This window comes from Uloborus diversus, chromosome 5 (genome assembly GCF_026930045.1).
Source record: "Uloborus diversus isolate 005 chromosome 5, Udiv.v.3.1, whole genome shotgun sequence".
Taxonomy (NCBI): Eukaryota; Metazoa; Arthropoda; class Arachnida; order Araneae; family Uloboridae; genus Uloborus; species Uloborus diversus.
In genome coordinates, this window is record NC_072735.1 from 117,305,355 (window position 1) to 117,449,533 (window position 144,179).

At 32.5% G+C, this 144,179-nt stretch overlaps 5 protein-coding genes and 1 long non-coding RNA gene across 6 annotated transcripts in view; 3 read left to right on the plus strand and 3 right to left on the minus strand.

Moving 5' to 3' along the window:
• Nucleotides 1–486: 486 nt before the first annotated feature.
• Nucleotides 487–28,025, plus strand: LOC129222233 (39S ribosomal protein L41, mitochondrial-like). The gene is made up of 3 exons (XM_054856713.1): nt 487–758; nt 11,505–11,605; nt 27,663–28,025. Exons 1-3 carry the CDS (start codon nt 533–535, stop codon nt 27,882–27,884), a joined length of 549 nt encoding a protein of 182 aa, XP_054712688.1. The 5' UTR covers nt 487–532; the 3' UTR covers nt 27,885–28,025.
• A 17,385-nt stretch (nt 28,026–45,410) lies between these two features.
• On the minus strand, nt 45,411–54,396 carry LOC129222370 (mitochondrial import inner membrane translocase subunit Tim13-like). Its single transcript, XM_054856865.1, has 3 exons — nt 54,195–54,396; nt 48,015–48,083; nt 45,411–45,605 (listed from the first exon to the last, which is right to left on the minus strand). Exons 1-3 carry the CDS (start codon nt 54,297–54,299, stop codon nt 45,507–45,509), a joined length of 273 nt encoding a protein of 90 aa, XP_054712840.1. The 5' UTR covers nt 54,300–54,396; the 3' UTR covers nt 45,411–45,506.
• Nucleotides 54,397–56,091: 1,695 nt separating this feature from the next.
• Nucleotides 56,092–89,952, plus strand: LOC129222831 (peptidyl-prolyl cis-trans isomerase-like 3). Its single transcript, XM_054857383.1, has 6 exons — nt 56,092–56,476; nt 69,521–69,595; nt 71,021–71,114; nt 72,606–72,673; nt 75,245–75,363; nt 89,596–89,952. Exons 1-6 carry the CDS (start codon nt 56,474–56,476, stop codon nt 89,720–89,722), a joined length of 486 nt encoding a protein of 161 aa, XP_054713358.1. The 5' UTR covers nt 56,092–56,473; the 3' UTR covers nt 89,723–89,952.
• LOC129222833 (uncharacterized) lies at nt 70,303–109,482 on the minus strand. The gene is made up of 3 exons (XR_008580617.1): nt 109,458–109,482; nt 100,088–100,148; nt 70,303–70,484 (listed from the first exon to the last, which is right to left on the minus strand). It is a non-coding gene; the product is annotated as an uncharacterized LOC129222833 (long non-coding RNA).
• Nucleotides 109,483–110,057: 575 nt separating this feature from the next.
• On the plus strand, nt 110,058–110,716 carry LOC129222832 (histone H2A-like). The gene has a single exon (XM_054857384.1). It carries the CDS (start codon nt 110,150–110,152, stop codon nt 110,576–110,578), a length of 429 nt encoding a protein of 142 aa, XP_054713359.1. The 5' UTR covers nt 110,058–110,149; the 3' UTR covers nt 110,579–110,716.
• A 14,342-nt stretch (nt 110,717–125,058) lies between these two features.
• The window catches only part of LOC129222120 (transmembrane protein 50A-like), a 27,751-nt gene continuing 8,630 nt past the window's right edge, over nt 125,059–144,179 (minus strand). The window contains exons 3-5 of the mRNA XM_054856569.1: nt 136,320–136,412; nt 128,688–128,748; nt 125,059–125,243 (exon numbers count right to left, since the gene is read on the minus strand). Coding sequence (XP_054712544.1) covers nt 125,198–125,243; nt 128,688–128,748; nt 136,320–136,412 — 200 coding nt within the window. The 3' untranslated portion in view covers nt 125,059–125,197. The remainder of the gene's footprint in view (nt 125,244–128,687; nt 128,749–136,319; nt 136,413–144,179) is intronic.

Sequence of the window (144,179 nt, forward strand, 5' to 3'; positions counted from 1 at the left end):
TGCAGTATAACTAGATGCACAACTTCGTAGCGAAAGTCACTGTCTGCCAATGAACGCGCGAAACTTGAAATAGACGGGCAAAAACGTAGCCTACGAGGATATAACGCTTTTGATATCTCTAGAGTCCCTACATGTTTTCATATAGGGACTCTAGATATCTCATCAGGCAACAGCAAAAGTTTCATAATGGTACTAATTGTTAACGTCGCAACACACTAATCGTTCTGTCTGTGTTGCAACTATAACGTACTAATACTTTTTCTGATTATTAGCTCCATGAGAAGTTATAATCCTATTCGTCCTATTCGATGAGCCATCTAGCTCATATTTTTAAAGAGGACTGCGTGCTTAAGCGCCTAGCCTCAGGGGTTGTAATGAGTACCATAATATGGGGAAAAGCTCTATTCTCAGCTTATAGGCAGGAGCAATAGTCAAATACTGAGGTAAAGCCGATTTATTAAGTAATTTTAATTGTAACTGTAACGTGTCGCATGCTCCTACAGTTGTTTATGTTTTGTCTTAGACTTGCACTATGTCGAAAAATATAATTTTTCAATCAATTTTTTCAAGAAACTCTAAATTTAATCTTCAGCAGGCATATAATGCATCAAAATCATTAACAGCTGGTGAAGGAAGTCGTTCCGTTTGCACCAGTTCTGTGGTGTATGGGAAGAGAAATTTCAGAAAATTTTTGTATCACAGACGAGGAACACCTTTAGATCATCAGTGGTTTAAGGAACATCCGGAAGAAATTGATCGTAATGTATCCAGTTTTTATTTATAATTAATAATATCAATATATAGTTATAATTATGAATATCAAATGTAGCAGGTGTGCGCCCAATCCAAAGTTGCGGGTGTGACATTTACACTAACTAAATTAGTCATCAGCAAAAATATTTTAGAGTATAGGTTTCAATTTCTATATTTTTCAATAAAGATCACTTGCAGGTACATTGATGCCAATTTGCAAGTTGATTGATATTTTATTTATTTTTTTAAAAATTAATTTCTACCCGTTGCGGGTGTGACATAAAAAGGACATGCATTTTCACCTTGCGATCAAAACATTCAAAACTCTGTGAATTATATCAACTGATCGAACTGTTTTTTTTAATGTTAGACAGTAATACTTAACTAATTATTCTATACAAAAATTTAGATAGGGTCAGGTGGGGTGAAATGGGGCGGATTTTGTCTATTTTTTAAAACGATGCCATTTGCAAACCTATAAACTTTTTTTTTTACTTTTTTCAAAATTTCTTCTTTACATCTGATTTTTCCCCTTTAATTTAAGCTGCTTCTCATTGAAATTTGTTGTCATTGACAATCTGAAAATTGCAATTAAAGTATCTGACCCATTCCACCCCACGGTGGGGTGAAATGGGTTTTAATAGGTTGAAATGGGTCATTGCAATAGAAACATACAATAACTAAGAAAGTATTACCAAAACACGTACAATAGCTGAGAGAAATTGTTTCCAAAGAACCATTTATTTATTTTAACATATTCAACACCAAAATATTTTGAACTAAAACTCAGAAGTATAATGTCCGCAAAAATCGAATTCTGCTCATTCAATGTCTTCAGAATTTGGCATCTAGAAACAATGTATCTTCCTACCCAGGAAAGATGTAGTATTTGCCTGAGTTGGCTTTTTTGTAGAAAATTTATGCTCTTGTAATCTTGGTCATTAACTTTATGTCAAGTGATCAAAAAATTCTTTTGATGATTTCTTGCCCGTGTATTAGACAAGAACCCATTTTCCAGGTGTTAGTTCTTGCATAAGTAACTCAGACATTTCTTCATCCAAGAGTTGGGTTTCATTCGGTTGCTGCTTTTTAGAAGATGTCCAGGCTCTTGCTTTCGTGAGCAATTCTTGCTTTCTCTTACATAAGTGGCATGCCGATCTTTTTTCAAAATTCCTGGCTCACTCTATGCCAAGAGTGCCACAATTGCATTTTTCAGAAATAGTCTTTATAAATACCTTAGCAACAATGATTGTATCTTTCTATCAAATGGGGAATCGCATTTTGTAGAGTTGAAGCAATACATTTTTCTTCTTCACTTAGCATTGTACCTCTAACCAACCTTTTCGACTTTGTGCGCTGGAGACCCATCTCCTCGATGTTTCTCTTGGGATATTATATTTCCTTGCAGCTGCAGGAATTGCTAAATCACCTTCAACTTAAAATTAGTGCAGCCTCTAAATCATAGTCTGAATTTTTCTTTTCCCTTTTTCTTACATACACCTCACATAGGCGTCGGAGCCGGGGGAGCTGGGGGAGCTTGAGCTCCCCCTGGAATATTTCAGACCGGCTCAGCTCCCCCGGAAAAATTCTCGCATAGGAGCTTTCTGTAGTACATTGTTTACCTCCAACCTGATTTCAAAAATGTGATCTGCCTTTTCTAAGAATTTCCACCTAATAAGCAACAAAAGCAGGGGACAGAGGGAGTGGTCAGTGCACTTGAGTCCACCTTCACCCTTTTTCTCACTGTTTACACACTTCTTGATCCCCGGAAGAAAAATAAAAGAATTTTAGACAAGCTATCCTACCGGCAGCGGAAAAGTGGGCTTTGCCCCGCGGCCTGCAAAAATCAGTACCAGTACCGATAGGAGTTTGCTCCCCACCTTGAGCTCGTGTTTCGGGAGCGGCATCGCAGTTTAGTTCACATTTTTATTAGTTTTGCCTCGCATACCGTTTTTTTGTCACGTTATCACAAAAAAGATAGTGAGTCAGTTTGACATTTAAATATGAATAATATGGAAGGTGCTACAGACATAACTATAAAAAAAGGTTACTAAGGTAAGCAAATTGTTCAAATCAAATGATTTCAACTTTCCAGAAACTTATCTTATTTTAAGATATCTGACTTCTTAAGGCACAATATACAGAATTTCCAGCGGAGTCCTGTGAAACTGGTTGATTAAAATAAATTTGCAAAATATAACGTGAAAGTTAAACTAAAAGACCAAGTGATCGTGTTCTTTATTCATTGCAATTATCTACAAAAAAAAAAAAAAAAAACTCCGGGGAGGGGGGTGGAACCCCATTTACAAACAAATTAATTAATTAATTTTTTTTTACTCCGTCGTTTATTTCTCTCTTTTATCATTTTTCACTCCTTCATAAAAAGTTAAGCCCCGAACAAAGAAAAATCTTTAAAGACTTCCCAAAAGTCTATGTAGTTACAAAACAAGAAACAGTCCTAAATTAATTCTCGAGGGATCATGAACGTACATATATTTCGGGTTTAAATTCTATGTTTCGATCAAAAGGTACCATCAGATCGCAAAAATGTCATTGCTCGATGATCTATCGAAACCGAAAGTAATCTGTTGCCAGTAGAGACCCTGTAGCGCCCGAAATATTATTCAAACAAATTTTTTATTTATTTTTGATGGGAAATATTATCAAAAGAAACAACATAAGTCGGTGGCGTAATCAGAAATTACTTTCTAGGCGCAAATCATTGCTGTGATAAAAAACGCAATTTTTAGAACTCACTGCAAAAAATTAAAAAAAAAAATGTGCTCGTTACTTTGTTTTTCATTTTGAACAGTCAGGGATATATTTTTTTCATGAAGTTATAAAATTGCAAAGATAAATATCATTCAAAGAATACTAAAAGGTACAGGAACATTACAGGAACAAAAATTCACATAAATCAAAATCGGTGAAATCTTTACTATTATAATGTTCCTAAAATCTTTCAATGATTATAACAAGTTACTACGTAAAAATCAGTTTCAAAAAAAGCGAGTTCATTGAAATGAAAAATTTTGAACATAATACTTTACGAAGTTAGAGATATTCAAATTTTTTGCTTTCCTAATTTTTTTTTGTCACATACAGATATATTTTCATGCCAAAATTGTAACTTTTTATTTATTATTTTTCATTTATTGAAAAAACTCCTACAATATTTTATAGTTTCTCTCAAAGACTTTTACTAAAATTTATCTGAACAATAAAATATATAACGAACACTTCATTTTAACACATTTCCAACGTTCTGTTTCTCCACCCTCCTGTTTCATCTTTTTCCCTTTTTCTAGTTCTCAGAAAATACGAGAGTCTTCTAAATGCTACGCTGCCAAAGTCCTCCCTTTCCTTCAAAATTATTACAGAGCGCCTAAAATTTTGTTTTCATGACTCGGTTTCCTGAAAATTTTCGAAAGAGAGTTACCTTGTTCTCCAACGACATGGGAAATTAAATAATATTCCCCTTTCTGGGAATTCAATTTCAAAAAATTGCTCGGTGCATAACCAAGGCCTGATTACCTCACAGGCCAATTAGACCTCGGCCTAATTGGCCTGGCCTAAGGGGCCCTATCTTTCTAAGGGGCCCCAAATTACTGAAAGAATTATGCATAACATTACAACTATACGAAAAAACTCCATGTATTTTTAAAAGTAATAATAAAAAAAAAGCATTTTATTTAGAAAAGAACTTCCTTAAAGGAGAATTTTTGTTAATTCTGCCACTAGCGAATTTACCATGCCACAATTTCGAGTGCCCCGAAGGGGATTCGTGAATGCACATAATAAATAATTTACATAGTTCTGGGCCCCGAAAATGCATTCCGACAGGGCTAATAGAGTCTTCAGGGAGCCTTGAAATTATTGTAGGCCTAGGGTCTCACATTTTGTTATTCGGGACCTGCCCCTAACGCTGATAAATATCATCCGCAGTCGCATTTTTTAGAGATTATAATTTCGAAAAAAATAAGGAGAAGGAACCTCTGAACCTTTTTTGATAACATCATTGAAGAACGCAACAACCTAGGACAACTTTGAAAAATTACCAGAGTAGAGCCCTAGTACAGCCTTTTCCCCTGACATCATTGAAGATTGTCTACAATAGCGATTTTGGATCTTCAAATTCGAAATACTGAGAGGGAAATGTAAATCGATTTGAAAATTCAATCGAGGACAATCCCTCGAGTCATATTACTAGTTTCACTAAAGTCAACAAATATGGTATATAATCCGTTTTTAAGACATTAATTTCGAAAATTTTTCAACATTCCAAAAATCGCTTAAAACCTCGTTTTTAGCACAACAATTTTGAAATTTTCCCTTATACGCGCTGAAGTGCTGACCGATCCCCTTTCAAACCAGAGTTTTATCACCTCATTATCTCCATATACAATGTATTTATTAAATATGATTGAAAATTTTGCTGGGAAAGAGAGAGATGGAGAGAGAAAAGCTTTGAGAAGCTAATTTCTTATGGGGAAAAAATTTAAGTGCCCCCCCCTAATTATTTTCTGGTTATGGCATAATGTGTCTCAGCTCCCCCTACTTCCACCAAGTTCCTACGCCTCTGACACCTCAGGCATTTTCATTGAATGAATAAAAAATTTGGATTAGGAAAGAGTAGGTAGGTAATAGGTTGTAAATATGGATGGCAAGTTTAGCTTTTGAATTCTACACATTAATAATACATACTTTATTTTTGTTATATATAAAAATCTTCTAAATTTCTGTTTAAGACCTATTTATGGATTTGAAAGTCAATTTACTCTCATTATGAATTAAAATTCACTAAGCCTAACTATGCCCCATTTCACCCCACCACATGAAAATAGCAACAAAAAAAGAAATAATTGATACTTTTTCTACCTGTTTTTTGCAAATTGTAGATGAAAGTCTGTTCTAAATGATAACACTTGAGAATTTCAATTGAAAAAAAATGTATAGCAAGATTTTAAGAAGTTTGTCAGGCTTCCTAAAAACTAACATGTGACTTGAGAAACAAAATGTCAGTGTAGTGCTCCCAGCAATTTACACAGAAACTTTTAAAAAATCAGAATTGTAGCCAAAAAGCCCCTCATAACTTGTGTAAAGTTTGAGAAAAATTCAGCCAGACCAAAAATTTGTATTAATAAAAATACACAGCATGACCCATTTCACCCCATGACCCATTTCACCCCACCTGACCCTACTCACTCAATTATTTTCACTGTAAAAAATATTCAAAGTTGCCGTTGCGGGTGTGACACCCCGTTGCGGGTGTGACTTGTGTGGTCAATAAAATAACAACATACACAAATATTATCAATCAGACATTTTATGATTAGCACAGTAATAAATAAGAGAAATTGCAAATAACTAAGGAATTTTTTTTTACATAAATCTCATTTCCAATCTAGAATTGATGATTTCAGGGGGTGTTAGTTTTCTTATTACAACGTTCTGTTTCTCTCATGACTCTCTCAACGTTCTCTGACTGATTGGGCCAGATGTATACATGTTCTGAAGGTTTTTTTTTTTCTTCCAAGTATTCTACTTGTATGTCTTCTCCATCTATTTGCTTGATTTGACCTTTTTTTTTTTTTTTTTTTTTTTTTTTTTTTTTTTTTTTTTTTTTTGAGGTAGAAAACAAAACTAATTCTACAAAATCTCCAATAGCATTTATATTACCAAGGGAGATCGTTTCCGACTGAGGCAGCAATGAAACTATCTTCAGTGCACTTTCTGCAGTTAGTGCCTGCCACTTGAATTGTACCCATATCGATCGGTACAGCTTTGTACATGGCGGCAGCGTGCGTGAAGCATTTTTGCAAAATCTTTTGTGATGTCGCTCTCTGCAGAATAAAGTACTCTGATTTTTTTAAGAGCCTTTTCTGCTCAAATGGCAAAATCCGATGCAGAATTGACTGTTGCTCTACGCTGTAGAACGGCAAGTGACACCATTTTTTTTGTTACCGCACCAACACCATCCACAGCTCCTTATTTATGAGACCTTGCAAAGTATGACCATGAAATTTTAATGTTGTAGTCTTTATGGTTGTATGACATTAACAGAAGATTGTACCTGTCTATGGATTGCATTACCAAAAGTTTGAGCTCTTCAAAAAATTCCCATCAACTCTGCTTCTACAGCTGGAGATGGTGTGGCCCCATTTGTCGAAGATTTCTTTCTCTCTCTACACTTTCTCTGCCTCTCATTCTGGTTTTGCCTCTACATTTTCTTTTCTTTCATGGCTACAGATGTAATTTTTTAAAGTAGTTTCTTCGTAATTTCTATTCTTGCTTTGTTTCTTTCACTTTCTTTTAGAAAATATTCTGAGTATTTAGCCGAGTTTTCTTTCATCTTTTTACGATGATTTTGGAATCTTTCAGTGCTGTTCATTCTTCTGCAAAAAAAAAAAAAATTGTAAAGTGAATAAATATAGCACTACAAGTCCCAAAATATATTGTTGAACATGTTTTTTTTTTCTTTGAAATTCTTTGAATTTTTTAACCCCAAATGAAATTAAAGACATTAAGTTTTGATTCATGTAAAACTTTAACTGACAGAATTTTATACAAAGTTTTTTTAATAAATATTTTAATAAAAATTTCATCACTATTTTTATTATTTCTTTATATTTATTTTGAATTTGAAGTAAAAAATAATCTGTCCCTAATATTACATTATTTGTTTAAAAAAGTAAAGGGGGAAAAAGTCAAATGCTGAAAGCAAAATTATACATTTTTATACATATTAAAAAAAAAAATATTGTTTTGGTTTTTAAAGTTTTATTTTTTTAAAAAAAAAGCAAATCTTACCTTATTGAATAGTTGCCTTAATTATAAATCAAGAAATACAAAAATGTTTCTTAGGAGAACCAATAATATAGAACACCAAACTAAATAAATCAACTGCACATGCTCTAAAAATACTAATTTTGAATTAACTGGGGTCTAGGCAAATAAGTCAAAGGCCGAAGGTTAGGTCAAAGGTTAAAACATTAGTGCTGTCATCTACATGCATTACAGAATTACATTTGTGTTTAATTTAAAAAGATGTTGCGGGTGTGACTTTAACTAAATGTCACATCCGCAACAGGAACACGTCACACCCGCAACGCTTAATAACTCCAATTAAAACATTAATTAATTTTTTTTCTGTTTGTTATTCAAAGTACTTTAGTAAACTATTTTAGAATACAAAGTTTCAAAACTTTTAGGCAAATAAATTTTTCTGTGGAAATATAAATGCATTTTTTTGTTGCGGGTGTGACACAATAATTAAGAGTAATTAAATATGCTTACCTTTTGTAGTGAAGATTAGTAGACATTTCTCTTCAGGAAAAACTGTTGCTAATGAATGTCAGATTATGTGTGAAACTTTATAGATTTCTAGAATTATTTGTTCAGCTGTAATAGACCATGCAACATAAGCAGTTTTAGTGCAGTCTAGTTCGCACTGATATAGTTCCACTTTAGTAATTAAAATAAGAATGTTAATGACATAAATGAAATTTTTTTCAATAAAATATGAAATAGCATACTTTTAACAGTGTGTATGCAAAATTTCAACCATATTGAATAAAATTTGAATTTTCATCCTCATGTCCACTTTTTTTTGGATTGGGCGTGTGGCCAACAGGTTGATCTCAATCAATGATTTCTAGTTGATCTGCTCACGCTTCTTAAAAAATATCTTGATGTAGTGGGTTTTTTTCCCCCTTATCTGAAAATTAAAATTGTTCTTTACTGGAATTTCTAAATTATTATCATTATTGATTTGTACTCCAAATATCGCTTTCCAATGGAATCAACTCGAAGTTCCTATTGCTTGATCCCTTTGTTTGCACATGGTTCATGATTTCTCTGTTAGTTTTCTTTCATGCCTTAAATAATATAGTGTTTAAACTTTTTTTTTTCAAATCTCATCTCTTCTAGTCAAAAAAAAAAAAAAAAATTGAAGGAAGATCTTGACACATTGTTAACACGAACCTACCCAAATAGAAAGTATGTTTGTCAAAAATTGAAAAAAATGAGGGGGAAGTCATTTCCAAAAAGTGGGACATGATGGGGGAAATTCAGAAGGCCATTATACCTACATAAGAATCAGCAGGAATAATGTCAGAAGCATAGAAGGGTTTTTCTTTCTTTTTTTTTTTTTTGACGCACAGTGTAATTATATGGTTGAAGTTAGTTTCAGTAACAATTTGACTTAATATGTATTGAATCAAAATAAACTTTTTTCAGTTCAGTTCTGGTTTTTATACTGATCAAAATTCAGTTTTCTTTCAAGTTTTCAGTTCAGTTCCAGTCTGAAGCCCTGCTTTTGCCATCCCCGAGTGGCAGTTAGTTAAAAAGCAGACTGCAACTGCTGCTCGTCCTCTATAAGCGGCCATAACAGCAAAAAGGGTAAACTATTCCTTTTGTTAAAAGAGAGGAGGATGGCTGGTTTACTTTGATTGGCCATTACGTCAATATAAGAATTCTTCCTCTATTTAAATTAACTTGCCCAAAGTATCGTTATCAAAGCTGTCTTCTAGTTTAATTTAGTGTAAATGTTTGTGTACAGTGCTCTTTTATTATGCATATTTCTAAAGTTTTGATGCAATTTATGCCTGCTTGCTGTTTACAATGAATTGTTTTGAAGAACCAGTGGAGGAAGAACTATTGAATTGTCTGATATTTAGACAATGCAATCCAGAACCTACACTGATCTCTGCTCGACTGGACCTGTGGAGCGTGTGTGCACTATGTCACTAAAAGTATTAAAACACTTTCAAAAATTTGTTTTTTAAGGATTTCTCAAGAAATTAAAGACCAATTATTTCAGTTTTTATTGGTTCTAAAATTTTGTAGACTTCTTGACTGAAATGTCTATGAATATTTTTACATGTGTTTTGTCGAAAATGTTTATTGAAATTACTGATTGTAAATACGTTTATTTGGTAAAGTAATATATTTCAATCAAATTAGTTCACTCTGGCTGATTCTTGATCTTGCTGGAAAAGATTTTGTCAATTACTTGCGTCTTTTAAACATTTAAAGATCATTAACTTAGTTTTGAGGCTGCAATTGACAGATAATTTTGATTTTTTTAATTTTTTTTTTTTTTTCATTTAGTCGCTCTGTGGGGTGGTAGCAACCGTTGATTTTGCCCTTTAGCGTGCATAACCAGTCGACATTATGTTAAAGCCTGGCGTAAATTTTCTGAACTTACTGAAAGAAATGCTATCACTGGTCTCAGATCTTTGTTAAATCAGTTATGGTTCAGAAAAAAATAATAAACGTTCATTTTCATTGCTTTTACCAGATGTCTTTTCATCCAAAAGCTTTCTATTTGCATTGAAAAAGAGGTTTTCTAAAACCTCGAAACACGTACAGTGAAGCCTGTGTAAGCTGACCACTCGCGGTGTAGTACTTTGGTGGTCAACTTAGACAGGTGGTCAACTTATAAAGGGCGGTAATGATTTTTTTTTTTTTTTGTCATTTCTTGCACCATGTATTCATTTTTTGAGTAATTCACCCTTATTCTTCCTGTTCAGCTCACTTTCATTGTTTAACATTATTGAAAGTGAAACAATAATTAAAAATACTATTAAAATAATTTTGTTATTTTTCCTTTTTTTTTTTTTTTTTGAACTATATTAGACACTGTAGTTTTAGAAATTCCATACGTGCCGGCTAATTTTCTCTGACTTTCTCCATTTTCAATTAATTTTAATATAATATTTGATACTTTTTATTAATCTCAAGTTCAACTAACTTTCTTTTTCAAGCTTTTTTTGTACAACTTATAGCACAAAGAGCAATAAGCGCGACTCTCCCAGTTCATAAAGGCAAAATAAAAATGTCCTATCTCTTCATCCTTTGCACCAGAAACATGTAACTTCACTCATTAGCAGGTCCAGATCTGCAAGGGGCCCGCATCCTTAAAGGGGCTAACGTCCCTAGAAATTGAAGAAAAAATAGAAAAAAAAACTAGCACTGAACCTTATTCACTTTACAAATAGACACTACTAGCCACTAGGGAGCCTGCTCTTTTTAGCACAATTCCTGTGTTGCCACAACATATTGCAACTGAAAGAAAAGACTTTGAACTTGTCTACTGCCACCTATTTTCATTGAACAGATTACAAAAAGCTATCTCAAATAGAACAACAAATGAAAAACAAGTTTGGAGAATAAAGAGCTGCATAAGCTTTATGCTGCTGTTTAGTTAATAAAGTGCTAGTTTGTCAACAAAGCATTAAAAACATTTTTGGAAAGCTATCAAAAGAAAAAGAAATAATAATAATTATAATAAATAATCAAATAAAATAATTTGCTGAAGAAAGTTTAAAAAAATAAACCAAGTGGTCAACTTACAAAGGTTTTTTTTACAATACTCCAGACCAAATTTGGGGTAGATTAGTGGTCAAGATAAACAGGTGGTCAAGATAGAGAGGTGGTCAAGTTACAGAGGTTTTTCTTCATTACATGAGATAGGACTAATTCCGTTCCTGACAAAAGCGGTCAACATAGACAGGTGGTCAACTTACAAGGGTGGTCAACTTTACAGGTTTTACTGTATATGCAATAATATCTGCTAATTTTGTGTGTCAAAACGTTGTTGATTACGATTTACAGTTATAGTTCATTCTTGGCGTATTTTAATACGATTCAGGCTTTATCAAAATGTGACATGGTTTTAATCAGAGTGTAATGTCATAATTTTAGCTGAAGAATTCACTTTTGAATTAACATATGATTGTTATTTACAGGAAGGGGAATGAGACCAACTGGACATATGGTTGATGGCAAGTTCCAAGAAATATCAGAAATGGTTCCAGAGCTAATAGTGCCTGATTTAACTAATTTTGAAGTAAGTTAATTTATATCTTGCAGGATTTTAATTTGTAAACTCTTCATGAATTATTAAATTTTATTTCCTTACTTTGAGTTTAAGGTGTTAAGGTGGGAAAATACAAAAACTGCATGTTATTAATTTATAGCATTAGTCACTTTTAATGCTATACTTGCATGATTTGAACACTTTTCAAACCAAAAGATTTTTTTTTAGCTATTCACCTGCAGAGTAAGAGTACTTTCATGCATTTAAAGAAATAAAAATGCTATTAAGAACTTATTCTCATATTCTAATTTTAAATGAAAGCTCTTGGCTGTTAAAAACTGCTAGTCTGAGTAATATTTCAAACAGAAGTTGAAATATTTTTTAAAAATACAATGGAGTCCTTTCCAAAATTTTAAAAGTATTTTTTTCTGAAAGAGCATGCTTAAAAACAGAATCTGACCATTTTTTAAATAATTTCTTTAAGTTTAATATTTTTTAAAAAATATTTAAATTAGAGACGTACCGAGTAGCACTTTGGCCGAGTAGCCGAGTACTCGGCCTTTCACTACTCGGCCGAGTACCGAGTTACCGAGTACTCGGCCTTTCACTACTCGGCCGAGTTGCCAAGTACCAAGTGCCACAATACTGTAGTTTTTAAAACAAAATTCCTGCTGAAATTTAATTACGCATTATATATAAAATATTGTTTGTGTCAAAAATTTTACAAAAAAATAATTTTTAAAATTAAAAATAAATAAATAAAAGGTATGATTAATCAAGTTGGAATTAAAACAAATTACAGTAAAATCCCTCTAATGCGGAAACTAACAGGACAAATTTTTTTGTCTGCAATATAGAGGTGTCCGCAGGACAGGGGTTTAATAATGTTATTTGCATTGGAACTGGGGAATTAAAAATTGTCCGCATAAGAGGGGTGTCCGTTAGGAGGAGTTTCACTTTCACTGTATACCAATCAATTATAGTTCTAGTTCGCCAAACATAAATAATTTTTAAAAGCAGATAAAACAAATGTGCAGGAACACTCCAGACACGTGTTTCTGCCCCCCCCCCCCCCCGTTACAAGGGTTACAAGGAACGTCTTTTTCAGTGCATAACATGTGAGCTAAAGAATGTATAGACATTCAACAAAAAAATCCCACTTTTGTCGGATGCCTTTAAATCTACGAGCCCCCATTTTGTGCATTGAAAAAGGAATTCCTTGTAATGCCAAAACACATGTCTGCAGAGTTCCTGCACTGTGCTTTTAAGGTTGTTTTATTTCCTTTTATTTTTTAAGCAAAGGTATTTTTACATTTTTTATAACTAATTTTTGTTTGTAGCAAAAATCCATTTTTAATATAAAAATTCCATATTTTCTATACTTACCTTTTTTGCGTAATTTTTAATAAATAAGTTTATTAACTTTGGGGACATTAAAATAAAGATTTATTCCATTGAAGCATGACAAACTTCATTATTCTCAAAATTTAAATTTGACTTATAAATTTTAATTGTAAATGATTGCAGAATATAATGTTTGCTCTTTTTTAAATAAATTTTAGTATCTGTCTTGGACAATATTCAATTTTTTGCAACTACTCGGTATTGGCCGAGTATCTGATCAGAATTTGGCCGAGTACCGAGTACTCGGCAAATTGGCCGAGTAGGCCGAGTACCGAGTAGTTACCGAGTACTCGGTACGTCTCTAATTTAAATCGGTGCTCTTTCATCGTTTAACGCTTCTGCGGATGACATCACAAATGATGAAATGCCTTTCAGTGTTGCCATTCGCGGTACGAAATATTTAATTAGCATCTTTACTCAACGTGTATTGGCAACGATATGGTTGATAACAAGCATAGAGCGCAATTTTAATTCGCTTCTTGATTATCATAACATGGAAATGCGGTAGAAAGATGAGCCACATAATGCATCATTTGTGATGTCATAAAGACCACGCCTTGTTTGAAGAATTAGACATTTAAAAAAATTAATTAAAAGATAACTGTTGGGAAAATAAAAGTATTTTCGGGGTCCATGTTTTTTTTTTTTTTTTTTTTTTTGCTTATTCTATCAGTTTCAGTGACAAAAAGTACTACTTTTGACTGAAGGAAACAACCCCATTGTACAGATTAAATTGCTTTTCTTTTTGCTGTGAATGTGTAATCAGTTTGCAGATATGAGCAATTCTTTTTTAGCTTTTACATACGTTTTTTATTTACAGTAAACTGTAGCTAAAAACAGTTGTTGTTTTTAGCCACAGTTTAATGTACAGTGGCTCCCAAAAGTCTTCGTACACCTACGACTTTCAATGAAATAGGCCCCAATCCATTGGTTAGAATTAATATTTCGGAATAGGTATTTAATTATAAGATCTATGATCAATTTTAAACAAAACTGCACGAAAAGATTTCAAAAAATATTAAAACTTAATTTTTTAAAAATCAAAAACCGAAAAGAGCCGGAAATTTTATCTCACAAAAGTCTTCGTACACCTTAAGAGGCTTTCCATCTCCAGCTCAGTCACTTTCCTATGCCGGGCTGATGAGTGCTAATAAGCACGAAAGTGCAGTCCTCGGCTGGAAATGACTGAGCTGGCGGTGTATTTCAAGTATTTCTGCTTTAGCCCTGGCTAATGGGCGGTAATTTACTAAATATACCTTGCCTCGCGTTCAATCTTCGAGTTGAACCGAACCATTGCTTCGGTCACTCGTCTGGTCTGTTAATTCTATATTAGCTACCAGTTTGTTTCGCACTCTTGGCTACCTTAAGAGGCTTTCCATCTCCAGCTCAGTCACTTTCCTATGCCGGGCTGATGAGTGCTAATAAGCACGAAACTGCAGTCCTCGGCTGGAAATGACTGAGCTGGCGGTGTATTTCAAGTATTTCTGCTTTAGCCCTGGCTAATGGGCGGTAATTTACTAAATATACCTTGCCTCGCGTTCAATCTTCGAGTTGAACCGAACCATTGCTTCGGTCACTCGTCTGGTCTGTTAATTCTATATTAGCTACCAGTTTGTTTCGCACTCTTGGCTACCTTAAGAGGCTTTCCATCTCCAGCTCAGTCACTTTCCTATGCCGGGCTGATGAGTGCTAATAAGCACGAAACTGCAGTCCTCGGCTGGAAATGACTGAGCTGGCGGTGTATTTCAAGTACTTTATAAAATGTCTATGTATTATTAAATAATCTAACTTTTGATTAAGTTATTAATTAGTAGAATATCATACAGTATTCATAACACCTTTTAAACGTCTAGGAATAGATTTCATTCTTTTTCTTCCCTTTTTAGCGTAATTTCTGAGTAAGTGTTCTACCACACTTCGAGTCTTACTGTTTCTAGCTCTATTTTCGTTTTAAAGCCCTATTTTCGTAATCTAGCCTCCAGATATCTCCAAATACGTTGCATTAAGTTAAAATCTGGAGATTGAGGGGGTATTTTCTAAACTTTAGGACAATTTTTGAGGCACTAGACGCAAACGTTGAAAACCTTGTGCTTCTTATCGTTATCTTGATAAAAAACAAAGTTGTTTCCAGTAACCAAATTTTTGGCTAAGAGTTCAAAATGGTTTTTTAAATATTTAACGGAACAGCATGATTTATTATTTCATCAAAAAATTACAAACTACCAAGTCCTGATGCTGATATGCACAATCACACTAAAACACCTCCACCGTCCTGATTAACTGATCCAACTAAGTTCTTAAGATTAAGTTCCTAATTTTTTTCTTCTACTTACAGTTATACAACAATTTAACCAAAAATGTTGAGTTAATTTTTATCTGTAAGTAAGACGTGATTCCAAAACGTTTTTAGCTTATTTATCATTGATTTTGCGAAGAAAAGCGTAAGTTTTCTGTTTTTCGCACGACCAAGAAAATTTCTGCGGGAAGAGGTCCCAATTAATTCAGCTAATCAGAGAAATTGGCGAACAGTTTTAGGTGAAAATTAAATGTAAAATGTTTCATTTAACTCTGCAGAAACTTTTACAGTACTCAAATGTGTAATTTTCATAATTTTTTTAACTTGAAATCTCCGATCACATTTTGTCAACTTTGCCGGTTGACCTTTTCTTACCTTGTTTTCGGTATGATTCCTTTCTTTAAAGCATTTTATAAAGCACTTTACTATACAAACAAATAAATTAACTAATTTAGAGACATTTCAAACCAATTTACCACTACTGTGGGAAAAAAATTCAAATTTTGAATGGTGTTTGCGGTTTTTTACGAAAACCAGCCATTTTACAGTAATAAGCACAATATTAAAGAATAAATAAACGAAAAATTAAAGCCAAATGACGTATAAGGGTCAACACAATGCAAAAATATTAATAAAACGGCATATGATAATTTTAATCACGAATTTATTCGAAAATATTTGAGTGTACGATGACTTTTGTGGTGTGTTATTTCTCTGTTTCTTCGTTTTTTGACCCATTTCAAAAAGAAGATCCGTCAATATTTTGAAAAAAGCAATGGGTTGTATTTAGAGTGACATAGGAATGATGTGAAAAAATATTGGACTTTATATTCGAATTCAGTTTTGAGTTATTTTGGTTTTACTAAAAAATTTCAAAGTGTACGGACACTTTTGGGAGCCACTGTATATCCCAACTAAACATAATGCGAAAAAGAAGCCAAGTTCGGTCAAAATGAGGTTCAGGATACACTGTGTCACCGACAACAGAGTACAGATCTAAACCGATACCAAGTTCCATAGCAGTTCCTCATAGATGTTAGATTTCCCCCCGTTCTTCAATTCAATTAGAAAAGAATTTTTTACTTTCTTTGATAATGGATTTAAAACTTGCTGCAAGTTTTAGCCATCAGTAAACTGTTTTAAAAACATTTGACTATTTTAATTATAAAGTAACTTGCCAAGTTTTTAATCCAATATCAAAGAAAGTTTTTTTTTTTTTTTATGAATGGTAGAACATGGGAAAATCCAACATCTATGAGGAACTGCTATGGAACTTGGTACCTGTTTAGATCTGAACTCTTTTGTCGTGATACGGTCTACCCCGAACCTCATTTTGACCGAACTTGACTCCTTTTTCACATTTATGTTTTGTTGGGATATCACTAATTTTTGAAAAGCTAAATCAAAGGTTACGTTCTATAATTCAGACAATTTAATGTAAAAGTATGTACAAATATGATTTCCTTTTTTTCCCCTGCTGTTACGGTGCACTGGTTTTTTTTTACTAGCAGCTTTGAAGATATATTGATAACTGGGGACTTGGCACGATGACCAATTTTGGGCAATAATCCTCTTTTTTTGCCACTATCAGTATGGTCTAAGGGTCAAAGTACCTTAGCTCTTGGTCTTTGGTGCCCACAAATTTGACAATTGAAAATATTGCTAAGACTCATAGTTCTCACAATCTGTCTGCAATTTCTATATTTTCCGGGGGAATTATCATAATGTAGATCATAAAATGTGCATTTGTTTTTTCTTTTGTTATTCCTTTGAAATTACATTTACATTACAAATTTCTGAAGCGTACGTTTTACCCCAAAGAAGGTGTTGAATGCTTTAACTCTTTGGCTAAATTGTTAAATGACAGCAAATTTATATATTTCATGGCTCATTTTTCATTTTAGTGAAACTTTAAGTATTGTTTAAAGCCCCATTCTGTATAAAAGTTAAACATTAAAGTTTAAACTTTCAATCTTGTATTGGCAACATTTGAAAACTAGTGCTTTGTTGTTTTAATTTATTTGGCGAAACATTTTGAAAATGCGCCCTAAGTTATTGCTCAATGATGCTAATAAAAAATAGCGTAGTTTTTTGCTATATTAATGTAGTTTTTTTATTTTTTAGATTTTTTTCTTTTCATATACATGAAAGTCTTTCCTCGTTCCAAATTTCAAATATGTGAGGCACTTGGAAGATTGTAAGCATTTTGATGAGTGAGCGAGTCAGTCAGTGTAAAAAAATGACTTTTTAGACATTAATAATTTTATAACTATAAGAGGTATAGTCATGAAATTTTTTTTGGATTATAAGTCTTCTAGGCAGCCCTTATTAGACATACAGAATTTTAGGTCTAATAGTGAAATGAGAAATGAAGGGGTCAAAAGTAGCTTGAAATGATTCGTGTAACATACACACTGGCAGATGCTCGCCCAATTTCCGAATTTGACTGATAGTCCAGTCAATAGATACATTTTACCTTGCAAAAAATGGGGTCAAAGATTTTATTTTTTTAATTTGTACATATTGGTGCCGACATGGAAAAACCAAGTTATCCAACACGAAAGACCCCGGGAGAACTTTTGGGGGCCGAAAAACCACAAAAATTTATGACTTTTTTTGTTTTTTCCAAAATATCTCTGAAATGGTTCAACTTAGAAAAAAGTTTTAAATGTAAGGTTTAAAGAACATAAAATTTCCTACAACTTTTGTATTTACAACTTTTTTGTAGCACAAATAACAAGCTTGCTATAGCTCTTTGAAAATAGGCAGTTTTCCTCCACTCCGAAAAAAAAGCTTTCACACCGAAAGCAAGACGTCATAATTATTAGAACTTGAATAGAAACTTTAGTTTCAGAGAGTTTATCAACAGTTAGAGTAGTTTGAGTTTCTTGCTCCACCCCCCCCCCCCCCCCACCGCTAGACACAGAGTAGCATTTCTGGCTGACAGATTAGTTCCCACTAGACTCCAAAAACAAACGATGTATTATGAAACTGAAATACATATATACACATTCATTTAAAGCACATACGACAATGCAATAATTAAAAAAAAAACCTTCCCCACTGCTCACGAACTAACTTTTCTGATCTGACAGAGGTAGTCTTCATCAGACTCCAATAATAGATGATAAATTGCTCTTTATAACTGGATTACACAATATATACATTCATTTGAGGGATGTAATTCGTACATTCTAGTCTAATTATTGCAAACAAAGATGCGATTTTTAAGTATTAATGTGAAGGAAAGAATATTAGGCAGCTAATAAACAAACAATCAACACAGACATGCATCCTATGCTCTGATACAATAATAATAATAAACCCTCCCCCACCGCTCACGAACTAATATTTCTAGTCTGACAGAGGTAGTCTTCAGTCAGATTCCAATAACATATGATTTATATTGCAGTTTGTAATTGAATTACATAATCTTCTCATTCATTTAAAGCACATAATTCGTACCATCTATTCTATTACAAGTGAAAATGCAATATTCGAAAATATAAATGTGAATGAATAAATATTAGAGTGATAATAAGCAAACAATAGATATAATAATGCATAAATAAAGGTACAATAGCAATACGTAATGAACACTTTGAAAAAATTCTGCAGAAACTGACTTTTTGAGGCCTGAAAAACTCAAAAGAATTACCTTTCAAAATGAAAATCCAACTGTAGAAGCTTAATACAGATTAATTACAGACAGAATAATACAGATCTAAATTACAGAGAGATTCATTCGACCTTAAAGCAAATAGAGAAAGGACAACAAAATACGCTGTTTATCTTCTTCGAAGCCGTTTTGAAGGTCCAGGTTCTCCCGGTTCAGAATCTGTAGGGGGTAGAAAGAAGCTGTGGTCCTTTAATTATTCATCTCCTTGTTGCGGTAATTCCAAAAGCTCCTGGAACAAATCATTTTCTTCAGCAGTCTCATCCGAAGATGAAATTTCTGCAACATTTTTACAATTTGTGCCACTGCAGTGTTTGTACGTGCTGGAGCATTTTAAACCTGCCTTATGACAAGAACAGGCTCTAGTGCAATTTTTCTTGCAGGTACAATGTACAATTTTCAAAAGATTCTGAGTAACTGAATCTCTTTTCGTGTCAACATGCATTAGATCTTGCTTTCTGCGTTCCCAACCCCACTTCTCTGGATCAATTATGTTGCTCAACTAACTTTGAATTTGGTGGTAGAACCGATATGAGTGATAACGTCCCCCCCCCCCCTCTCCGCACGTTGGAGGTAGTCCTTCAAGATTTATCTTAGCCCTGTACTAGTTTTATAAAAAGATTAAATTGCAAAGTATCCAAAGATAGGTTCAAACACTTTACGTCACCTGTGTATAATATTTGCAAAATGTTTTCTCCGGCTGCAGCTAAGGCATCACGATGACAGATTGGGTCCCTAAATTCTTCAATAGCTTCCTTAATTTCAGGAGTTTTTTTTCTTTTTTGACTATTTTGTACAATTTAATTTTGCCTTGGCCAAAGATTGCCGAAGTCGTATCATACCCACTAAACGCATGGATGAAAAGAATATTGCTGGGGTCAAACTTAAAAGATTTAGTGGGGGAAATAAACAAATCACAAGTACTCCCTCTTCCAGGTTTTAAAAGGAACAAGTTGCTGAAAGGCTGTCCTAAAGCTGTCATCAGCACCAACAAATCTATATCCTCTAGCCCACTATAACAAACTTTTCAATTTATTTTGCCTTTGAAAGAGCAGTAAGTAAGTCGGCATCATCTTGAGTCTGCCTAACTTCAATCTCACACTCTTCGAAATATGTCTCAAGAAGTTGAATAAGACGATTCTTGTTGTTATAATTTGTCAGAAATCTTTCTTGAGGAATTTAGTTGACATGTTAGGTTCAACCATTACTTCAAGGGAAGAGATTGATTGCTCATTGATATAGCATTTTTGACAGGCAGTGTGAATTTTCACTTCTTTTAAGAACTTCAAAAAAACGCTGATGTTCTTCATTTTGCCATTTTGCGCTGCATCTTTGAAGATTTTATATTCCCTTTTCCTTCACAATCTTTATTTCGCATTCACGCAAACTGATTTTGCAAATAATAATAATAATAATAATAATAAAACACCTTGGTCAGGCGTATTCAGTTCTAGTAAAAAAAATTGTAATACAGAACACACAAATTGATAAAACATATCTGGCTCAAACGCTGAAGTGACCAACATAAGTAGCTATTGAGTCGCTTCATCTCATTTGGAGAAAAAAAAGGGGGGATGGACAGTGGCGGATCATGGGATTGTGAGGCCCTAGGCGCATCCTGATCCCGAGGCCCTCACAACAAAAAAATTGAGTCTTATTAATATCAACAATACAGGAAATCATAACTTTTTTTATTTTTTGGATAAACGAACAAGCTTTTTTGGGGGGGGGACAGTTACATTCTTATTTAAAATTAAAAAAACAACCTTTCTATCAACAACAACAAAAAAACACATTACAGTAAAAAAATTTGCCTCCTATATTTGTTCGTAATGTAGTCAGTACAGGGGTAGAGATCCCCCGAGCCCCGCTTTCTGTTATTTACAGGGGCCGGAGTGGTGGTTTCAAAAATTTTAGGATACAATTTTGATAAAATTTTAGCAATTTTTAGGACAATAAATATCAACTTTTTTTTTTTTTAACCTTAAACGTAGTTTATAAGCTTGATTTTCGCATTGGATGATAAAACGTTTCAAATTCAATCTTGAAAATTACAATACAATGCATTCAATATTTTATTCTTTAACACAGTGACCAGTGTGAAGTAAAAATAAATGTACATATGTCCAATTGCTTCTTTACTTGCTATGTTGTTGTTGTTGAAAAAATGTCCTTAATAAGGAGGGATTATAAGTAGAGTGCAAGGTGCAAGTCCAAAATTTATTGCATACTTTTCTTTTTAGCAGATAATCTAATACTTTTTAGTATCTCAGAATCATCAAAAATATCCCTGTAAATTCCAGAAAAATCATTTAAAGATGCAAATGAAAAATTGTTTTTTATGACAACTAAAACTATAAGAAACCTCCGCTTACGAAATCTTATCTTAAAGTGAATTCGAAATAAAAATTTTGGATCGCTTCATCATAACCAATTTGTTTTCAGTAGAAGACAAAGAACATGGAATTTAAAATACAGTTTGATTTTTCAAGCTACTTGTCAACCTCCTATGTCTCGCCGCGTCAGCATGAGACAATACCTGTGAAAATAAAATGCTTTAAATTCATCCCTTTCTGCATGGCACCATGTGCTAATTTTGCATCTATTTCTGCATGCTTTTTCAACCACAAGGAAGAGAATTTAGTTTCCCATGGCATTTTAATAAAACAAATTACTATTCACATTTTGAAAACAAAAAGTCAGTGACTAAATTTAAAAATTATATGTGCAAGAAATTATCCAACTTCACTGAACAGAAACACAAAGCAAACTGACTCTTTGTATTGGAAGATCAAGTAATGCTCATACTACAACGCAAGATAAGCTCTATAAAAATAAATATTACTTCCCAGTACACTTGGGGACAAACCATTTAACTATTGTTTTAAATATACTTTTTGAACCAAGTGCTTACATTTGAGTTCTTATTTTATTTTATAGCTTTTTTGTAGAAGAGGAATGACTCCAAGATTTAGAAAGCATAGATAAAACAGTTTTATATTGAACATTTGTTTTTGTTAACTGCATCCCCCCCCCCCCCCTCCGCCTTTCTTTAGGAAAAAAAAAGTAGCAGCAGCAAATGTTTTTCTCGCTTTCTTTAAAAAAAAATTTCTTAAGGTCTACGAAGTTTCATTTTTCTGCACAAGTTGGGAATATAGTGTGAACATTATAGACATTTTAGGACAAAACTCGAAATTTTAGGAATTTTAAAACAATTCTGGACATTTAGCAAAATCGCAGCTTTCCCCAGTTTTCCAAAATGCAAGTATAATTCAGTGGTGCCATCAGAAAAAAGTCCAAGGAGAGTGAGGCACATAGCAAAAGAAAAAAAAGAGAGAGAGAGAAAACTTCAGATCTGACAAGGAAAGGGGGGTCCGGGGGTTCTCCCCCGGAAAGAATTTGAAACTTGAAGGTTTAAAAACGCCATTTTTGACTTTGCTGATGTTTGGAGACAAAAAGATGCAGTTGTCTCAACGGAAAGTAGTAGAAATTAAAGCCTTAAAAACGCGATTATAGGCCATTTAACGTTAGGGGCAAGGGATGGAGCCCAGGGAGTGTCCCCAATCATTTTTTTTTTAAATAGATCGAAATCAATTCTCTGCCCCTCCTTCCTTCCCAATTTCGAAATTGAAGTTTCAAAAACGCAATTGCAGACAAAATTTACATGATAAAAAATTTTACGGGAAAGAGGTGCTGGGCTCTTCCGTGAATTTTTTTTTCAAAATTATGGTCCTAAAAACTTTAGTATAATATAAAATATATTATAATATTTTATATTCAGGGGCTATACCAATTAAATATTTTCTAAGTGTAGTTTAAAAACTTAATTTTTTTATGATATTAAAGAAAAAGTTTGTTCGGGGACCCTTGCTTCAGGCACGTAGCTAGAACTTTGTTAAGGGGGGGGGGTCCAAGGTTGCACGAAGTTCAAAAGAGGAGGCATGCTAAAGCAAAATTAGTAGCTAATATTTGCTTTAAAAAATAAATCCAATTAAAACTAATTATTAAAATATGATAATTAACTAAAATTAATTAAATAATTGAAATTGATAGAGCATTTATTCAAAAAATTAGTTAACAAAAATTTTACATTAAGTGGCAAAGAAATTATTGTCAGTTTATAAAATTAACATTAAACTAAAAGTTATCCCATACTAAGTTTTCATACATGGATAGAAAAATTCCATCACATAAGCTTCCTCTGTTCTGATGCTTTGAAAATGAGTGATATAATTCCTATTAATAAAAAGTTCACAATAAAAGAAAATCGGAAAACGAAAACTGTTTTATGGATTACTTGGAAAATGCAGGCTAATGGGAATATTTAAGGGGAAAATACCGGGTTTCATAAAATTTCGCTCTTTGGAAAATTTTTGTTGACGTGAGGTGCAACAACCGAGAAAAAGCAGACAGTGGTCTTTCGGGAAGGGGGGGTCCAGACCCCATGGACCCCCCCCCCCCCTTGGCTACGTCCTTGCTTGCTCGAGCATTTTCTGAAATTCAAAGAGATCATCGGCCTTCGGAGCCCCCCGGATGGTAATCCTAAGGCGTACGCTAAGAAATGGGTGATGAGGAGAAAACTATAATGAGTTCGCAACTATGATGAATCCAAGTGAAATTGTTACTCTCATATTTTTACTTTTCCCGAAATATTTATATACTTCTGAAATTCAAAATTCGAAATTTATTTTCCTTTAATGTTTGAAAATCCTGATTCTTCAGAAGTGTTCAAGCAAATCTTAAAGCCTATGTTTTTTTTTTCTTTTATCATTAGTATCATTTTTTTTTCTTTTTGAAGCAGTGAAACATGCTCTTTAGTACATGGCAAGTGTTAATGTACACTCCTGAAAATAAAACTGAAACACTTCAATAGTTGGGGAGAACCTAACCTGGCAGCATTAAGAAAGCTACGCAGATCTTAATTATTGCATTACGACGCTATCAGGTTTAGTTTGCCCCAATAACAATTTTAATATAAAACGTTTGTCTTTAATAAGTAAATCAGTCTTAATGAAGTTGAAATTGTAAAATATATTACAAACAAACGGCACCAGTTAAAGAAGGAGAACACTCAAAATCAACTACTTTCGCTGCAGAGGCATTTAAAATTTTTATAGTAATTTTATAAAGCATATTTGTAATGAATTGACAAATAGTTCTTTTCTCCGTAATGGAAATATAATTTAAAGAAGAATTAACAGTATTATTTTTTTCAAAAGCAATACCTTTGTACCACTTTAATTGTAGCATATTATATTTCAAAATTTATCATTCAACACCAAGATTGCAGCATAATTCAAAAAATTAAATAGTTATTAAAACACATTAAACTTATCTCAAAAGGATTGGTCTTGTCGTTGATTGAAGACACAGAGCAAAAGCACGTTCACGAGCACGAGTGAATCAAAACAACGAATAACATAGGTTCTTCGTTCTTCCTCAAAAAAAAAGAAAGAAAGAAAGAAAAGAAAAAATAAAAAATTCCCGCCCTTTTCAAAAGTCTTATTTAGTTAAATACGTCATAAAACTATCTTGTTACGGGTTGGTCACTGGTGAGAAAGTGGGAAACTTAGCAAAAAGTAAAGAAAGAAATCACAGCTGTGCCCGGAGTGTGAAAACGACTTCGATCTGGACCCCCCACAGATCTGTCTCTTCTCCCTTCAGCATTCTAAATAAGGAAAGGCAATATAATTGTTCGTCAAGAAAAGTGACCATTCCAAGAGGTCGAGTTTTATTACACTCCATGTTGTAAATCCTGCTGCCGGCTCCCCTTATTTAGATAAGCACCGACTCGGGCATAATCGCACAAATGACGACTGGTATATTTTGAGGACTGATATAATACTGAAACAAAAATGACGACTGGTTATCATTTTTTTTGGGAAGGGGGGGGGGAGACTCACAGCTCTCTACCAACTCTCGACCCTTCGTAGCTATATGACTATTCCAATTAAAGCAAATATCTTCATGTGAATATCAATAGTGCTTTTTTAAAACAAGATGCATACTCCTTACTCAGACGAAGCCGACTCGTAAGTGGTCAAAGAACTACTTGGAACGGGAAAAGTTCTTCTAGGAAGCAGGCCAGGATCTATAAAATTTGGGGCCCCCTGCAAAAACTCTGTAGGGACACTCCCCAGAGGCCAGCAGTGTACATTCGTACAATTAATAAGAACTTAGTGCTAGTTTTTTGTTTGTTTTTTTTTCTCAATTTCTTGGGACATTGGGCCCTTTCAGGTCGTGTCCCCCCCCCCCTGCACTGCGGGGTTTGTGAGTACGCAGATCTGGGCCTGCTAGCAAAACAAACTGCATTTTATCAGAATATTTTTGTCGAGCATTTACAAACACAATATTATGCTGAAATTATGGGAAGAAAAAGGAAAATCCAAACAAAGGCACCTGAAGCCAGGGGCCCCCTAAGCCTCAAATCAGCCCGCACCTAAAATTCATAATTAAATATCAATTTTCATGAGTTTTGAGCATTTTCCACTCAAAATTGTGGCTTTCAGCGGCAAATCCTCAAAATAAAAAATTTTGGTTTTGAGGATAGACCACTTTGCAGCTCCGAGGCCCCCTGCTTTTCTGGAGGCCCCAGCTATCGCCTCATGCGCCTATGCGGTGATCCGCCACTGGGGATGGAATGGGGGTGTTTTGTTTAAGTTAAAGGGAACGGAGGCATTTACCCTCAGTTGTGAAAGACAAATGATTTCCAAGGTCAGACTGCCGGCATTTCTCCTTTTTCCCTCCGTTATCCGATGCGCTTTCACGCACTTCGCTGAGGGGGTTCAGAAAAAGTGTGACTTTCTAGGAGCTATAACTCGCTTGCTTTTCATGCTACAAAAATGTTGTAATGACAAAAGTTGAAGGAAATTTAATCCTCTTTAACATTTGCATTGGAAGTTTTTTTGTAATTTTAACCATTTTTGAGATATTTTGAAAATATTACAAAAAGTCACAATTTTTGGGGGGTTTTCGGCCCCCAAAACTTCTCCCGAGGTCTTTCGTGTTGGATAACTTGTTTTTTTCATATTGGCACTAGTATACACAAATTTAAAAAATAAAATCTTTGACCCCATTTTTTGTAAGGCAAGCCCGTTTTTTTCTACCTATTGACTGGACTATGACACACTGCCGTGTGTCTAAATATATGAGTGTTATGGAGGCGGGGGTTAGGTAACTATGTACACTGATATAGTTTATTTTGTGGGTTTGCTTAACTGTCGTTTGTTATCATGTCACCCTTTTCCATGGATAATAGAGAGTTCACTAACTTTTAAAAATGGAATTTAGTTGAACTTTTGCTGCTTAAATTGGCTTATTTAATTGTTGACTTCAATATTTATTTTATACTTTTAACTTTATTTTTAATTAGTATCAAATTATTTGTGAAGTTATTCTTGGTGAATGGATCTTATCTACTATACAGATTCCTATTTTCTAAAACAACCACTGCTAGTATAGTGTATATCTTTGTATTTTCAGCACTGCAAGATTTCTTCTAATGTGACCTGGTGGATTTAATGATAATCTTGATTTTTTTAGAAAAGTACCTTCTGCTTCAGAAATTAACAAATACTAAAAAAGATTTTTTATTTTTAATTGAACCAATGGGGTTTTTTAACCCCTTCTTTTTTTAGAAGTTTGGTATGTTTAAATTGTGTTAAATCTGCATTAAAGCTATCATTGAATAACTTAACAACAGCAATAGCAATTCAAGCTAATTATACTTTAACCATGCCTACTAACGTTCAAAGAAAAAAAATCCAGTAGATAATTGCAATCGCATTTTTCATCATTAGCAAAAAGTAGGGATGATTTTTACCAATCCTCAAAGTACAATCAAATGCAAGTTCCTAGCAGCGGTTGACCTGAGGTGTGCTTTGTTACAGACAAAACGTAATATTCAAAAACTAGTGAAACGAAGGACCAACAGTGGCAGCCCTCCCACTAATGTTGTGAAAGTGACCTGTATTATCTGTCAACCTCACCTAGGCACCTCAAATTAACGTGTTTAATATTTTGATTTCATGTGTTCATAAATATAATCATATATATATCATATATTTTGATAATAATAGTTCAAAATAAAGTTAAGTGTAATGATATTAAATTTCATGTATATTAATTCAGTAATCAGTTTCAACTATCCTAACCAGCTTTATTTTAGTTTAGTAATTCTGATTTAATTATTTATTTTGAGCATGTATTATGAGGGGGGCATGACCTTACATCAATGTTAAAAGGGGGGAGCGGCGCAAAGCTTAGAAAGTTGAGAACCCCTGATATACATAATCGAGAAATTACTCTCCCAGAAAAACCAGTAAAGATGGTGGGTATCTTATGATGACACGCTATTTTGGTGTCCTTTGTAGAAGGCTGCACAATTTTAAATAACATTTTTAATTTATAATTTGTAATGCAATTTTCTATCTACCTTGGTTTTCTTCCCCCCCCCCCTCAAAAAAAAAAGGTTTTTAAAAATGCTTAGTTTTGATTTCAAAAAATGAGCATTTACCCAAAATAACTGAAACTTAAACTAACTGGGCAACACTTATTAATTTGGATAAAATGGTTTCCCTTGCATTTAACATTTTAATATTAACCTACTTGAGTTTTAAATCAAAATGGTTAAATTTCAAATCTTTGTATTCATTTGTTCTTCCATTTTGATTGCTGTCAGTCTGCCTAAATAGTCAACATTTTATTTTCAGTTAAAACCATATGTTTCGTATAGAACTGCTGATGTAGTGCAAGAAGAATTTACTCCAGAGCACTTGTTTTATGCAGTATATGCTAAAAAACTTAAAGAAGACTTTGAAAGTGGAAAATTAGATGAAAATGGAAATCCCCTAGAGCCCTCAGAAGAAGAAAAAATGTCAGCAGAGGAAGCATGGAGGAAAGCCCGCTCAACAGGAAGTGATTACTTTGGTTAAAGAGTTTCATCGTTTTGTATAATGTATTTAAAATATTCTCACACGGAGATGTAATATTGTTGAAAAATAATACATGTAGAACCCATTTTATGAAAGTTGCACATGATTTTGAATAGTTCAATAAATGCTTTATTTAAATTAGTCACGTCATAATCACAGAATAGCTTTCTCTTTTATGTGCATAACACAATTATTTCATGATTGGAACCCTTTGTGATTTGAGTGTTTGTGCCCATTAATGGGATAATCACTATCACCTTCTACCCTGCAAATTTTAGTTGGGAAAACTATGATCTATTGTTTGACTATTTATGAGATGAAAAGGTGAACATCTTGTTTATATGTGAAAACAGGCGCATAATCACTAAATAGCTTTCTGTGCCTGACAAATATTTCATGTTTGGAATCCCTTCTGGTTTGAGTGCTTGTGCTCATTAATGAAATAGTCACCATCACCTTCTAACATGCAAATTTTAGTTGGGAAAACTAAACTACTGTTTGACCACCAATAAGATAGAAAGGTGGACATCTTGTTTATAGGTGGAAATAGACGCATGTATTAGTTAGCTATTACAGATGTGTGTTAGCCTCAAAATTAAGCAAAGTCAAATTGAAATGAATGACGCATCAAAAATCTTTCTTTTCCCCCTCATTTAGATGAATCATCTTAACTGGCTGTTTGCCAATTCCATGGCAAACATGGTCAGAATGTAAGTGCTTAGGTGGGATTATTGTCTGTTTTCCTTGAGGCACACAGCACAGCAGATATTCAGACTGTGCTAATCTGGAATATGGGTGCAGAACATATCCAGATTACATTTGGGAAAATGTTTGCACTAAAGGATTTAAAACTGAGACTGATACATAATGGATTAAATGCATTTACATTAAAGTTTGAAAGCAATGTTAAATGATGATGTAGCTATAAACTTCAGAAGAAAGGAAAACCAAATTCATATCTAACACTTAAATATAGTAGGGGGGCATACTACATTCCGTGGGAAATTTCGTGAGGAAATTGTGAGACCAATTTTAATATACTCCTTATGGTCTATATAACTATGCCTCACCGGGTGTTTTGCTTGAATTCGTGTCAGACGGCTTGTATGACGTCATCAATCCAAAATGGCGGCTTTGATGAGTTTTTGAAATTATGAGCTTATTTTTGGGTATTTTGTGATAATTTTCTGGTGAATTTACTCAGGGCTCGCGTTCCCCCTAAAATTCCTAAATTTCCTAAATATTTTCACAGCTCCTAAAATTCCTAAGATTATACTAAAATTTTGTTGGTGTTCCTAAAAAAACGTAAAAGCTGCCATTTGCTGACCGAAATAAGTCTCCCGCACTTCTTCTGACGCCTATTCCTGCTCCAACAGTGTTCATGCAATTACACGAATTGCTCGTTATTTAAACTTTTCGAATGACTTTATTGATAATGTTCGAGAAGAGTGGAAACTTTTCATATTTGATGTTACTGCCAGGGTTCGTACGGGTCATGGAAATCCTGGAAAGTCATGGAAAAAATTTAAGCAAATTTCAGACCTGGAAAAGTCATGGAAAATTGAAATTTTCATTCAAAGTCATGGAAATTTATTTAAGATCATGGAAAAATGTTCTGGATAAAGAGAAAACAACAGTAGCCAAAAGAGCATTAGTAGCAGCCGCGTCTTTTTTTTTTTTTTTTTCCATAGAATTTTACTGCTTAGACATCATTCATTTTTAATTTACCATTATTTTCAACTCTGCTTATATTCTTGATTTCGCCTTCTCAAAAAACACAATTCAATTGTATTCAAGTTCGCTTCTATCACTCCTAAAAACTTTATTATTAAAGTTATCAGAGTTTATCTTAATTTGTTGAAGGTTTTAGAAAATTGAGATTTTCAGTCAGGCGGTAGAATACAGAAATAGGAATATTCTAATACTCTAAAACAGTAGTGCCTAACATATGGCCCGCAAAACTAATCCATGCAACCCACTACTACGTTCAATGTCAGGAATCAAACCCTATGTTCTGGAATTTCTGAACCTATTAATTTATATTCATTTGAAAATGTGCAAATAAGTAATCAAGTAAATATGAATCAGAAGATTTATTTACTACTAAATATATTTTTTAAATAAGTATCTGGTTTAGAAACAGTAATTTACTTAAGAATGTGGCTTTGCTGTAAAGTACCAAAATACTGTCAAGTTATGTAGATAATTAAATCAACAGTTAACACTAAAAGGCAACTTTTCAAGCAAATTTATGGAAGCTTAGTGATGACTCATTCAAACTTTGTCCCATTCATTATCATTCTACTTGTTTATAAAAATAAAAAAATAGATAAATAAACATTTAAGCGGTACACTGATATTTTTTCAATCACAAGTAAGTGCTTCAATAAGGTAGTGGCATTCATGCAGAAGTTTTGCTAATGCTCATTTCCGAAAATTGACAAGTTTGATATTAAGTACTACTATTTATTCTCTTCATGTAACAAGGTCATGAAAAAGTCTTGGAAAAGTCATGGAATTTTTTCATCCAAATAGAGTATGAACCCTGTACTGCTCTTGAAAATCTATCTGAAGCAACACGAGTAGATGGATATTGGAGACAATTATTTCTTCTGAAAGATACTAGCAATCGGCTAAAATATGAAAAGTTAACTGAAGTAATCAAAACGGTTATGATTTTGCCACATAGGAATGCGGACCCTGAGAGGAGTTTTTCATTCAATAAAGCTATGATAAATGTGAATCACAGTGAACGTACTATTTTATCACTCGGATTAGTGAAAGATACTATTCGAAGTTATGGAGGGGTACTGAATGTACCTATCACTTTAACATTACTAAAAGTAGTGAAAGATTCGCATAAATCATACCAGGAGTATTGCCTTTAAAGAGACGCGTTGCGACTCATTTTACTCTTTTTGGATTACTAAATATAGCGTCATCCATTTCTTCTTGAATGAGATTTTTAATTTCTTTTCGCATTTTATTTTTCCCTTCATTTTTATTTGCAATTGATTGATAATTCATTTCAAGGTCTGCTATTGTCGTAACATTTCCCTGAACAAGAAAATCATTTAATGCACACAGAAATTCTAAGTCTGTTGCTTCATTAGAAATGTTTTGCGACTTTGTTACTGCATCAGGATCGCGATGTTTTCGTAAAACATTATGTACATGTTTTGCCCAGCAAGATTTATGGTATAAAATGTCCTTTGCATGAGGGTCTCCTGGATCCGTACAGTCACTGAGTTTAATTTTGAAAGTTTCATTTTTGGAAATTTCAATTGCTTTTTGTAATTGCTGACCTGCAGAATCTGTTTTTATCACCACCAATGGTTTTTTTACACTCCCATTTTGGAAGCAGAAAACACTTATTTTTGTCACCAACGACAATTTCGGATCTCGTTGTGTAGCCTACAACATTGTCTTCATGAATGGAAGTAGAACAAGGTGGTTCATTCTTATCCATTTAGTGTAATCTCTTACTTCTGTCCATACTTGCTTTATAAGTGCACTTCTTGTAGCATTCTGCATGCCATGATGCGTTTTCATTTTTCAATTCTTCTACATTCACATTCGTTAAACTTATCCTTAAGTAATGTATACTCTTCATCATTCCATTCTGCTCTCTTTTTGATACATTCTAGCACTGTATCATAACCAATGAGTTTAACTAATCGGTCCTTCTTAATCTGACAAAAAATACAGTTTGTAATTAATTTGTAGCCTTGCTTTTTTTGAAGATGGAGGCAAAGAAACTTGTAAATGAGTTTCTGCAGAAATAGGTTAAGGAAAAAATAACCGTACTTGTAGATCAGATTATTCACCAACAAACCGGTAAACAATACTTGCTCTACTCAGAAGCTTTTTCTTCTACTCTCTCTACAAATTCCTTAAGAGCACCCCCGATCTAATACGATATTCACATCCGGTCAAAGACGTCAAGGGTAAGGGTCAGAAAATCGTCCTGCAGGGGACTGTTTTACGTTACTGGGGCGCGTTCTAAAGGATGTAAGAAATACTCCTCGTAAGGCGCAATTATACAGGTTATTAGGTATTCTGTTAAACAATTACAGTCAAACATTGTTAAAACGTACTCAAAGGGACATTCAAAGTAAATTTGTCTCAACAGTAGCTCGTTTTATTTGGTTTATTTGGAAAACAATAGTGTTGAGTGTGTTAAGTGATTTTCAACAGAAGGACTGTGCCCGCAAATGTAGTTCGCTTTAGCAGTAGTTCGTTATAATCGTGTTCGAATTAACGAGGTTCAACTGTACTAATGTTTACGGGTCTTAGCCTGAAAAATTAAAATATTTTTAACTGCAAAAGCTCGCCCGAGATACTTTTAAGTTGCTAATTAGAGTGTGCCAAGGTAAAAAAATAGGATTTATCAGAATTTTCTTTAAAAATGAGTCAATAAACAAATAAATCAAATATTTTGTTTTTAATTTATAATAAGGTGAATAGAATATTAATCAAGTAAATCAGGGCTCAGAGTAGACTTTTCCAAAATTTTAGGGGAATTTTAGGAACTTTTTGACAAAATTTTAGGAAAATTTTAGGGGCATTTTAAGTTACAATCTCCTTTAAACAAGTAGCCTGACCATAATTTATTAAACAACAACCAAACTTAAATGTTATCTCATAGCATGCATAAACAACTTACTTCAATTACTTCTGTAAAAAAAAAAATTACATCACATATTAAGGTAAACAATATTTAAACTAAATCAATTATATTAAGTATAAGTACATTTTAATACAACAACTTTTCTACATACCTTCTTAAAACTAGTGTTGAACTCGAATATAATTCTATAATAAATTTTAAAGAAAAAGCCATAAAAAAAACTTTTACATTTTATAATGGTGAATTCAAAATTTTTGTTACTGACTTGTGCCTTCAAGAATTAGGTTCTGTGCAACTGTCATTTGTACAATATTTTGAGTTACTGTAGCATTCTTCAGTCTCTCTGTTCCCTCTTTTATCAAGCCTAAAGCTAATTCTTTATTCTTCTTCAACTCATTGATCTTTATGTTATTTTCACTTATCTGTAAATCAAGATCATTTTTCCTCTTTTTAGTTTCTTCTTTTTCAAGTTTTTTCTTTGTTATTTGTTCCTTTTCTTTTTTAAGCTTCTCTTCTTCTTCTTTCAATCTGTTAATACAACCATAAATGACTGACATTGCAAAATTTAACTTCTCAATATGCATACACGTTTTTGAACTTTGTTTAAAAACTTTTTCCTAACTAAAGTTAAACGAAATGTTAATACAAAACTTAACAAGCCTATTTTCCCGTACACCATTTATGTCTCTCTTACGTTAAGAGTAAGCCTGTTTAAAGTTTCAATCTCACCAAGCGGTTAATCACTCAGCCAGAATATATCACAATTGATGTGTTACATTAAAATGTAAATCAATACGTTCAGTTAATTAAACAAAATTATTTATTTTGAATCCCCCCAAACAACCATATTCCAGTATCACAGCCGATTTTTTAAGGAAATTATAAATACCTCTAGTCAATATGCGAATGATTTGCATGATTGCATATAAAGAATAGTGGACTTGAGAAGCCACAACTTAAAGTTAACTTTGAGCATTTCCCCGAATGCTGCCTATTCAGCTACTTTCTTTTGATTTTTTGTAGTTTAGTCATTGGTATTTGTCACTTCTCAAATGAATATTTATCAAATGTTCATGCAATATAACAATGGTGAACGCCACTGCTAAAAATATTCACACCTGACGATGAATTTATGTTGGCTGTTGAATAACGAGAAACCCTGAAAAAAAAAAAAAATCAGCATTTTTTAGCTCTTGATTACGCCACGTTTACTCCGTACGAAAACAAAAAGACCCGAACGTGGGTAAGATTTTCCATTCTATTTCTGGTTTCAGTCGATTTTTTTGCGTCGAGACTTGGCCTTACTAAAAATAAAAAGATGTTATTATAAAAAAATAATGTTACTGAAATTTCGTTTTCAAGAAAGAAGCCTAAAAGCTTGTCTTTCCGACTAAAAAAATTCGGTTATGGTTGTCATTTCCTTCAAAAACAGTGTAAGGGGCCATTTAAAACCTGTTAATGTCCAGTGTCACATTGATATGAGAATATTAACTTCGCTTTCGGAAGTCAATAAATTACTTTCTGATGATGCTACTTTGAAGATCTTGTCAATAGGTGCAATTCTACTCCATAATGAGACTGAAATGTCAGTTTACAGAGCTTCTTGATGTTGCTGCCTAAATTTGAAAAAACTTCCCTAAATGTTTTGGTTTGATTTCATCTCGTTATTAATGGGTTAATAAGATGTAAATGAAGCAATTGTTTAACTCTAAATTTGATCAATCCTATTCCAGTTAAATGATAATAAGGTGGATTCAAATCTAGTAACCTATTTCACATAAAATTATGCCATGATTAATAATAATAATCATTTTGTACCTACCGTGTGAACTTCAAATCGTTTTCTTCGCCCATGAACTTAATAATTATTTATTGCTGTATTTATTTATTTTAAATATTCTCCCCAACCGATTTTCTTTCGGAAATTTTCAGAACTTTTACACAGATTAACATTTCGGATGAATTGAATGTTCTTTAAAGTACTGTCACTTCAGCTATCGATTACTCGATATTGATTGAGAAAATCAATTTGAAGTTAGTTTTTCTCTTGAAAGAAAAACAGGGGAGGAAAATAGTATATCTTGCGAGTACAATACAAATTCTCAGATCAATATCAATCAACTAAATGTTTCTTTCTGCTTGTATTTAAAAGTTTTGGGCTTTTGTGAATGCTCAAAATACATTAATGTATTCTCAATCGAGCTGTTTCCTCTCCATATGCAAAACAAAATGCAACATATACATTGTGAGGAAAATATTAGCAACTAGTTAGAATTTTGATGTGAAGAATGTCCCGTAGACTTATAGAAATTATAGACCATTTTGCATTTTAAAACTTTGCACTGGGTTCACCTTGAGGAAGTAGGTCTATGTCGCATACCCCCCGCCCTCCCCCTTTATACCACACATTTGAAGATGCTCATTTGCTATAGGACTCAAGAGCAGCAATTCAAGCGATTGGCTCTACAAAACATTAAATATACACAGATATCCCCCAGTGCTGTGAACTGGTTCACTGCCTACTGCAGAAATATAAGAACATTAGATTACATTGGACACAGCGGCATATCTGAGAACGAACAGGCAGATTTTCTGGTACAAAAAACGGCATCACTACTGTGAGCAGCAAACACGGGATAGTCACACCACTCAATAAAACTTCACATAAAGTGTATGAGGAAAAAAAACAGATGAAATTAATACATAGTCAATTGAACAAAACCAAAAAAAAAAAAGGACAATTGAAGATCTTGCCGGTTTGCTGCATTATCCATGTCGAAATGCAGGGGCATTATTTCGACTACTAGCAGGTTATGATTGTTTGTGCGAACGTCTCCAAAGAATCGGCATTTTAACTCATCCACTTTACTATGACTATCTCCTCCTTGACTATGACCCCAAAACCGCCCTGTAATTAGCGTGCCAGAGAATATCTTAGGTTACAGCAGAAGATAATTTTATAGACATTGGAAAAAACATGAGAACTATCTTTGAAGCAGCAAACATTTTACGCAAAGCAGTTTTATCTCATCAGAAATAGATATTTACGGGATCTCTTGATCAGAATCAGATAGTTGATGCCGTTCCAACCGAAGTTGACCAGTTTTTTAAATGGCACTGCAACGGAAAATTTGAAATTAATTCTACTTCTAAGGTGCAGGACAATACCGTGCTAAACAAAGCAAAAGACTGTCACACATATTCATGTAAGAAATACTGTCTCCGTACCAAGCTTCAAAAGAAACTGTTCATCGACACACCCGAGACATGCCTTTGCAAGTTGGTGTTGGCCTTACAATGCACTCTGCTACCCAAAGCAAATTTATAATTGATTTTTTACACAAAATAGAAGTTCGATTGATTATGCTAAAGTTCTACATTTGGAAACACAGATAGCGAATGAGGTAACAAGGCGCATGGATGAGAGTGGCGGGATCTATATTCCTCCTGATCTGATAAAGGCAAGATTTCTGTTTTGTGCTGCAGATAACATTGATTTCCTTGAAGACACATCTTATGGAAAAGTTACTTTGCATGGCACAGTAATGCTACTTTATCAACAGAAAAAAGACTGGGATAGACAAATTCCACTTTCTCTTACCACACCTTCAGCAGCTCGTTCCCTTTCGACATTACCTCAGTCCCTGACTGAAATAACGTCTTATAAAATTGCAAAGACAAGTAAGCCCAAATGTTCAACATTTGGAGAAGTATTAGAAGATAAGAAAACAGAAAGTGAGATATTAAATCAGTTCCACTTAGAGGATATATTTTGGATGATGGCCCGCGTTCAGCAAATAAAACATGAATCTGTTAATGATGATTTACATAAATCTGAAAGTGACGTAGATGGTAGAAGTGCATCAAGCCCTGAACCTGTTATTCAAATTCCAAACTTGTCCGCTTACAACTCTATAGTTAAAAAACAGCAGATCACTAAAACGCGTGTTTGTGTATTACATCTCATCGATAGCAGCTCAAGTTTTTTATCAACACAGCTTACTTTCATGCAGAAACTGGAAGACGTAACAAAATATATTTTAGGAGAAAATTCACCGACAGTAGTCACCACGGATATTGGGTTATACAAACCAGTTTTAAAACTTGCTATGGCAAACAAAAACTTGTCCCATAATTGGATTATTATGCCTGGTGAACTACATACGATTATGGCTATGCTGCGAGCAACTGGGTTATATTTAGATGGTAAAGGTCTCGACGCCACTTTGACTGAGTTAAACAGTGAAACTCTAGTGTAAAAAATTCTTGCAGGAAAGTGTGTTAGATGGGCTATAGAAGCACATTCTACGTTAAGGGTTGCACTATTCAAATGTCATCTCGATGCCTTTTATACACACAATGAAGAAATGAAATTTCAAAGCGATTATAAAGTGCAAAAACTAATCAATTGCTTTCAAGAGAAAAAGTATGGTGAAGCAAAAGTACTTCACTGAAATGTAATGCAGATATTAATAGATTTTAAAATACATGAAAAAATGAAAGATTTTGAGGATACAGAATCAAGTGGAAGACCAATATTTAAACTTGCTTTGTTATATATGCATATGGTTGATACTATGCTACTTTTTGTACGGTCTGTTAGGTCAGGAAATTGGGAATTACACATTTCTTCATTGGAAGCTTTCATTCCTTATTTCTTCGCTTTGGATTTAACAAACTATGCAAGTATGATATCATGGTACCTGACTGATATGAAGCGTCTTAAAGTTAAGCATCCAAATCTTTGGAATGAATTTATGGAAGGAAATTGGGTTGTTAAAAAGTCTTCTGTACCATTTTGTGCTTTAGAGCAAGAGAATAGGAGAATGAACGTAATTGGTGGAATAGTAAATATAACTCAAAAGAAAAATACTTTAGCGCGATTTTTTTTTTTTAACCTCTCCAGAGCTGGAAAGGCTTTCGGATAAAACTAAAGAAATGATTGGATTAAATGAAATGTTAAAGAGTAAACATCATGATTTGGCAGGTTCAAGAGGAAAACTTTCCAAAATATTTTTTAACTGCTATTGGTAACTAAAAAAGTTCATAAAATCTGAATCGAAAATCACAAATAACGAAAGAAAGAAAAACCTATTCTATATGGGCAATTTGTTTTTAAATTTGAAAAGTAATCGCATTAAAATATTAAATATGTAATACAAGTTGAAAAAAAAATCATAATAGGCCTCTAAAATGTGTTAAAAAACCGAGAATTTTCATCAATATCTAGTGCAGCCGCCATCTTGGATTAATGACGTCACACAGGCCGTCTGACACGAATTCAAATAAAACACCCGGTGAGGCATAGTTATATAGGCCATAAGGAATGTATTAGAATTGGTCTCATAATTTCCTCACGAAATTTTCCACGGAGTGTCTTTTACCTTAAGTAAGAAAGTGAACTAACTAATAGCGTTTTCATAGATTTTAATGTACTTTAAAACCTTCTAATTCATGAAACTACAAGATATCAGACTTACATTGAACTGTTAAATGCTTGTTGATATTTGCAAATGTGAAAGAACATCTGTTTGGAATTCTTATGTCTGGGGAAATAGTTTTTAGCTTGATAGCTAGATTTTTGAAGAAAATTGACTCATTTACTACAATTCTTCAATTTCAAAAGTCACCACTTAGAGACAATATTCTTCATAGTGTTTGAAAATCATAGCTCTCTAAAACCTTGCTTGACTTGGTTTTGTCAGATTTGGTGAGAGAGGGAGATCATTAGAACTATTTGACTTTGATTTTAAAAAAATTATAAAATAAATAAATTACCCAAAAAATCTTTAAAAATACCCCAAAATACCCAAATTAATAAAGGAAAGAGTACTCCAAAAAGTTACTAAAGGAAATATCCTGTATTTGGGCATATTGATCATCTGCTGACCAGGTAAAATGCTCCTGAAACACAAAATTATAACATGATCCTTTTTTTTTTTTTTTTTTTTTTTTTTTTTTAAATCTCAACTGGTAGCAGAATTGTGAATTTCAGAATATCTGTTTGAAGAAAAGTGAAAAGATATGCCTTTTCACTTTTAATAGTCTAAAAAAACTACTCAAGAGGAAGATTTCATAGAAGAAATAGAACATGGTTTGTATTCTTTTCTTTTACTGCCTTTTACATAGCAAAGGGAGTATTGCATTTGTTAAAAAAATTTCCTCAAATATCAGCCTGAACTTCCATTTTGCTCTCCAAATAAATGTTGAGCTATTTTTTCACCCATGCATATGTACCTTCGAATCAGGGTTGGAAAGGTTTTGAACACTATGGTAAAAACCACGGTAAAAACCCTGGTTTTTACTGTCCTGCCCAAAACTGTATTTTTAGAAAAATTATTTTGTGAGAAAACATCAAAAACAATACAATGTATCAAAGTAATGTTTTATACTGAACATTCAACTTATTTATGCAGCTGATTTTATCTAATTACATAGAAGTTGAATTATTGATTAAAATTTCAATTTGTATGCATGAGTTTATTTATTTTTATATTAGTAACCAAATTTCCTTATGTTTATGCCTGTGTGCAAATGAAAGCAGGGTTGACAAGGTTTTTACCATCCTGTTCAAAACCCTTGTGTCCAAAACTACTTTTTGAGAAACTATATTTTGTGAGAAAATATCAAAAACAGAACAAAGTGTGTCAAAATTATTTTTTTTGACTATTTAATTACATTTATTCAATGTGAACATTCAAGTATAAATATACATGTAACTTGTAACTTATTTATTGCAGCTGATTTTAATCTAGTTATGCAGAAATTAAATTTTTCCTTAAAAATTTCAATTTGTATGCAGGAGTTCTTTTCCATAAACCCAGTTTTTTGCATTTATGCAAATGTGCAAATGATTATATTCTAAATATAGTGCAATAATTGACTTAAATGCAATAAATTACAATTTTTTATAGTTACAGAAAGTGTTATATTAAAAATATAAGCTAAATAAAGAAGAGCACAAGTTTTATAACATAAGTGTTTAATCATCAATTTCTTGTTCTTGAATCTGTGATTTAAAAAATAATTTTGTTAAAACATCATGTAAAACTTATTTGCAAAAAAAAAAATTTTTTTTTGCACCTATATATGGCACATTTTATTTATTTATTTATTTTTTCCACCTAAATATGGAACATTTTATAACATTTCTTTGAGTTATAAATGGAATTGAAATTAGTTGTCTTGGTAGTGTTGTGAATTTCCTTTCATAACTCTACCAACCGTTACATGAGGAAGTTTTTATGTAATAGTTATTGGCATTTTTTTAAGTAAATATTTTTAAAATGAACATTTTGGGGAAAAATATCATCAAATACTCATTAATTAAACCTCATTAATAACAATATTTATACACTATGAATATTGCAGTAAATGTGAATTAACTATATTACATTGCTTTCGCTTTAGTATAGTTTGGACAGTTTAAGACTTTTAGGCAGTTTGGGATGGTAAAAACCACCTGTCCTGTCCTAAACCAGTTTTGGAAAGTCCAAAACCCAACCCTGCTTCGAACGTATGGATGCCCAAACTATCCATTTTGACTATCCCCGAGTTAATTGCCATGAGTCTTCTCATGACATCCGTATGTACGAAAGAACGTATCTCGCAAACTCAAAAACGGTATAGCATAGAAAGTTTAAATTATGTATGAAGACTCTTCGTGGGGTCTATTTGTGCACCTCCCCTTTTGGAATATCCAAATGCAACCAAAATTATTCTTTTACACCCTTCTGTGGAAAGTCAGTGTTATTTCAATGCAAACTCATGTGATATGATTTGGCAAACACTTGGTGATATATCAGCAAGCTTTTGGTCGCCAATTTATCACCAATTTGCCAAAAAAAAATTTCCAAATCTGGTTTCAATTTGACGATATTTAGAGTTATCTATTGAATCACGTTAAAATTGTCAATATTGGGAAAAATAATCTCTTTAAAAAGCTTTTTTGCATCAACAAACTAGGGGGTGAAAATTCCTTGCTTACTTCAAGGCACTATTAGGATAAAGTACACATATTTTGTCTTTTTCTTATTCTCTAATAGACAATAAACTCCTTGACAATAAAGACTGTCTCCTTGTTCCACCGTGTTGCTTTTCTCGGATGACTTTTCATCCAGAAGCTCACACTTCTTTGCATTGAAAAAGGTGTTCCTTTTTCAATGCAAAACACGTGTCTGCAGTAATTTGCAATTTCAAAACGTTGGTTAATTGATTCATTTAATTTTCAGCACAAAGGTATTTATTAAAGGTATTTATTTCTTATCAACTCTGCTACTAAATGCCAAATTTTTGTTCATATCAAAGGCTCAAAAATCATGTTTTCAATAAAGCGAGCAAGCATTGGAAAAATATTTCATTATATGTTACCTGATAGAGCAATTCCAACAAAATTTTAAAATAATTTTTTTTTTTCAGTTTCTGATTTAGCTAAATTTATCTTTTTTAGGTCAGTAATAGGTAGTCAATCTGATCCCACTATTGAGGATTGATTTTGAAGCTTTTATATTGTAGTGTGAAGGTTGTGTCTAATGCTGATCCTTTTTAAAGAACTGCAACCAAATCAACATTTTTATTTTATTATTGTAAGTCTTATCTAATCCTTGAAAAGCTCATTTTATCCTTGAAAAATGTCCAGTTTTATGTACAAACCATGCAGTAGAGAAATGTATAATGTGTCTATTATAATAGGTGCACTTCAAATCCCAAAACATTTGCTGAATATTCTGAATAATATTGCTCATTTTAAACAGGAGCGCAAGAAAAAGTAAATTCCTGTGTTTTTAAAAAAAGTCTTTTGTGTTTGTAAAGTGTAGTTTGCAACTTTTCATAGTTATGAAAGTTCCGTGATTCAACAATTGAAATCTTACAAAACATTTAAATTTAGACCCAAAAGCAAACATGTTAAGGTTAGACGGGTCTCCTGAATACTTATTTCACACTAGCTGTACCCGACGCGCATTGCTACGCCAACAAAAAAATAAATCATTATACTGATTTTCATGACAATCGGTTGAACAGGGCAGAAGTTGCTACTCTGCAGTGCCACCTGGTGACGAGTGGCTTCACTGAGCATATTATGCACCTTCTCCATGGAAAAATACATATATATAGCAATTTTCATAATCGGTCCAGGTATCAAGTGAAGCCGTGACTATACTCAAATTTTGTACTCACGCAGTTTGCAAGATCAATCAATCGCTAAAAATATCAAATAGAAAAAGTTTTAAATCCCCCTGTTGCATGAAAAGCCATAAAACAATAAAGAAAGAATTTATTTGTTCAAACTCAAGAAAAATGGCAACAGCTAACTTCTTATCAATGAGATCTTTCACGCGAATTAATTTCTGCAGCCGATAATTTAATTCGTATTTATCCAATGGATTGTGACTTAAATTGGAATAAAAAAGGAACTATCGATCGGATTTTTTTCGAACTGGTCTATAAACATTCCCAGTACCAAAAATAACAAACGGTGAAAGTTTCAGCCAAATCTGCCGGGTAGTTTTTGAGTTCATGGATGACACACAGACAAACATTCATTTTTATATATATAGATTGAGAATCTACAACATAATAGCACTTTTTCATTCTCAAACTTAACAGTCATGAAAACATGAGAGTAATATTAATTATTCATCATGGCTGCCAATGCTCTCAATACATCTGGGAAACTCAAGATGCTTTCTGTCAAATTCACTAATCAAGAAATCTCCCAAATTTTTCTTAAAAGAAGGGAAATTTCTTGAATCTTATTTCTTTAATATTGTTACGAACTTTCAGAAAAAATACTTAAAATAAAACTATCTATCATGAACTTTTTTTATGAGAAAATTTGTATTGATTCAAAATTAGAAATACCTCTATGCAGGTAAATGAAAATTAGTTTAATATTTGGTGACAATCAGAACTATATAATCATTTTTGATAACTCTGTATATATGTGGTACATATATATCAGGGGTGATTTAATGCTGCAATGCCATTCCGGTACCGCTTTTCTGGAAAAATAAACTCCCCTTTGGAAGAAATTTGGTAACGACTCAGATTTCAATTATTGCTTATAGTCATTCCGGTCCTGGAAAATTCACGAATTCACCCGATACATATGTATGTATTTACTTAATATATTTATTTGCTCATTCCTTACTCTTATCTTCAGTGACAAATAAAGTGCCCCCACCCCCTTCCACATCTCAGTCAGCAACTGCAGTTCATACCTCTGAATAACTAGCTCATCACGCATGGCTCCTTCTCTCTTGTTAGTAGCCTCGCATACCACTGCTGGAAACTCCCACAATTTATTTTCTAGACTCCCCAATTTATATGCCTTCTCTTGAACTCTCTAATAAAGTAAATATCTGCTGAATTTTCATCAAAACTAAACTTCTTATAAAAAAAAACTTTTTTCCATGTTAGAATTTTGGAAAAAAATTCCTACACTGCATTAAAACAATTATGAGCACAAAAACAAAACCTTTCCATACATGCATGTGAACAAAAAAAATCCGATCCTTTTTGAAACAATTTTTGTTTGCTTCATTTTTCCTTTTGTTAACATTATATTTCCCTCAAAAATGTGGTAAAACATTCCAAATCTTTTTCTGAACATCCTAAATTTTTATCTGCTACAACGAATGTTTATTATTCCTAAGAGAAAATAAACGTATGCCTCTTAAAAATAATAATCTCAGTTTCCAAACCTTTGCTCTTGATGGATTTTCAAACAATGAATTTTGACTTCTATTGAGGTTTAATTTATGAAATCCCTATGTAAATTTGGAAAAAAATTCCTACACTGCATTAAAACAATTATGAGCACAAAAACAAAACCTTTCCATACATGCATGTGAACAAAAAAAATCCGATCCTTTTTGAAACAATTTTTGTTTGCTTCATTTTTCCTTTTGTTAACATTATATTTCCCTCAAAAATGTGGTAAAACATTCCAAATCTTTCTCTGAACATCCTAAATTTTTATCTGCTACAACGAATGTTTATTATTCCTAAGAGAAAAGAAACGTATGCCTCTTAAAAATAATAATCTCAGTTTCCAAACCTTTGCTCTTGATGGATTTTCAAACAATGAATTTTGACTTCTATTGAGGTTTAATTTATGAAATCCCTATGTAAATTTTAGAAATCCAGTTTGCACTCAAACTTTTGATGCGTAATTTATTCATGCTAAGTTTCCTAACTTTCAATGTCAGCTATGGCAGGCTACTTCACTTAAAATCTCCATAAGCATGGCTAGGGCAAAAAATCCCTACACAAACCAGTTTTTGCCATAAAAAACCTACTTATATATAAGTTTCCTTAATTTTCCATTTTAAATTGTTGGCAGCTTTGAGATATGCAATATTGCATTTAATACAGAAACTATGTATATATGTATTACAGAAAAACCTGTAAAGTTGACCACCCTTGTATGTTGACCGCTTTTGTCAGGAACAGAATTAATCCTATCTCATATAATGAAGGAAAAACTCTAACTTGACCACCCCTCTATCTTGACCACTAATGTATGCTAAATTTGGTTTGGAGTATTGTAAAAAACCCTTTGTAAGTAGACCACTTAGTTTATTTTTTTAAACTTTCTTCAGCAAATTATTTTATTATTTATTTATTTATTATTATCTTTCTTTCCTTTTTTCTTTTTTTTATAGCTTTCCCAAAAATGTTTTTAATGCTTTGATGACAGACTAGCATTTTACAAACTAAACAGCATGATAAAGCTTATGCTGCTCTTTATTCTCCAAACTTGTTTTTCATTTGTTGTTCTATTTGAGATAGCTTTTTGTACTCTGTTCAGTGAAAATAGGTGTCAGTAGAAAAGTTCAAAGTCTTTTCTCTCAGTTGCAATATGTTGTGGCAACACAGGAACTGAGCTAAAAAGAACAGGCCCGGATCTATACATTTTAAGCCCCCCTGCAACAAAATATGTCGAGCCCCTCCCTAGTGGCCAGCAGTATCTATTTGTAAAGTGAATAAGTCTTAGTGCTTTTTTTTTTTTCAATTTTTTCTTCAATTTCTAGGGCCGTTAGCCCCTTTAAGGATGCGGTCCCCTAGCACTGCGGGTGCGCAGAGCTGGTCCTGCTAATGAGTACAGTTACATGTTTCTGATGCACGGAATAAAGAGATATGACATTTTAATTTTTCCTTTATTAACTAGGAGAGTCGCGCTTATTGCTCTTTGTGCTATAAGTTGTACAAAAACGGCTTGAAAAAGAAAGTTAGCTGAACTTGAGATTAATAAAAAATATGAAATATTACATTAAAATTAATTGAAAATGGAGAAAGCCAGAGAAAATTAGCCGTCACATATGGAATTTCTAAAACTAGTGTCTAATATAGTTAAAAACAAGGAAAAAATAACAAAATTATTTGAATAGTATTTTTAATTATTGTTTCACTTTCAATAATGCTAAACAATGAAAGTGAGTTGAACAGAAAGAATAAGGGTGAATTACTCAAAAAATGAATACATGGTGCAAGAAATGACAAAAAATAAAACAAATCATTACCGCCCTTTATAAGTTGACCACCTTTCTAAGTTGACCAACAAAGTACTGCACCGCGAATGGTCAACTTACACAGGTTTCACTGTATTATCGCTGTGATGTAGCAGAAGAAAACATCAAGGCATTTCAGCTTTATTTCTAAATGAAAAAAAAAATGTTTTTCCAGACCTGAAAATGTTTTGTGTTCATGCACATTAACATTTCTAATTTGTGGTTTTGAACTGAATAAGGAATAAATTTCTAGTTTTACTTGTGATTTGAAACTGTAAGAAAGTTTCTGATTAATGTATTCCTTTTATAATTATCACTTTTCTTCCTCCATTAAAAAATATTCCAGTAACATTAGTTTCTAGTTTTAAAAATTAAAAATTACAATTTTTAAGAAATGTATTTATGTTGACTCATTTACATTTGAAATAGTTCTTCTGTGAGAAATGAATGAAAATTTTGACCATTATCAATATTATAAGTCTATAAACTTCCTTTTTCTCTTTGAAGCCTGGTTGCATAAGTCCTTGATACTAAACCAAATGAATCCATATACCTGTCCATACACATAGAAAGGCATTTCTAAACAAAGGGGAGAAAAACAAACCAAATTAAGTAATTACAATCAAACATGGAACTAATTTGAGTAATAGTAGTTTTTTGAAATTTCTAAACCTTTTTAAATAAGAAATATAACACTACAGAAGTTAAGTTAGTTATTTATATTCTGCAGAGAAAATTTTAGAAAATTGACATTTTTTATTATTAAATAGTGCACTATTTTGTTTTCAGCCACATTTATGCTTAGGGTTAAATTTACGTTTCAATGCCATAATTATTATGTATTTTCTATTACTTTTCTAGAAATGAAAACTTTTTATTACTTTAAAATAAGAAACATGAAATTCTCAATCTTTTTAATACTGATACCTAAATTAACAAATAAAATAGAAACCTGAAAACTTTTAAACTTTAGGGTGTAACCAGGGGTGAATAGGTTTTTACCATCCATAAAAACTAAATAGTGATTGCAATGGTTAAACCCCATGAATGTTGATAAATACACACATAATGTAATTTAACTCATCTTTCAAAGACGATTAGGAACTAAATTATACAAAAAAGAAAATATTAAGAACATTAAAGATTAGACTTCTATCACTTACAAAAAAGAAACATTTATAGACATACCAATCTAAAATGTCAGTTTTTTTTTTTTTTTTACTTTGGATTATTTTAACATCATGAAGCATTATACTGATATTGGTACTGATTCTAAACCTAATCTCTTCCTAATTTTGCTATGTATGATTTAAAAATATGAAAAAACCATGCTGAAAAATGCAAGACATCCTTGACGATCTTTTTTTTTAGGTAAAGAATGTTCACCTCCAGGTCACTTTTACCAAAATATTTCTAAGCAAAGCTCATGGTAGGCCAAAAATTATTTGGGGGACACACCAGGGTTCGTACTTAATTTCAGAAATAAAATGAAGAAGTTTTGAAAGAGTAAAATGAGATTTTGAAGGAGTACTAATGGGCTGTCTTTAAATGATCTTGCACTTTTTTTTCAGCATGTTTGACTTCGACCCCCTTTCGCCTTCGCCTTTGTCACGAAGTGCCACACTTCATCTTTCTCTTCCTCTTGTCACATGTAATATTTTTTATAAACATTTTGTTATAGTAACTGTCTGATGTCACTTTTTGTCACCCACTCTCTTCGCCTTGTCACAATTTAGTAAACCTGTCTCCCCCTCACGACATGACATCACTTGTGGGCGACCCATTTTACAATATCATAACTGCGATTTGCTAAACAATTGGACTTTTTTAATAGAATTACTTAATATAATATAGTACATCTGCTTATGTATTTTTAAATATTTAAATAATAATTAGACAAACTGACTTTTGTTGCTGAGAGTGTGGTGGAGAGAAAAGCAATAATCATAAAACTTGAAAAAAATAACCAAGCACCACTTAAGCATGTTTTACTTCACTTATGAAATGTCTTAGCCATCTAATAATATTCTCACCTTCAATTTTTACAACTTCTATGACCAATTTGTTAATCACATCTTGATGGAAAAAAAATAAATGTACAAAATTACTACATTAAAATCGCTCTTATACCTTCGCCTTTGTGATGAAAATAAGTTGTCGATCGAAGTATTTTAAGTTACTGTCATAGAGGAAGATTATGTAGTGTTAAACAAAAAAAGAAGGAGTTTTGAAGGAGTTAAAACCAAAATGAAGGAGTTTGAAGGGTCCTTCGAAAAAATTTCCTAAATGAAGGAGTATTGGAGGAGTTTTGAAGGAATGTACGAACCCTGCACACCTCTTTCTAGGGTATCAATATCATGATTGACAAATATTCATTAATTGAAAAAAGGTCAGTTTAGATTACTTATGCCTGCTCAAACTCAACAAGCAGGCTTTATTTTTTTTATTTCAAAAGTGAATTGAAACAAATTTACATCACTTCTATAATAATAAACAAAATATTTCTGTGGACATTGTTGAAAAAAAAGCTAGGTGCCAATGACACCTAATTTCAAACCCTGAGGAAACAATCTGAATAAATAGATAATTTAAGCACTTTCACATTAGTTCGCTAAATTTCATGAAAGCCTCAACAAAACCAAGCACAGTCAAATAACCAAATGGCTTTTGTTTTGTTGACAAATGTAAATCTCTAAGGCTACTTCTTTTATTGGTATTTCTATCTCCATAACTGTTAAAAGAAAAGCTATAGATTCCTTTCATCTTCATTTGTCCTGCCCCAGATAAACTTTGAATGCAAAGCCAAGATTTCAAATGTTCACCATGGGGTAACCATTGGATCCAGGCTATCATATCTGACAGCCCCCCGATCACATATGATAGCCATGGCAGTCAAAGTGTTAAACAACTACCCCACCTTTTTTTTTCTTTTAGTTACATAGAGTTTTTGCTCTGAACCTTAAAATTAAGAGCAATGAAAATTCTTACTTGCTCGGAATTATCCAAAGATGACCCTGGCTTTGTGATACACTTCTTAAAACATTTCTCTGTGATTTTCTACATGAAACATAAATAAAAGTAAAGATCTTGCAATTTATTAAAACTTTACTGTGTTCAAATACATATTCAAACATACAAAACATTAATATTGTAACAACTACAGAGAGACAAAAAATTTACATATTTATAGTATTGAGATCTTTTCTTAAGTTCAATTTTCAAAAAAAGATCAACCTTGTGATTAATTCAAAATGAATAGTTTTGAGGAAACAAGCTATAATTTTAAACCTAAAAAGTGAAATTTAAGTTACAGTTGTCTCGAAAGTTCGAGGTTCCACTTAATCTGAGGTGCTTCATTTATATTTTATGTTGTAATATTAGTAACTCAAAATTTGATTTCCATTTCAATCTGAAAACAGAAATCTTTTGCTGCTGTGAAACTTATTGAATACGAAAAAAAATACATTGAGAGGTCAGTTATGTTTTGGTTGCCTTGCACACATAAATGTGTATGGATGTCAAGAAAAAAAAATAAGCATACTTCCAACCTCCGAAGGAATAAAAACAGGGATTCCACTAGAGGTATATAGATGATTCACCAGCGATATATCTTTACAACAGAATTATTATATTATGCTTTTAAATAATATGAATACTAAACTTAAAGTGAAATGGGGATTTTTGACACATGTAAGCAAATTGGTAGCAGCAAGAAAAATATAGTGCAAAGGCAAAGGAAAAACCAAATAATAAGGAGTGAATTTGCTTAAAGTTTCATACATTTCCCACGTCTCTAACAAAAAAGTATAGCTACAAAAATTTAATTACTAAAATACCCCCCCCCCCCAAAAAAAAATCAATATATAGTGAAAAATGAAATATAAAATACAGTCGGACCTCCATATATCGAAGTAGCAAATTGCCGGAAAAAAATTCGATATATAGAAATTTCGATACATAGAAACAATCTTATTTTATCATAAAAATATCCTAAAACATTAAAATTAAAACTAATTTTCGTGCATGAAACCCAACTGCTAATTTAAACGAGCATCGAATTAAATGAAAGTTAATAATTAAAATATTAACAGAAATTACATTTTTGCTCCTTCATACACCTTCATTCTTCGGAAATTCAACTTGAACCGCCACAATAGGGGATTTTCGTTTTAACAATGTAATCGAGAGAAAAGTAAAAAATCAATCTACTTAACTTGAATGATTTTTACTGAAGCTAAAATACTAGGAATGATAATCAACAGACAAAAGGGATAACTTGAAACTGATTTTAGTGTTACTGGTTGCAACTAAGATTTGAAATAAACTTGAGGGAATGTAAAAACTCCAGAACGGAATAACGACCCTATCTACACACCCCTGAACCCCATATTCCTTATGAGTTTCGTAGCAACCTCTAGTGATTATAGTTTTCTCCGCTAATCTTCATTTTTCATAAGACAAACAGTCTAAAGTATAAAAAAACCTACGAATGTCTCGAAAAAAATTTCGATATGTAGAGACTTTTTCGATATATAGAAACAATTTTTCTATGTAATGAACATAGAAATTTGCTGGGATTTCGATATATAGAAAATTTCGATATGTGGAAGTTCGATATATGGAGGTTCGACTGTAAGTAGGTATAGGGTAGTACATGTTAAAACAACTTCAAACTTTCAAAATAATTGAAATATTTTCAAGATGCAAAAGGACTGAAATCTGCTGTAATTTTCAGCAAAGCACGTGCTTCGTTGAACATGCAATGTGGAAAGCTTCCGAAAAATTAATATTTACTAAATCAGGTATTAATTGGTCAAATTCTTATTCTCTGACATTAGTATACTAGAACAGGTCGCCATCTAGTGAGAAGAAAGTGAAACTTTTTGATGATTGAATGCAAAAACGGGAGAAAATGGTAAAAAACGGGAAATCGGGAGATGGAAACAAAAAACGGGAGTCTCCCATTAAAAACAGTAGAGTTGGCAAGTCTGAATATGTTAACATTCGTTTGGAAGTAATTAAAAGGAAATTTACGTTGCTGTTTGAGCGATAAATCCTGAAGACAATTATTCTTTTCTTTATACAAGGAAGTAAAATAGCTCCTCTTAATGTCCTCCGAGTAATGTAAATTTTAAATCTGGAAGAATTTTCTGGCTAATACAAGTTTTCAGTAATCCGAGGTGAGTTGAGCTCTAGTGGCTGGAAGAGAACCCCGCAGCGAAAAGGGGCGTCATAAGGGAGGTCGCAGCATCGGATTCCCAATCCAGATCCTACCCAAAAAATTCTATTGGTTGTCTTTTTCCGGGCTCCGGTATTGTCTGGATTTTTTTTCTTGCTATTTTCTTTCAGGAATTTTCCCTTTTGTTCATGGCAGGTGGCCTAGGGAGGGCGATCAGTGGCGTACTGAAGGGGGGGGGGGGCGTGGGGGCGGTCCGCCCCAGGCCCCACTTTGACATAGGCGCCTAAATTTCAATTTTTGGTTTTTACCAATATTGTCGAATATCTTGGTTTGAATGCTTAAACAAGTTGGCTTAATAAATCATAATTTTTTTAAAGAACAAATATTTGTTCACAGTGTCGGGATCAATGGAGGGTTTATGATACACAGGCCCCGCTGTAACATAGGCCCCAAAATTTTGATTCGTTTTCTTTTTCGCAAGACCCGCCTTATGTCATGATTTAGATAAATAAAAAGCTATCTTTTTATGTAGAATGAATATTTTCTCAGTGCCTCTTGCCTAAACAAAGAGAGGGCAAATTATGTCCCACAGGCCCTGCTTTGACATAGGCCCCGAAATTGTATCTTATTTTTTTCCAATAGACCTGTCATATACATCATGATTAGAAATATTAATCAGTTACCTATATATGCGAGTATATATCATAAATTTTATTAAATATGACTTTTTTCTCACAGTGACAAAGTGTTCCTAGTGTGCAAAGGCACATGAGCGCTTGGGCCACGAATTTAATGGGGGCCCCAAATTTTTAAATTAACCAAACCTATAAAAATAGTTTGCTTTTATTTTGTTAAGTGCTTTCAGCAAAGTTTTGTGCATATTTTTCAAACAATTTATAAAAAAAAAATGAATGCATAACAGATGCACGTTTATAATTTTTGATCATTACAGTATACAGCTAAAATATCTGTTTTATGTTTTGTTTTGTGTATTAAGACTACAATGGTCTAGTCTTAATTCATACACTATTTTTGAAACCAAATTCAAACATACAACCAAGAAAATCCATTCCTAAATGAGCAGTTGTCTATCCTTTGTGGCGTTGGAAGAATCAGCCAGATAAATTTTTCTTTTTACCAGCTGCACTTCTGTGGTTTTAAGTTTTGTCTTCTGCCTAAAGCTATAACTTCTAAGAGCAAATCGGACGGACCCCTTCTGACTCAAGCAAAGGGGACTTCCTTTTTGCTATGCCCCTTTCAACAGCATAAAACTGTTTAATTGGTCAATCCTTCGTGACTTTTGACCTTGACTGCATAATACCTCCTCCCATCCATTCTATACTCGATTGCAAGCTTATTATTTGACTATGGAGAAATGAGCTGTGGCCAAGCGGAAGAAATAGTTCCTAGCGCTTTGCCCGATAATCGGGGGAAATTAGTCTTCGCTTTAGAAATTGGTTCTATATTTTGAATGCTCTCATTTCTACATATGCATAAAAGGTCAGTAAAATGTAGTTACTAATATTTTTAAAAAATATTTCAATTTATGAGTACTAATTGAATTTTGTAATGAAGAATTGCAACTTCTATACAACTAGATTAGAATTAGCTGCTTTAATATGTTTTATATGTTTTTAAATATATACTTGGATGTTCAGATGCAATAAATTTTTAAGATACAATATAATTTTAAGACTTTTTTCTGTTTTTGATATTTTCTGACAAAGCACAATTTTATTAAAAAATATAGTATTTATTTAATTTCACTTAAAACCATGTGTTTTACTGTGGTATTTACAATAGTATCCGAAATCAAACCAACATTACCTGAAATATGTAAAATGTACCACTTAAAGTAATTACTGTAATATATGGTACGTACACATAGTTTGAGAAACTTCAGTTTCAATACCAGATAGGCCCCATTTCGAGTAGCGCCCCAGGCCCCCATCCGTCTTGGTACGCCACTGAGGGCGATATAATACTTTTTGCACCAAGCCAAGGTTTGTTTTTTGCACCGGGAAGTTGGGCTATCGGCCCTCTTCCTCAGGGCTTGTTTACTGAATAGGCCAACTAGACTGTGACCTAGAGCCCATGCTATTTGGGGGCCCCTAATGGCAAAAATTGTTTTAGGAAATAGCAAAAATTGTAATGTTTGACTGCACGAGCACCCCGAAAAAGTGCCTAGCGCCCCTGATATCTTAATCGGAAGCCCTAGGTCAGTGGGTTATGGGGTTTTAGGGGGCCCCAGTACTAACAGAAGCTTTTTGAACTAAGTTTGATTTTCAAAAAAAATTAACAAAATTGAATAAAAACAAAATTTTCGGGCCCCTTTAGACTGCGGGCCCCACCGCGTTGCGGGGTCTTGCAGTATGTAGCTACGCCACAGTTCATAGGGAAGAGGGGTGCATTCTTGATACTGGTTTTCTGTATCCACCCCTGCATCCAACCATCATGTAAGTCCCTTCAATTTTCGAGAAAGTCACTTTTTTGATAAGGAAAGTATGTGTACGAAAGTTTAGCCACAAGAGGCTTTTATAGCTCTCACTCAACCAGTCAGTCCAAGTTTGCCGGGCTTTTTGTAAATTTTATGGTTGAGTACTTATTACAAAATTAAATTAATTTCCAAACAGGATAATTACAGTTTGTAAAAATATTTAGCAAGATTTAACTTGGGAATGCCCAATTATACTTGAATAAATAAAAAAAACCAACATAAATGAAACAAATTCTTAAGAAAATACAGCATATAACTATTTTGCAGGGACAAGGGAGCCTTTTCATCAGTGCTAAAAATTTAGCACTCACACAACCAGAAAGTAGTGAGAGAACCGAGTTTTTTTTTTTTTTTTTTTGCACTAATGAAAAGGCTCTATTGCAGCCTTGAAATAATTATATGTTGTATTTTCTTGAGATTTTGTGCTTTATATACACTGGTTTTTCAATTTAATCATATTGTGGCACAAAGCTTGTTTAATAATTTTTCATTCAACTTGACTTAGTTCATTTTTGCAAAAAGAACCCATTAAGATTATTTCTATGATGAGGCGACGATCCAAAAGCTAAATAAAACTAGACATTAAATTGCGAATATCACAAATTTGCCACAGCAACTGTGCTGGAGCATGGACTTCACCTTGCTTAAATAAATTACCAACATTTTATCTGTCAACAAATCTCTGCAAAAGACGGATACTCACACCCATATTTCATATTTTTAAAACGCACAATGTGCTATGTTTATGTTAAATGCATTAACTTAGAAAATAAGCAAACCAATAAATATTAAGTATCATTTTTCTCTTTCAAATATAAAGCTCATCAGTTTGATGTGAAAACATATTTTTATACATTTCTAAATATATATTCATATTCATACCCGTCGTCTCATACATGCAATTGCTATGAAAATATTCTAATCGCATTCATTAATTTGTTGCTCTGCTGAAATATAAACAAACAACACGGAATCTTAAACAGAAAGCCCAATCAATGAGCTAAGTCCATGCACAAGCACAATTGCAGTGGCAAATTTGTGATATCCGCGATTTTTTTGCCCCAGAATAGTGCAGATCTTGAAAAGTCTTTTTTTTTTCTTTTACAACATTGCATTATAGTTTTTGATAGGTTAAACAGCAAAACAAATATATATTGTATTCCCGACTTTTTAAAACTAAAGAACTAATTTTGCTTTAAAGTGGGGGTTGTGACGCACAAGGGAATAACATTAAGCATGTAAAAAATTATTTAAATGCATAATAATAATGGAGTTTATTTTAGCCGATTTTAAAAACATCAAAACATGGTATTGAAGCATGCTAGCATTAGTTTCATTTTTATAGAAGTTAATTTCATTTTTGGAGCAAGAAAAAGAATTTCACAGTCAAGAGAAACTGACCGTAATATTTATTTTTACTTTTCAAATTGGAAAGAAATAAAAACTTTTTTTAATCCAGCAAAAATTAAATACATAAATATCCTCAAGTTACTTGAATTAATTCTTGAGCAAGCATAACAGCAACTTGCTGTTTAACTTGGTCCATTAGTTCTTCTTTTTGAACTCCAGAAAGTTTGTTACCCGTTAAAGAATCCATTTTTACAGTATTATTAATAGTTTTAAATATTTCAACCTTTAATGAAACCGTCCTTAGAGAATAAAGATCGTTCAATGCAGAAATAATTTGGGGAAAAAGTAAGGTAACCTGTAGTTTTGGAGCTGCCTTTCTCAGCATTGGTGAGTCGCCAACCAGTGCATTTGGCATCTTTTCTTCAATCTGCAGTAGAAATGCTACCCGATAATGTTACCAATATAGCAACTGGATTCCTCTTCTGTAGACCAATCCAACTATGGGGATCTGTAGATTAGCCCTGCAGTTAATGTCCCGAGTTCTGTTATCGGCACAGTTATTGCGGCAGCGATAGAACAAAAGAAACGGAAATAGAAAACTAGAAATTTCAATGTAAATTACAAAAGTATTGCCCCGATGAAATCATTTACATTGTTCAACATCTTAAATTTTTTGCTGAAATAGACTAATGAATTTTCATCTGCATTTAGGGTGCGTTCGACGAACCTCACCGGTTAACCGGTAAGCAACCAGTTACTTACCACAGCGTTCTATGATCAACCGGTTACCTCACTGGTTACCATTCTAAGCAGTTGATTGGTTGATTGGAGCACGTGATCATTAGTTGTCACGTGATTAACTAACCGGTCGCTCTCGGTCGTGCTCATCGAACGCAACCTTAAATTTATTTCACATTTAGTTTTTCAATTTCCACCCCCAGAAGAATTTCTGCCGGGGTGCCCCAGGGCTCCATATTGGGCCCCACACTCTATTCACTTTTCACGAGCGACATACCACACACCGACAACACCCAGTTAGCCATTTATGCAGATGACACCTGCATACTCGCCGCTGGTGCGACTAAAGAAATTGCCTCTGCTTCATTACAATATCACCTCAATATACTAGATGTCTGGCTACGTACCTGGAAAGTCGAAGTTAATGCTTCTAAAAGCACTGCTGTCCCCTTTTTCACTGACAACCCTGCACTCCAATTATATCTTGACACCAAACCCATTAATTGGGCTGGTACTGCCCCCTACTTGGGCCTAATTCTCGATCGTAACCTAACTTGGAGACCACACATTGAAAATGTTAGATCAAAATTCCTTATATCCAAAGCCTCCCTATTCCCCCTTATTCATCGGCGTAGCGTATTATCTACGGATAATAAGCTACTCCTCTACAAAATGTGCCTTAGGCCCATTATTACTTACGGAGCTCCCATCTGGGCTACCTCTGCAGTTTCAAACTTTACACGGGTTGAAAATCTTCAGCGCACTATGGTTCGTGATGCTACTAATCCTGAATGGTATATTCGTACGGATAAACTTATTCAGGAAATTGGCATTCCTACTCTCCATGATTTTTCCAAATCACTGGCCAGGAGATTCTTTGCAAGAATTCCCCTTGTCCAAAATACCCTGCTCGACAGCCTTCCGGTCTATGATCCGGCTGATCCAGCAAATCGACGCAGGCCCCGGGCCTTGCTCTGCAACTAACTGCACGGAACTCCTTGCGGTTTACCGTTAAGGTTTTCCGGTTGGCATTAGGGACTTTTTCCTGGCTAAGACCCCCCTTTCATTCTTTTATCATATTTAATCAAGTTATCTTATAAAGCCCTCTGGGCTATTTAATTCTTTTTATTTTTATCATTATAAAATATGCTTGGCTTGCCATGCGGGAAAAAAAAAAAAAAAAAAAAAACTCTGTTTTTCGTAATTTATCTCTTTTTATTCTATATATGTAACCCTCTCAAGATGTTTTTAAATTTTTTCAAATTTAAAACGTACCCAGTACTCGTCTCATTTAGTTTATATTGATGGCAATGCAAATTTTGTGCTATGATTTGAAAATGTAAACAATTTGCTTTTTGCATTGAAACTCTGAAGTTTTTTTTTTTAGTATGACAGAGTCTTTGCATTTTTAAAATGTCATATAACAAGAATTTTTCATTTGTTTTTATATACGGAATCTAATAAATATTTTCTTGAAAGCAAAAAAAGGACAAGAAATACTACGCGTTTTTTATCGTTTGATATTCAAAGTCCTATATGAAATTTTAGTTAATAATTGAACTTTAACTCAAATACACTAATTTCAAACTATACATTTTTAAAAGTAGGAATGTTATACAAGTAAAGTAACGTTCATGGTATCATGTTACTTTCTGCACAATATAGTTAAGATTATACTTCAAAATGGTAAGTTGATTTTAGAATCGGATTATCTCGTAGTTCTTCTTTTTAATAGTTTGTATTTAGAGCCAGAATTCTATAATTCAGGCAAAGTGTGGCAGTGTTAGTTTTTTTTTTTTTTCTTCCTTTTTTTATGTGTGAAAGTAGGTACAGTATGTACTCACGTATAAGTAGATCTTGCGTATAAGACGACCCCCCTACTTTTAGGACAAAAATAGGGAAAAAATCGAAAACCCGCGTATAAGTCGAGTCCCAACTTTTAGAAATAAATGAGAGTGTTTTGCCGCTAATTTTTAATTTAAACCTTATAAAAAGGAGAAAAATAAAATGCAATAAACATTTTTATGTTAAAAAAGCCCGATTTTTATTCTTTTGCACCAAAAGGGTTCACTTTTAGTCAGGGTGCCATTTCGAAAAGCGTGTTCCGAGGTATGAATAAAATGTTTTGACTGTTTTTGATAGCTTATGTTATGTACATTTCAGATCCGATTGATGCCACTTTGCCAGAGTTGAGCATTTTGAGTAATTTAAGATGGCGCCCAGATCATTGAAAATTTTGTTATGAAGCAACATTAACTTTTAATATATTATTATACGGTCAAACCCGCTATAGTGGACCGCAGGGGCGGCATTTCATCATTTCGTTTGGGGGGTCGAGTTTCTTAAATATGTATTACCAGTGCGGTCCCAAACACACATTAGTTAACAGGAAGTGGTCATAAAGTCGGTTTTGGTTTAATATGAATAAAAATTAGTGTTTAGAAACAATTAAAATTTCGATTCACTTTCTAGTAAGTTATCATACAAAACATCTTGATACTAAAGTTTTTATACCTTTTGGAAAAGTTTTAATGCATGATTTGTGGAATTTGGGAGAGCAGGAATCGTGTTACTAATCTATCAGTGCCCAGTGTCGTGCTGTTTTGCCAGTACAGCTAAATAGAAAATATGGTGAAAAAGCTCATGCCCTTTAGCATGTATGACTTCGTTTGAATTTTTTGCCCATTGTGCTTCGAAAATAATTCTCTGACCTCATGAGAAATAAAAAAATCTTTATCTACTAGCTGAGCTGATTGGAATTGTTAAAAGAATAATTGAAGTAACAAAGGGATGAATGAAAACAATTTTTATATCCCTCTCTTCAAAATCACCCAGGCAACTTCAAAAACTGTTCCAGACTGATGAGTCCATAACAAGGACAAAACTGCAGTCTCTGGATGTGATAACTGGTCTTGTCGGTATATTGCTTGTAATTTTTCTTATTTCTTGTTAAAATTTTTACTCATAATTCAAACATTTTATTTTTCGTTTTCAAAATCCAATTCATCTAGAGCCAATGATGATATAGAGCCAACCATACAGAAAAATAATTATCATCAAATCTTGTTTTAATTTCACTCGAAACTAAATCTATTATTTCATGCAAAATATTAAAAAATCAATGTTTGACTTCACATCCTCATGTGAATTTTTTTCGCTCCTGTTAAAAATTGGTTTGTAGGAAAAAATTTTTTGAAAAGTTTCACACGCTTGATTGAAATATACATCTATGTAAAATCTATTTTCAAATTCAATTGTAGACTGAACTGTGGTAATATGGTGCACAGATCAATTGCAGATTGAACTGTGGCTTGAATAGACCGAAAATTTAGGGTTGCGGACTGAAGATGTTTTGATAGTAAAGCATTTTTCAAAAACTTTCCTCAATACAAATTGAGAAAAAGTCAAACGCAGTCACACATACTAAAGGGCATGAGCTTTTTCACCATTGAAAGAATCGTTTTGCAAGAATTCTTTCAGTCGTCAAATCACTGCTTTGAAGTTATCAAAAAATGTTTTTATGGTTTCAACTCTTGAAGACCATTTTGTGTCACTCCGAGATTGCATAATTATAGAGCCCCATAAAAGGTATTTGTTGATATGTTTTTTTTTAATTCAATAATTACATGCATTTTTAAGAAGTTTCTATGAAAGCATATAATGCATTGAGCAGCTGAAATGTGTTTCTAGTAGAAGAAAGCAATGAACACTCATTAAATAAGTATACACTGAAAAAATGAGCGTTAAAAGGTAAATGTAAAATATCAAGGAATTTTCTTGTGAAAACCTTGTAGCCACACCTCTTTGCACGAGCCTCTCATATTGGACATACCATCGTTACACTGGGCATACAAGTATGAAATATTTAGCCTATATGAGGAAATGTCTTCTTTAGTTAAAATTAACCATGGTTCTCTATCAGCTTTCTACGTTCTGAAAAGATCGGAAAATGCTTCATGAATTTATTTACTTCATGAAGTCATCATCCAATTAACAAAAAGCACTTTTTCTAGTCTGAGAATGTGTCGAGTTTCGTCAAGTAATTACTAAGAACCAGGGAGATTTTTTTAAATGAACATTGATTTCCGACTTACAAAAATGGAGTTCACCCATTTTCTATCATTCTATTCAAAAACTTTGGGGGTGCGAACGCCCCCTCTTGACCCTCCTATTTGCCGCCCCTGGCGGACGTCTACGTACCCAGGGTTGTCCTAAAAAATGATTTCGATTGGGTGAGTATTCTTCGACCCCCCCCCCTCCGCCAAACACTTTTTTATAGAGTAAGATGAACTTTTAAAGGCCTTCTTTTAAAACCCCGAAAATCGCATTAATAAGCTGTTTAGGGCTTGTAATCGTGTGATAGAAAAGTACCGAACGTTATCATAACTTAATTTTTAAACATAGTTGAACAAGTAATCTTAAATGTATGTGTATCTTACGAAAGCAAATCTAATGTTTGAGCATTTTAAAATTATTTTTGATGAAAAAAATAATAATGATACTAATATTTTAGAAACTAAATTACAATGCATCAAAAATTTAGTTTACGGCCTCTTCTCATATTTTAGTGCCCGGGGGCATGGCCCCGCTTGCCCATCCCTTCCGACGCACATGAGTATTTGGCCAGTAAAACCCGACAAAAACCAAAATGAAAAAGTTTGACGAAAATTGTTTTAAACCTACTTTACTTCAAGTCAGATAACTGTTCTATCAAAGGACAGCAGTAAAAATCTCACCTGTTGCATTTCCGTTGATATACGCTAGTCGGAACTTAGACATTGTTGTATCCTCTCGCTTTTGCTTTCAACGCTTTTCATGCTAAGTTTCCATTTTATTGTTACTGTATTTGAATGCGATGAAATTTAGTAAAACTTTTGAATATGGAAAAGGGAGGTATGTAGCTCCATCTAAAATCCTGCTTCGTTTAATTATTTTTCCATTTGTCATATTTTTACTCTGTGGAATTAAGTCAAAATTGGGTGTTTATTTTTCACTAAAATTTTTGGAAATTAAACTTTTTGTTTACTTTCCGGGCCGAGTCGGGCTCTACTTTTGTTATGGGCATAAAATATAGACTGTCTGCTATGATATTCTGTAAAAATATCTTCCGCCTATTTCCGCCATTTTGTTTTTAAGGAATTTAAAGTTAATGAGTAAAAATGGCTTAACTATTTCAAGTATAGAGATTTTTCTTATTTCTTTATAAATCCTTCTGAAACTGTCAAGTCTTTTACCAGAATATGATATATGATATCATGAAAGAATTCAAAGCCATGTTACTGGATAAAAAGTGTACATTGTCGGAAGGAAAACTTCGAGAATTAGGGAAATAGACAGATCATATTGAGTCGCATTTTGAAGTATTTTTAAACAGAGTTCAATTGTAAAGAGGCATCTGAATGCTATATGGATGATCGTTTCTTGAAAAATAAAGAAAAATAGCTAAGATATTTTATTACTGGTAGACAAAATCTGCGCAATTAGCAGAAACCATCAAAGTCCTTTCAAGAACTAAATTGTAAAACTAAAGAACTACAAAATCAGGTACCTGTTGAAGAGATAGATGACAAGTGTAGTTGGTATAAGCCAGTGCACTATAAAAAGAGTGATAAATTCAAAATCATAAAATAATTAAATTATTTACCAACTGGATCAACCAAACTTCGAAAGAAACTATTCCTCTTTAATAATCTAACTGTTGTTATGAAACATACACTTTAAGAGGCTCTCGCAATCTTTGCAGACAGAGACTTCCCTGGAAGGTAGTGGGAAGAAATTAAAATGATAACAAAAGAAATTACCCATACACTGTAAAAACGATTCAGAAACGTTCCTTGAAAATAATGGGCAGCTGATGTGCCCAATTTCTGCCAGTAACATAACTTGCAAAAACCAGGATCGTTTTCCGCTAAAAATCAGTAACCTTAATGAAAGTATCCTTGAATCTTTCCGAAGAATATGGAAATCGCACCAGTTAAAGTCAGCTTTCAATTGAAATACGATAAGTTTAATACAACTGGTTAGAACTTTCTAGAGTTATTAAGAAAGCTCCAGAAACAACAAATGCAACCATGGCCAAAGTTGGAATTGCAAGTCAAGCATCTCCCTTGCCCGCAATTCTTGTCTTGCAAAGCTGCAGCTATCCGGAGACTTATTTGCCATCACTGAGAGCTTAGTCACCCTGGAAAAGGCCTTAAATAAACCTAAGACAATACACTTAATAAGTACACTAAGTCAATGGGTAGCTAAAAGTATTTTTCACACCAGAAAGAAGTAATCATTTGTGCCACTTGTAGCAATTCAGGAAACTTTTTTGCGAAGATACTTGATTTTACCTGGAAATAGGTGAAAACATATGAAATTATCAGTAACGTTTCGGAATTTTTTTACAGTGTAGATGTTCAATTGTAGCAAGTGTTTTCAAGGAATTGTCCGGATGAGAACTCAGTACGAGTAACAAATACCGTCTCTAAAATTCAACTTCACGTACTGCTTGACCACGATGGGTTACGACTGTATAATTATAATAGTACAGGGGGAGAAACGTCTTCTGAGGGAAAAAAGCAAACTATGGTACTGATATAAAAATAGGGTTATGATAGGTACCAGCAGACACAGTATAAACAATTATTTTTAAACATTACCGAAAACAATGCAAATATTAAACACAGCTCATACTTCTAGTTGTAATTATTGATGGTGAGGGAAACAAAATTACAAAATATTATTCCTTCCTCTGTTAGATTTTGTCGATCTATACCAGTTAGGTTATCACCCTGTGCCTAAAAGCAAACATTAATTTTTGATGCCAGGTGCTGCAGTTTACCTGTTCACCTCTCAAGCAATCCAACCAATTGCTCCGTTTTCAGAGAAGGCAGCTGTAACCCGCAATAAGCCCACGCAGCATCACATTTTTCACTGTGATTTTCATGAGTAGATTGTAGCAGATGCAGACTAAACAGACACTTAGGAAATCATAACCCCTACTAAAGAAGTGGTAGTAGACCCAGGCAGCTCTAAAGAACAAAGTCGTTTCCATAGAAGGAGTAAATATGATGATCGCAAGACGCAGACAAGCAGTAATAAATACTAGATGAGCAACCGTTTACAACCGTTGGGTGTATGGAAGAGAAAAAAAGATAATACTTTTCTCAAAAATATCTTTTTTCCTTTAAATAAACACCTTATTTTGATCAAGTAGCAAGTTTCAATGCATTATATGACAAAAAATTGCATCAAATAATTTTGTCCGGTTTTTTGATACAAATACTCCTATGTGCGACGGCCATGTGTGCACCCAGCGTTAGTCCACTAAAACAGATGGTTTACTATAACCAAATCAGTATTTCCTTGTATAGTTTCCGATTGACTGCAGCCATCTTCAATATATTTGTTAATTCGAAACTTTTCCTCAATCGAAAATGTTTTGCGTTTTACAGAATTCAAAATTTATACATATATTGTCTGAAATCAATTCTAAGATAATGAAGAGAGTTACTGTAAAAACGGGGAAATTCATAGACTGTTCTACTTTTCGATTTTCAAGGGTTGAATTGAGGGAACAAAAGGGTTCTGACAAATGATAATGATCCAGCAGCTAGCATCTGAAACTAAAATGAAAGAAAATTAAACTGTTTATGTTGAATGTGACGACACTGATGTATTGGTGTTACTGTTATACTTCTACCAGCGACTAGGTATGAAAAATGAAGTCTGTATTGTATCGTTAAAATCAGGAAGGGCATCAGTAGACATCAAAGAAACAGTTTCAAAATACAAGGATATAATTTTAAGTTTGCCGGCTGCTCATGCCTTGTCTGGCTGTGATTCTGTAGCTCCATTCCATGGGATAGGAAAGAAAATAGTTCTAAAGTGGCTTCAGGCTGGTAAACAGTTACGAAAATTGGACCATAGAGTTGTATGACAGAGGTAATTAAAGGATGCACAGCATTTATTGCTTCTTGTTATGGTGTTGAAGGTGCTACTAATATGACACAAGTAAGAATTTCTCTTTGGGCAAAAAAAATTGGTCAAGCACAGCTACGAGCTACTTCATTTGCTTTATTACCACCCAATAGTGACTGCTTTGCCGAAAATGTAAAACAGGCTCACTTTCAAACTATTTTGTGGTAATCTGCAAACAGTCCATTATTTCTTCACCCAGATCCAACATCATTTCGTCGGCAAAAATATGAATTCAACAAAGAGTTTTTTCCCTCATTACCATTCCATAAAATACTCCAATTGCTCCAGACTACATTATAGCAATGACGAAGTGTTCATGCCGATCTGAACAATCCTGCATAACTATGAGATGTAGCTGTAGGGCAAATAATACTTCATGTAGTATAATATGTCGATGCTTACATAAAGGGAAAAGGTGCTGAAATCCAACATGAAGGGAAAAGGTGCTGAAATCCAAAAACCAATATAGCTCGCATTGTAAATGAAAGAGACTTGGAAGAAGAATTTTAGCTTGATTTGTACTTTACAACTATGTAACCTTGAGCTCAGGTAATGATATCATATATATCTGTTTTATATCAACTTCAGTACTATCTTTTAAACTTCAACTTTAGAAACCAATCCTTAATGTTAACATTTGAAACATAGTTTCTTGGTTTCTTATTCAAAGCATTACAATAAATTTTTGTCAACTTGATTCAATAAAGCTTTAAGTCAACATGCTTGCATGCATTTTTCACCAAAAATGACGTTGTATTCTGATTCCTCGACCTAAAAAACATATAAAAAGAGATATCACATGATAAAATCGCTCCAAAACTAAATTTTCACCTTTTTGAGCGCCATCTTGAATTACTTAAATTGCTCAAATCTGGCAGAGTGGCATCAACCGGATATAAAATCTACACAACATAAGCATTCAAAAACAATGAAAAATTTTTATTCATACCTCAAAACAAGGTTACCCTATTTTTGAGCATTTGGCGCCCAGACTATTTTGCGATTGTGATTTTTGAAGAGGAATTGATTTTGCTGTTACAATATTTTTTACTGCTTGCTTTTATTTTGATCTTATGTCAATAAAAATTTATGAGTGCTGTTGCCATATTGTATTTTTTTTTTTTTAAATGAGCAATAATTCGTGACTATCAGGAAAATTCTTGAATATGGCGATTTTTCGCACTTTTTGCATAGCCAGCATTTTTGCATCTGCCTAAAAGAGATGGACTAAAATCGGGAAAATTTTAATGTTTTTGAGTGTTATCTTCTGAGAAGAAAATCGGAGAAATTCTGCCCCACATATAAATCGACCCCCCTAACTTTAAACATCATTTTTTGTAATAAAATTATCGACTTATGCGTGAGTATATACAGTAATAAGAAGCAAACTTTCTGACAATTTCAGCCTTCCAAACATTTTTGTTCGCTCAGTATAAATCCCCAAAGTTTGAGATTGTACTGCTCTTTTTTGGCAAAACCAATTCAAGGCTTATTTCAGTGTACTGTAGTTGTTTAGTGATACCACTTCACAGTTTGGTTATGTTTACATTTATTGATTGTACTGTTTCTGGTAATGATAACTTAATAGTTATTTTGAATGAGGTTTGCTCATTCAATATTTTACTTTCTGTTTTCAAAACTTTTCTCATAAATTTTTCCTAGTGTGATGTTTCATGTATTATAATTGGAACTAAAATATACTCAAAAAGCAGATGGTAAGTGGACTTTCTTTTCCACATAAGTGTTTGTTTATACACTTTAATCCCAAAATTCTAATGTTTCTTGAGGGTTAATTAAAAACAATTATGTGTGACAAATTACTTAAATTGTTTTAGCATATTGTTTAGTGAGAATTAATGTAAATATGTGTTCCATTGCCAATGAGCAATAAGAAATTCAGCACTTTCAATCTTCAATAAATGAGGGAGATGATGTGTGAATGTTTATACCTTATGTGAGGAATTTTAATGGCACCATAGAAATCATTTTCTCACTCTAGTTTAGCATTCTATGAGCTCAACCGGTCTACCAGTGACTAACCGCAGCATTCTATGGTCTACTGATCCATCGAAATTTAAGCTGTTGATTGGTTGATTGAAGCAAGTGACATTTTTGACCAATAATAAGTACTTCTTTACCTCAGGGCGTATTTGGAAGTGAGGAGACCCCGGGGCAACGAAGGAGTGGAGGCCCCTAATCTGGGTTCGAAAAGATCATCATATTTTCAAAAACATCAGATACTTTGATATATATCCAAATGTTTTGATATATATATGTATATATTCGATATTTTCGATCAGCACCGCAATAGTAAATACATCCTGAAGTTATTGCTATTTATTTTTTTATGTTATTATTATAATTTATAGGGGAGAAAAAACGTAAAATTTGATCACCCGTGAAAGTTAGGATATTTTGTAAAAATTTTATTGTTGGGGCCCCTTTGTTGTGTAGACCCCAGGGCAGTAGCCCCACCTGCCCTCCCTTAAATCCGGCCCTGCTTTACCTGTGTGTTTTTCGTCTGACGTCATAGCTTTCATGTGGTCAACCGACCAGTAGCTACCAGTCGAGGTCGTCGAACGCAAGCTAAGTGTAGCAGCTACGGAACCGATGTGATATACCCCACCCTTGGCGACTTTTTCCTGTTGGCGCCAAGAAAGCGTCGCCAAGAAAACGATGTATGACGACATATGTCATACATCGTTCTTAGCGATGCTTTTTTAGCGCCAACAGGAAAAAATCAGATAAGAAAACATGATCAAAGCACTTGAGAACACAATATATATAAAAACAACATAAAAGCACAACAAAAAGCATCACGAATATATGCTTCAAAAATGTACAGGGCCGGGGTTTTTTGTAAACATATTAAAATACAATGAAATAAATTATTTTATTAATTACAAGTCGAAATTAATGCATTAATTTTTTTTTCATCATTTCTCCCGGATACGAGCCCTCGGTCTCATAGTACTTTCGTAATGAGACCTCGGCTCGCCGGCCCTGCCTCGGTCTCTTTACGAAAGTACTATGAGACCTCTGGCTCGCCAGGACCTCGCTCCGCTCGGTCCGTTATCCCTCCGACTGTTAATATACATTACAGTCGGAGGATGATCACAGTTATGTATACTACAAGAACCTCTCAAGGATTTGTAAAAACAAAGAATTTTGGAAGTGAGAGGTTTTTTTTTTTGAATTCTAAAATAAAGAACTTACCTTTTTATATGGTATAAATATTCACACTCAGTCTAAAACAATACATCATATGACAATGGCACGTTACAGATACACACCACGTTGGAGTTAACTTTTAATTAACCTTCAAGTTTGAAGAAACTGGCATTTTCTAATGTTTTTACTTCAAAACACAACTACTGAATTTAAACTAACACAAAATAAGCATTCCTGTAAGGTATATTGCGCGAAAAAAACACCACGTCGTAAAATCCCCCTAAGAGCGGAACATATGTGCACCTACCTCCACGGACACACGTGCGAAAAGAATTAGTTCACATCTGTACTTCCCAGGTATATTCTGCAGGGTTACTAGGGCTACCGGAAAAAGTTTTATCGCCAACGTTGGCGATTTTCGAAATGAGCTAAAAATTCTATCCTTGCCAAGGGGGGGGGGGGTATATCACATCTGTACCGCAGCTACTGCCTTGAGATTCAGTTCAAATTTAAATCGTACTAGGTTAAACTCAATTTAATAATTGAGTTCTTGACCATTATTTTACTGGTCCCCGTTTAAAGAGCAAGAATTTGAAAACGACTTTTCTCAGACTGAACTTATGATTGTTTTACTGTATTGAAGGGCTATATTACTACCAAGAACAGACTTTGGGTAGAAACTTATGTTTTATAGTGTGAAAGCTTTGTTCATTTTGCTCTAATTTGCAATGCAAATTTTTATTAAATTATTTCTCTACGGAGAACAAATTTTTGGTTTGTTCTAACTTTAATGAGTCCTTTTATTTAACTATTATTTCTTAGGGGTAATAGATAAGGAGCTTTCAGAGACAGCTGCATTGTTCTTATAGGGAATTTTAAAACAACACAGAATATGCTTGTATCTTAGATTAAAAGATGTATGCATTTTAGTCAAACAAAAGTTTTTTTTTCCTCCAATTTAGGGAGGAGATTTTTTTTACTCAAGGGACTTCTGTTAAATTCCTAGCTCATGCATTGTTGTGCTGGTAGAGCTAGTACTAGATAATATTTAATATTAAATTTCTTATAGAAGTTGTTTTTAAAATGCGGATCAACATACACTGGGCACAGAGCATGTTGATCCCCTACACAAGGGCAGTTCTCAAAAGGTGGGAACAAACACAGACCTCAACTTTGAAGCTCCAACACCAAATAACTTTCATTTTAATTAACTCAAAAATTTTTGAGTTAAACTATAATACTGTATAGAGACAAGAATTGACATAAATTATGGAAAAAATGCTCTTCAAATGCCCTTAAAAAAATATTTTCTTTGCTAAAAGGCACAATTTTGGACATACCAAAACGTTAACTGAGCAAATGTACCATTAAAAAAAAATTTTTTTTAATTATTTCCATACGTTTCAAAAAAAATTAAAGGTATGACTCTTACACTGAATAACTTTTTGTTAATATTTTACACAGATAACAAAAATAAAGATAGATTATTTACTTTGTAAACGATTTAAAAAAAACGTAACTTTGAAATTTGTTGTATGTCCAAAAGTTGCGATCTTTAAAATGCTATTATTTGAGAACTAAGTATATGATGTTTTTGTTTTAAAGGTATTTATTGATCCTCAGAATCAATTTTTAATTGTTTAAAAGTGTTTTCATAAGCTTTTATGCAGTATCTTAGAAGAAAAATGATTTTTCTTAAACATACATGTGAGATGTCCAAATGGCGTTACGATCTTGATGCCGATAATTCTGTCCGTTTATTCATAATTTTTGATGATCCACTGTCTTCTAACCTCAATAAAAAAGGTTATTATAATGTTATCTTTTTTAATCCATTGGTATTTTGCATAATTAATACGTTACACATTGAACAATGCATAAATTACAGTAGTAACATGGCTTTCTATGATCGAACGAAAGCCATTTTGCGCTAACATCGCCAAGCAAACTTCCGCTGGCGACATTGGCGACAACACAGTATACAATACGCTAAAGGTTACCAGAGGGGAATTCCAGTCTGACAAATGTAGTTTTTTATCGTCAGCTGTACCACTTTTGGCAACTTTATCACCTGCGCTAGCAATTTTTTTTTTTTTTTTTTTTCCGCTTTTATTATTTTAGAATTCTTTTTCTCTTCTTTCTTTTGGAAACATAATTTAACGATCTCCAAATAGAAATACGAATTTCTTTCTTCAATAATTTTTTTAGACATCATTTTAATTCTTATGACATTAGAAAAAATATTCATTATTAAAACTGATGTCACTTTTTACAATTGTATTATTTTTAATTTGAAGCTTTTTTTTAACTTTGCATCAATTTCTTCAAAATCATTCCAAAACTTTATTAAATGTAAGGAGCAGCATGTATAGCCATTCAAGTATTTCATTAATATCCTTTTTATTATTAAATTGCAAAATTTAAAAAGTAATAAATAAAATTTTCATTGGAAAAGTTAAAAATCAGATTAACAATTGTCAAAAATGATGAAACTTACGTTATGATGATGTCCAAAATCCGTTACCTACAGGAAAGCAATGTCCAAAATCTGTTACCTACAGATTGCTGATTTAATTTGCTAATTAACAATTTTTACAAATACCTGCTGTCTTTTCATGTTCATATATTGTGTTCTAGGTATGCATACTATAGAATAAAATCAAAATTGATGTCAAATTCGAAAATTTTTGAAATTGCTCAAAGTTAACTTTTTTGTTCCCACCTTTTGAGAACTGCCCACAAAACTCTGTTAAAAATGAATGGTAAAGAAAGGTTAATGAGTTGATGATTTTCAAAACATCTGAGAAAACTGATGAGAAATATTCAATGAACCTCATGGTAGAAAATCAAAAAGCTCATTTAATTTTTTGATGAGATAAGAAATGAAAAGTAGAAAAGCAGTCCAACATGCTCTGACTTCTATATTTAACGGAAAAGTACCAATTGTTTTGCTTCAGTTTAACCTTTTTAATTCAGGGATACAGCATTTGTACCGCAAAATTATTTGGACCATTCTACGGCTCCGGTACAATAGCTGTACCAGGGTAGTTCTTTCCCCCTTTCAGCAGGTTGCTCGCAAGGGGAAGTTTGGAGACATTCTTCAAAAGATTAGCAATGTTCAGAGAAGCATGCAGAGCAGGCTGATAAGAATGGCTGTCTAAATGGATCCCTTCCTGGTCAGTCCTAAACAATGCTGATGGTTGCAACCCTTTCAGTTGCAATGCCGGGAGAAAGCAACCTTTAGCCTTAGGGGGCCTTGCACCTGTTTCAAGGGAAGGGGGTCGAATTCCTGAACTTTCGCCGTTCTTAAGATGAAGTTGGGATATGTGTCTGCCGTATTCAAAAAGTTAATAAAGTATATGTTTTCTTTAATTGATTTTTCATCTAAAATATTTCTTCTCTGTGGTTTTGAAACCAACTTTTAATTGTTATTACTTATATTGATTCATAACTTTTTTTTTTTAGTAACATTGAAGAAATTTTGATAATTGAGTGTTTTTATTATAGCTAATGAGAATGGATTTATGTTCATTCTTTAAATGTACCTATGTCTTTTTACAATCAGCTGACTCATATTTTTTTTTTATTTTCAAGTCCGTTACATTGCATACAGATGTTGGTGACATGAAAGTAGAACTTTTTTCTGAACAGTGTCCTAAAGCATGTGAAGTAAGTTTTTACCATAATATAATTTAAAATTTTATGGAATACCAAAGTGTTGAAACTTTTAAATATTTTGGAAGATGGAATGATTAGAATTTCAAGAATCAGGAAAACAGCTCCCCCCCCCCCCCCTCCTAATGTTGTGTAAAATGCATCCAGGTACATAACTTTTGATATGAAAACATGACTAGTTTTCTCTTTTATGTTTTCAGTTATATGTTTTCTATTTAAAAATTCCACCTTTCTTTAGATCCATTATTCCAAATATTTCTAATGGAATATGAAAGATATTTACTCAATGTAAATCATGTAATAAAATGTAAAACATTATGCCTGCAACACACAACATAATATGTATAAAAATACATTGTGTTCTGAAAGTTAGTAGAGCTAACTACTATGCTAACAGAATGCTCCTTTTTGCTGATTTAATTTATGCACTTCTACAATATCGCACAAGTGTCAAATTCCTGATTTTTAATTTTAAAAGTGAGTCTTAACTTTGTCTTAGTTTGTTGAAATTTTGAAGAATTTAAGTCACTTTCTTTCATTTTATCCCACAAGCACTTTATTACATTATGCGCATGAGCATTTAGATTACTTAAACTTCTTTCAAGTTTAAGTAATCTACATGGAACTATAGCATCATGGTGCTTCAAAAATGACTTTCATTTAGTTGAAAAACATTTATTACTTTCACAACACGACACACAATAAGTTTAGAAGTCATAGTCATTATTAGATCACAAACAACACAATCACGTAACGTTCTTCTCCGGTCATGGGGATCCTCCCGACTGCCGGGTTGCCACCATTCACTCCGTTGATGCCAAAATGTTCAGCACTTGCCAGATTGACGACAATTCTCATCAAGGATGTTACAACACCAAGCATCCTAAATGTTTTTGATCAAATATTTTTATTTTATTAATATCAATGCAAAGCAACCCATTATGCAACAGATTTTAAATAAATTATTGATATTATAGATAAGTATCTGAAACATGGTAAATAAAACTATGATCTTTGTACTAAAAAACAAATGGTAATATTTACATGGCTAAAGTAAAAAATTGTAAATATATTGCATGACATGTTTGGGAAGTACAAGCAAGAATATCAACACTGAGCATTAGTAACTTATGAAGCTACATTTTTTCTTTGCTTTAAAGGTTCAAATTTTTTCTGCTTGAAAAGAGGTTGCTTGTAACCTAAAAATAGGTGTATTTAATAATTTAGCAACGTTATACTATGGTTAATTTTATCATTTATTTTAAACATAAACATTCACCAATTTTTCGTGTTTATTGATTCATATATGATTTTCCCCTACCTGTCACTTATGCTTCTCATTTAATAAACTTTATGTTATATATATATATATATATATATATATATATATTTAACTTTCTGATGATTTGAATTTTTCAGAACTTTTTAGCGCTGTGTGCAAGCGATTACTATAACGGATGCTTGTTTCATAGAAATATTAAAGGATTTATAGTCCAAACTGGTGACCCAACTGGTAAGTAATAATCATCAATCTGTTACATAGTGCCGAATCTCTACAATTTTTCTGAGCCGAGGCAAAGCCTAAAACTGGCACCCTTACCCATCTTTTTTCACATTTTACATCTAAGTTTCAATAAAAAAGAACACAAATATTGGGAAATATCCGCCCGGAGCAAAGGCTCTGGCTTGTCCCCTGCCCCCCTCTCCCTAGATCCGACACTGGTTACACATCTGCCTTTGTGATGCAGAAAAATATCTGTGTAAGAATAAACTTATACTGCACTCCAAATGTTATATTACTTATACTATGTATTTATTTAGGTAGGATTTTTTTAAAATAATATTTTAATTATAAATAAATGCAAATCATAAATACCGAAAATTTATTTGTTGAAAACTTTAAAGTAAAATCAAAAAATTGTTGAATTTTCAAAGTCTTATTAAAGAGAACAGTTTCATTTCATACTAAATTGATATATTTCACACTAATTGCATTTGAAATGGAAATAATGCTTCAAAATATGTTCTGGTTTTCATTGGCTTCAATAGTATTACTTACTTTTAAGCACTGTGGGATGCAATTGCATGAGGCATCAAATAAATATTTTTTTTTTTTTTAATATATATTAATGATTTTTTTTTCTTTTTCAAATGAAACGTTTTCATCCTATGACTTTGAACTGTTGTATAACAAGCGGTAATTTAGTGAAGATGTTGAATAAAATATTCATTAGTTCATTGTAAATAAGATACCTTTTACCTTCCTGAATGAGTAGAAATCAAATGATTTCTGATGGACGGCTTTTCTGGTTTGTGCTGTTGTGCTTATCAGTGAGAAAAACTTTCTTACATTTGTGACAAAAAGTCTTTTAAGAAACCAAGTGTTATATTATAAGTTTGTTCATTTACTCTAAGATGCCTAACAAAGTTGGTTGTGCATACTACCCACTGTCTCCTTTTAGTTTCACTTAAATCTTGAAAAGCTAGAAAAGATGCTTTTTGACAAAAGCTAGCTGAACTTTGAGCGTAATTTTTGCTGATTTTCCTAAGAAAAATTCTTTTTTATCAACTTTTGAAGTTAGTTAAATTTTCATGGACATTTTGACAAAAACTTATTGTCGCATTCAACTCTATGAAATTGAGCTTATGGAAAGCAAGTTATATAAGTTCTGTATAGAACTTGAGGAGAACAAGACATCTCTTTAGTTTATTAAAGTTTTTGATTCAATTTAGTTTGATATACTTATGAAAGTTCTATTCAATGTAGTATTTCTGGGGGAAAAAAGGTGGGGGATGTTTACAGGTATTAGCATGATATTATAAAATTTAAAAGTGGGAATTGCTTGTGTTAAAATGCAAAAATGTCCTGAGAAGTTAGGGTAAGAAGCAAAAAAGCTAGGAGAAACTGTCCTGATGTGTCCCCCCTTGACTACACCTCTGATTTTACTACATAAATTTATTTTTGGGATTATAATTTAGTTTAATGTGTGATTCCTTTTTTTAGGCACTGGTAAAAAGGGTACCAGTATCTGGGGTAAAAAATTTGAAGATGAATTGAAGGATGAAATCAAGGTATATATGCAGTGTATAAATTTTGCTGCTTTGTGTATAAGAAGATTATTTTATTTTGAATAATGGATGTTTAACTGAAATTTATTAAGTTGTCACTTGGGTGGTATTACCATTTTGATGATTGTAAAATGTTTAAATAGCCTTTATAAACTGTCTAATTTTTTATCTTAATACATTATTATAATATTTTAGTCTAATTATCTAAAACTACAGGGCTGCAGCCGCCTGCTCACTTTGGTCACCAACCCCCAGGAACTGCAAGCATTTCCATTCAGATTATTTTGAAATCGGAACTCTCCGCTCTTGTTCACCACATGCTTAAATCATTATAGCCCTAGTCCAGCAAGTGTGGGTTATAGTTTGCTCATAATCAGGGCTTAATTAGCATGGGAACTCATGGAAACAGAGCACCTCTACCCCTCTTCAATTTTATCTGAATTTTTCTAAGTTAAATGAAATTCAGGCCAGTTTAAGCATTAAAATATGTACTGAAGACTGTAGGGCTGTCTCACTTTTTTTGTTAGAATTTAAGCCCTGCTCATAATGAAAAATTTTTCCACGTACTAAATTTCTTTAACCATGCTGATCCTCTCGGAATAAATTGATAATTGCCCAACATTTGGCAATTGTATCAAAATCTCAAAAATTGAAATACTCTTCACCATTGGGGGGTACTTTAACTTCAAACAATAATTTTGTTAAATAAATACAAAATTTTGCTCTCCAAATTTGTATAACAATGCTTGTAAAGTTTATTTTAAAGGGGAAAACCAGTTTAGGCGAGTCAAAAATCCTTTTTTTTTTTTAATATCATAAAAAGTTAGTAAAACTGTTCAACAATATGTTGCCAAATTGTCAGTCAAAAATTTCAATTTCTGGTATGAGCACTTAGTGACTGTGGGGATTCAAAAACGTTTAAAACAGTTTTTTTTTTTTTTTTTTTTTTTTTCAAACTGGTTATTCTTGAAACAACTTCATTTCAACTGATGGGCATTCTAACTCTAAGAGTTATTGACCAATCATTCTGAAAATTTATGGGAATATTCTTTATTCAATTATACTCTATATGAACCTAACTCTGGGATAATATTATGAATAAAAATATTTTTTTCAATGCAAGAAATAAAGGGAAAAAAAGTTGAAAACATGACATTGTAATCAAACATCTCAAAAACATGCAATTTTCAACTTTTTGGGTCACAATTAGGTACATATTCTGAGGAAATATGTTATTTATGAGAAAGAAAAATCGTAATGATTTCTGATAAAAATTGTGGCTTCAGCTGCATCTGGTTGTGGCAACAAGCTTTGATGGCAACCACCCATGGACAGCAGTTCCTAACTCCACTATTTCTGGTGGAAATGACTTGAAAGAAATTAAGTGTACTTCAAAAGATGAATAAAATATCCTCTAAGTTTAAACGAATTCTGAATATTTCTTTCCTGTTAAAAAAATTCACAAAAAACTCTAGAATTTTTTCCTTCTAAACTGGTTCCCCCCCTTAATAATTTGCAAACTATAGCATGAAATCTATTTCTGCCTTTGCTTGAAATTTTAAATGTCAATATAAAATTCAGCCTGATTTTTCTATGTCATAAAATTTGGATGATTTCATTGGCTGCTTTGACACTATCATTTGATATTTTAAATATAGTTACATTTATTACTGCTAGTGTTTACTCAGTAGTCTACTCTTTGTTTAAGTATGCAAAGGAAAAACATTTTACGTTTATTCTTGGTACCAAAAATTTGACGCCAATGTATAAGGATTGCAAATCTCCCAATTAACGAATGAAATGATACAGCAAAACCACTTTATAGGTAAAAATTCTGTATAAACAATATTATTTGCAAAAATTTGAAAAATTATAATTGAGTAAGCTGCCTTGACCTTTGCCATTAGAAGTATAAATTTTTAAACTATCAAATAAATGAAATCTACTTGCAGCAACATATAATTGTCCTTGCAAAAACACTGGATGCTGCAATGATACACCAATGTTATCAAAAATTGCCCTGGTGATTTGTTTATCGTTATAGCCAAATATTACTGGGGACTGTGTCCTTTGAAATTAAAATGAAGTGTTTGTCCCAGAAAGTGTTTTATTAACTCTTTGAATCAAAGATCTTTTATTCATAGCATTTCTTGTTAATACTTCACCTTCACAGTCAATGTGTTTTTGGTGTAATTTAGCTTGATCTGTTGCAGTAAATCTGCTTGCGTGATTTGCTCGCGTATGTTTAATCCATTTATAATAATGTGCGGTCCTTTTTTAGCTTTCACATGCATTTTTTATATACCCTGTTATCATTTTAGGGGAATGTTATTGATATTTTTAAACTATTGTTAACACTATCCTTGCTTTTACCTAAGTTGCAGATTATCCGCCGTTAGCGTGCCACCCTATTCCGTGTATAATCGGAAGCTTACTGTATAAAAATTTTAAACATTTTATTTCCTTTGAAATACTTAAAAAATTGTTTTGAAAGTAATGTTTTCAATTTCCTGTTTTTAATATCACTTTTTCTAAACATGAACTATCAAATACATCAAAAGTTTTTAATTCCAGCATAATGCAAGAGGTATGGTATCCATGGCTAGTAATGGACCAAACACTAATGGGTCTCAATTTTTCATCACCTATGCCAAGCAGCCTCATCTAGACATGAAATATACTCTTTTTGGAAAGTAAGTTCCTTTCAGACAGAAACTAAATGTTGCATCTGTTCTAATCATTCCTGTTTTGTATCTATTTGATTTGTTTTAATCTTTGTAAAGATTTTATCAGTGCTTTCGTTGGCTCATTTTCTTGATTTTGATGGGATTATAAAGCAGTAACCATCCTATTATCTATGACACATTTTGAAAATGCAAAAAATATTTTTTGAGCTACACTTCAAGTACTGAACACAGGTTTACTTAAGCATCACCTTGGGATAAGATGCTTTTAAAAAATTACATTGACTTATGATTTTTTTTTTTTTTTAAAGAAGAATACAATGAACTGACTTTTTATAAAAAGGTAAGGACATGTTAATAAAGTTATAACTTAATGGTTGAACCTTAGTGTTATAAAAACAAAAGGTCAAAATGGTTTTTTCCCCCCCTTTCAGCTATTTTTAAGATTTATCTATTCAATTCATTTATGTGTGACTGCTGTCCATTCTTTACTGAGATAGGATTTGTATTTCCTTTAAAAAAACCCTTAATTTGAGCAATTTATTTATCACTAGCAGTACTCGCACAGTGATGCCCGTGCTAAAAATTTAATGGAAATCCGTGGAATAAAAAAATTGACGCCCCCTCCCCCTCTGATGTGAAATTATCATTTTTCTTTGTATAAAATGCGTACACACCTTTTCAAAAAAAACTGTTTTTTAAGTTTCTTTGGAATTTAAAACTTTTCATCAAATCATTAAATTAGATTTACAGTTGCTTTAAAACTCTGTTCAAAAACTGTTTTTACTGCAATTTAAAATATTTCGCCAAACAACAAAAAATGACATCAAATCATATCTTTCAAATGTAAAAATAGTTCCGCAACTCTATTGTTTATCGCCAAACTTGCCCAGCAACCACTCTATCAAAATCCATCCATCTAATGAAAAGAAAAAACATCCAGTGGAACATTCAAAAATCATCATCAGAAAAAAAGAAAAAAATGTCGTACATTTCACTCGGATGAAAACAAATCAAAAGTTTTTCTTTCAAAACAAATTGCCAAAACAATGAATTACATTTACAGTTGTTTTAAAACAATAATCCTAGACTGAACTGCTCAGCGCCTAATGCACCAAGCGACCACACTACCGGAACCCAGCCCTTTTGCTAGTGAAGCAGATATTTTTCCTTTGGCAATGATGAATGTTTCACCAAACAAACAAAAAAGCATAAAATCACATTAACAGTAGCTTTCAAATCTTTATATATTAAGAGCTGCATTGCCCGGCTTTGCCCAGTCTGCCTTGAAAATAAAAATTGTGTCAAGTGACATATATTCAACAATCAGGCTTAAATAAAAGAACTGTGGAACAATTCCTTCACTTTTTATTGATAGATTTAATGAAGAAAATAGTGCCTGAATTTCAGCTAAGCCTAAAAAAGTTCGAGCTGAAAACGCGAATTACTCCCGTCATAATTAAGTTAGAGCATTGAAACAAATTGTTTAGAATGCGGAAAATTCTACCCTTTTCAACGATATATAATATTAATATGTGCAAGTAATTTTTCACTCCCATATTTGGGAATTTATGTGAAATTTGGGCCTAAATTGGAATACAAAAAGAACTATTTATTGGATTTTTGGTCACTCAGTAAGAAAGCACCTTTCATATAGTGAAGGAATTATTCAAATAGGTGCAGTGGTTCCGGAGATTACCTCGAACATATAAACACACAAAAATCCGCACTCTCTCTTTATAATATTAGTATAGATTTTGAATTGAAAAACATTTCGAAATACAACACAATCAACATTTTGATTTTGATTTTAAAAACAATTGTTTGAGAAGATCAAAAACTAAGTCACACAAATTGTATCCTTTCTTCGAAAAATGTAAACAATAATTAAACTTCTTTCTGTGTATTCGTCTTGCTTATATTGTGTATTATAAAATTATATTGCAGCTGTAACTAAAACCCTTTAAAGCGACCACCCCCTCTCAACGGCCAATATTTTGGGGAACGGAGAGGTGGCCGCTCAGGTTTCACTGTAATATCAAAACCATAGTGTAAATATATTGACAAAAAGAGGTTTGAGTTCTTTTCCTTCTATTTACCTCTCACTCCAATAACATATGCTAAAAAAAACTTTAATATACAACTAATTTTCTACAGTTATCTCCATTTTCCTGATCTTTTTTTATAACTGAAATTAGAGAAAATAATATTACTTAAGGAACAATATGTGCCATATATTGTATTGATTACTACCCAATTATTTCAAGTAAAAATTTAGTGTCTTTGAAACTGGTTAATTAGCATTTTTTGTTGAATTTTGGAGTGTCAAGGACTCTCTCTCTCTCTGAGGGGCTAATTTGATCTCATCCCTTTTCTGCATGATTATAAGAAATCTTTTTTTGTTTTGGATTTACTTCTTTTTGCACTCTGACCACTCTCATCCCTATAATGTATGAAATTTTAAAATATAATTCACTGATAATGGGACATTCCATTCAATTGCGCCTCTTTCGGCTTTTTTGGAAGCAATGTTAATATGCGTTTGTGTATGTGTATATATAATATGTATCAAGTACTTTGCCCCCCCCCCTCCCCCGGAAAACTTTGAAATGGTGTACCTAAAGTTATTTTATTGTTTTCAGAGTCCCTAAAAAATTTGGAGAGTCCTTAAAAAGTCCTTAATTTTTACTTTTAAAAATGACTATGAACCCTGATAGATCAAATTGAAAGTCAATTGCTGTATTTTGAAAATTCTCAAACAAGAAGAGAAGCAACGAAAAAAGCAAATCCTTCCTATAACAAAAACTATATGTTACTCAGTATATATTTTATGCTAAATCTATACATTTTTCAGTCATTTTTCGGCAATAAATCACACTCTAAATAGACTGAAATTTAGCTTCTTTGATTTTTTTTTACAGCACCATTTGGCTTTGGCTATACATGTTTATCAAATTTTGTTAACTTCAAAATTTTTGAAAATGAGTTTTAAATTGGTAACATTCATATCAAAAGAAAGCAAATTTAAAATATTTCTTCGATTGAAACTCTAACATTTTGAAGTTTTGTGCATGTTTGCAACCAGCACAGATTTTCACACAGACAGCAGTCTAAAGCCTGTTTGGCTGCTGGCAAAGACTTAAACTTCCTTGATGTGGATTCTGCATCTGTAAAAGATGAGTGGAGAATACTGCCAACTGGAAATTTCTTCTCCTTCTATTGATGGTCATCATAAAAAAAAATCATGTTTCAAGATGTTTTATTAAAATTTTTGAAAATGAGCTTTAAATTGGTAGCATTAATATCAAAAGAAAGCAAATTTAAAATGTTTTTTTGATAGGTAAAAGTTTTTTTTCTTAATAATTCTCTCTTATTCTGCTGGATTATTAATTAAAATTTTAAACTAGTTTTTAGTGAATCCTTGCATGCTTTCCTCTTAAACCATACTTTGAAATTTAAAAAACAGATGTGTCATGAATTCCCACTACTTGCGACAGGAAAAAAAATATATCACCACAAACCAGTAGCAGCTTATGCCCTATTGTAATGGGTGGACCTGTTGTTATATGCTGTTTCACAGTAATGTTTACACATATAAAATGAGGAGAATAATGGCTCAGTAGCTCACTTATATGAAGCTTTAGAAAACAAATTTCAAAAGTTCCTGAAAACTTGTCGCTTTTTGTCTTGAATACAGATCCTTAGACTTGTCTAACTTTAGTGCTTAGATTTACTAATGGGGTTTACTACATCTGTAAAACTACTAGGGTTACTAGGGTTAAATTTATTAGGGTTACCTTTGAGTAACACATTTTTTAAGTTCGTTAGCATTGTCTAGCACAGTAAGTCTTAAGTTGATGAACAGATGAAACAATTGAAAGAAAACAATGAATGTAAACCTATGAGGGGATATGGGCAAAAAGAAAGCTTAAATGCTGTAGAAATTCATTGAATTGTTCTTAAAATGTAACTTGAATACTATGTAACTTGATATAAGTAAAACTTGAATAATCTTGAATACAGATACTTAGACTTGTCTAACTTTAGTGCTTAGATTTACTAGAGGTGCTACCTTTGAGTAACACATTTTTCAAGTTCATTAGCATTGTCTAGCACAGTAAGTCTTAAGTTGATGAACAGATGAAACAATTGAAAGAAAACAACGAATGTAGACCTATAAGGGGATATGGGCAAAAAGAAAGCTTCAATTCTGTAGAAATTCATCAAATTGTTCTTAAAATATTTAAAAAACAGCTTATGAAAGTAAATTTTCTTAGCATGGGTACAATGTGCTTAACACGTCCGTGGAGAAAAATACTTCCCCTGCAATTTCCCCTGCATTTCAATCATTTCGTAGCTTGTAAATATTTTGAAATTTTGGATGATATGAAATTGTTTTGACATATGCTATCTTTGATTAACTTATTTTATCCCAGGAAAAAATGTCAGCTTAAAACCTTTAAAAAAAAACCTCGTAAAACTAGCAGTTATTTCGGACTGATTTCCCTACGTAAAACCTGATCAAAACCTGCAGGCTCTGTTCAGGTTTTTTAGTCCGAAATAACTGCTAATAACCTGCGGCTTTGATTTACCTGCAGGCTCTGTTCAGGTTTTTTAGTCCGAAATAACTGCTAATAACCTGTGCCTTCGATTTTCCTGCAGGCTCTGTTCAGGTTTTTTTGTCCGAATTAACTGTTAATAGCCTGCACCTTTGATTTACCCGCAGGCTTTGTACAGGCTTTTTAATCCATTATAACCGGCGTTGAAAAGCTTTCGATTTACGTTCAAACTCTGTACAGGTTCTATGTCTAGAAAAAGTCAAACACATGTAGTTGTTGTTGTCTTGTGCCAGCTGAGTTGGCAACTTTTGGGGTAGGTTGCTTCACTTTTCCAACTGTACTGTAATTTGAAGTAAAATCTGATTTCCACTGTACACACACATGCCATGAGGACACGTTTAACGGGTGACCTATTATTCACAGAACATTCAAAGGCAGGGGCGGACTGGATCCCCCAAGAGGGTGTGAACCTTGATTCCCAAAGGGCCCAAAAATTAAAAATAAAGGTGCACAGGTTCGGGAAGCTGGAAATCAAAAAAAAAAAACCAAAGGCGCACCAGTTTGAGGGCGCAGGATGAAAACCGAGGGAGCAAAAGGATAAAAAATAAGGAGCACAGGTGTGAAAAAGCAGAAAAAAAAGCTGAAGCCAAAAAAAAAAAAACCTGTTCGAGGCATTAAAAAAATCTGTGAAGGCCACAGGTTTGAGAGCGCAAAAAAAAATCTGAAGTTCCAGTTTCGAGGGAGCACAGGCAGGTGGAAGCACCGGCCCGTGGTCCGATGGGCCAGTCCGCCCCTGCACAAGGATAAGAGAGAGAAAGTACATCTATGCCCAAACCAGGATTCGAATCTAGGATCTCCCCATTCAAAGTCAGACTTCTCACACCGCTAGACAAAGGGGTCAGCGCTGGTATTCACGGCTTCTTTATTACAGAGCCCCTCGTTTGAAACACCTATAGATAGATCACATGCAAAACTGCATCAAGATTTGTAAACACAAGGAGTGAAGAGCGGCTGAACTAATGGGTTGCGACAACATTCATGTATGATTAGTGCTCGGTAGTCTACAGAATGATTTGAAACAGTCTTGATGCATCCACCCACATTTATACTCAGAATAAAGTATGCTAACTTGGAACTGGAACTCCTAATGCATGTTCCTTTAAAGCTGGATGCAGCTTAGAAAACAGCTCATAATAGCTTCTTTACTGAATGACTGCAAAGCAACTTTTCTTTCATTGTTGTACAATGTCTGCTCTGTATTGTTCATCAGACAGAGAAAGAAATATCATTTTTCTTAGAAAAAATGGTATCCTGTCCCTATGATACAATTGTTCAAGTTTGCAAAAATATATCTATTTTAAAAGAATAAGAAAATAAAAACAAAATTTTAAAAATATCCACAAAATATTGGAGTTGCTGCAAAAACTACGAAACGGAAAATGTCAAAATGTCCAAACTAAATAAATATATTTCAAAATGCAAAAAACTAGTTAACTGGCAAATTCTAATACATAAGCAGGTTAAAATCATTGAATAAATTTATTGGTATATATAGGATATGGTGAAAGAAAGTTTAAAATTTGAATTGAAAATAAAATCGCATAAATAATTTTAACTAATTTTCTAGTTTGATCGAATGCCACACATCTGTGATTCTGAAAATATTTAATTATTTAAGCTTCGGCAATTATAACATGTTATACAGTCGAACCTTGTTAAAACGAACTTGCTTAACGTGAATGAAATGCCATTCCTTGTCAGACAAAGCTACAAATTAGTCTTAAACCATTTCTTTAACATGAAGAGGATTTAGACGAAATCCCGCATAAGACAAAGAAAGTTTCAAGGTCTTGAAGAAAAAGGGAAAAGAAAAAAGAAAATCTCCATACTTTAACATAAAATTACTTTCGAAAGTCGGAAGATCTGCATTTGAATGCAAGTGACATGGCTGGCAGCGAGAAAATTCCTTTCCTTGTGTAGGAAAATCTAGAAAACCACGTTGTTCAAGAAAGTACTAAATTTAGCTGTAGACTATGTTACAGTAAAAAAGCTGGGATGAACAGTGAAATCTTCGACAAATGGCTGACAAACCTAGATTTAAAATTTCATTGTGAAAAAAAAAAGTAATTCTGGACACTTGTTCTGCCCAAGTAGAGGTTTAAGGTCTAAAAGCGATCAAGTGTTTTTTTTACCCATCAACACAGCAGTGAAATTTCAGTCTTGAGATCAAGGAAAAATCAGATGTTTGAAAATGCACTATCACAGAGAACTGGTTCGAATAGCCATTGCCTCTGTTTCGAATTACTTGTTTCTTATTTAGAAATTATAAACATAAATGCTTGGCTGTACATTTTTGTACAAAGTACTTGGTTCTTATATTTTCTGAGACACAAGAACAAAAAAAAATGTGTGCGTACACAAAATCCAGTAAACGTGGAAATCAGATAACACGAAATTCAGTTAACACAAAATATTTTGGCACCCCTGTCGAGAACTTAAATGATTATTATTCGAATAATAGATCTGTGCATATGGAGAGCATGCTTGCATCTATATTATTTAGCTACGACCTCCAAGGCAGAATAAACCCAAAGCAGTCAGGGCTTTACTAACTTGAGGTCCATGCCTAACAACTGTGACATGACTCACAGCAGTAAATAAGATTTATACAATTTAAGAAATAATAGCAATTAAATTTGAAGATGCATTGAGTACCAAATTTTGCTAAAAACCGAATATTTGGTCAAAATTCTAACTGAATTTCTGGCTGAATACCAAATAACTGTGGTGAAATTTTTTTAACCATATTATTTGTATCTTTATTTTAGGTCAATTTAAAGCAGTTCATGTATTTGTGTCTCAGGTGTAAAGTAAATTCATTTCAATTTAAAATCCTTAAATGTATCTAGCAGGGCTCAAAAATTATATTGCCCAACATACCTGGGGCTTGTAAAAATTCTGATTGGAAAATTAATCCTTATATGCCCGGCTTGGCATATAATTATTATAATTTTTTTTTATTGATTATTGGTAATTTTACTTGCAACTTATTATGTACTATTTATTTTAACTTCCATTTCTGTTTAATATTGAAATAATTCTTGTTTCAGATATAATGCTGTTAAATTTTTTGTCTGATTAATGCTATATGACAAATTTAAATATTTTTGTTATTTTCAATAAAAAACCGAACATTTAAAATTTTTTATTTGGACATCTATTTTTCAGACAAACATGACCGGCAGGGCATGTAAAATATTCAAGATATCAATTAGAATTCTTAATTATAATTAAATTGAAATATTAATTTGATTTCTTATTTCACCAGAAAAAAAACAATTAAAAAAACTTTAGATATTTTTAATTTGTTTTCTAAGTATTTGGTAAGACAACTATCTTTTATTCGGAAAATCAGCTTAATATAGGAACAGGCCAGAAAAATTTTAGATGCACATATGAGTTACTTGAAGGTTAAAGAGATCACCGTTTTTAATTGTCTCGGTTATATGGCGTTTTTTTATATTCTCTCACTAAGAGCGATATAACGAGGGGCTACTGTATTATTATTAATCATCGTTAACTTATTAAATAGTCAAATCTCGATAACTTGAATATTCCTTTATCTCGAAATTTTCATCGTTTCCCAAACTCTTGAGACTGTTGTGGAAACTTCCCCATAGCTCAAACTACCAATAACTCGTACATTTTAGCTGATCTCTTGGGACTTCAAGTTATTATGAGTTGACTGAATATTATTTTTTTATCATAAGCATAATTTTTTCAAAAATAGCTGTTTATTGACTTTACATATTTATGAACACTTAGCATTAGAAGTTTTTTTTTTTTCTGTTACAATAATCAAATGTTTTGTTATAGTAAGGTTGATGTTGTATGTCTCATAAGATGTAAGAAAACTAAGTTGCATATTTCCATCAAGATTGCATTATTTGTAATGATCAGTTTTTACTGAAGTTAAGAAGGAAAGAAAAATTATCTCCTCAAAAAATGTGAGAGAGGCAAAATATTCTATTTTTCTGTAATGATTTGATATGACACCTCATTACCCTTCAAGTGCTACCTATTTTATTTTAAATTAGTGGTACCCACATGGCTTTGCCCTTAGTAGAAAATTAAAAGGTCTTTTGGCTCGCCTGTATATTTATAAAAAATGTATGGTGAATCTCTCCCCAATTGGCTGGCCCATGTTCCTCGTTATAACTTGGTAGTTTACTCATCTATCTTATGATAATTTTGCTCGGGAAAATGTTCTTAAAATTGGAATAGAAAAAGAACAAAATCAAATTTTCGAAAAATCGCCTTGAGGTGCACACTCCCATGCTACAAACTAACTTTGTTCCAAATTTTATGAAAATCGGCTGAACGGTCTAGGTGCTATGCACGTCACAGAGATCCAGACAGAGCGACTTTCAGATGTATTATTACTAAAGATGTCATGTCATTTCAACTTAGGTTGGATCAAGCAATCATAAAATGTTGATGTGGTCTATGATGACTTGAACTTCTTTTATTAAAGTTATTAGCAATAATTAATTAGTTATTATTGAAGCATATATATTTAATGCAATTAATGTTATATATTAAATTAAATATAATTAAATTAAAATGTGCTGAAAAATTAGCCCAATTTTCTCAGCATCAACTTAGCAGTTTTTAGTTTTCCAAGTTTTAATCAGTTTTTGACATCAAAGTGGTTGAGAGTATTGCAAATAATATAATTTATACTTTCTGAAATAAAACCAAATGAAACATAAAAAAACTACTTCACTTACCTTTTAATCAATTTGAAACATTGAAAACAATATTTTTATTATTGTTGCACACTTAAGAAAGGCGGGGAAAAAAAGATTTCAAGACAATGTATGATTTTTCATGAAAATTTTCTATCACAATCCACAGGGTTGGCACGTTTTTGACAGGTGATGGTTTTATCTGGTTTTGTGTGCGTGACCGTGGGTTTTACTGTTGTGTCAAAAACCTCTTTTTGACACAATTGTCAAAAACTTGAATTCATGTCCAAAACATATCTGAAATTATAGACACACAAAATTACCTTAACAAGTGGTCCTTCATTCTAGAAATTTTGATTTCAGACTCTGAAGAAAATTTCTGAACTGTTTTATATTTTTAGATGATGTGCTATATATATAATAGTTTTTACTTCAACAAGCTGCTTCTTTGAAAAAAAAAAAAAGAGACTTTTTTCCGCCTGACTTCAATTTTGCTTTTAAAGCTTGTTTTGTCTTATTTAGAGACGTACCGAGTACTCGGTACTCGGCCAAATTTTGATCAGGCACTCGGCGAATGCCAAGTAGTTGTAAAAATTTATTTAGACATGGAAGTCTATACTACTATTGCAATGATTTCAAAATTCGTCACGTGTGTGTCGATGGTTCTTCTTAAAACATAATTGGAACTCGGTACTCGGCCGAGTACTCGGTCAAACTGCTACCCTACGTCTCTAGTCTTATTTGTGTCATTCAAAAAAAAAAGGAAATTTTAAGTTGCTCAAAAAAAAATCTTAATTTGTCGAATGATGTTCTGAATTTTATCGAATGATAAAATACAAGCATGAGCACAAACATGTATCTAAACATCATTAATTTTAAAAAAATCATAATAATAATAATTTTATTGTGCAGTCTCTAAATTTACCGAATCGCCAGAAAATTGTCGACAATGAACATTTTTGGTAGGTTAGTCACAGTGACCTGGACCTCCCATTGGGATGCCACAGCTTCAACAAGTGTTTTGAAACAATTAAGATTAAAATGGCAACAATTGAAGCCCTGTGTCTGTACATTGGTGCTTGGATTCGTAGTCGGTGAGGTAATGATGCGTAGGTTTAGAGGAAAATTCTAAACCGGTTAAACGATATAGGATGTACACTGGTTTTTACAATACATGGCCCAGCCCTAGCGGCCACTCCCTTAAACCTTTAATCCCCTTTTATTCAATTTTTTTTAAATAATAAGATTTAATTCACTTTTTTTTACTGTTTGAGACATATATAAATTGAGCGGGAAGAATCACTAAAAATCTAAAACTGAATACAACTTTTTCTTACCGTGGAATATTAGAAATAACAGATTGTGTGTATACGGAAGTCGTTTTTCAGCTCTTTTGATAATTAGACAGGTATATTGATAAATTTGATAGGCAATCAACAATATTGTACACACAAGAAATAATCATAATAAAACAAAATTAATTAATAATTAATATACAATCAACAATTCATTAATTAAAAATAGATAATTTTAACTAAATTTTACCTCAATCAATTCTTTTTCACACGTATTTTAATAAAAAGTTATCAAAAAAGTCTTCGGCTTGAAAGTTTTAAGCAGGTCTTTTATTAAACTTTATGTTAAACTGATTTTTGGATGATAATCAATAATAAAAGGAATTCAAACCATTCCTTTTGTCAATTTAATACGACAGTAAGTTTCTATTTTGTCATGCCAAAATGGGAGCTTTTATAATTTAGCTACAGAAAGATTAATCATGATCTCAAATTTTTTTTTTATAAAGATAAACGCAAAAAAAAAAAAAAAAAGAAGCATCGAATACATTCTGGCAATGCATTTTGTACGAATCCCTTGTGAGACCCAGCCTGCTGAGTAAGATCAAAATCGCATAGTACTGTACGAATCGCTAAGAGATATAGTACTAAAGAAAATTTTTAATGGTCAACTGTTTTTGAATATAAGTTTAGTGAAGTGCTACTGACTTCCGGAACTAAATAATAAACTGATATTCGCGGGGAAGATGAAAGATTAATACACATAATACTTATTTAACTAACAAGAGCAAAGAGCTGAAAATACACTTCCGTAAACAAACAATCAACATGGCGATGGCGTGGCTTTTGGCTGTTGCCATTTTTTCGTGAACAAGCATCGTCGAAACCTCCCGCCTTTTACATTGTGCGCATGCGCAGTATCTGATTGCATGGTGAACAAAGTATCAATTTTTAAAAAGCATGAAAAACTTATAATATTATGTCTTTTGTGCTCAAATGATGAATGTTTTTCGTTTTTCAAAAATTCTGTGAGGATCCACAGAAGTTTGTCAGCAAAAAGTCGTTCAAGTCTCTTTTAATATTGATTTTCTTTGACCTGGGTGTATCCGGGGGGGGGGGGGGGATCATTGCGCCATTAAAATTTTCAGAAGGGATTCTTTCAACATTTTTTTCGCTTCTTTGGGGGATCTCGCTTTTTCGGAAGTTCAGTAGTCGAGTTTTATAGGCTGACGAGAACAATGTAAGTTATACTAGGAGGAAAGAAAACAGCAAAAATCACTCTCACGTTCGTTTTCGAAAGCCGAGGGGGGGGGGCTAATGACGGGCCTGCTGTTTTGTTTGTCAGTAGAAAATTATAAAGTCTTTCGAAAATGGTTGAATTCACTTCTCAAGTACTATTTTTTAGAACGTTGAATTGCAATCATCATAGATTTAAAAAACCATGGGCGCCCATATGAGGGGGAATGGGGGGCTCAAGCCCCCCCTTCTCCTTTAGAAAGTAGAACTTTTTTGCTTTTAGTACTCTTTTCTTTACAAAAATGTAAAAACATTTCTTCTCCAGCCGTTAATGAATAAGTTATTAAAAATGTCAAATTTTAATTACTCTAATCAACTGAAAACGCGGTTCCCATGTGGAAAATATCTTGCAAAACCACAATGAAAATATCTGAGTCCCCTCCCCCTTCTTCAAATTTTGCATATGGGCGCCCATGTAAAAAGCTGTACATTACTAGAACTTTCCCTGCATAAAACCTGCTTTTAATTCTCCTTCGAAAAACCTGTACTGATGTCAGTAGGAAATTTTCTAAGTTCAAATTATTCTCCAGTGACTGCATCTACCTGTCAAATCCCTGTGTTGTTTTATGCAAAGTTAAATTACCCTCCTAAAACCTGTTTATTACCTGCATTGTCCCTGCATTAAACCTGTATCCAAGTTTTCCCTTTGAAAAACCTGCATTAACCTTCCTAAAACCTGTAGTTCAATGCAGGTTTTATGCTGACATTTTTTCCTGGGATGTTTCATTGTATAAATTAAATTTATTTTTGAAAGCATGCCAACATTTAACACATACCTCTCAGGTTATTCTTCCTGTGTTTGGGTTTCAATCCTTTTGCCTCTTGTAAATATTTTAATATTTTTGACTATCAGATGTTACATGTAATATATCAGACCCTTTGACCTTAGCCCTGGCTTAGGGGTAATACTTTACTGCTAAAGCAGACGCTAGTTTGCTATATGCTACCTTAGATTAGCTTATTTTGGTTTTATTTTAATAATAGTTATTTTAATTTTGTTTTACATACTTATTTAATTTTTGCAAGCTTGATTTTATTAATCTCTGGATTATCTATTGTTACTGATATTTTAATATTACATTATTTGTATTTAAAATGCCGTATTTTAAGTTGAATTTATATCAGTCATGATCTTAAATGCCTACTAAAATACTTCAGTAAGATTTTCTATGTTACTAACTGGTGCTGCTTGATATGTTGGGCAACATTCAAAGACTTTATGTTAACACATAATTAATCCTCGCCACAATTCAAAAACTCTAATATTTTAAAGTTTTGTATATGTTTGCAACTAGCACAGATTTTCACACAGAGAGCGGTATAAAGCCTGTTTAGTTGCTGGCAAAGGCTTTAAACTTCCTTAATGTGGATTCTGCATCTGTAAAAGATGAGTGGAGAGTACTACTGCCAATTGGTAATTTTTTATCCTTCTATTAATGGTCATCATGAAAAAGTCATGTTTCAAGATATTTTATTGTGTGGTTGTGTCACAAGCTGTATTTTTTGAGTTAGCAAATTTAAAAAAAAATTATTGGGGAAAATCAACTTCACGGATTCAAAATGTTGAACATGTCAGGATTCAACTTATATGTTGCTCTGAGAAGACTACTTAGGCGACTATTTTTTACATTTCAGGCTACTGAAACAACTATTTTCAAGCAAAATTTTGGTGAGAGCCCTATTTAGTGAACTTAATGGTGCTCCCAGTTGGATCTTTCAACAAAACAATGCACAGATACATACTTCTTACTGTACAGAAAAATGGCTCTACTCAGCTCCGATTGCAATCCGATAGAGAACTTCTAGGGATTGTCTTGCTTGACTTCTACAAGAAGGGGAGACTGTATTATTCAATGTAAAAGCTCAAATTAGAGATTTAGAAAACCTAGGGCACATTCACTCCCAAAACCTTCCATAATCTTGTGTTATTAATTGGAAATCACATGTTCCATCTCCTCATGGGCAATGGACATACCACAGACTACTAAAGAATTGATCTGATTCGTGAAATTTAAATATTTTATTAGTTTATCCTTAATGAGTTGTCTAAATTTGGCATTTGAAGTAGTAATATAGTTTTGATGCAATAAAAAGATCAGACCATTCTGGTGTATATGTTTCATTTTATTAAAATATTTATCCTGTGCTCTAACATTTAGATCACACTGTACATTTCCTCCTATGCTAAATAATCCTTCATTTTATTCATTACTTCACATATTATTTGAGTTTACTCAATACTGTGTAATGTTTAAACTATAATTATTTCCCATTACTGTATAATTTATGTGTGTGCATTAACTATGTATGTTAATAATATTTTGATTTTTTTTCTTTTTTAAGAGTAATAGATGGTCTTGAGACTCTGGATGAATTAGAAAAACTACCTGTCAATCCAAAGACATTTCGTCCTTTGACAGACACCAGGCTAAATTCAATTACAATTCATGCGAATCCATTTGCAAAATAAAGTGCTATTCTTTTTACGAATATGAATGTTTTATTTTAAAAGATTAAAGCATTACTTATTTTCAAAAGCAAGTTGTTTTATCTTTCATGAAAATGTATGACACTTTAAAAATCTATTTGGTAAAATTGTAAACTTATACAAGCTTAATTGATTTAATGTGCCCTTCATAAGTTAGAAATTCTGTATAAAAAATTTTAAGTATTTCAATTGTATTCATATTGTGTATTATAAATTCTGTTAGCCAATTAGAAAAAGTCTACTATTATTAAAAGTGAAATGTTATTAAATGAAGTATAAATTACTTTATAAAATATCCACTTTATTTGGGCTTCAATGTTAGAGCACAGGATAAAGACAATTCAGATTTGTCCAGGAGGAGAAGGGGGGACATGGGCGGATTTATGGGGGGCAGAGGGGGGCAATGCCCCCCCCCCCAGTTTTGGGAAGACTATGTAATAACAACACATCTTCCAAAAATTAAAAAGAAAAGTTATTTTTTCTTTTTTCAATAGTTCAGAAGGGCATGGGTGGGTTTATCGGGGGGGGGGCATAGGGGCAGTGTTCCTTCAGTTTTGGAACGACTTTATGTAGTAGTAACAACGCATATTCCAAAATCTTAAAATAAAAAAATCATGACTTTTTCTTTTTTGAACAGTTCGATGAAAATGAAGAGAAAAGCGAATGTTGTTTTCTGATGGGAGAAAAGAAATGGGGAGGGGGGGGGGGAACAAACATTGAATACAAATAATACAGCTGTCACTAGGGTGCTGAAAATGTGTCTAAATTCACTATTTTGAACTTAAAACCATTTGGGCAAGTATATGAATGAAAATATAGGCTAAACGAGCTATACATTAAGCTACAATACTTATAATAATTGACGATTATTTTAACAAATTAGAACCTAAAGCAAAGGGGAAAAACTCCTCCCCCCCCCCCATTCGCGCTAACAGAACGATCTACTCGTTATGATTTGTGTCCACATTTAAAGTATTATTTGTGCATAATATTTATGCAGACCCCGAAGAGTTCCTATTTTTCCTACTTTTTCCTACTTTTTAGAGCTCTCTCCTTATTTTCCTACTTTTTCCTTTTTTTTCCTACTTTTTCTTTCTTTAGTATAGCACTTCTAATTGTGCATTGATTCTTATTTTTACAATGCCGCGCCGATAATTTTCTGCATGTTTTGATTTTGAAAAGTAAAAGGAACAAGCGGATCCTTAGCTTTTCATTGAATGACTAGACTATAGTAATTTCTGGAAGGAACGCCGCGGCGTTTGTGTGTTTAAAAATTTATTTTCGTCAGTGACTTTTTTTGCTGTTGCGGCGTTTATGATCGACTTTTCTTTTTATCGCCCTGACTTCAGTCCTACTGTATTAACGAAACTAAAAAAAATAGATACTGGCACATTCTGATGCAATTATATATTATTTACCCATCAATCAGAAGCTTTAATTACAGTAAACGGCCGACTGTTCAAAAAATGCGGGAAAAACCGAATTTCCTATTAGCCAATTTTTTGTATGATTACAAGTGAAATGGAGCTCTATTTAAACAGAAAGGCAATGTAAAACCTTAAAAGGACATAAGGAAGCAAAAACTGAAAAACTTGTATACTGTACATATTTTATTGATGTTAGTACAACATAAAAGCGACATCTAACAGAAATTCGCAAAAATGGACCACTTCAAAAATAATCGCGGAAACTTTTTTCGTACATAAATATGATTATTGTTCATTCTAAATCGTAAACATGATTATAAAATTTATAAAATTTCATTTTCTTTCCTTGCAAAGAGTGTATTTGCAAAAAAAAAAAAAAAAAATCAATAAAATAAATAAAGCGGCAAAACCTGGATGGGCAAAACGTTCCCGGTTTTTGGAGAAAAATCGGAAATCAATTTAAATGCAATATTTCGTTTTTATTTCTTCTCATTTTCAAAAGTTGGGGGATAGAGCTACAAATTAATATGTATTTTTTTTCTTTTTAATGGGTATTTTCTACTCTAATATATCATCAATATCGAGGAGTTGCTCATCATTTTTATGTGCTGTGTTTCTGGCAATGCGACATTTCTGAGCATTTAAAATTTTTTTGACAGACTCTTAACTTTTCGGGGTGCGGCAATTATACCGATGCGGCGTATCTACTGTAAGTTATTGTACTTATTGCGCCTGATCAAAGGGAGGGGGGAGAAAGAGATATATGCAGGCATTTGATGCCAAGTGCTCCCCCCCCCCTCTCAATTTCGTGAACAATTTCCGAATGAATATTTTTGTTGTATGGTGAAGATTGAGATAAACTATTTGCCTTCCCTTTTATGTACATAGAAACATTAGTAACTGATCTTTGTCTTTGATAAAAATGTTATGTTTACCATGCATGGATGTTTCCTTTTATATTCGTGCCAAAAAATTTCGGAACAAGAAGGAGGTAAAAATCATCAAACCATTAAAACAATATTCGTTTTTATTGCTTGCTTAAAATTAGAACTGACTCATCACTTTGATTCCCTCCCCCGACCCCCCCCCCCCCCCCCGAGGTGGCTAGCGAAGGATGTATACTGAATGCAAATTTTATCTGCAAACAAAAAAAAAAACGCACAAACATGTATAGCTAAGCATTAATTTTCCAAAGCCAGGGAGGGGAGAAATTAACCCCCATAAATGACGTGCCTGAAACAAAAATGTATGTTGAATGCTAAAAATACATAACATAGTACGAACCCTTTAGTTGACTTATTTCGTTATTTAGTTTAATTATTTTGTTATAAATTTTATGCCCCATATTTAAGAACACATTTATTTTAGTTCTGTATTTTCAGTCGTTTTCCTTTTTTTTTTCAAATTCAAACATCTGCCTCTGATTATGCAAGAATGCATGTCAACTGCTGGTTATTTTTGACTAAAACTAATTTAATATTTGCTTTGCTTTTGTATCATAGTTTATGATAACAGGAGCTGAAAGTGATAGTATTTTTAAATGATAAATGGATGCTCTTGAAGGAATGTTTTCGTTTTTGACAAAACAAATCTGAAATAAAAATGGTTTTATTGAACCAAAATAGGAGTTTGATTATTATTATTTATTTATTTATTTATTTATTTATTTGTGATCGCTATATTGCATTTTATTCTTTCACACTTAAAAATTTTATTACTGTATTGGTGAAAGGTGTTTCTTTGTTTAGATTTTATTTTCATATTTTTGTAATTACTATCTTTGTTTCCACTAGTTTATTTTCCATACTAATGATTGTCAGTCGTCTTGACGTGTGTGTAGTCCTATCTCTTCCTATTTTTTCCTACTTTTCCTACTTTTGATTCCTTATTTCCTACTTTTTCCCCTCAAAAAACCACTTCGGGGTCTGAAAATAGGAGTTTTATTATTATTATTTATTTATTTATTTATTTATTTATTTGCGATCGCTATATTGCATTTTATTCTTTCACACTAAAAAATTTTATTACTGTATTGGTGAAAGGTGTTTCTTTGTTTAGATTTTATTTTCATATTTTTGTAATTACTATCTTTGTTTCCACTAGTTTATTTTCCATACTAATGATTTTCAGTCGTCTTGACGTGTGTGTAGTCCTATCTCTTCCTATTTTTTCCTACTTTTTTTAAGCGATTTTTTTCCTACTTTTCCTACTTTTTTAACTTTTAATTCCTTATTTCCTACTTTTTCCCCTCAAAAAACCACTTCGGGGTCTGATTTATGTTCTTAGTAGATTAATTGGCTTTTTGAAAAATTCTAAAAAACATAGTTTTTTTTTTTCCTTTCTCTCTCTCTCTCTCTTTAAAGAGAGAGAGAAAATAAATACTATCGCATACTGAATAAATTTCAGTTATCTGAGTGTTCTGATTAAATGAATCTTTTTACTTAGAGAGAGGGTACAATTTTACTTACTTTATAAATACTGTTTAAAAAGTAAGGTAAGTCATAATCGTCAAAGTGAGTCAGTCCATGTCATTATTGAAAACTATTGAAATAATTGAGTCATCAAAAGTTTTGGAAAAATTTGCTGAAATTTTATAAAAGTCTATAAAAACCTAACAAAGATTTGTAAAATTGTAGAAATCCTTTAACCGTAAAAACTGACGAATTTTCGTAAAAATTACAAAAAATCAAGCAAAAATCTGCACGTAAGAGTGAATTACAAACAGGGCCGAATTTGCCTATAAGATAAACAAACTATTGCTGAGGGCCCTTTCTTTGAAGTGGGGCCCTAACTCCCAAAAAAAATTCATGATTCGTTCCTTAAAAAATGGAAATTGCTTGAAAAAACTAATTTCATTTTTAAGTGCTTGAAAACCTTGAATATTTGGAAACGTGTGGCTACAAACCTTAAATTTTAAAAGAGGGGGAGGAATGCCAAAATATGTTAAATTCAGCTCCTTGCCACATCCTGTATTAAAAATGTAAAAATCACGGTTCTCACGTTTGTAACATATTATTTGAAATAAATTTTTGTGACTCACATGTTTCATATTTTGCTATTTATTCAATCCCGAATGCAGTATTTTGGAAAAAATTTTTGTATCGATTGCTTTTATCTTACTTCTTCTGCATATTGTCTATCTGTTGAGCACGGAAAAAAATACACACTACTTCTATTTCTTTTCGTTTTCTGCCCCACTTGCAACTGAAGAAAAGTTGTCATGAGAAAGGTATGGTTTCTTTTTTCTTTTAAATTTAAAATAGCTAGTTCTTACAATGTTAGAACAGGACTGTAAAAATTTACAATCAAGTACGAATATATCAGACTAGAAAGTACAAATGAAGTGCGTTAAATAATTTTATTTATTCTAGAGTAATTGAAAATAATTAGATAAGTCTTTGAAAATCCTAAGCAAAGTGGGCTCCAATTACTTCTACACCATATTGTTAATCTGTTTGGCCAGGAAAAAAAATGATGCACTACCTCTATTCCTTTCCGTTTTCTGCACTACTTATAATTAAAAAAAGTTTGTTGTAATGAGAAATCTATAGTTTACTTTTTCTTTCGAACTTAAAATGGCTGTTTCTTACAAAGTTTGAACAATGCTGTACAACTGTATAATCTAGTTATTAATTTCTATGTCTATCCAATTAACCTTTATAAGGCTTCAAAATGCGGAATTTTATATCCATTTTACAAAATTTCCTTCGGGGGAGAAACCCCGAAGGAGAAGCCCCGAACCGGCCCCCTAAAATTGGAGATATTCTATTTCCCTCTTAAAAGGTAGCCCTGCGTCACTCTCGATACCAGCTCCCTTTCTTAATGTCAATTCAAAAAGGACAGCATGAAAACACACATTAATGAAAACGACACACAAAAAAGTAAAGCATGGCGGAGGGATATCAAGTATATGTAAAGTAAACTCTTGAAAATTCAGAAGTCCAAAGAAACCGGATAAAACCTTCGAGTTATCGGAGGTTCCTTTCCAAGCCTTCTGAGGAACAATGTTAATTTTCTTTTTTCAGGAAGAGTGCATAATGGATAGGCTATAACAGTTATAGTTTTGATGATATTAATTATTAATACTATGAAAAAATATCCTTACAAAAAATAAATTTTATCAAGATACTTCAAAAGGGTAGGTTATTTTTGACTGCTTACATTTTTTTGTGGCAGCTGAAAACGTCATTAAGTTGGTATGTTGTAAGCCCAATTTCATTTCACTTGATTTCAGTTTGTATTGCTTTTAAACGTCTTTTGGTCCAAAAAGCAGATTATTTGAGTCATTTAGAAAATAATGGCTGCATTTTTCAATTTTGCCATAACTTTAAGCCTCTCAAAGATTTGCAAGCAATAAAATTTTAGGTCGTCAGTCACAGCAAAAAGTAGCCCAATTGGTTACTCCTCACATAATCTAGCAACATTGTTTGCATTAAGGAGCACTATTTTAAATAAATTATTCCCTTTGCACAAGCTGGTAAGCAAAGCAATGTGTGAAAGGAAAAAAAAAATTATTAATATTTTGACTGCATTTTAATGCATAAATTGGAAACGGAACTCTTCTATGAGGTAAAAGGATCGTTTACTCATCCTTCTGTTTTGTTGCAAAATAATCCAACAATAATCAGATAAATTGTAAATAACTAATAGTAATAACTTACTTGAAACTTCGGAGTGGAAATAAAAGATAGTATTTTTTGTTTCCTTTTTTTATGTAAGATACTCCTACTTTTTTTTTTTTTTTTTTTGAGTTTATATCCGAGAAAAATTTTATTATTTACGATACACGCCAAAGCAAACAGGTTCCCCTACGAAATACTAAATTTTCCCCGACAGAGGAGCAATTGCCCCCCTGCCCCTCTCTTGGAGCCACGTCTGAGTAAATTAGAACCCCTAAGGTACAGACCCCGAAGAGTTCCCATTTTTCCTACTTTTTAGAGCTCTCTCCTTATTTTCCTACTTTTTCCTTTTTTTTCCTACTTTTTCTTTCTTTAGTATAGCACTTCTAATTGTGCATTGATACTTATTTTTTCAATGCCGCACCGATAATTTTCTACATGTTTCAATTTTGAAAAGCAAAAGAAGCAAGCAGATCCTGAGCTTTTCATTGACTGACTACATTTAATTTCTAGAAGGAACGCCTGCGGCGGATTTTCGTAAGTGACTTTTTTGCGGTTGCGGCGTTTATGATCGACTTTTCTTTTTGTCGCCCCGACTTCAGTCCTATACTGTATTAACGAAAATAAAAAGAAATAGATACTGGCACATTCTGATGCAATTATGTATTATTTACCCTTCAATCAGAAGCTTTAATTAAAGTAAACGCCCGACTGTTCAAAAAATGCGGGAAAAACCGAATTTCCTATTCGCCAATTTTTTGTATGATTACAAGTGAAATAGAGCTCTATTTAAACAGAAAGGCAATGTAAAACCTTAAAAGGAACATAAGGAAGCAAAAAATGAAAAAATTGTACACTGTACATATTTTATTGATGTTAGTACAAAATAAAAGCGACAGTTAACACTAATTCGCAAAAACGGACCACTTCAAAAATAATCGCGGAAACTTTTTTCGTACATAAATATGATTATTATTCATTCTAAATCGTAAACATGATTATAAAAATTTATAAAATTTTATTTTCTTTCCTTGCAAAGACATTTTGCAGGCAAGAAGTCATTTATGCCAGGACAGTGGAAAAAATGGCAAGAACAGAATTAGAGAAAGTTGAATTGAGTTCTGTTAACAAAGATATAAGAATGAAATTTTTTAGCTATCAATTTTATTATTTATTACATTTATTTATAATTAGCAAAATTTGCGTTTAGTAACAACGTAATCCTTTTAAACCTCCAAAACAACATGTTGCAATATAATGCAGTAAAATTTTTCTATGAGCCTAATTCTTTTAAACATAAAATTTCAGATAAGTAAATTTTTTAAAAAATTAGGTTTGGCACATTTCTGCCAAAGGTAGAAAACAAAATTCTAAAAGTGTCCTGGCAAAACTATTTTTTGCCCATATTTGCCAAAGTGGCAAAACTAGATTTGCTTCATTTATGGGGATTGGATATAACGTGTTCAATATCATAGTAATTTTAACTGCATTCTAATAATTTTCATGTTTTTGTGCCTAAAATATTAAAATTTAATTTTCATATTTTTGTAATTAATATCTTTGTTCCTACCAGTTTATTTTTCATACTAATGATTGTCAGTCGTCTTGACGTGTGTGTTGTCCTATCTCTTCCTACTCTTTTAAGTGATTTTTTTCCTACTTTTTAAACTTTTGATTCCTTATTTCCTACTTTTTTCCCCTCAAAAAACCACTTCGGGGTCTGAAGGCAGAACTACATGCAGTATACCATCAGACACCCGATTATCACATCCAAAGACTGCAGTTTCTCTTATTAGAACTCCTCTGTCTGGACTAGCTGGAGGCAGATGTCATCTCATTGAAGCTGAGAGTGCCAAAAAAAAAAAAACTGGTAGATATAAAATGAATTTATCTCAACAGCGAATGTCCGCAGCATGGTACGGTTCGATTCGTAGCGGTAATTTACTGCTAAATACTCCTATCCCCATTTTATCCCTCGTAGTCGAAAATATTCTAAAATTGCGTTTTTGAAACTTTAATTTTGAAAAAATGCAGAGTTCCTGAACCCTATCCCGCTAATATCGTCGATGATCGCCCACAATTTCAGTTATAGAAGTTCAGTTTCTAAAACTTTCTGGGCTGCAGTTCCAACACCATTCCTTCCATTCAACTGAGCTGCATTTCTTCCTAAAGCAAAAAGAATTTCTTACACAAAATTTTTATTTTTTTCTTGTATAGGGTATAATGTGTGAGTTTATACCAACAGAGATTGAAAAGAAACATATTTTAGAACGAACTACTCCTGCGTAGGAAATCGCTGCTTTTTAACATTTATTTATTTATTTTTGAAATTTTCTCCCGTTACTCCCTTAACAAACGTAAAAGGAGGTTGTTGAGAATTCACATTCCATATAGTCGGTGGTCAGACTGTATTGATATACAAAGCTACTTATGTATGAATAATAATTAGATACACTTTATACATTAAGGTTTTACTTATACTTTAAGCTCTCGCATGATATTGCTTTTGCGTAGGATTAAAAAAAAGAAAAAACTTAATTTTCCTACACTAGAAACAGTGTTCAAATTTTTAGATCAAATATTTTTAATGCTGAAACATTAGCCTATTTACGCAGTGAAAACACTAAAGATTTGATGTCTGTTTTATTATCAGTACATTGGATGTATTGCACAAAAATTAAGTACATTCCACGCATTAAAATGGTATTCTTGAATGATCTTTGCTCAAACTTTATGGATGAATACGCTTAAATATTGGTAGAAGTAAATTATTACTTTTTATCAGTCGTTTAGAATAATATGTCGAAATTATATTCATAAACACTTCTGATTTCTATGCTTTTTAACTAATAGATAGTAAGATTAAATATTTTTGCATTTGTCCTTTAATTATAAAACTAATTTATTTTATTGCTCTTATTCAATCCACTTAAGTGTTAAATTATACGTAATAGTGTGATTACAACATTGCTATTAAATAGACATTTAAAAAAAATCTAGCTATAATCTAGTTTTATGTAATTAGTGATATTTATTTATGTTATTAGCTAAAAAAAAGTTTGCCAGAGAAATTACACATTTCAAAATGTTTCTGTTACACAAAAAATAAAATAAAATATTATCAGCATCACCAATTACGAGCACAGAATAAAAATATTGCACACTGATAACGCATGTCGATTAACAGAGCACATTCTTATAATAAAACTGAAACAAATGATTTAAAACTCTTTCAGCAGTTGGAAAGATGATTTTAATGACTATGCATTTCTTCAATACTGCAAAAGCAAATATAGCGTTAAAAGTCTCGATTAATAATAACAATGAAAAAACATTTTTTGAAATCTGAACCAAAACGATTTTGAGCAAAACTTGGAACATCATGAAATAGGAATGCACAGTAACTTATTAACACGCGCCAACGAGATATATAGACAGAGTATGCAAAAAAAAAAAAAAAAACTTTTAAGAAGTCATGGAATTCGAATGCCTCTCGTAACAGCTGCCTAAACATTATGCAACATTAGCTAGTCTGATGAAAATCATGTATTCTTTTACAAAATTAAAAATTCTCAAAAAGGTTGAGAAAAAGTTAGAGATAACGTAACGCGCAAATAGAAATATTTTATTCAGTTATACTGTATTTTATAGCATTAAACATAATTTAGTTAATAGTATTCCTAATACAATTCGCAACTCCAGAGCTCGAATACGCTACCTTGCGGTGATAAACAATACTAAAGAAAAAGGTAAAACATTCCATTCTACGTGTTTTCTTTGGGGTAAATTACAGGCTTCAAACTGTTTGTGGTTTAATGTAATTTCAGAAGAATAGCAAAGAAAGCTTCCCACAAACACGATGAAAAATTACTGTGATTCACTAAGCGTCAAAGCAAGTTGTAAGTTGTTTGTTTTACCCTTTTCATCCGCCATTAGACTGGCTGCAGCGCCCCCTATAGTTTATTGGAGTTGCGAATTGTTCTCATTTGACCGTTCTGATGTCCTATGATTTTATTTCTTCCCGCCTTCCTCTGCAGCACCACCGTCGATCAGCCCCTTCCGATGCTGCTCCTCTAGCTAAAACCGTCTCCAGGTTTGCGTCTACATCCTGCACACACCCGCATGCCTACACACGGTAGCATACATACACACACGCATGCCTACACACATGAATGCCTACACACTAGCATACATACATGCACCTATACACACACACGCATACATACACACACCTACACTCATGCATGTCAAAATTCAAATTAATTTTTTTTTGAGCAATCACGATTGCTTATTGTCCTCACTTGACCGTCTTTGATGTTTGGTTCCTTTTTCAGCTTGGACCAGATGCCTCGGCAGCACCACCTAGAGTCCCTATATGAAAACGTAGTTTTCAGAGTTGCGACAACGCGGTATCATTTTCCTATTGGTCGAAGACCGCCTGAGGCAGTGTTTCTTCTTCTCCCGTAGGATTAACATGGAGCGTATGACAGTGCTGTGGAAAAACCCAGAATCTGGAAAATTAAAGGTGAGTCCAAGATTTTAATGCTCATATTACTGTTCTACAATGTTCAAATTATAAGTGTGTAGCTTTACTTGAGTGAGTCCATTCCTATTTCTTTAACTATCGCGTAATTATATCAAGAACATGTGTTCCGGTGTTCTAAAATTCCCTTCTGACACTTTATTTGGGTCTTTTATAGTTAGTTTTCCTGTTAAATCATTTAATCGAATCACAACATTATTGAAAAACAACACTTTAAGACAAGGCAAAAGTTTAAATTGTGTAAATTAAATTTTTTTAACGATAGATCTCTGTATTCGGTTTGGCGCGATCAATTTCGTGCTTGGCGACGAGTGGAAGTAAACAAAACATACACTTGTGATGTACGTGAGGATGTCTTCTTAACTTGTGATTTGTATTATAAATGCTGTATGTTGCAGAAAATTTTTATTTTAAATAAATGTGACTTGATATTAAAACCCATTTTAACTTATGTTTTAATTTTAGGGTTTTTATTTTTCCTGCTCATTGACAAAAATTTTGTATCGTTTTTAATATTCCTTCAAGCTATAAAACTCCAAGTTAAATCTTCTCTTTATGCAACGTAAGTATTTACAGTGTCAAATTTTCGTTTTTTGAAAGGAGATGCAGAGGAAATAAAATGCTTATAAATTATAGAACTTTCAATGCTTGCTGGCAGTATCTTTTTAATAACATTTAGATTTAAGGAAAAATGATTTGTTATGATTTTCTGCCAAATATTTATTAGTTAAAAATCGTAAAAAAAAATGTCAATTCGATTATGAAATTAATGTCACTACATGAATTTGCCAAAGCGTTTGAAGTGGATATGAAGTAGAATACTTGCTTGGCACACGGCAGTTTTTATCGATTTTTTGATTTTTTAGGTTGAGCGAGCCAATTTAAAATGTACTATTTTATAAAAAATTTAATGAATTGTAGGCAGTTTTGGTTATTTTGGTAATTTACTCTTTTTTATTCAACAAGCATGTCACTCGCTGTGTGTTCCATCATAAACAGAAAACTGAGATGTTCTAAGTTCGTTTCAAGTAGTGTGTTGGTACTTTTTATTATGCTCTAATTAGGGTTTACTAATTTTAAGGTTGCCGAGTTATTTCCTTTACATGCTACTCTTTCTTTATCACCTGAAGAATAAAGTACATGCTATCACCCCGCTTCAGGTTAGTAAAAATTTCTATTTTTATTGAGAAAATGATTTTTAAATAATTATCGCCATGATTGATACATAATTAAGTTTTAACAAATGTTGAATTACCTTTGAGATCAGGACCGTTATCATGGGTTTTTGAGATTGTAAAAGTCCTCCCAGCAACAGCTCTTGTTTGTCAGAAATTGGGTACATTTAAAATTTTGCGGGTTGAAATATCAATACTTTTATGATAAAATGCTGAATCAAAGATTTTTTAAGTGAAACTTTTTGCGCGAGGACTTTGAAGTTATGATCCTTCCTTTTTGTGTGACGAAATGTGGTGGGGATAAGCAATGTCGGTTAGAAGGAAAAAAGTGGCTTGCTTGCCTTCAGGTCTTGGAGAAAAGTGAGACATTACACTCTTCTCGCTTCCTTTCTCATTTTGTACGGTTGCATGTACTGCGTTCAGGCAGCGCAGAGATCAATATGTACATTTGTTATTACTTACTTTAGTTATCGTAAACAGATCATTTCTCTTCTTAAGAAGGAAGAAGATGATCATTATCAGTGGACACATTTATATAATTTTATGTAAAAATATGAATAAGAAACACAATCTGTTCAAAAGTGTTTGATGAATAGTTAAAATGTTTCACGTCTATCGTGTGTCATTATGACACAACGTGTTTCTTGGTATCAAACTTTAGAAGAATTCTACTCTTCTAGATCAGCAGAAAAATAAAGTACATGAAGCTCTCACCCCACATCAAGTTCGTAAAAATTTCGATATTTGGTGGGAAAATGATTTTTAAATAATCCTATCTCAATTAATGTGGAGTTAAATTTTAACTATTGTGGAATTGCATTTTAAAATAAAGGCTGTCATCGTGGGGTTTTGAGATTATCTGTAAAGATCAGGGTTCAAAAATATCCGATATTTTGATATACAGTTGAGTCCAGACTTATGCGAGGGATGCGTTCCAAGACCCCTCGCGTAAGTCGAAATTTCACATTGTGGAAAAAGGTATGTGTAAAAACTTTTATAAACATAACCAATCATTTTAGACACGTGTAAATACAACCTTAAACAGTTAAAAACCTTTTCTTAACCATACCTTACTGTTTCTTACATAAAGAACTGAATTTTTATTTGTATTTAAAAAAAAAGCCGTTTTATTCAACATAAAATACTGCTATGATGCACAGAAACAATGATCAATGGGAAAGAAAGACATAAAATAAACCAGTACTGTACGTACGGCATGTAGTAAGGAGAGCAAATGCCCTATAGTTGTACTGTACAGTTGATTCAATAATGATATTTGTAACTTAAAAAAAGTGAAAATGATCATTTATGCTGTTGTTATTCTAATATATTTTTAAATACAGTTGTTTCATTGGTTCTTTTATAAGTTTCCATCTATGGCATTACCCCTCTTCTTGGTTTCTTTAATTTACAATAAAAAACAGCTTCCATTTTCATAATTTTTGCATTTTGCTTGGGTACTATTACTCGGTGAACTTTTATGGATTTCCTTTTCTTGACTTTTAATTGTACGTATGGAAGATTCACTCATACCATCATACCTAATTGTTGTGCTACCCTTCGAAGCATTTTTTAGTTCAGCTTCAGCTTTTCAAGAAGCTTTACCTTTTCTTTAATTGTCAGAAACAATCTCTTTTTCTTTCTATCTTCACCAACTTTAGATAAAGCAGCACTCCTAGGTGTCATTATATTTCGTTAACTTTCGCATTTAGAATGAAAAAAAAATAATGGAAAATGAGAAGTAATTATTTATATAAGCGACAAAAGACTAGTACAGTGTGGGTTCTTCTGCTCTCAGTGATTCTAAAGGGATGAAGGTCCATTCACGAAAAACAACTTACTCACTGCGGTTCCTTTCCGAAAATTTTCATTTTGCGGGCAAGGAATTCGCGCTAGCTCAAAAATTCTTTACTGTTGAAAAAATCGCGTTATTGCCATTTCGCTTAAGTCGGATCACTTTGTAGCGGGAGTCGACTGTATATTGGATATTTTGATATTTATCCAATGTTTCAACCAATTACAAAATAACGTGTTTAGTAACTGCTTCCTTAAATCAGAGTTATTTATTTTCTTATATTATTATTATAATGCATCAACTTTGAAAGTAATTTTTCTTTCATTATTTATATTCATTTATTACATGTTCATGATTTTGCCTCACCCACTCAAAAAGTAATTCAATTGCATCCGAGTTCATTTCAACCACTCATAAAAATAGATATATCTGTAAATGAATATTCAATTTATCAGAGCTTATCTTAATTTGTTGAGGTCTTTAGAAAATCAATACTTTTGTCAGGAAATAGAACATTGAAATTAAGGGGAATTCAAATGCTCTAAAACAGTGGTGCCCAACATACGGCTTTCAAAACTGATTCATGTGGCCAGCTAAAATATCAGGTACAGATAAATGAATTTGCTAAAAAATGTGGCTTTCTTTTAAAGAATTTAAATTCAAGCATCAGTATATTAAAGTCAGACCAAACAACGTAAGTAGAAGCACAAATTTATAAATTACAGCAGACACGTGTTTCGGCGTTACAGGGAACGCCTTTTTCAATGCAAAAATAATGAGCTTATGGATGAAAAGACATCCGACAAAAGATATATCAGTATATTGCATTCCCTATATTTTTACTTCACTTAAATTTATATATTAAAAACAAACAAAAACAGTTTATGGTTAATTTCTTTAGTATGCACTCACATTTTTTCCAATCACAGTCACAAGTAAGCGCTTTGATGAGGTAGTGGCATTCATGTAAAAGTTGAATTCATTGAAGTTGAAAAATTGAAAAAATTGAACTCATGTAAAGACAGGAGTTCAATTTTTTTTTTCGCAATCTTGACTAAAACCATTAAAAAAATTAATTCATAGTTTTCTGAAAAGTACTGAGGACTGCTGAAATACCGCTTTCTGGAATAAAATTTGTTCAATATAACTACCATGTGATTTCATTATAGGATTTGTAGGACCATAGGAGCTATTTGTTGATCAAAAAATAAATTAAAAAATATTAATATTCAAATATTTGGAACCCGTACAACATGCCCCACTGTCCAATGTGCCCCACCTTCCCCTACAATTTTGTTGTGGATATTCCTAAGTAAGGTGCAGAAAAAACAAGCAAGTTTTCTCACGGTTCCTAAAAAATTTAGAATCACGAACGTTCATTACTTATTTTAGTCATCATAAACTGATGATTTCTCTTCTTAAGAGCAAAGATGATGCACAGTAACAAATATGTACATAACTAAATGAAAAACAATCTATGCTAGTCAAAAGAGATTGATGAATTAGGTAAAATATTCCCCTGTAATATGTGTTTTACTTTCTCAAGTGTTTTTAAAACACATCCTGTTATTTGAAATTAAATTTTACAACACACTTAATGCAAAGTAGTTGAAATGCAGTTCTATTTCTATTAAAGTGTGTTTTATTTATTTTCCATTTATAATTTTATGAACTAGTTTAAAAAAACATTCCTACCAATTGTGTTCAGCCGTATTGATGATTTAGCACATTTGAAGAGTTTTACTTCTGCTTTTAAATTTATTTGCCCTTAATGTTTAAGTTTCTTCCAGATATTCTGCAACTTGAAGCAAGCTCAACTACTAGCTGAATGGCCCTGATGCAGATGTTCTAGAAAACTCATGATAGTATTGTACTGTTCACTTAAAGAATTGTATAATAGAATGATCTCCAATATTTAGTTTACAAGGATGTCCAGAAATCATTTTCCAAGTTTTCTTAGCTTGACAGCTTTATCAAAACTAATGAAGTTGTTTAAAAAAATAAAAAACTTCCATACATAATATGCCATTCATGTTTGTTATGCTTCTTATTATGCTGATGACTTCAGAAAATATGTTGCCGAAATGGTCTTTGGACTTTCAACAATGACACACAAACCAACAAAAATTCTGTGTTTAAATGCTAAATAGTGTAATTAAATAAAATTTTGATCTTCTTCATACAAACAGTGCTGTATTTCTGATTTGTCACGCTTATTATCATATTTATTATCATTCATTTGTATAATAATATTGAAATGTAAAGAGGTAAAACAAACAATTTTGCAACAGAAATTGAGAAATAGCTGGAATTCTGTTTTGATTCTCTAAATTTAGAGTTTTGAATTTGTTTTGTAAAACAAATGCTTTAAGGTTTATGCTTGTTTGTCATGTAAAAATATTGTTTTCAATTTAGATTTTTAATTAATTTTTCGGTATTCAATTGAAGTAATTTAAGGTATACATAAAATTATGAAAAATATATTTAGGTTTGTTTATTTCAGCATTAAATGAACAGTTCATTGATGCTTATTCTCTTTGTGTAGTTATCCAGAAATCCCCCCCCCCTCTCAAGAAGAGATTTTTCTCCCCACTTAAACTACAGGACAGGATTTGAATAACTGCAAATAACTCCAATTTTGAAAGGGATAGGTAGCAACTGTTATCCTAGTCTACTTCCGACTGTCAATGCACCTTCTCTGTTTCTGACTAAATTCTGGAAGCATTTTTCAAGATGTTGGAATATAGGTCATGTTCATCCATCCATGATACAGGGTAATGAATGGAATTGCAATCTATATGAAAAAATCTGAACAAAAAATTCAATTTATTTCAATCAAGGGTTTTTTTTTCACAAACATTCACTTCACAAATAGTATAAAAGAAAATAAATTACAAGCATCAGTATATTTTGCCCTGTCTAATCGAAACTCCCTAATTGAGTAGATGGGAGTAAAGCCTATAACAAAATGTATTTTCTTTATGCTTATAAATGACTGAAATTTTTGATTAAACTTGTGTTTTGTCCATAGTTATTAGTTTTAGGAAATGATACTTTGGAGTAAAGAATTGATAAAAATTTGATAATAATAACCACATTTTGAACATGTGAATATTTTAAAGTTACGTTGCATTCCAGAAAACACAAAGATTAATCTTTGCTTATTTTGTTACTTAAGCAGTTATTGACAATAATAGTTTGCCCAAAATCTATAAAAACTACAGATTCTGTTTTGGTACCCTGAATTTGATTTTAATTGCCTCATTGAGAAAAATGTCTTTGTGTTTCGTTTTTTTTTTTTTTTTTTTTTTTTTTTTTGTGTGTAAAAATGTTAGAAATTCTATGTTTGAAATAAAGTTTACAGATGTAACAACACCAAAAAAATTAATTGAACACTAGAGACTTGTAATCTTTATGTGGTAATGACCTGAACTGTTAGTATGGAACGAATGAGTTTTCTTCATGCTAAGTTGTATTTAAAATTTCTGTCAAAATTAAATGTAAACATTGCTTTTCCATGAACATTGAAAATAAGTACAAGTCCTCTACTGGTGCTGGGAATGATTTTTTTCTTTGCTTCATTAAGAAAGTGTCTACTTTCTTTTCTTTATAATATTGTTTTGATTTGAAAATATTGTTCAAAATGTAAGTAATAGATGCATGATGTGATGCAGAGAAATAAATAACAATAGAAACATTTGTTTCTTATTCATATGAGTTGAAAATAAGTAATGTTTCAAGTTACACCCCTCAACTCCTTAATTTATTTCTGAATATTCCTATCTTCATCAAATTAAAGTAATAATTTTCAACTTTATTCAAATTAATATTTTAACCAAGAGTGCCTACTGAACCACTAAAATATTTAGAGGTTCTTGGTATGCTTTCTTTCTTTTTTTTGGGGGGGGGGGAGGGAGGCATTACCTCGTTTTGACCATCTACCTATTTCTAGTATTGAACTTTCAAATTTTCCTTTGCATATTTATCTTTCAAATTTTATATTTTAATGTTTAACTTAATCACATTTAAATCAGAAAATTGTACAGGGTAAACTAAAACATGCAATTTTAATTAGCCTTTTTTTTATAGCAAACCATTTTAATTAGTGATATTGCGTTTCAGATGGTTACAGGAAATACTTTTAGATTTAAAACTCTTTACAACGTTTGCCTTTCCGAAACAAAAACAAGCAATTTCTAATGTGCATTATCTGTCGTTCATTTATTTATTTTCATTTTCTTACCTTTTTTTATCTCTTTATTTATTTTGAATCAATTAAATTCTAACACATGGAGGTGAGAATTCACATGCTGCAAACCAAAAAAAAGAAAAATTATTACAAAAAAAAAAAAAAAAAACTGTCGGCAGATTTAAATGGATATATTTTTGCTGAAATTAAAAAATAATAAATTATTCCTTAGTTTTAACTGTAAAAGGCATGTGATAGCAAAGTTGCACTTTTTGAAGATTAGCCCATTAGTGACTGAAGTTTTTAATTAAACTAATGTTTTCTTTTTCGGATGAAAATGCTGAAAATTTTGTGTTTTAAATAAAGTTTATAGATACAATAACACCAAAAAGTAAATTGAACAACAGAGATCTATGTTGTTTACAACAACAACAAGATTACAACAATAAGATCATGCTATTGATCTGAAAACTTAGCATGAAAGAAATGAGTTTTCCTCATGCTAAATTGTTTTCAATTTTTAGTTTTTGCTTTGTAATAAAAATTCAAAATAAGTACAAGTCCTTTTTTGGTGCTCTGAATTGTTTTAATTTTGTTTCATTAAAAAAATGTCTACTATCTTACTACCTTTCATTCTAGTTTTGTTTTGGTATAAAAATGTTGTTGAAAATTTTAAATAATAAATAGTGTACTTTCAAGAAATAAATATAAAATAATGGAGACATCTGTTTCTTATGCATATAAGAATGTTGAAAAAATATAATGTGTCGAAATACACCCCCTCCTTAACTTCCCAATTTATTTCTGAATATTTCTATCTGCATCTAGTTTCAAATAAAAATGACCTCTGATTAATATAATTTCAGTTTTCAACTTTATACAAATTAATCTATTAACTAGGTATGCCCACTAAACCATTAAAATATTCAGAGGTTCTTAATCTCTTTTTTTTTTTTTTTGGAGTGGGTTGGGGCGAGATGGGATCCGCAGTGTGGGGTGCCCCACCTCTTAAGGGGTTCAACGGCCTCTGAAATTAAAGACAAAAATTGACAAAAACTAGCACTAAGACTTATTTAACGTTACAAATATACACTGATGGCCTCTGGGGAGGGGCTATACAGATTTTGTTGCAGGGAGGCCTAAAATGTATAGATCCTGGCCTGGATAGGATACCTTGTTTTAAGCTTCTACATATTTCTAGTATTCCTCTTTCAAACTTTCTTTTGCATATACATGGGTGCCACACCCCTAACAGCCCCCCACCCACCCCCCGTAGGTGGGCATCCCAGGCATATATTTCCTTTCAGAATTTTTAAGCTAATGCTAAGCTTTGTTCCATTTAAATCAGAAAATTGTATATTTTTCTTTTTATAGAAAAAAAAATAAATAAGTAATGCTTTTGATATCAATATAAGAAATATTTCTATGTTCAAAAATCTTTATAAAGCTTAATTTAATGTAGCAAAAACAAGCAATTTTTTATGTTCGTTATTTGTTGCTTATTTATTTATTTTCATTTTCTTAATCAGTCTTTATTCTTTCATTCATTTTGAATCAATTAAAATTATAATATAATTTTCGTTGTCTCGGAATCTTTTGATTAATTTAAAATTGATCGCATTAAAGAAAATAAGGTTTAAGAAAAAAATATCTGCTCTTAATTCTGCTAACACAGGGCCATTTTGTCTTTTTTTAATGTTTGAATAAAAATCGAGCGTTTCACTTATTGAACAGCATTCATTTTCGAATCCGCGTGCTTACATCTTTTCAGAACCAGAACCCGTTTCAGCCAGTCTTTCCGCTCCCGTTTGCGACTATTTTTTTTAAATGAAACTCGAAAGCGAGCAAGGAGCCAATCTTGCAACTCGGCGGCAACCCTATCTTCCCCCTGTAACTGGTTGCGCTTTCCGAGCATAGCTGTTGTCGCAACTCTGAAAACTACGTTTTCATATAGGGACTCTAGCACCACCGGCCTCTGCCGGCGCGGCTCCTGCGGTCCTGAGCCGTACGCTTCTCCTGTTCGGGGGCATCCATGTGTTACACACACGTACGTTCAGACAATCACTCACACACGACTGCACACACATACACTCACACACGCCTACGCGCATACACACAGATCTATGCACACACATACACACACAACTATGCACACGTGACCGCCCAGGAGGAGGGGCAGGCTTGGGGGGACAGGAGTCATTTCTAGAAACATTAACTCCGATGAGTAGGGTCCTGTCAGCAGTTCGTGATTGCGAAAAACATAATTTGAATTCAAGATGTCAAAGTTCAAATTAAATTTTTTTAAATCTATTTACACATTGCTTTCTTTTTACTAAAGACACTAATGAAGTCACGTGTTATTGTCACGTGATTATTATTATTTTTTTTTAAACATTCTTCATGACTGAAATCTCCATCTCTTAAGCTCTAAAATTAGACGACCAATGCTGAGTAAACTATTTTAGGGCCGATGCAATAATTAATAGACAAAAAAAAAATAATGACTGAATAATTAAGATTTCAAATTAGTGAACTGCAACCGTTGTGGATTTCATTGTTCGCGCGCCTTGCGCTAGTGAATTTCGCGCCAACGCCATTCTATTCCGTTAGCTTGTTGCTGTTGGGTGTGTGTCGTCAACGTCTCTCTTATTTGATAGCAAAATGTCTGGTCGTGGAAAAGGTGGTAAAGCAAAAGCTAAGAGTAAGACAAGGTCTTCTAGAGCAGGTCTGCAATTTCCTGTTGGTCGAATTCACAGGCTTTTGCGCAAAGGCAACTATGCTGAAAGAGTAGGTGCCGGTGCCCCCGTCTATCTTGCTGCAGTTTTAGAATACTTAGCTGCTGAAGTATTGGAATTGGCAGGGAATGCTGCCCGTGATAACAAGAAAACTCGCATCATCCCACGTCATTTGCAACTCGCCATTCGAAATGACGAAGAATTGAACAAATTACTTTCCGGAGTTACAATTGCCCAAGGTGGAGTACTTCCTAATATTCAAGCAGTTTTATTACCGAAAAAGACCAGTACTGGTACAACTTCTGGCGGGAAGTCTGGATCCGGAAAGAAAGGAGGTCCCAGCCAAGAATTTTAAATGCTGTTAAATTCTGTGGACCGAACTTTTAAGTTGACTCATTTTTCATTATCGAAACTTTTCATTCATCTGTCCTAAGTATGTTTTTGTCGCGTTTTTAAAATATCTAAAATTTTTAAAATAAAAGGACTGAAAGGACGTACCATTTTCTTTAATGAACTTTCTCTGGAGTTATTGTATTTCAGATTTTTTTTAGGATTTTATTACTAACTAGTTCTTTAATTTGACTAGGTTGCATGTTTTTGGAGAGTGTTGTAAAGGAATCTTTGTTCCGGTGTAAATTGCTATTTAATTTTCAAAGCGTGAAGTGAAAAATAGAAACCACTATATGAATAACTTTTAGAGTAAAGCTTAGAAATAAGGCGATTCAGTATTTCTGGCAAATGTCTGAGTCCGTAACCTGGCACTTTCTTTAACTTAACTATTTAATTTACCCCTATCTATTTTCAGTCTTAAAATCCATCTTAACACTTAAAAAAAAATTAGTATTCATACTATTCCATTATTTTAATTGTACCTAAATTCCACCTAAGTTTGAAAATATTGAGTAAGATTCTTATTAGAACCATGCTTTGCTGTATAACCATCACTATACCCAAATTCCCCCATCCACTGAGTAATTTGATAATAGGGAAATTTATATTTGCCATTACAGGCCTGAAAGTTCAAAGTAGGCCATTTTTATACCCAAATTATCCCGACAGACCCTATTGGTAGGACTAATCCAGAATAAAATTATGTTTACTCAATCAGTAAATGAAAAAGTTATGGCTAAAAAGGTCATGTTACAGACCTGACATAATTGTCCAAAATACTCTGAAATGACCTAATGGGGAAATTCCTTTTAATCTGATTGTTCAAATACCTTATGACGAGGGTAAGTTATATATTGATTTAACATTCTTTTGCATCAAATTTTGTTGATCAGTCATGTGCCTAGGGCATTAAAAAAAAATATATCTAAAGCTAATGGTATGAAATTATTAGGTACTAGAAACTTGTCAATCCAGTTTTCATTAGGTTAGATTGTATGCTAAAATTTTTAAGTTACAAAAAACTGGTTGATTTTTTTAGAAAATCAGCTATGGGCGAGTTGATTACTGTTCAAAGCATTAATAATAGTTGCATTTTATGAGTATAATATGTGAAAAATTTTAATAATGGGTTTAGTATTGTTTCAACAGTAATAACAAGCAAGTTAAGTTATACCTGATGCCAGCACTTCTTAAATTGTGTTCTGTGGTACCCAGGGGTTCCATGTAATTTGTTAAATTTGTAATAGTCTCTTAAAAGCTCCATTGAAATAATTTCTGAATGAAGCATTCAATAAGTAATTTTGGAATAAGCAGCAGAGAAAATATCAAAACGAAATAGGGATTGAAAACTCCGTATCAGAGATTTTGGATAACTAAATTGCACTGTCGATGTATGTTAGTAAAAGTACAAGAATACAAAATTTTTATCAATATCTTTTAAATTTCACTTTGATGACAAGTACCTATTACTTGAGGCAGTGAGAAGCAAAGTAATGTAAGTGGGCATTTAAAAGTTTTGAGTAAAACAAGTTGAAAGATAACTTCCTCAGTTGGCTTTTATTGAAAAGTTTTTTCTCAATCACGTTGTATAACAGCACTTACCAGGACTGCTTGTAATAGGCCAACAGACAGTAACCATCTCCAACTTCTTAACAGGTATCTGTTGTAAGCCTGGGCTGTTTTCTCATAACATTGCGTTTCAGAATTTCTCTTGGGAATGAAAAGTGTTGGTGTTGAAAAGGATCCTTAATACAAATGCACAATCTTTTCACTTCAATCAATTGTTAATGAGGTATCTTCAGAGTATAATTTGCTTTGATAGGTGTATAGTTTAACTTACGAATTAAAATCCATTATCATAGAACTGTAATAAAATTTCTCGCCTGTATTTTTTTTAAACAGATCAATGTTCTTGAAGGTTAAAACATTACCTGACACTTATCAGTAATCCTAACTCATTTAGAGTTCCTATATAGAAGCTACCCTTCAGAGTCGCGCAATACGTGACCTTCCGCTCATTGGTCGAAGCCTCCAGTTTACCCCCGCAGGCGATAAAGATTTTCCTCCCTTAGACTTAACATGGAGCATTCGAGAAACTATCGAGAATACGCAAAATCCGATAAAATACAGCACTGAAGAACTCTTTTGCTATTTGTTATCAATATATGGATGTTTAATTTTATATGCATGGGCAATTTTTTCCTGAAAAAAAAACCCTTTTTTTTAATCTTATTTTTTGGGTTCTGGTAGTGAAGTATCCATACTGTTTATACTTATTTTTTGCTCAATATCCTTATACAACCTGCTTATTTAGGTGCTATACGATATCTATGCGATCATTTTGTCATTATCACTTAATTATACCACTGTAAACGCAGTCTACTGTTTTAAATTTTGCTTTTATATTCGTTTTTGTGTACTCTTAGCTTGGCAAGCTTTTGAATGCATTTGGCCACAGCAATCCTCGCCAAAGTTTTGCAATGTGCAAAGAAGATTTAAATTTACATTTTGTTACTTTTTTTGGAATATGCATAACTATCAAGTAAAAGTGACAAAACAAACTTAATTTTAGCTTTAGATATGTGATTGCTATTAATGTCAATAATTGAATCGAAATTTTGACGCATCGCGTAACTTATAGTTTAATTGATTTGAATTAAAATATAGAAATGTCATGCATAATTTTCCCACCTGTTTATAGGCATATTGAGTTATATTCTCTGAGAGTTTTAATTTTACTAGAATTAATATAATGAATTGTTTTGGTGTCCGGTAAGATGTACTGCAGTATATTTTTTTCCTGCAATTTGAAATGGAGTCCCTTTGAAATGACTTCAAGAAGCCACAAAGTGAAAAGATAAGGAGTTTTTGTCTGATTTCATTTGATCCACAAGCTCGTTTGTTTTGCCTTCAAAAAGGCGTTCCTTGAAACCCCGAGACTCGGATATACAATATTCTGCATTTTTTTTTTTTTCAATTACTTTGTTATATTTTAGTTTTACTTTTTCTGCACAACGGTATTTATTGAACTTTAAAACTACCTTACTTAACATTTTATTTACAATTAAGTTCCCCAAAGTAATTAACTTAATTATTCATATTTATAATATCTGCAAATTGTATTCTGTATTCTTCCTTTCTTTTTTTTATTTATTTTTTTAATAGAGAAAAAAGTCTTATTTTTTGAAATAGTCAGACATCTCTATTAGTTTTTTAAAAATCAGATTTCTTTAATACATTTTTTTAAGCGCAGATATACAATTTCAAAGTTTATATTTAGTTTAAAGCATGTTTTTCTCTGAGGGAGTGTGCGGGGAATGATTTTTTTTCCTGATGAATTCCAAGTTTTCGCTATTAAGATTGTAATCAGGTTTTGAAAGTTTTCTTAAACATTCTTGCTATCCATATTAATGCTTTAAAGTTGATTAATTCATTTCCCAAAGTTGTAATTTTTATTTACACTAAATATCCACAAAAAAAATTCGAATTCGGGCAATATTTTGAATGTTACACCATAATACATGGAGTAATCATATAAAATATATTAAAAATACTGCAAAAATGGGCAATTTTGATGTCACAAATAAAGGTACTGTTAAAAATAGTTATAAAAAGATCACTAAATTTTTACACAAACAAAAGGAAAAAACATTCGAAATGAAGTCATTTAAATATTACTTATACTTTGATATAAGAAACGCTTAAGAAAGTATAATCATTCATATTATCCTATTGAACTCTTTACATTTTCATAATTTTAAAATATGGGGGGGGGGGCTGTATTTACGCATAGAATGGTGTTTTGCATAGTAATCTAACCGCCCATGTACTAGCTCTGCAAAAGTAAAAAAAAAAGGGAAGAATGACAAGAGATTATGCGCCAATCTTGCACGAACTTAGCCACAAAGCAACCCCTCTTGGTAAAGTCGCTCTTCGTATTGCGAGACTCTGAAGCGTAGCTTCTATAAAGAGGACTCGAATTTAGTTTAACTTGAATTTTAGGAAAGAGCATTGTTAGATTTTGTAAATGTTGTCAAAACGGCAGAGTAATGAAATTGATTACAGTACAGTCAAGTTACATTGAAGATAGTAAGATGGCAATTCTATGAAAAAGTAGACAAGAGGAAGGCAAATTTACAAATTGTTATATTCAGGGCAGGGTTGGCAAAAACCCGGGTTTTTTTTAAAAAAGCCCATGGACCCAGGGTTTTTTGGGTTTTTTTAAATAAAACCCAAAAAAATATATTAACAGTACAGTCAAGTTACATTGAAAAATATAAATGGGTTGAAAAATATATTGGGTTTTTTTGGGTTTAAATAAAACCCAAAAAAACCCAACTAAAGTTGGGTTTTTTAAAAGAAATGTGGGTTTTTTTGTCTTTTTTTAGGGAAAATGTGGGGGTACTTGTAGCATATTGTAGCGTAAGTATATGGACAAAGTGCAAAAATTGTCTTCGGGGAAAAAAAGCTGGAAAACTAGTTAAAATTCAGCATTTTCTGAAGAAAAGTATGAAAGACGAAAAAACCTAAGTATGGTGAAGTTTCGGGTTTTTTAATTTTCATTATTACCAACAGTTAAGGCAAAGTTACTTCTCGAGTGATAAAATCTATTGTTCGTTTTTAATTACTACGTTTTTTTTTTTTTGCATTTTACTTTATTGTATTTATTTTGTTATGCAAAACTACTGTAGAACCTCAAGTAGTTTAAATCCCTTTTTACTGAATTCCAGCTTAATCAAGACATTTCTTTGAATTTTATGCTGCCTGTTTTTCTATTTCTGTGTACAGAGTTAGAAATATTCAACTTTTTGGTAAGATAATGAATATACTGTATCTGTTCTGTCGACCGTTTGAAAAATCTGTTTATTTCTAAAAAATATACCTTGTTTTTATTCGAGATTTGTGATGTGTTGGTTAGCAGAAAATAATTCACATGAAAGCCTTTTAACTAGATTAGTTTTCTCTGTACACATATTGAGAAAATCAGACGTGACAGGACTTGGTCGAGATAATTTGAGTTATTTATTGACCAGTTCAAGAAAAAAGTTAAATACATTTATTTAAAATCTTTGAAGTATTTTTTTAATGCCGTTAAGAGTTAAGAAATACTATTAAAGTTCAAAATTCATTTTTTATGTTCATTGTCTGCGGTAAAGAACAAATAAGAAAGAAGTTTAAATTGTGAAAGTATTTAAACTAATTATTTTAAAAAAACCCAAAAGTGGGCTAAATAATGGGTTTTTTTAAATGGGTTTTTTCAAAAAAAAACCCATTGGGTCCAACCCAATTGGGTCCAATTTGGCCAACCCTGATTCAGGGTTTGTACTCGATTTCAGAAATTAAATGAAGGAGTAATTTTGAGCTAGCCTTATAAATTTTCACTTTTTTTCAACTGATTTGAACCCCTTTCCCCTTCGTCACACTTTACCTTTCTCCTTCCCTTGTCACATGTCTTATTTTTCATAAACATATTGTTATAATGACTGTGTGATGTCACTTTTTGGCACCCTCTCTTTCCCTTGTCACAATTTCATGAGCCCGCAAGGGCGCCCATATAGGGGGGGCAAGAGGGGGCTCAATCCCCTCTCCCCCCTTTGAAATTAAAACTTCTTTGCTTTTAGTACTCTTTTTCTTTGCAAAAATACAGAAACATTTCTTCTCCTGTCATTATTTAAAGAGTTATTAAAGTATTTTAATAACTCTAATCTGTACTGAAATCGGATTCTATGGGGAAAATATCCAAGCCCCCCCTCCCCCTAAAATTTTGCATATGGGCGCCCTTGTGAGCCCGTCTCCCCTCAAGGCATGACATCCCTTGTGGATGACCCTTTTTACAATGTCAAAACTGCAATTTACTAAACAATTGCTTTTTTTAACAAAATCACTTACCATAGTACATCTACTAATGTATTTTTTAATATTTAAATATCGAACAAACTGACTTTTGCTACTGAGAGTGTGGTGGAGTTAAGAGCAATAATCATAACACTTGACCAAATAGCCAAGCACTGTTTAAGCATGATTTAATTCACCTATGAAATGTCTTAATAATCTAATAATATCTTCACATTCAACTTTTATGACTTCTATAACCAATTTATAAATCACATCTTTATGAAAAAATAGATCAAATTACTACATTAAAACTACTTTTATACCTTCACCCCTGTGACGAAGTTTTGTCGATCGAAGTATTTTAAATTACTGTCATAAAGGACGATTATGGAGTCTTGATCTTAAAAAGGAGTTAAAACCAAAATGAAGAAGTTTGAAGGGCCCTTCAAAAAATTTTCCTAAATGAAGTTTTGAAGGAGCGTACGAACCCTGATATTGCTTCAAGTAATATAGCAAATCAAGAGTTAACATGAGATTTATAAAGATGTACGCATATATTACCAATTGACATTTGACTATCTTTTAGAACATTTAATTTTCTATAGTAAAATTAACAGGATTTTTAGAAAAATAAAGTTTTAAGATCTTGCTATCACACTGATCCCTAAAAATGTTTCAGTTATCATGGCAATTGCATTCTTCCATGGAAAAACAAAACTTCTTGATGTTTGCATAGCTGAACAAGATAAATGTTTAAATTTGATCAAATTTTTATTAACTGGGAAAATTTTAGTAAAAAGTTGGTGATGAGTAAGCCAAAATGAACAAGCAATTGTAATAGCATTCATTAATGTACAAATGAGATACATGGCTGTTTTTAGGTGAAGTGTTGGACATTCACTATCAGGATAAACAAATGTTTCTCTAGAACCAAGTCAAAGCAAATATTTTTTTCTTGCTTTAAAATTTCTTTCAGATTGTTTTGAAAGATGAATCCTATAATTGGAAAGCTTTCACCAAGTCTTTCTATAATAAAAACAATCTCAAATTTGACAAAATCAATACCTTCTATAGAGTTTAAGCTGAGTTTTTTAAATTATGATCCTAGATTTTAAAAGTAACATCGGGAATTTATACTAATGATTAAACCAGTTCTATAATTTCGGTTGGTTTTTTTAATGAATCTTTATGAGATAGACGAGTTGTCCCCCCCCCCCCCCCCCCCAATTACTCTTGCATCTTAGAATAAAACTAGTGAAATCTCGGTACAAACAAAATATGAATTAAATTCCTATTACATTTTTAAAAAATGGTCTGTTTAGTAAAGCTGTGTTATTTTACAACTTATGTTTTAAGGACAAAGTATTTTAATTCACTAATATAGTGTTGAACATGGTGATTATGTTGTCATAAAAAATTGTCTCACTAATATTTTCCATCCCAGCAACAATTTCAATCAGCAGTCTGCTGCAGATAACAAGCTAAACAAACCAATATTAGGTAATGGTAAATGAAAATATATTCTAAGTTTATGCTTCTTTACTCTTGAGGTGGGAGAGGAAAACCTCAGAGAAGGAATTAATAAATGGAGGGAGCGAGTCCAATCATTGGCTTTTGCAGGCTGGAGGCAAAGACCCCAAGCCATGTGACTCGAAAACGACAAATGGTTGACAGGTTTTTGCTTGAAGCTAGCGAAAGAAACCACATTTCTTCCAATGCTTTGCTTTAAAATCTATAATGTGACTTGGGGTCTTCGCTTCACTAATGAGTCTTCAGGGTCTTCACTCCCTCCATTTCATCTTTTCTCAATGATGAAAAAACACGGAAAATATGTACAAACTTTCATTTGTTTTGATTTAACTTGGTTTCTTGTATCAACATGGGTTTTTCCATCCTCGAGAAGTCTCAAGTAGCTACAACAGATATCGTAGCTTCTGTTTCTACTACGCCATTGCAAAATACTTTAATAGAAGACATCAAATGTTTGAAAAGGTTCAAGCTACTTCAGACTAATCTTCTGCAAAAATATATTCATGTGTAAAAAAAGTATTTTGAAAGATTTTGGTACGCATAGTCAAAAATGCTTTTCAATTTTATGAACAGGACTTTTAATAGATCTCAAGAATTTAGTATCTCTGCACATGGGGGTCCATATAGGAGGGCAAGTGGGCGCTCAAACTCCTCCCCTCTTAGAAATTAGAATTTTCTTGCTTTTAGTACCTTTTTCTTTTCAAAAATGTAACATTTCTTCTCCAGCCATTAATGAATAAGTTATTAAAAATATCAAATTTAAATAACTAATCTGTTCAGAAATCTTTCTCTGGGGAAAATGTCTGAGCCTCCCCTAAAAAACAAATTAAGAAAAAGTGGATGGTCACAAATCCGCCAACCTGAAATAGTTCGAACTGCAGATCAAGTCACTTTTACTAACTTAGAACTACCATATTTTCAAAGCAATAACTAATTTAGCGCTCATGTTAAGCCGTGAAAAGGAGGGGGGGGGAGTCTTTACATTGAATCTCACCACTAAGAATGGCGTTGCTTAGAAAAATTAAGACTTCAGTAATTTTTTTTTTATGCTGGGTATTTTTCTCTGTCAATTATACATATTTGGATTATTTGTTAGGAGAAAGGGAGCGTTTCCCAGGATTTCTCAAGTAATTGAAGTCTTGAAAACTCAAATGTAGTCCATCTCTTACAGCTCTGGAGATAGGGACCAGAACTTTCTACAGGATGTTTTTCGAAATTGCAGTTCCAAAATCTCAATTTTTAACTATCCAAGATAATATTCGAGGTAGTTTGAAAGGCTTCCCCTGAATATTTTATGAAAGAAACACCTGTAGGATACCTTTGATTACACAAAGGTAGCAAAGAGGTTCAGTACATTGTTTCAAAAATTTTTAGAAATTAAATCTTTCAAAGTACAGTAAAAAATCGCTCCCTCCTTGAACATTTCCTGGATCCGCCCTTGGTTGGTGGTTCTTGTTTTGATTAATCTGATGATGGCTATGTGTATGCATATTTTACGACAGGTTATTTTCAGATGACATTACTGGAGAAGTGTGGATTTTCTACTGCAAGGCTAGACATCTGAGTGTGTGGGATGGGGGGAAAAAAGGTCACTACATTTGTAACTTCTGCAATTAAAAAATGATAAATTATTTTTATTTTTCATTAAAATATTTAAGATGATATTTAATAAAATTTTGGAATTCAAATTTTATGCTTTTTATTTATTTTTTAAGAGAAAAAATAGTTTTTTTTTTCAAGTGGTCCGTTTTTTGTACCACCTCTTGAAAAACGTGATTTTGCCTTTTTTCGTAATTATGATGTTTTAAAACACTTAAAACTGGTGTAATGGTTTTTGAACCCTAAGATCACCTTCATTAATGTTTTCAAGATTTATTGGCACTAAAATTATCCCATTAGTGTGAACAGGTGAATCAGTAGGTAGAATATGAAAGTGGTGGCCCGTTTTTGAACCATTTCCTCCTTTAAAAAGTTCACTTCAAATTGCGAAGGACTACTCCATAGAATGAACTGCCAAAATACTTAACTAATTTATGATTGTTTTCAAAACCTTTTATTTGCGACTTTACGTACCAAAACTGGTCATATTGCCACCTCAGAGCAGCAATAAAACATCTAATCCCAGAAATAACACTAAGATGTCTTACTGATGCGACGATATACCCAGTGCTTCAACAACCTTTATACAGTTCTTAACAGTTTTGAAGAAGGAAAAAAAAACCTTTCACATCAGTATTGGAATAGAAATAATTAACTTTGCATCTCATGAAACAGAAAATATGTCTTATTTTTGGAGTAAGGTAAATTTTTAATAATTTTATTTATTGTAAATTACTCTTAAACATAAGCGTCTCGTACGAGGGGGAGGAGGGGGCGCAAGGTGGGCAACTGCCCCCCTCACTTCCATAATTAAAGGATCCTTGCATCCTCACTTTTCAAAGTTAAAGATTAATGATTGATTGTAAAAAGGATTTTAAAATAGGGTTAATTGATTTATTTCATGAAATTAAAAACTAAAAATTCCAAAAAAAGGAACTTTCTCTTCTTATTTTATATGAATGGGACTTTAATATGAAAGGGGTTGCGTCTACGGTAGCCACCTGTCTCAATTTTTGATACCTTATTCCACATTTTTAGAAGTTATTGAATAAGTGCCAGTAATATAGCCCAATTTTGCAAGAAAAAAATCAGCTTCAGGACCCACGCCCTCGAATTTCTACAATTCTTTTGACCCCTTCCCACTTTTTTGTTGCACCAGCTGCCTATATCCTTAAAAAGAAATTGGGTCAAAAAAAAAATTTAAAGATTTAAAAATAGCGGCCTTAAAAAATAAGTGCCTATTAAAATTTAATATTGTCTAACTTGAAAAAAAAAAGTTCTCTTCAAAATTCAAAGCGGGATAAAGTTTTATTAAATGGTTAAAAAATTGCTTTTTTAATCTTTTTTCCTCTGGAATATAACTTCAGATGATGGTTACTACATCATCTAGATGATGGTACTAACATCAAGATAATGGTTAGGGTAGCTTTCATTTGAATTGAATCTAAATTTGAGGATTTTTCAAAAGCATCCGTAGTAAAATTACTGTGATAGTTTTTGAAATAATTTCATGCATTAAAACCTAATCAGGAGAGAAAAAAAAGCTTTTAAGAGGCTAACACTTTAATGACTTTAAAACATATTTATCCACACAAAAACTTCATTTCTTCAAAAATACTTATCATGATTTTGAGTTCATTGCGATATATTTTTTTCTCGCTTAAAAATTTGACCTCAATTTTTGTTTCTCAATTCATGTAAAACTTAATAAACTAGAGAGAAAGGTTAATTAGTGTCAGTCAAAAATGATTTTGGTGTCATTAACATTTTAAAAAACAAGTTTTTAATGAAAAAAGAAGTCGATTACTTTAAAACAGAACATGGATGAAAAATAAAATCTTATAAAGGATTCAGAAAGATCACAGGATGCATGTGTTTCTTTGTTTGCATTTATTAAGTAGGCTTTTAAGAAATTCTCACCTACTGTTGTAATAAGGCAGCAAACTTAAAACATCTCTGCTACTTTTTCATATTACTTATAATCTCCACAAAGCAGACAATGCAAAGTACAGTCGACTCCCGCTACAATGCGATCAGACTTACGCGAAATGGCTAGAACGCGAATTTTTTATGAGTAACGAATTTTGGAGTTAACGCGAATTTTTCACCCACAACATGAATTATTTTAAACTGAAGTATCAGTTTTGTTATTGGCTACTAAATATTGATTTCGTGAACGTTATTACGTCCCTTTGAACATCACTGACAGCCCAAGTTCCCACGCCAAACTAGTCTAGTGCATCAAATAACCATAATGGCACCTTAGTGTCACCTTCATCTAAAGTTTGAAAATGTGAAGAAAAAGCAAGTTTCTGATAAAAAAATTTAAAAAGACTTAAGATTCTCGATATGCTTGAACAATTACAAAACGTCAAAGGTAGCGCGACAATAAGTATGAGTGAATCTTCCATATGTACAAGCAAGGCCGTATCCAGAATTTTTTTTCGGGAGGGGCCCGGATTAGCACATTGTCCTAACACACACACATATAGTATATATAGACAACAAACGCATAAAAATGTTAACATAGCAATTTTTGTCTCCATTTTTAATGATTCCACTGTTTGGACGTTGTTATTTTAATTTCTTATTATTTTTCTTATTCACCTTGTAGTGGTAAGAATAACAGGAGAGTGTCCCTTTAAGTCGGATGTAGAACATCCATAATTTCCGGGGTCCCCCCCCCCCCCCCGAGAAATTTTCGAAAAAAAAAATCTGTATTTTGAGGCCTTATATTAGGTAATTGAGACTACAAAAATATGAAAAAAAAAACTAGGCAAACAAAGTCTTTTAAAAGTTATATATTTTTTTGCAAATCAAGATCAAACAAAATAAAAATTGCTTGGTCGACAAATCATGGAACTTAGTGGACAGAGAGGAAAAACGAGAAAGGAGAAAAGAGAAGCACTTCGTCATCTGCTCAATTCGGCTTTTAGTGAAGTTTGTTTTTGATCATTCCCCCTATCCCCAATTTTTTTTCATTTAATGCACTACAGTATTAAAATTGTACGAAATAGTTTAAAAGAAATGGTGTAGACATAGTACATTCAGAAAATCAGAACGGAAGAGTAATATTCTAGCCATTTGGACAATTCATACTTTATTTTCTTGATAAGATACAAAATTGAACTTTTCAAGGAATTTCAAAAACTTAAATAATTTTCAAAGACTCTCGAACAGATGAAATTATTTGAAGCTCTTTATTTACACTTTTCAAAAGTTGATTGCACAGTCTTACAAAATGATTATAACTTTGTAAGACACACCCATTTTAAGTTAAAAATAAATGCAACGAAATATTTCTCCAAACAAACTTTTTTTTTTCAATCACAAGTAGTGCAGAAATTGAAAGAGAGTAGAGTAAGTGTTTTTTTTTTTTTTTTTTTCTCATACTAAAGGTATTAACAGTATGCAGCAGAAGTAAGAAAAAAAAACAAGCAATAACAAAAGAACTTCCATGATACTGAATTCGGCATTAAATAAATGCAAGACAAGAAACATATCAGTCACAAAAATGATCTTTAAAATTATGCTACAAAAACGCGAAAATCGTGATTTTTGCATTTTTTACTCAGGATGTATCAAGGAGCTGAATTTGGCACATCTTGGTAACAAGATACCTGCCTAATCAGAAACTAGGGGCCCAGCCTTTGGGGAGTCCTCGGCTCGAAATCAGTACAGTGTAAGTTTTATAAGAGTTTTAGGGGGAGGAGGGCAGGGTCGTGCACAGAGGGGAGAAAGAACACCTGTTGGCCCGAGCTTAAATGGGGCCCAATAATTTTAAACCTAGGGTTGAAAATATAGGTAAACAATATGGTGGGGCCCAAAAAAAGCATTTGTGACAGCCCCAAAATTTCTGTGCACGCCCCTGGAGGAGGAAGTGCACAGAAGTCAGTTCGGTAGACTTTAAAAGTCACCAAACTGGACAAAGGTCCTGCTTTAACCCTGGACTGCCCTGAATTGAATTGGGAAAGAGAGCAGGAAGTCCTAATTAAAGGTCTAAATTTCAAGTGTACCTTGCAGTTAATGAGAACTAGAACTGCTTTTTCTGTATTTCTGCAAAATATTATAAATTTTGAATAGTAGCAAAATTAAGAATAAAAAAAAAACTTTGTTATTTTCCTTTTCTGACATTAGGAATTTAAAAAAAAACCTTCTGTTTTACGGTACAAAACATTTCGGGGGGGGGGCCGTCAGGCCCCCCCCCCTCTGGATACGGCCCTGTGTACAAGTAAATGTCAAAACAAAAAGATGTCCGTAAAAGTTTAGAACTTAGTTTCAATATTGAAGTCTGCAGAGCAGTCTAGCAAAGTAAAAATTATGAAAATGGAAGCTAAGCGCGTTCTTGCATTGTGGATTAATAAAAAGATCAGGTAGAGGAGATGTAGCCACAAATTGAAACGTTTTAAGTAAAAGGTGAAGCGTATTTAAAAATGCATTAGATAAGAATAACGATCTGATCTTGGAGCATAAATCATCACTAGTATCCTCATTTTTTACCTTGTAAATATTGCTACTGTATCTACTGTAGAGTACTATTTTGTGCATCAATTTTACTTCATGCAGTGCGTACCGTGTTGTTTTATTTTATATCTTTTATTCCCATTGGTCATTCGTTTTGTGCATCTAAAGTATTTCGTGTTGAATAACAGTTTTTTATTTTTGAAATGCAGTAAAAGTTCAGTCCTTTATAGAAGAAACTAATGGTTAAGGAATGCTTTAGAGCAGTTTGAAGGGTGTTTATAAGTGCCTAAAAGTATTTGGTATGCTTTAAAAAATTTGTATGCATATATTTTTCCACAACGCGAAATTTCAACTTACGCGAGGAGTCTTGGAACGCATCTCTCGCGTAAGTCGGGACTCGACTGTACGCTGAACAAAAATACACCTTTTTTAAAATGTCATATTCGAAATAATTTACTCATTAATTGATTTCAAATAAAATATGCTGAATAAAATGTATAGAAAGTTACTAAGGTTGGAAACATGATGCCCACTCGTATCTGAAATTACAAATTGGCCCACTTTTCTTTTCTTCTTCTGGTTCAGGAGTACGACGCAACACACAGCACTCATTCTCCTCAATTGTCTAAAATATATTTGACGCTCCTAATATTCACTGATCAACTACTTTCATGAAAGAAAACTACCTCATTTGGAAAAATCACAAAGTTGATTAAATGATGGAGTTTGTTCAGAATTTTAAAAATAAAACATTTTGTAGAAGGGTGTAGTAAAAGAATCTTTTCAGTGACATTGGTACCAATACAAAGTGGAAGCACTGTATTGCTGTAAAAAATTGATAAAGCATCCAAATTTCAAATAACAAGAAAATAATCAAAATACATAAGTATAACGTTTCACAAAGAAGAAATTTTTTCAAGAAATTATTCCTAGGGGTAAAACACTCGGACTTCAAAAGTAATACGCATTTTCAGTTGACTATTTTTCGCAACATGAAAACTTAATTCAGAACCAAACTAACATACATAAACAAATTTTATTACAAAAAAACCTAAAACTAGAACATATTTTTTACAAATGCAAATGTACAAAATAATAACTCATATATGAAATGAATAAATATTACAGAAATCAAATTCAATGAAACATAAGTCTTTCAACCCCAAAGATCTTCTGAACGTCCAAACTTAAAAACCAGAGCCCTGTAGGGGAAAAATAGCAAATCAATGAATAATAAGTTTATAAATGAATTTCTACTATTAGAATTAGAATAGAAAAAAAAAAAAGTTGAGTTCTTGAATATTTTGTCAAAACCTTCAATTACACAGAACTTTAAATGCAGATTTCTAAAAAGGCATTCTAAATCTAGTTGTATTTAAAGCATACAATGCAGCTAAATGTACAAAATTACAAACTTGATAAAAATTCTGTTGTATTTCTCACTATTTAAGAAAATGAAAGAATTTACCAGTTCATGAATAAAATTTATGCTGTTTAACAGCATGAATGTTAACTTTCATCAAAGTAATTGCAGATTTAAATGCTTATACCAAAATCAATGGTTTTTTCTTTTAAAGTAAAATTGGTAAATTTGAAATAAATTACATAACACCTTTCCAACTAAAATTAAATGCACACAGCAATGCACACTAAAAGCAGAAAAAGTTATCATTATAGCTTCTGTCTGACAATTTATATTCAACAGTTAAAAACTTAGAGATGACATCATTCCAAACTATTTATGTTGCAGTAAACTCAATTTTCAGCTTTTGACGTTGTTATTTCTTATTTCACATTTATGTTGTGGTTATTACTGAATATTCTTTCATATCTTCCTCACTAAAATGCTACCTTTTGAAATGATCAAAAATCCATCTAAATAACAATTTTTATGTAAGTCTACCCATTACACCTTCATATATAAGAATCAGGCTTAGTGAGAAAAATGATTGACTGTTCACCTGTCCTGTTCTCAGATTGATTCTGAAAAGGAACTGCATACATGTCTCATTCAGATCCATCTGTCTACCAATTACTCACTTCAAAAATATATTCAGCTCAAATCTTTTTTTTTTTTTTTTTGCTTATAGCAACATTTAATAAGCTTTTCACTGACCATCTGCATTGTAGTGTTTGTAGCCACTAATGCCATCCAAACAATCTTAATTTCAGACATTTCATTATCTATCACAGCTTTTGTTAATTTGTAGTTTCATTAAGGAATTTCTGGGCAACATTCTTATCATTAAATAACTTTTTTTTCTTCACTTTGCAGCTTTTTCATCTATCTTGAAGTTAAGAAGTTTGACTTCTTTACAATTTTGTTTGCTTTTGCTTCCGCTTTTGTTTTCTCCTGCTCCATATAGCTGAATATTCTGCTTGAGATTTTCTTACTGATATCATTATTGCTTTAGTGATTTTTATATCCATGATGCTATTGTGTATCAAGATAATGACTTTACACACCCTAATGAAATTAATTGCATAACTCTGAAAGAAATGATCATTCTTTAGAAGCCATATTGTTATTTATAGAAAAACTTCTATTGAGTGTTTACAGGCGTCATTGTGGGCAAGCTTTAGCAACGTGTGAGACATTTGCAAACTTTCAAACACCAGTACAATCTCTCTTCTGAGAAATTTCACTCCAGTATTTGCATATTCAAAATTTTCATTTTTTTTGTCAACTAAAAGTTATTTTATGACACATATAGATTAGCCTCCTTCCCCTACTCTGTCACTCATGTTACCAATTTTTGTTAATTTGTGGTAAATATTGCAGAAGGTCTCATACCTTAGAGCAGAAATACTAAATGAAGGGAGCAATTACTAATGTCTCAGTGGGAAAAGCTTGGGACGAAAGGTGCCCAGTTCACACGACTAGTTTCACAGGGTACTTGTCGTATTTCGGCATGTAATCACTCCATGAAATATTTATTAGACAATGGCGCAAATTATGAAGTCAGGGCTGCGGATTTGGAGCGAAAATGAGACTCTGATAGGTCTGGCTCTAGTAGTTTTTCCGCCCCAGGCGATGTTGACAAGTACCACCCCCTGGTCTTTTGCCAAATAGAACTCTAAATTTTGGCAAATATAATTCCAAATTTCTGCCTAATGACTCCAAATTTTGCCGAATGATGATAATTTTGTGGACAAAACTAGAAATTTGCCAAATGATGATAATTTTGCCGGATAGAAAAAGTTTTGCAGATTAGAACTCCCAATTTTGCTGAACAATTATCAAACTGTTTCCGAAATGATAATTTTGCAGAATAGAACTCTAAATTTTGCCAAATGGCTACAAATTTGGCTGAACAATAATTTAGCTGAGTAAAACTCCAAATTTTGCACAAATGATAATTTTCCCCAATGGTCCCAAATTTTGCCAAATGATGATAATTTTATGAAATAAATCATCAGACAAAATTTGCCATACATAATTTTGTCAATTGAGTCCGAATCTGATTGAAATTTCATATACCACTTAAAAAAATTTGCACAAAAACAATTTTAAGCCTGTCATTAGGGTAATCAGGGGATTCAATTGTCTCCTCCCCCTACTGGATTTTAAAATATAATTAACTATGCATTTTTCACGTATTTTGATGTTTATTCCTTGAAATGACTCGCATGTACAAATAGCCCATAAAATAATTACTAGTTTAGTAAAAAGTGTTCTTATGGAACTAAAAAGTTATTTGCACTTATGATATACAATATTTCATTACATTTATTGATGAAATCAGTACAAAAATTTTAAAAAATATAGGCAACTGTGGGATGTACTCGTTGAAAATGCATCAGTTTCTTATTCTTTATTTATTTTGAAGTAAAAAAACATTCGTACATGCTTGAGAAGTCACTCAACCTCCCGGTGTGGCTTTTTCTTGACAATTTGTAATCCAACAAGAGTGTACCATTGTTAAAAATGTTAATTTTCCTTCATTCAGTTAATTGTTTATAGACATTCAAGGCTTCAGCTAATGAAAACCATGTTTACCGGATACGGTCAATTTGAAATGCTGCCAAAGTCACATGGTACTGAAACGGCTTCAGGATAATAGGGTTGCACTCTCTCCATGCTTATTCCTTCTCAATGCCTCTCACTGATAATTTTACATTTCATTTTTTCCTACTTGAGGGACACAAACATTCTACATCTTTTAAAACTGAATTTTAAATGGAGAGTTTTGTTAGCAGGATTGAAAATAGTGATAAAAAGGCTCCTACTGATGATGAATTATCATTTTTCTATGCAGTAATTAAGCGACTATGTGCTTAGTTCTAAAATGATAAGGAATCGGAAATAATTTAGGAAAATAAGCACAAAAATATAAAGTTTAAGACATCATAGGCCTTTAGGAATTTTAGATTCCCTAACTCCCACCCTTTAAAAATAGCATGACATGTGACAAAGAGGAGGAAGGGGTACGGTAATGCACGACAAGAGGAAGGGGGGGGGGTCAAGTATGTTGAAAAAAGTGCGACATTCTTAATGGACAGCCTCTTAAAGAAAAGGTAAAATTAAAAGTAATAAAAATTTTCAGTTTCTCACAGTGTTATTAAAAAACAATTGTTTTATCAGCTTTGAACTAACACTCTTTATAATAATTTTTAAACTATTAGAAGCAAATTTTATTACATACCCAAGGAAAATGAAGATGTTTTGCAGAAACACCGCAACTCCAGGACCTTGAGGATCTTTCACTTTAATTTATGAAAAAATAAAAACTTTATTGTACTTTTAATTATATATATATAAATATTTTTATTAACTTTCAGATTTTTACACTAACTGTAACAAAATAATTTTAATTATATCTCAAAAATTTTAATGTAATAATACTTTTTGAATCCAAGTAACTATTTCAGTTATTTCACAGGATTATAGTTTTCAGTCATTTTTTCATCACACTGTTTCATAAACTAACTTAAACAGCTACAAATTTGCAAATCATTATGTTTACATAGAATTAGAGATTAAATATTATAGGCAAAGAGGAGATTGTTGAACTGTGTATTATAGCGGAGCTTAAAACCTCCCCCCCCCCCCCAATTTGGCTTTTGCTCTAGTAAAGAAAAGTTGTGTTAAGGTGGGCTTGTTACATAGTGCACAATTTTTGTTAAAAAAATAAAAAATATCCTTCCCCTCCATTTCCCAGGTGATTTGCATGTCAAATCAACCTAAATATTTTTTGTCAACTAAACTATCTCAGACTTTCATGAAATTTTCAGATTTTTTGCTATTTGACACCTTAAATTTGTAAACAGCATGTCTCTGTTTAAACTGCAATATCTCTATTTTTGCAACTGTTAGTTTTAGATACATACTCCCAATTTCAAAAGTGGTCAAAATGAGATGCAGAGTAAGATGTTGAAAGTTTGAAGCACAAAAAGAATTTAGTAAAAAATACTAAGATTTAACTTATTGTATGTCCCTATGACTCCCATTAATATTTCAGGAAATCTCAAGGATCAAGAAACAATTAGACCACAACAAAATTCACATCAGTACTATCAATATTCACCACTACCAATATTCACCAAGTTATGAAACTCAGCCTTTTGCAACTCATACCACTTTACACTTATGGTTTTCAGGGGCCATACAGCAGCTTGATAAATTTGATTTTTTTTTAAATTGTAGAAGCTCTTGGTATGCTTTTATACATCATATTGAAACATTTCCTCTTTTCACTGGCAATGAAAAGAAAAATACATACTTTTTTTTCTTGTGTGTGTGTGTTAGAATTGTTTTTTGATGCTTGTGATTTCCCTAAATATGAATGGGAGGGGGACATAGGAACCACATAAAAAATAAGATTTCATATTTTTTCATCAAATTCTTTTTTTGCTTCAAACTTTCAATATCTTAATTCAGCATCTCCTTCAAGGCAGCATATGATTGTATCAACAAGAATAAATTGTTCGAAGCGATGTACGAATTCGGAATCCTCCTAAGCTTATCAATCTTGTCAAAATGACTTTGCCAAGCGTAAAATGCAGAATTAAGACCATGTCTGAAGTATCGGAGGTTTTCTATACAGAGAGAGGCCTCAGACAAGGAGACTCTCTGTCTTGCATTTTGTTCAATTTAGCCCCTGAAAAGGTTATACGAGACTCGGGTATCAACACTAGAGGCACAATCCTACAGAGAACTATACAGATATTGGCATACGCAGACGATACCGATATCGTTGGGCAAAGAAAACAGGATGTGGTTGAGGCATTTGTTGCCCTTGAGAGCGCTGCCAAGGAGCTGGGCTTGGCTGTAAATGAGGAAAAAACTAAGTTTTTGGTTGCAAGCACTAGAATACATGATGTGCAGCCGCTTAATATTGGAAACTATACTTTTGAAGGAGTTTGAATACTTGGGTACACTTATTACCAGTAAGAATGAGTTTAAAGTTGAAATTGGAAATCGAATTTGGATGGCAAATAGATGCTACTTTGGCTTAAAGAGTCAATTAAATTCTAAGCTCCTTTCTATTAATACAAAAATAAACCTATACAAAACCCTTATGAGACCGATCATTTTATACGGTAGTGAGACATGGGCAATTAATAAAACAGAGGAAAACAAGACTTCTCATTTTTAAAAGAAAGATCCTTCGGTCAATTTTTGGAACAGTAAAGGAAAATGATGCTTGGAGAAGTTTATATAACTTTGAAGTATACCATAAATACACAGACAACCCAACATCTTAAGATTAATTAAAGCCAACAGAATCAGATGGCTGGGGCACGTATTTTGGCGTGCAGATCTGGACCCGGTTAAAAAGCTAACTTTTTCGAATATTGAGGGTACAAGGCGAAGGGGAAGACCAGCAACAAGGTGGCTGGATAGTGTTAAGAAGGACCTAGAAATTTTGGGAGTGAACAGGTGGAGAAACCTGGCAATGTGTTGTACCGCCTGGAGGAAGCAGACGGAGAAAGCCTTGGCCTGCACCAGGCTGTTGTGCTGATGAAGAAGAATTCAGCATCTCATTTTTAGCATTTTTGCAATTTGGAATTTAATTTCTCTCTTATTTTTTATTTTGTGAAAGTAAAGGTTTTAGACAGCAAAACTTCCTCCCTAATGCATTGCATAACTACATGCGCCGCCTATTAGACCGGGATCTGAAGGGGGTTGAGAATGCATGGAAAGACTGAGACAATATTATTTCTGATTATTGTTTCAGGCACTATAGTGATTATGAAACCACATGTCGTCGCCGCCCTGGGTGGTCGACAACCTCGGGGGGGAGGGGGAAAAGCAGTGGGGGGAGCCGTTTGCTAAAATACTCATAACTCGCGAACTATTTGAGATAAAACACTGAAAAAGGTGTTAATCGACGCAGCAAAACAAGGGCTTTGTAAAAGCTAAATATGATCATGGTCCTATCTTTGTTAGTTTATGAGTAAAATTTAATTTTTTGCAAACAAGCAAAAATTTTGAATAAAATACGCATTTTTTTTTTCAAGCAACAAAGTTATTTAACTGTTTTGAGGACCAATAAAATCTGAAACATCACTATCCCAATTACTTAATTATTATCAAAGCATTAAAAAGTGAACAACAAGCATTTGCGGTAATTCATGAAAATAACAAGCTTGCGAAATGTACCTTGAAGGCTTGACTTAAACCGAAGCAACTTTTGTGTCTCTCTTATTTTGGAGGGTTTTTTTCGCTATAATATCAAAACAATGTCCGAGTTAAAGTAATTATTTAACACATTATAACTACTTAGTATGGGTCACAATGGCACTTTTTTAAAATTAAAACGTGCAAGTACGAAGTAATTACGGGAAAGGAGCCTCTTTTTTTCATTGCACTTAAAGAATTTCTGAAAGATAATTCACTTTCTTACGAAACCTTCAAATAGATGTTTAACTATTTTGAATAATTTATTGAAATTCTTTTAGAAACCTAGAGCTGAGAGTGTTAAAAATAGAATCGTACTTTTCCTTTTACTATTTAATCTTAATAACGATGCAAGGGGATGTATATTTTTCCTAGCAGATATAGCCCGTTAACCTAAAGAGTTAAAGGTAGACTTCAGTCAATGAAATTTTTTGTAAGAATAAAACCAGGAAAATTTAATAATGTTGCCTCGGGTCATGTTTTGGAGCAGTGCTAAATTAGCTCTTCTAAAGTACATTTCTAAGATCTTATTTAAATGCATGGAATGAAAGTGCAATGCAAAACTGGTGTTCATCGTATCATTTTAAATCTGGCATTTTTCGACCCCAACAAGAATTTTGAGATAAATTCCAACATCCTACTGGTGAGGTTGAAGAGTCTGTGCATTGAGCAGAAAGTGATGTCAAACTTATTACTAAGTTCATAAATGATCATGACAACCCTTATGAAGGTTTTTACACCTGAGTTATGAAACATAGTGAGTGGGGCTATTGTCACAAAAGCAGCATTAAAATTTCAATAGAACATTAAAGAAAATGTGAATAGTCTCTTATCCATAAAAGTCTTCAATAACGACTGCAAAACAGCAAAAGCAAATCAAAAAAAATATTTACACTGGGCAACGTTAGCTCAAAAGTGATGTTAGTATACCTGGAACACATTCTTACAGAATAAGCCATATGCTAGGTTAGGCTTATCCGAATGGTTTACTGAAGAAAAGCGTGAGGTTCGATTTCGTGAACGTAATTGAGAATGAAACTTCTTGCCGTAAAACTCTGGAAGAAATACCCTAAGTTCAAATTATTGATGAAATGACTCTGGTCCATAATGTCCCAAACACTACTATCAAATGTAGCAAAGATGTGACAGATCTCCAAATAAAAAAAGTAATATTTTCTCTCCTATAGTCAAACTACACGAGTGGACCTTATACACGGTTGGTACAGCAATGCCGTTTCATAACTTAAAAACCAGAAGTTCAGGAAAGTCTCCTTTTCTCATAAAAACTCATAAGGTACCAAACCAAGGCATAGCCATTCCTGACAATAAAAGGAACCTTTTGAAGTACATTTCAAATAACATACCCGTTCCTGTTGTCTGATAGCTCTGAAAACGAAAACGAATATTATTTAAAATCTGAGATTCAAATAATAAATTTATTTCTCTGGAATGCTCAAGTCCAACCCAGACGAAGCATGCAACAGAACATGTTTTCTTGCATATGAGTCAGTGCATAAGTCATAGGTAAAAAGTAACTAATAGTTTATAGATCAGACACTGATGAATTTGTATTGGCAATATAATATTGGCCTTTGTTAAAGGCTAGAAATTGCTATTTTAGGAGCTTAGCCACTGGTATTAGAGAGTTTTAGGACGGCATAGCTTCAGAAGCAGTTACAGAAAAAATATCTAAAATTTTATAAGCTTTTCACGTATTTTCCGCCTGCGATTCAACAAGTAAAATAGGAACATAAAAGTATGCTTTCACTTTATCAAAAAAGTCAGAAACTGGTTTATGTACACTAGAGTTATTATTTAAGCAATATCTGAGTGCTTTTGAATTTCAAGTATTAGAGGCTGTATATTAAAAAATTGTCAAGGTAAAGGGTATTTCTTGCCACTGCAACCATTATACTAATTTTTTGTCATTTCCATCAGAAATAAATAATATCAGCTCTCTACTATGCTCCTGCAATTCTTTCCGTCAACATGTGCTAAGAAGTATTACTGAACTGTACTATTGGATCAATTTTCCTGTACCTTAGCAGAGCCTTTAAATGTAAGCAAGTTTGGGTTTCACTTCAATGAAATTAAAACAATAAAGGCACACCTGATGATGCAGTTAGTGTTACCAGAGAGTTTAATTCCATCCTGCGAAGCAAGAACTGTAAATAATCATCTAATAAATGTTTTATTAATAATTCATCTTGCTGTAAATATTGTGCTTTTAAGGCTAAAGCAAAAACCCACGAAATACAAAATAATCGGAAGACAACGATTCAATTAAATAATTACAAGTCAACTAAAAGGTCTAATTAATACTAAGATTTTTAGTATTAATATATCAGAAATTCAGCTTTCAGAATGTCTGATATATTAATACTAAAAATATTAGTAACTTATTTTATTCAATTGGTGATTTTTTTTAAAGAAATCTAGTTTATAATTTTATATTTATATTTGTTTTGATGTAAGCTCAAAGAAGCTTCTAATGCTTTATATTTATTTAGTACATTTCTTGTAATATTGTTCTTTGTTGGGTAAATTATATAAAACAATACCTGCAATATTCATTTGTCCAAAATAAAAATATAAATTAATAGAAATAAATTAAAATTATATTTGAATTTAAACTACCGTGGGCCTGATTTCCTAGTTCCTCTCAAATTTAAAGTAGTATATCACAAAATTATTATAAAACACAAAAGCCATAAATGCATACTTTACAATTAGAATAAGTTCGTTAACTGCAGAATGGATGGTTCGTCATAAGGATAAGGCTTTTTTTCTAATTTACATGTTGTCGCTTTATTCAAAACGCTAACTCTTAGGCGGTGCTTCTTGCTATTTCTATTTCACATTTTAACGCATTTTTTCATACTTTATTGATTCTCTAAACGGTTAAATAATTTTAATAAAGAACTTATCTTTAAAAAAACTTTTGCATATTTTATTCAAAATTATTGCTTGGTTGTGGAAAAAGGAATTTTACTCAGAAACCAACAAAGATAGGACTACAAACATATTTAGATTTTTCAAGCCCTTGTTCTGTTGCATCTATTGTCATTTTTCTCGGTGTTTACGCCCTACGGTTGGCGAGTTATGAGTGTTTTAGTAAACGGTGCCCCTCACTACTTACCCCCCCTTCCCTGGGGATGTCGACCACCGAGGGGGGAGACCACATGTGTTTTCATGATCACTATAGTGCCTGTAACAATAATCCAAAATAATTTTGCATCAGGTTTTCCATGCATGCTCAAAACCTACCTACAGAACCTGAACTATACTGCGATTAGTGTTTGAGCTTGCTACTGTCATTTTGTTTTTCAACGCGTTAACAATACATAAATAGTTTTAACAGACTGAATAATGATATTTAGGGTTTTATTTATTTGCAAAATAATTAAACAATTTTGATTTGGAATTTATTTTGATAAAAAAAAGTTTGTTTTGAGTATTTTATACAAATTTTGTGCTTGTTTGCAAAAAATGAAATTTTACTCAGAAACCAACAAAGGTAGGACTATAATCATATTTAGCTTTTATAAAGCCCTTGTTTTTCTGCGTCGATTGCCACCTTTTTTAGTGTTATATCTCAAATAGTTCGCGAGTTATGAGTGTTTTAGCAAACGGCTCCCTCCACTGTTTTCCCCCCTCCCCCAGGGTTGTCGACCATCCAGGGGGGGGTGACGACATGTGGTTTCATAATCATTATCGTGCCTGTAACAATAATCAGAAATAATATTGCGTCAGCCTTTCCATGCATGCTCAACCCCCTTCAGATCCTGGACTATATGTAAAAAACAGTGGCACTGTGGAGTGAATCTTGTTTCCCTCGGCAGATAAGGTGCTAATAATTACACAGTATAACTTCGAGTTAACAATTTCCTCAATTTAATGATACATTTCCCTGGTCCCAATTTGACTGCATTGAATGTCTGTGTTCTTCGATTTAACGATAACTTTTTCCAGTCAATACAAAAATTTGATTGAAAACCTGATATAACAAAGACGTAACAGTTATGTCAAATTATGTTATTTAGTTAAAGGTAATTATTATGGAATTCAGTCACCTTAATTTACCTAATAAAGATAGCAGAACATTAAAAGAGCTTGTTAACTATAAAAATAGGTTTTGAATGTCTTCACTTTTTAATTCATAGCAGTGAACAGAAATAATTTTTGAGCCTTGTTTCAGCCATCTTTGAACTGAACTTATTTAATATCTTGGTTTAAAGGGACAATTTAAAATTTAAATATTATTGCAATCTGCAGAAATGATTACAGATAAAATGAAAAGCTGTCTTTACTTTGACAAAATAGTTTTCCTTTTAAACTCTTAATTTCAAGGTAGCTTTCACTCTTCATTTTTTATTTATTTATTTACTTTGTACTGTATTAATTAAAACACATTACAAGCAAGCATTATCTGGAGAAAAGAATATATTTTCTTTTTTAAAAAAAGTTTTGTGATTTCTCTCTTTTATCACAATAATTTCGTAACGGTACTAATTTTACTAAAATAATTTTTGTAAAGGTACCATGCTTAAGATTTCAAATTTTCATGTACTATTACGCAATGAAAGTTCCTTTTTGTTTAAAAAAAACTTGTGAAATGCTACAGTATACAAAGAAACAAATACTATAAACTTACTTGGAATAACATAAACGCCAAACAATATCCAGCAAGAAGCGATTAGTGAACCAAATCCAAGTACAAAACCTAGAAACAACCATACTCTAGCCCCTAAAAAAAAACAAGGAATTAATTTTCATTCAAAATATTGACTTTTAGTAAAGTATTAACTTTATATACTATTTTTAAATAATGACTGTAAAATTATTGTTTTATTAGAGTTGAAAATACAAATAATTGTTTTAAAATTTAAAAATCAACATCAACACACACAGGAAAGCATGTTCTGTCACAAATGCTAACTTAGGATCATCAAACTTATAGACAAGATTAAAAATAAGTGGCCGTTACTAACATTTTGATTTTGAAAATTATAATTTGACACCTAGATTTCCACAATTAGATGCCAAATTTGATGCCTAAAGTTTTTAATTGTATCAAAACTTTTCATCTACAACTGATCCTCATAGAGACCAGCTGCTGACTGAATTTACAAATCTAATTTTGAAATAGAGTTAATTTTGCCCTTGTCCTTTGTTTTGTATTCCTTTGTTACGAAGTCCTTTTGTTTCGTATATTTTACAAAAAAATTCTTATGCTAAAATGGTATTTCTGTTTAATAAAGATTTTTTTAAAATATAATATATGTATAATTTCATTAATTAGAAAAGGCACCCTGATAGCTCAGTTCGATACCTAAAAATTTATCTTAATGCATTACCCTGACACATAAAATTTTAATTCTTACACTATTATAGCTTTCAAAAAAGAAAACAATTCAATTTTAAGCATCATATTTCATATTTCTAATGACTGAGAAAAAAATCTTTATTGCATGAAAGGTCATTAAAAAATTATTTTGCCGCATTTGGTACATTATAGGGCTGGGCAATGCATTGTGAAACATCAGTGTGGATCTTACACCACTAAACCGGTTTAGAATTCTTCCGCAAACTGATGCATCAATGCCACACCAATGTAGAGGACACTAGGGCTCAACCGATGCATTTTTTGGCCAATGGGTCGATGCTGATTGTTGGTCGATTGTTCAAAGATGGCCGATGGCCGATTGTTTTCCTCCAAATGGCCGATGGCTGATGGCAAAAAAAAAAAAAAAAAAAAAATCAAACAGAAATAATTTGATAAGATTGTCAGGGATTTAAAGCATCCTTGATTCATTTCACTGTACTTCCTTTCTACGAATAAGGAATTGAAATCATAAAAAAAATCAGATTTCGACCTAAATTTCTATTTTACGATCACCCAATTTATACTTCAAAAGTTTATTTGGCACATCTGTACATACATATGTCCCTAAGAACATATAATAGATAACCCAAATATAAATTTTAAATGCCTCCTCAGTTAATTATCGCAAATTCTCTTGTGATGTCTTCATGCGCATAAACTTGCGTCACTCAAAAATGTTATGAAATAGTAAGTTGAAAACTCATACGTACATAGTATGATCTAAAAGTTAAAGGACAAGTTGTATAAAACCTTACCCTGAATAGTTCACATTAACGAAGAACATCTACCTACAAAATAGTCACCTTGAACGACTATGCACTTCTGCCAACGTTCGTATAGCTTTTAGAAGCACTCCTGGAAGACATTTTTTGCTACCTCCTGTAAGGCCTATTGCGCTGCTGCTTTAACTTTATCGTGGGGAAGAAGGCGATTTTCATGTTGAGGATGCACGGTTCGATTGCTAAATACTCTGATATGACAAACAAATAACATAACGTTTCGTCGGACTTAGCTCCGTGTGATTTTTACCTGTTCCCAGCATAAAGACATTTGCATGGACGCCGCTTTCTTCCGTCAGGAGAAGATAAAGCTGCATCATAGAAGCGAACAAGAAGTTCCGTCTAGAACTAAATGAGCCTACTTTCCAGTATACCCATACTGCTTCCTAGTACCTGATCAGTATTCTCAAAAATAGCTAAAATCGCAAATTGTTTCACACACATATTGTTTTAATATTTTAAGCTGATTTCTAGGAATAAAATATTCCTCACTTATCTAAAAAATTAAATGCGTAAAAAAAATAAAAAATAAATGAAGAAATAAAATAGCAGCACCTTTCAAACAAAGCAGCTAATACACATTTTTCCATTAAAAAAAAAATCTTTAACAACTTTCAAAACGAAAAAATAATAATTAAAATTAATAAGCTTATTAAAATAAATACATCATACCAAAAAAAATCGTTTCTTTTTCCCGTTTTGCCAAAAATAATTTTTTAAATGAATTAATGCACTTACCAAAATAAATAAAAACAATAAAATGTCAACTTAAAGAAATAATTTTCATTTCAAAAAAAAAAATCGTCTGCGCATATCTTTATGCAGAAACATAAATGACGAGTTTATTTGCCGAAAACTGAATACCTAAATTAAAACTTTAGCGTGAAAATAAAAACAAGTCATATCAACAATAAGTATTTCACAGTTAAAACCATAGCTGCGGAGTCGGAGTCAATCTCATTTTGAGATAAAGGAGTCGGAGTCGAATATCCAAGAAACGGAGTCAGTCATTTGTCCTCCGTGTATAAATTTTTGCCAAAGCTACGAAGTCGGGGAGTTGGAGTTCGATTAATTGTCGGGCACAGGAGTCGGAGTTGGAGTCAGGTACCCCTAAATTTTTGGAGTCTGAGTCTGGAGTTTGGCGTCAAGATCTATTTCCAACAAAATTTGTTTGAAGTAAATCTGCCTTCAAGTACAGAATCTACATTGACTTTCAGTTTCCCCATAGGTGCTAATGTTAAGGGATTTGAACTGTTCAAAATTGAACGGAAAATTGTTCAAATCAAAAAGATATTTTATATACAAGTTTTTTCATTAAAAGCTTTTTCCTACAAAGTTTGTTTGAAGCAAATTTGCCTCACAGTTCGGAATTGCCTTGAATTTCCCTGCAAGCGCTAATGTTAAATTTTTTTGAACTATTCAAAATTGGACAAAAAATAGTTCAGATCAAAAAATGAAATGTGGGAATGAGGTGTCCTTGACGAGATCTTTCGAACAAAAAAAAAGGTCTTTCGAATCGGACTATTCATTCAAAAGTTATTGGGGGGGGGGGGGGAGACAGACTGACAGACGTTTTCCCCCTCTAAATACCCTACTTTCCAATTTTTAATTTTTCGATATTTAATTATTTTATTTATTTTTGACATTTTTTTTGTTTTTTGCGATATTTTTAAGATTCATTAAGCCGTCTTTGATGCTTTTTTCTTTTTCTGACTTTTACTGGGAAAGTAAGCTAAAAATGGCTTCCAGAGAGTGTTCCCAAAAGTTATATGAACACTGGCAGAAGTACATAGTCCCTCAAGGTGACCATTTGAAGGTGGATGTGCTTCGGTAATGTGAACTATTCTGGGTAAGGTTTTATATAGCTTGTCCCCCGAACTTTTGGATCGTACTACGTACAATCTATATAGGTTGTAGTTATGCTTTTCCTTTTTTGACTGCTGTATGATGAAAGAAAAAGAACAACACCAAAAAAAAAAGAGAAAAGAAAGAAAGAAAGAAAAAAAAACGGAAAGAAAAACAGACTGTTTTATAACCAATTGTTTTTTTTTTTTTAAATTGAACAGATAACTAATATTTCAGTAATATTGTAATAATGTATGGATTTAGGTATATTAAACATAGTTTAAAAACATTAAATTATGTTGTTTAATCATTCAAAAAAATAAATAAATAAAAATATGAAACTGTTAACAAATTACGTAATTAAAGTGGAAAGATTGCACATAGACATTTTTTTATAGTCATCAAATTAAACAAAAAAGGTAACAGATAAATTACAATATCAAATCAAAATAGGAATATTTTTATACTTATTTAAAATTTATGAATAGAAAAGTTTGCATTTTTCATAAAAGCTATAACAGTGACATAAATTTTGCTGAAAAAAAGAAATAACCTTGAAAAGAGCGAGGTTCTTAAAACGCAGCTACAATAAACGAACTCGGTATTTACACCAAGTTAATAACTGAATACATATACTATTTGATCTGATGTTTGCACACATAATATTGAACAATTTGATTGTTTAATCTTTTATGAAGCTTTACAAACAAATTCAAATTATTTTTTTCAATTTAACAATAATTTTCTGAAATTTAAAAAACTGCATAATAGAAAATACAAATACAAAAGTGACGACCAGCAACAGGCTCTGGGCCCAGCTAGACTGGTCCTAGTCAATTTACAATCCCCAGTGAAGATCAATGGCCCTCTTAAAACTATCTACACCCTTGCTCATTACCACCTCTTCCGGTAAACTGTTCCAAGGTTCCACTACCCTGCTAAAATAATAATTTTTCCTAACATCCATGTTAGCCTGAGATATAAATAGCTTAAAACAATGACCCCTTGTCCTGTTTTCAGTGCTAAACTTCAGCCCCGTAACATCTTTCATTTTAATAAATTTAAACAACTGAATCATGTCCCCTCGATCTCTTCTTTGCTCAAGACTGTACATTTTTAGCCTTCTAAGCCTGGAATCATAGTCTAAGTGAGAAAGTCCATATATTAGCCTTGTAGCTTGCCTTTGAACCCTTTCCAATACATTAATGTCTTTCTTAAGATAAGGAGACCAAAACTGAACAGCATACTCCAAATGAGGTCTTACCAAACTTCTATATAAGGGCAGAAGAACTTCTTTAGATTTGTTTGAAATAGATTTATTGATAAACCCAAGCATCTTATTGGCCTTGTTACTAGCAATGCTGCACTGTTGGCTAAACTTTAAATCCTGACTTATTAAGACCCCCAGATCAGTAACTTTGTCTGCCTGACTAATGACTGAACCTTGCAAATAATAACTTGTACACTTATTTCCATGCCCTAAATGTAGCACTTGACATTTCCCAACATTAACAGCCATACCCCATTTATCAGCCCACTCCGTAATATGATTTAGATCCTCTTGCAGCTGTTTTGCTTGTTCTTCATTTTCTACAGTCCCCATAACTTTGACATCATCAGCAAAACAATTCATGTTCCCAGAAATATTTTTGTGAATATCGTTCATAAAATACTTGAAACTTTTCTATAAAAAAACAAAAAACTTATGATGCAAAAAAGATGGCGCATTACGAAACATAGGTGAAACAAGTATGAGAAATATCAAAATGACATTTCTTGACCAAAGAAATGCTTGAAAGGACGAGGTAGGGTTAGGGGGGTCACCCTCTGATTTTGGAGTAAATCACACTTCAGCCAAAACCTCGGCCTCATTTTTTAAGGACAGAACTGCTACCACCAACGCCTCGGAAGAGTTTCTGAATCTACTTCAGCACTTCCGAAAAAAAAAAATTTCAAAAGACCCTTTGATTTAAGAATTATGTCACCATTCAAAACGTTTTTAATCAATTTCTTACATTAATGCTCTAAATTCTTTCTAAACCATAGATAAAGTTTGAAAAAAAAAATCTCCAATTTTATGAATGGTGTTAGTTTTAAACAACTCAGAAGTACAACTAGAGTTTCATTTCAGAAGTTGAGGGAGTGGGAGGAGGAGCACTCAAGTGTGCTCGAAAATTTAAAAAATAGTCGTAAAAATAGAGTTTAAAATAATCATAAACATTGAGGAGAAAAACCCTCTCAAAACTTGCACCCGAGTTTGTTTTGACGTGCAGTGGCGGATTTAAAATATAGCAAATGTTTGAATTGTGCGAGAGGCCCCATAACCATAGGAGTACCGTAGGAGTTACAAAAATGCCCATGATAAATATTTTACAACTTCTGTGATAGAGAAATAGGGCCCCAAAATGTATTTCGACAGGCCTCAAACTTGTAACTCCGCCGAAGCAATACAGAAAAGACTGCATTACTCTGATTCATATTACAAATATTGAAAAATTAAAAATTAACGTCAGCTCAACGAGAATCTAATAAAATGACACAAAAACAGGTTTCGCCATCTCATATTTGTTTCCATGGTCTCCAATTCGGCAATATATCACCAAATGATCATCAGTCTGAGATGCTATATTGGTTTTGCATTGAAATAAGTAATTAATAGTCACAAAAAAATGAGTAAACAGGCTTTTCAGAACACCCGATTGAAAACAAAAAGGGGAAGTGCACAACTGGAATGTACGCAGACCCCACATACGAAATTTTAACCTTCTACAGATTATCATTTTTGAGTTATGACTTATAAGAGATACATACGTACACCCTGCTGCAAGAAATAACGCAATAATTAAATTTTTTGGTACCTGAATGCAGTATTAAAAACTCTTTCAGAGGTGACTAAAATATAAATTCATACTGAAATTTAAGCAAACAATTTTATATAAAAACAGTAACTCTCTTTACTTTGTATTAAAAAGTAAAACAGCGAAAGTTCTTTATTTTTTCAAAAACATCGGTCAATTCCATCGGCTTTTCGATACTTTTTAAGGTCGATGGGCCAATGTTTCCTGCAAGTTAACATTTGCCGCCGATGCCTAAATTGTTGAACCATCGGCGCCGATGCATCGGTCGAGTCCTAGAGGACACCAGATCTCATTCCTTTTTAATCTTCATCACACCAATATTGAATTAGCAATGAACCAAACCCTCTATATTAAAGAGCTGAAAATGTACTGCATGATTATTCGCCAATACCTTAAATTTCGCTTGATTGTAATCCACTTGAACGGTGGAAAATCCATCATGGATAATCTCCATATTGGCAAATTTTAGCCAAAAGTTATCTTTGTTCTCAAGCGTTAAGTGTACCTTCAGAGAAAATTTTTAGCTCAGATGGAAGCATTATAAGCAAACAAAGGTCTTCCCCAAAATATGCAGAAATATAAATTTGTTTTAACTCATTAAAAAACATATTGTTTTACAAAGTTAAGCACTAACCACCAGGGGCAGATCTAGAGTGGGCCATGGTCCCTCCCAAAACCTTGTGATTGTAGAGATTTTTTTAAGAAAAAAAAAAAGAAAATTGAGCGATAACAAAATGTAACACGTTTTACTTTAAAAGAAATTTAGGTCTTAATTGGGAGAGAAATTATCCCTCTCCTCAAAACAAAACTAATAATTCCAAAATTTTGCTCCATCATTTGCATCATTTCCTGATAAAATAAGTACATAATTCCTTCATAAAACCACTAAAAAATTGCAGTTGATCTTAATATCTTTATGTTTAGGGTAATTTTTAATTAAAACTTTATTGGATGCTTTAAAAATTAACCTAAATATAGATATTAAGATCAACTGCAATTTTTTTAGTGTTTTAATCAAGAAATTATATACAGTGGCGGCCGCTTATATGAATCACACGTTTGTTCTAAACAGTCATAAAGGGGATAATTTAATGAAGCTGGATTTTGTTCTGTTTTTGATGATATGATTTCATTAAGGCAGTTCATTCAATAAACCACTGATTCAATTAACCCACGTCCACTGTACTTACATAATTTCATACTTTTTAGTGGGAACCACGCTTATAGAAATAGTATTAAAACAAAAAAAAAGCATTTTTTATACTTTATTTTAAAGCTTTTTGGTTTTAAAATTTATTTGAGGTGAAAATTTATGTTAAGTTAAAACATATTTTCTTGTTACTAGAACTTATAAGAAGAAAAAAAAAGATATTGACTTTCATTTTAATGTAAATGTATTACGCATAAAGGGAAAATAGCTTTTTTTTCCCCTCTCTCTAATCTTGTTCCAGTATTGCTGGGTCTTATGCTCAAATTTAAAAGCAATTTGTCCAAGTATTTAAAAAAAAAAAAAAAAAAACCTGACTGAGCCAGAAATGTAGAATTAAGAGGGCAAATTGAAACCCCACTTTTTTTAAGTATTGCTGGTTTGTATGCTCAAATTTAAAAGCAACTTTGTTCAAGTATAGTATTTCATGAGGAAACTA

Excerpts from the sequence above, each read along its gene's own strand:
- LOC129222233 (XM_054856713.1), top strand. The coding sequence starts at position 533 with ATGTCGAAAAATATAATTTTTCAATCAATTTTTTCAAGAAACTCTAAA. Across the intron at positions 759-11,504 it reads ACATCCGGAAGAAATTGATC|GAAGGGGAATGAGACCAACT; the intron begins GTAATGTATCCA and ends TGTTATTTACAG. Across the intron at positions 11,606-27,662 it reads CTGATTTAACTAATTTTGAA|TTAAAACCATATGTTTCGTA; the intron begins GTAAGTTAATTT and ends TTTTATTTTCAG.
- LOC129222370 (XM_054856865.1), bottom strand. The coding sequence starts at position 54,299 with ATGGATTCTTTAACGGGTAACAAACTTTCTGGAGTTCAAAAAGAAGAA. Across the intron at positions 48,084-54,194 it reads TTGCTCAAGAATTAATTCAA|AAAATCACAGAGAAATGTTT; the intron begins GTAACTTGAGGA and ends TGTTTCATGTAG. Across the intron at positions 45,606-48,014 it reads CTTTGGATAATTCCGAGCAA|AAATGCCTTTCTATGTGTAT; the intron begins GTAAGAATTTTC and ends CCCTTTGTTTAG.
- LOC129222831 (XM_054857383.1), top strand. Across the intron at positions 69,596-71,020 it reads AGTGTCCTAAAGCATGTGAA|AACTTTTTAGCGCTGTGTGC; the intron begins GTAAGTTTTTAC and ends TGAATTTTTCAG. Across the intron at positions 71,115-72,605 it reads CCAAACTGGTGACCCAACTG|GCACTGGTAAAAAGGGTACC; the intron begins GTAAGTAATAAT and ends TCCTTTTTTTAG.
- LOC129222832 (XM_054857384.1), top strand. The coding sequence starts at position 110,150 with ATGTCTGGTCGTGGAAAAGGTGGTAAAGCAAAAGCTAAGAGTAAGACA.